The 129,061-nt window shown below is 42.8% G+C and overlaps 6 protein-coding genes and 1 long non-coding RNA gene across 10 annotated transcripts; 5 read left to right on the top strand and 2 right to left on the bottom strand.

The window, feature by feature from the left end:
• Positions 1–6,325: 6,325 nt before the first annotated feature.
• Positions 6,326–24,129, bottom strand: znf638 (zinc finger protein 638). 3 transcript variants are annotated; one of them, XM_064343781.1, is made up of 27 exons: positions 24,030–24,129; positions 18,926–20,444; positions 17,406–17,467; positions 17,242–17,280; positions 16,708–17,147; positions 16,412–16,596; positions 15,825–15,923; positions 15,675–15,715; positions 15,484–15,548; positions 15,107–15,138; positions 14,816–14,947; positions 14,238–14,369; positions 14,002–14,043; positions 13,563–13,604; positions 12,852–12,983; positions 12,502–12,633; positions 12,288–12,313; positions 11,017–12,175; positions 10,817–10,879; positions 9,525–10,685; positions 9,122–9,229; positions 8,893–8,995; positions 8,052–8,300; positions 7,664–7,918; positions 7,191–7,313; positions 6,684–6,805; positions 6,326–6,563 (listed from the first exon to the last, which is right to left on the bottom strand). In XM_064343781.1, the coding sequence occupies exons 2-27, from the start codon at positions 20,240–20,242 to the stop codon at positions 6,510–6,512; spliced, it is 6,315 nt and encodes a 2,104-aa protein (XP_064199851.1). In that variant the 5' UTR covers positions 20,243–20,444; positions 24,030–24,129; the 3' UTR covers positions 6,326–6,509. The 3 variants fall into 3 exon arrangements, with proteins under 3 accessions (XP_064199851.1, XP_064199848.1, XP_064199849.1); XM_064343778.1 differs by lacking the exon at positions 24,030–24,129 and adding an exon at positions 21,938–22,718; XM_064343779.1 differs by lacking the exons at positions 13,563–13,604; positions 24,030–24,129 and adding an exon at positions 21,938–22,716.
• On the top strand, positions 20,336–25,333 carry LOC135259402 (uncharacterized). The gene is made up of 2 exons (XR_010331265.1): positions 20,336–20,450; positions 24,037–25,333. It is a non-coding gene; the product is annotated as an uncharacterized LOC135259402 (long non-coding RNA).
• Positions 25,334–33,428: 8,095 nt separating this feature from the next.
• tkfc (triokinase/FMN cyclase) lies at positions 33,429–42,240 on the top strand. The gene is made up of 16 exons (XM_064343777.1): positions 33,429–33,556; positions 34,359–34,548; positions 34,663–34,958; positions 35,534–35,612; positions 35,703–35,792; positions 36,789–36,823; positions 36,920–37,037; positions 37,311–37,367; positions 37,754–37,870; positions 38,234–38,353; positions 38,700–38,837; positions 38,945–39,051; positions 40,741–40,844; positions 41,142–41,175; positions 41,260–41,352; positions 41,499–42,240. Exons 1-16 carry the CDS (start codon positions 33,551–33,553, stop codon positions 41,655–41,657), a joined length of 1,743 nt encoding a protein of 580 aa, XP_064199847.1. The 5' UTR covers positions 33,429–33,550; the 3' UTR covers positions 41,658–42,240.
• A 1,237-nt stretch (positions 42,241–43,477) lies between these two features.
• si:dkey-9k7.3 (circularly permutated Ras protein 1) lies at positions 43,478–71,180 on the top strand. The gene is made up of 20 exons (XM_064343776.1): positions 43,478–43,630; positions 45,656–45,710; positions 45,873–45,992; positions 48,096–48,191; positions 49,613–49,699; positions 50,524–50,621; positions 51,434–51,634; positions 52,162–52,212; positions 52,718–52,807; positions 54,395–54,546; positions 56,179–56,260; positions 56,391–56,512; positions 56,617–56,701; positions 58,197–58,303; positions 58,493–58,605; positions 62,517–62,628; positions 67,513–67,653; positions 68,505–68,598; positions 69,937–69,987; positions 70,619–71,180. The coding sequence occupies exons 2-20, from the start codon at positions 45,656–45,658 to the stop codon at positions 70,709–70,711; spliced, it is 1,950 nt and encodes a 649-aa protein (XP_064199846.1). The 5' UTR covers positions 43,478–43,630; the 3' UTR covers positions 70,712–71,180.
• A 7,657-nt stretch (positions 71,181–78,837) lies between these two features.
• Positions 78,838–84,689, top strand: LOC135259395 (E3 ubiquitin-protein ligase TRIM39-like). The gene is made up of 8 exons (XM_064343771.1): positions 78,838–78,981; positions 80,188–80,643; positions 80,863–80,958; positions 81,456–81,698; positions 82,108–82,255; positions 82,704–82,748; positions 82,921–82,947; positions 83,589–84,689. Exons 2-8 carry the CDS (start codon positions 80,194–80,196, stop codon positions 84,122–84,124), a joined length of 1,545 nt encoding a protein of 514 aa, XP_064199841.1. The 5' UTR covers positions 78,838–78,981; positions 80,188–80,193; the 3' UTR covers positions 84,125–84,689.
• A 1,599-nt stretch (positions 84,690–86,288) lies between these two features.
• c8a (complement component 8, alpha polypeptide) lies at positions 86,289–94,885 on the bottom strand. 2 transcript variants are annotated; one of them, XM_064343769.1, is made up of 11 exons: positions 94,644–94,885; positions 94,395–94,527; positions 93,329–93,473; positions 92,295–92,442; positions 91,590–91,779; positions 90,471–90,653; positions 89,289–89,529; positions 88,666–88,779; positions 88,023–88,177; positions 87,499–87,724; positions 86,289–86,635 (listed from the first exon to the last, which is right to left on the bottom strand). In XM_064343769.1, the coding sequence occupies exons 1-11, from the start codon at positions 94,745–94,747 to the stop codon at positions 86,487–86,489; spliced, it is 1,788 nt and encodes a 595-aa protein (XP_064199839.1). In that variant the 5' UTR covers positions 94,748–94,885; the 3' UTR covers positions 86,289–86,486. The 2 variants fall into 2 exon arrangements, with proteins under 2 accessions (XP_064199839.1, XP_064199840.1); XM_064343770.1 differs by having other exon boundaries at positions 94,395–94,509; positions 94,644–94,884.
• Positions 94,886–97,140: 2,255 nt separating this feature from the next.
• On the top strand, positions 97,141–125,176 carry adissp (adipose secreted signaling protein). The gene is made up of 6 exons (XM_064343775.1): positions 97,141–97,290; positions 104,600–104,698; positions 113,308–113,444; positions 119,337–119,475; positions 122,423–122,548; positions 122,989–125,176. The coding sequence occupies exons 2-6, from the start codon at positions 104,680–104,682 to the stop codon at positions 123,087–123,089; spliced, it is 522 nt and encodes a 173-aa protein (XP_064199845.1). The 5' UTR covers positions 97,141–97,290; positions 104,600–104,679; the 3' UTR covers positions 123,090–125,176.
• Positions 125,177–129,061: the final 3,885 nt, after the last annotated feature.

Here is a 129,061-nt window from a genome sequence, read left to right as displayed (position 1 = left end):
CAGAAACTTCCAGAATCATTCCTCACAACAGCAATGCTAATGTTTCCAGCAGTTTCACTTACAGCCCTGATCCACAACATCACGGCGTCGTTCCGCAACATCACAGTGTCGTTCCACAACATCACGGCTCTGATCCACATTATCGTGGTTCTGATCCTCGGCGTCTGAGTTCTGAACTTCAACATCACGGCTCTGATCCACATTATCATGGTTCTGATCCTCAGCGTCTGAGTTCTGAACTTCAACATCATGGCTCTGATCCACATTATCGTGGTTCTGATCCTCGGCGTCTGAGTTCTGAACTTCTACATCACGGGCCTGATCCTCAACATTGCAGTTCTGGTCCTGAACATTGGAGTTCTGATCCTGAGCACTGGGGTTCTGATCCTGAACACCGGAGTTCAGATCTTCAACGCTGGAATTCTGATTCTCAACCTCAGAAGGCTCCTGAAGCATTATAGAAGCTGTTACTAACTAATTAAGTCCCACTGCAAGCCTTTATAAGCAACTGTAACTACAATATATTTCACTGATAAATCATTGATAATACAGTATATAAAAATGTATATAAATGTCATACATATATGAACAACACACTCCTGGCAAACACTTGCAACGTACTATGTGTGCGCCGATATAATTATAATTTATGCAACGAAGGCTGGCTTACACCCCCAGTGTTCCGGAATCTCTCATGTGACCCTGAAGCTGGCCAATGGGGACTGGTTAATGGGTGCGGGGGTGGAGTCTGTTAGGCTGCTTCCTTTGCTGAAGCCTCATACTGGGAGTCAGGCATGCAAGGAAAATTCATGAGCTCAAACTGCGCTGATTCCCCTAAACAATACGCTCCCTTGTTTGGTTAAGCGCAGCCATGTAAGGTGTAGGATGGAAGCTAATGTGTGTGTCTGGGCAGACATGAATTTGCGAGCACTCGCATAGCTAAAAGGGGAAAAGCGTAGACAGCATGGGCCGTGCCCTGATCAGTGACTGTGGCCGGCCACCTTGTGTGGTTTTAGCCATCTTACATCCAACCACCCCAACATCCAAGGAAGCAAAGCCTGCTCTGCAGCTCTCTGTGCCTAAGAGCTCTGCATATTTGCATCAGTTAAAAGGGTTTTTAAAATAAGTAAGCAAGAGAAAATTAAACCCAGCATGTTCACAACATGCACAAATATTACAACTCAAACGATTCAAGCGTAATTCATCAGCCGTCTACCATGTCTAAGATCCACCTTGAGAATGGGTGATTTTTAAGCCTGAAGGGTAGCTATCAGAGATGGAGTCCTGATCTCATGGTCTTGGTCTCGATATCTTTCAAGGGGATATACAGCCATGGAAAATCACCACTTCCTGTTTAGGGCTGCAAGGCTTCTTTATTTGTGCAGCATGGTGAGATCTATACAATCTGGAGTGCAAAACATATCTGGGGGCAGAGAGCAACCACAAACTCTTTATTGTACTTCTGCATATATGAAGAAAAAAAAAACAGAATTGAGAAGGTAGAAAACAAGAGTTTCACAGAGAATTAAAAAGCCTGTATAAACCACAGCAGTTTCACTTATTGTTAAAAATGCTGTTTTTACTCATCTTTTCTCACGTACACCATAATTAACTTAAAGGACAGTGTTTTTTTCTCTTATTTCTTTTTATTGAAGTTCCAAAACATGCAACATGTTTCCTCACAGAATAAATTATAAACAATGCTTGAGATTCATTAGAATGTAAACTAGCTACCTAAATTATTTTAACAAATAATACCACTTAGTTTCGACTGCAGTCTTATGGGCAGCAGCATACTATAATGAGTTAGGAACTCAGCTTGCAGGTCTGATTCTCCAGTAGGACTCTGCTGTTGTACACTTGAGCAAAGGACTTAACCTAAATTACTTTATTATACTTTATATCCAACTGTATGAACAAATACTATGTGGGAAAAAATGTTAAATGTTTGTAAGTCACTGGCCTGGATCTCGGTCCTGAGGGACCTGGTATTGGTCTGGATAGTGGACTTGATGGGTCGGGTTGTAACCCCAACTCTGATAATTACGCAGGCAGTTGGACACAGTATATGTAGTCCTGGGAAATATTGTTGTTTTTTTTTATAATGGGGGGTCTATCATTTGAAATACGTTTCAACAAATATAGATTGGGTTTATTGGGTTGACTTGGAGGTTTATAGAAAGGTTAATCACCCATGGAGTATTAAGATGGCAGCCATCTTGGTTGATGAATCTGATAATCATAATCACTTGAGATCTCCACATGAATCTGTTTTCCTTCAAAGAAAATAGGACAATCACACTCATGTATTTAAAAATGTAGTCACAAGCAAGTCAGATTATATAAAAGCAGTGTTAGAGTAGCAAAAATTAGAGTGGAGTTACAGAAGACTGCAGGCACCCATGAAGTCACATTAGGGTTTGCTGGAGGCTTCACAGAGACTGAAGTCAGTGCTTTAAGGGACCAACAACTTGTGTCAGGTGTGGACAGTGGAGACAAGAGATTCAGATATCCAGGCTGTAAGTTATGTTAATATTTATGTTATTTATGTATTCATATTTATATTTTGTAAACAAGATTTAATTGGTAATTAATATCTTTGATTTTTAACTGCCAAATTAAAATTTTTAAAAATGTTTTACATGTTGGATAAGTGAGGTGTTTTAACTGCTGATGCACTTGTGTTCGGTATTTGAAAGTGCCGGACATTAAACAAGGGTGTTGGCTGTTAAAACTACCGGATTCAAAAAACGTAACATATGTCACATAATCCTAATTTCCCCTACAATTTTTATCTCAGCTCTGTAGCTTGAGAGATATTTTTATATTTTTCTCATTGGTGTTGGAATTCAAATATGGCTCAAAACCTGAGAAGATGCACCAGTGGCAGCACAGCATTGCATGGGAGGCACAGTGTCTGAACCCCAGGTATTGAAAGACAGTCACTGTACTGAAAATAAGCCAATCTGGGGTCCAGTCTCCTCAATCTATTATTATTGGATATGAGTTAGCAGTTATGTATTTTAAACTGCATTGGACAAGCCTTGATAGCACAGCAAGGAACAGTCACATACCACATAAACTATATAAGATAGAGAGAGCATAACTATCAGGGAAGGTTCACTGGAATCTGCTAGTGAAGAAAGCCAGGGCAGCACAGACATTCTCTCCATATGAGACCACTGCACACAGTCCCAGCTGTCCTGAAACAGCACTGCCTGCTGGGACACGAGGACGGGACATTCCTCCCACTATAAATAGGGGCATGATTTGGACCACAGAGAGCCCCAGCATGGTTGAATGAACTGAAGGAACATGGAGAGTTGTGAAGGGAAATGGGGCGGGGGGGAATGGGTTTGTAGAATTTACAGGAGAGGAGGGCTTAGAAACAGGTTGGGCAAGGATAACAGAAAAAATGGAAACAGATTATCAATCGGGGAGACGAACAGTAAATGGGTGGGAGAAATGAGAAAGGCAGTGTGTGAACGAGAGCTGGGAAAGATGTGCGGCAGGGTTATTGAGAAAGCTTAGGAGTGCTAGTGAAGCCCAGTCAGGGCAGTAGGCAGTGTGTATCCAAGACAGGAAGTGACATCATCAACAAGCACACCTGCAAAAAATAAATACCACAAGTAAAAAACACAGGCGAACCTGTTTATGGACCTCATTTTAATTTTCTTATTAGATTTTTCCCCTCCTTTTTCTTATGCCTAGCAGAGACAACTATTTCACATTAATTTACAAAGTAGCATTTACACCGTTGTAATAAATCCATTCAGAATACAAGTAATGCCTGTTCCAGTAAGAAGGCCACACTGGCAGACATTAGCCCTACTTTTATTTTATTTTTTTTAAATGTACTGACAGTTCATGGTTCCAACCTTGGTGTGTGCATTTAGTGTCTTGAAACACAAGGAGGTTTCTGTGGCAATCTGTGGTTTCCAAATGTATCTCTCAGGCCCAGCAAGGGCCTCACTATTGGAGATGGCAGGCAAACCCCTGTACCAAAAGCACATACTTGCTGTGGGAAATCATGGATAAAATGCTTCAGAATGATCCTTCGTAAAATCAGGGTTACACAGGGAAAATCCTAATGTGAGACCGTCTCCATTCCATATGTATATAAAAACTGCTGGTTCATACTTTTTTTAATTAATACATATATCTTTGAAATTAAGGGATTAATTTATTAAAGCAGAGCTCTGAAAGGGAAATTCTATTTCTCAATCCATAATTGTCCTTTTCTAGTTAATTCAGTTTTCAAGCAGAAAATGCACAGGGTCACCTTGTAAAATCATTTAAAAAATACATTTAAAAAACAGATGACAATTACCCTTTCAGTTATGGACTTAGGTTATAATGCAATTCTGTAAAGGACTGCTTAAGATTTTCAACTCATGAACAGGCCTGAAAGCAACCAAAAATAGAAAATGGCTCAGGAGGCAAACAGATTGATGAATAGATGCGAGTCACAATGTTCCCAGCCCTTGTGATACTGATGAAGAGTAACTGTATTACGGGACTGATTCTGTCTCAGGGCTGTGATGTTTGCCTGAAGGGAGGAATTGTTCAGTGACAGGAGTACATGGCCATGCACAGCTACCAACATTGGAAAACAAACTGCGCATCCACTTCTCAATCCTGTTAACTACTTCCATGTTTGTTGTACTTTGACAGGGCCCAACAAGTGAACAGTCTTTCGGAAGGTGATATTAAATTACAACACCCCCCACAGAAACCATCAGATAAAAGGTTTATATTAGTTTATAAAATAACAAGCACGAAACGGTCCAGACCCACGGCGCACCTGTACTAACTATACAGCTAGCTAGAGTGAGAGCACCTATTATCGACCACCCGAGGGGGGGGGGGAGGGGAGGGGTATGGTAAGAGCGGTTGTCTGGCAGTCGGAGGGTTGCCGGTTCGATCCCCCGCCCTGGGCATGTCGAAGCGTCCCTGAGCAAGACACCTAATCCCTTCTTGTAAATCGCTTTGAATAAAAGCGCTATATAAATGCAGTCCATTTACCATTTACGTGTATCGACCACCTTAACCGGTAGTGCATTTACTTCATATTTATTAGAGAGAACTGGACATTGTTACCTAGTAAAATGTAAGTCCTGTAAAAATACACATAATAAACTGTTTAAATGTAAAAAACCAACTTCATACATATGCATGTTATATTAATAGTCTTATTTACAATATCAACTTTAAGACAAGCAACACGCTCGGAATTATCTCATCGCAGCCCATTAAATCCAATGGCACAGACGTTGCTTCATAATTTCAAACGGCTTTCCTAACGGCTATATTGCGTCCTGTGACTTGGCTTACAACTGTGAATATGTACAGATTCCGAGACATGCGACCACCCTTTCTCATATTAATATTGAATATGCAAGATAGGACATTATACAGTATGCTAGCAAATGTCTAATGTCAAGTTCCATGCATTTATATGGGATGATCAATACACATCCCCTTAGCAACCAAAAGCTAGCGCTGGACGACCTCTGACTTATTTGCCGGCACAGAAAAAATTCGTGAAAGTACTGAAAATATAACCACGGGAGGATAACAAGGACATGTTTTCCTACATAACTAGGTACAGGTTGTTACCGATATTCCACCTATTTCATATATATTTGCAAATCTATTTACGTTTTCCTGTCTGTCGAATGAAGGTGGTCAATAATAGGTGCTCTCACTCTAGCTATGGCTATAACGTTATTTGTTGTCCTCCGTGTGTCCATACACCTGTATCGGTGGTTGTAGCTGTGTGTCCTTAGCTCTTACTCATGCGTGCAGGATAGCATCCGTAAGCGCTAACTAGATTAACTAAAGTAGGCGATCCGCATGCGCTAACTAGGTTAACTAAAGCAGGCAATCCGTATGCGCTAACTAGGTTAACTAAAGTAGGCGAAATGCTAACATGTTAGGGTTAGCTAAAGTAACGTTAGGCGATAAAGCTGTGCTTAAAAATCTTGTGCCGTACCACCTGCGCATGCGTCCTACTAAACGAAGCACCACTTGCGTGTGCGTCCCCCAAAATGTCCCTCAAAGGTCGTCCATGAGTGAGTGATGACCACAATTTGACATGCAAAGCCCACGGTGGCAGTACTGCCTGCGCGCCATGGGAAAAACAGATTTGCAATCAAGAAATGTGCTTATCAAAAAATGAAGATGAAAACTGAAATTATGACCTCAATAGCTAATATATTAGCTGAAATATTATGGCAGGTGTGCAAGTCCACAATGAAAACAACCCTGAACTCTGAATTTTCATGGCAGTAACAGCATGCAAACCCAAAAAAAGCTTACAAAGTTTTTTTAATAAAACTCAGTTTATTGTGTTACACACTTGCGTTTTGCTTTTCGCTAGTTTCTCTCTTTAAATTAACAGGGTTATTAACTCCTGAAAGGAAACAAATGTACAGAGAGAGATTGGACCCATAAATGTGAAAAACCCACAGGATGTGGAAAGGAGGGGGGGGGAAAGGGGGAAGAATTCATTCGGACAGGGAGTTGCAACTGGAACCCGGTCTTAGCTTCTGGAAATGCTTCTGCAGAAACGAGAAGAAAGAAAAAAAAGAAGAAATTGATTAATTTACTCTTCCATCTGCCAACACTGCAACCAGCAGAACCAATCAGAATAGGGCACAGGCATTAGTAACGTCTCTCACCTCCATGTTCTGATAGTGCTTGAGGCTGCTGCAGTGGGTCTTCTTGGCAGCGTCTTCGCTGCCGTAGAACAGAGAGCAGAGCTTGCAGAAGAAGCCCGTCTTCGGGACCACAAACTCCAGGCCTAAAAGGTGACACAGGACAAGCAATCGTAGAGATACGGCTCAGCAACCTCACGAACGCACGCAAGCAAAACGTGCGCATCATGGCTGCAACAGCATTTCGAGAAACAATCCCCCCCCCCAACCAGTTGGCCACCAGATCCCTGTACATCATACGGGGTTACTCAGTGAGCGGCCACCCAACCTCACACGTTCTGACCGCAACCCAACGTGTCTGATGTCACGCACACGAAAGCACTGATGAGCTGCCAATTATTCACAACGACAATGTGATTGCGGGCCACGTGACTGATAAAATACTTCACAAACGATTTTAACAAATCACTGCGAAAAATAATGAGGGTGGCGTGGAGAAGGGTGAGATTAATTCTTAGTCCTGTGCCTTACCAATGGGGTTGTTTGCAGAGAATGGAGGCATCTTGTAGTCTGTGGGAACAGGAGACTCTGTTCTGTGCTTCTTGGCGTCCGGCTCCTCTACCTGGCCCTCGTCTCTCCTGAGCCTAGACTCTTCTGCAACACAGACGCAGCGCTCTGAGCGGCTCTAATGATGTAGTGCAGCCATCTACAGCCATGTTCTCACCGTTTAACCAAAACTACAACTTCCAACAGACCACAGTGCAATAGTGGGAGGGTAACATCAGGTAAAGTCTTTATCATTCAAACTTCTACAAAATACAAAATAACAAAATGCAGACGACTGCTCTCCACTAAAATTAAATACAAGCTTAAAAAACTCATTGGGTCTGAAATGAAAGTGAGAGCCACTGAGAGCGAGACTTCCCCATTTCACATTAACCAAACACTTTCCTCCAGCTCTAGGGACACACTCGGCCATTGTCCTTAAGTTCTAGTTGTCCTACCTTTGACCGTGGCTCTTGGGTTGGTCGTGCAAAGGCCCTCCTGTGGATCCTCTGAGAGAGCTTTATCCCCGTTGGACTTTGGGTCCTGTCTGGCATGAAATGGCTCGTCGTCGGGCATGTCCTCGGACGCCTCTGTCTTCACGGTCTGAGGATCCGGGACCAAGACAGAGCAGAACTCCACAGGGGTCACAGGGGTGGGGTCCGCCTCCTCTTTCTTCACAGGCAAAGGCTTCCTCCCTCTGGCTGATTTCCTGACTGCAATGTGGGGAGAGCGCATTTGGGATTGAGGTTAAGATGCACAACCCAGCATCTCCTTTCTGCACCACACCGTTGTTCCTGCAAGTCCGCTTATCACATTCCAACCGCAGTACCCTACCCCAATACTCACCAGTGGCCTGGCGCCCTCTCTTCTTGGGCCGACCGCCCGTCACGACGGGACTTGGTGCGGGTTCCACCTCTTCTTCCTCCTCCTCCTGCTGCTGCTGCTGCTCCTCTTCCTCTCCAACCTCATCCACAGTAACGAAATTCATCTTCCGCAGCTCCTCCAGCCCCCTGCCCACCTCCTCGGGGCTGGGAGACCCCACAAGCTCACCCGACTCAGCCGAGGGTACGACAGGGGAGTCAGACTGCGCAAGACCTTTAACAACAGGTAGATCATTCAGGACATCGTCAGCACTGCCCTTCCCCTCTGACAGAAGATAGGGCTCCTCACTGAAGTCATTCAGTACAATATCAACACTCCCCTTCCCCAGATAGGGCTCCTCACTGAAGTCATTCAGTACAATATCAACACTCCCCTTCCCCAGATAGGGCTCCTCACTAGAGTCATTCAGTACAATATCGCCACTTCCCTTCCCCACTGAGAGCAGATAGGGTTCCTCTCCTCACTGAAGTTATTCAGTACAATATCAACACTCCCCTTCTCCACTGAGATCAGATAGGGCTCCTCACTAAAGTCATTCAGTATGTTATCACTCCCCTCCCTGTACTTTCAGGTGACTTCAGGTACATCTGGCTGGAGGGTGGAGCTAGACCACCCGTCACAGGCAGTCATTGTTCAATTGAAAATATATGCACAAGGTAGCTAGCTCCATATTAGCAATTTATGAAATATCCCCCACTATCCCAATTCAGCAAACATAACTACACATCAGTTAACCTCTTCCCACAGCAACCACGGAGCCACACCTTTCACCAGAACCCTCCCTCGAACCCCTCCCCACGCTCACCGGTCGGGAGGGACGGAGAGTCAGTGGATTTTTCGGAGCTTGGTATCTTGTCTTCCTCCAATTCCTCATCGTCACCCAGTGTTTCATCCAGAGTCAACAGAGCCTGCGGAGAGAGCACCATTACCATAGCTAAATAACAGCAATATAGGAATCATCAGCCAAGCAGCATTATCATCAAATAAGAAGCATCACAGACAAAGGAAATGAGGAGCTTAAAATTTGACACTACCTCATGGGTAGCGGGACTTTCTGTGGACTTCTCGGAGGTCGCCATCTTGGCTGCCTCTGCCCCAGTCTCCTCATCGTCGTCCTGCGTTTCGTCTAGTGTCAGCAAAGCCTGCAGTGGAAGCTCCGTTAGCACAGCAGGAACCCAGAACAAACTGGGATGACTGCTAAATATAACAGAGTAGGTATTATATCCCATTAAAAGACATTATCAGTCAAGCAGCAGTATTGTCAAAAAAGAAGCACCACAGACAAATGAGAAGCTGTAAAATTTACATAGCCTCATAACTAGCAGGAGTGGAGAAGATGATAGAGAGAAAGAGGTTAAGAGATTAAAAGTAAGAGTGACCCAGAGAGAGAAGGATCAGAAGAAAGAGCGAGACAGATGGATAGAGGTATCTGCTGACCTCGGGGTTGAAGGCGTCGCCAGTCTCCTCCCCCAGTCCGAAGGGGAAGGGCTCGGAGCTGGGCTCGTCCTCCTCCACGATCTCATCCAGGGTGACCAGGGCCTGGAGGTCCTTCACCGCCTGCAGGAAGGGGTCCTCGTCCCCGCCCACCTCGTCCACCGTCACCAGCGCCTCGTTCTGCTCCATCAGCAGCTCCTCCTCATCCTCCTCTTCATCGGGGTAGTCCTCCTCTTCCTCGCTCACCTCGTCCAGGGTGACCAGAGCGGCCGCCAGTCCCTGGGGAGCCTTCTTAAGGCCAGGCTCCATCTTCTTGGGCTGCTCCTGCTTCGTAGGCACCAGGTCATCAGTCTCCACAGGAGCTGTCTCCGTGGAAGCAGTCTCCGTCGGAGCCCTTTCCGTGGGGGCCGCCTCTGCAGGACTCTCCTCTGAGGGACTCCGATCTGAGGGACTCCGATCCACAGGTGGCTCTTGGGACTTTTGGGCTGCAGGGATGGAGGGAGCAGTGGTCTCACCCGTCGACTGGCCCTTCTCCTCCACTGCGGGGCCTTCCTCCTCAGCTTGGTGTTCCGGTTGGCTTTCCAAGGCCAAGGTAACAGTTTCTGTGGTTGTGGTGGCCTCTGCCGCCACGTCCACAGTTTTGGTTTCCACCACTTCAGCTGCACTTTCTGGAGCGGAAGTCTCCATATCCTCACCGCGCTGAGGGTCTGAGGTAACAGGGGGTTTGGCCTTTTCCTCCTCCACCTTCTGTTCCTCCATCTTCTCATCCAGCTCCACCTCCGTTTTAGGGGTTTCAGACTCCATCTTCAACACCACCTCACCGGCCCCCTCTGCAGCTACCTGGGGCCTCTGCTCGTCTTTGGTCCCCACAGGTTTGGACGGAACCTTCTTGGCCTGCTTGCCCTTGGCAGTGGTTGTCTGTTTCTTCAGTGATTTCTGAGTGGGAGGGGCGGGCTTCTTCTGGTTTTTTGCAGTCGGTGAGGCCCGGGTCCTCCTCCGTGTTCTGGAACTTCCCGGGAAGGGCGTGGAGTGCTGTAGGGGCTCCGAGGTCTTTTTCTCTTCCTCCTGAGAGGAACCCTCCAGGTCATCCCCGACCTCGTCCACGGTGACGAACTCGTCCAGGTCGAACGGAAAGATGTCTTCGGTGAAGTCCTGTTCCTCAGCCTGGGGTAGAGAGATCAGGTGTGGTTTCACCAGTAACCACAAAACATTCATGAGAACACAAGGCCCTTGCTGCTTTATACTTGCCAAGGGTCAATTTTAATTTTATTCTTGAAAAGGAAGGGGGCTCTTACCCTTTTGTCACCTGCAGCTTTGGAGTTGCTTGATGACTTAGAGGATCTACTTGAGCTGTAGTTCTGAATGGAGGGGGGGATTGCAGATAAAGACAGAAAAGTCAGAAACATGGTGACTAATCATAAAAGGCGGTTATTGAAAAAATGTGGCCACTAATGAAAACACTGCTCATAGATTGGGGCGGTAATGCCGCTCTCACCTTGAGCTTATCCACTTCCCCCTCGTGGTCCTTCCCCCTCCTGGGGGCGGGGCTCCCATCGCGCCTGCTCTTTCGCGACCCTGACGATGACCCAGACGAGCTCCCTCTGTGCGTGACGGGGGGCAGCTCATCGTCTGACTGGGCGCGGCCGCGGTGCCTGTCCCGGGGCGGGGACGGCTCACGGCGGGGGGGCGGTGCCCCGCCCTTGCCGGCCTCGGCGCGCTTGGCCTCCTCGCTGCGCCGGAGGGACGAGCGCATGCGGCACTCCTGCACCGCCGCCTCCAGTGCCCGCAGGATCTCCTGCGTCACCGGCGGGAAGTCCGGCGGCTTCTGGTCGGGCCTGGGGGCCGTCGGGGCGGGGCCTTTGGCGGGCGGAGCCTTCCCGGCCTGCGGCTCGCTCTCTGGCTTGGCCACCGCTGCGGGCTTGCAGTCCTGTTTGGAGTCGCCCTCCGCGGCCGTAACGTCCTTGTCCTTGACCGCGGCCGTAACATCCTTTTCCTCGACCGCGACTGTAAGGTCCTTGCCCTCGACCGCAACGTCCCTGTCCTTGACCGCAACCTCCTTGTCCTCGACCGCAACGTTGCTGTCCTCGACCACAGCCATAACGTCCTTGTCCTCAACCACAGCCATAACGTCCTTGTCCTCGACTGCAGCCGAGTTGGCAACATCGCCCTCTGCTGGCGCGGGAGCAGTATTGCTCGGTAAGGCCTCCTGGCTCGCCCCCTGGTCCTCTTTGGTCTCTACAAGGGGGGCTTCAGCTGTACCCTGATCTCCAGCGGGGGCATCCAACTGGCTTTTCTGATTGTCTGTGGTCTCCACCGTCTGGCTCTTGGCAGATGTTACTGCGCCCTCTGGTGGTGGGGAGCTGGGTTTGGCTGGAGGTTCCTTAGCAGCTGTGGCAATGGGGGTGACAGCAGGGGGCGCTGTGGGAGCTGGTTGAGCGGTTTTGCCCGTGGCGGCAGCGCTGGCTGCAGCAGGATTCCCGGCCTTTGTGGCCGCGGGGGTGGGTGTGGTTGCGGGAGCCTTGGACATTTTTGCTTTTCCTGCAGCAGCTGCGGTTTTGGGGCCAGCGGGGGTGCCTTTCAAGCCGGCGGCCATGGTTTTGGGGGCCGCTAAGCCCTTCTTAGCTGCATCACCAGGCTTAGGGGCAGGTCTGCCACTGTAAAGAAAAGCAGACAGTCGAGACTGAAACTTGACCTGTTCAGTTACCGGCACTGGACGTATAAATGTGCCATGTTTTTAGAAGGTGAAATTTAAGCATGAAACATTACCTTTTAACTTCAGGTTTCTTCTTGACCTGCAAGACAAAACAGTGCAGTCAGTACTATCACAGGCATCAGCTAGCCTTAATGTACACATGAACCCACCTTCACTGAAACATCATTATACTGATGTTTTTTTTTTATTTATTATTTTTATACATCACTCAAAATTGACACGTGCTATGCCGAGTTTACAAGAGAAAAGAGGGCCACGAAAACTTACCTCTTCTGCAGCCTTCACAGGTTTATTGATCACAGAAAAGGTGAGGGGGCTGTTCTGGACAATGCAGGGAAACTTCTGGAAACGATTGAAGACTGCCTTGGCAATGGCTGGAGTATCCATTTCCAAAATGATCTGATAAGGTGGGAAATAAAAAAACCTGAATACACTGTGTGACTTATGCTCCAGTATAGCAGTTAGAGAACTAGGCTTGGAACTCAAGAGTTTTCCATCTGTTCCCCATATCAGCTAATGCAGCGGCACCCTTGATTAATTACCCAACTGTGATGTCACCTATGCAGCCTGTAACCCAGGTACTCTTGCCAGAGCGGCAGTGGACCGTTCCTGCTCACCCTGTGATTCAGCACCAAGGCCTGCTTGAAGCTCCCAAAGCGTTTGATTAGCTCCTTGACCTCTGTGGTTGGGCTGATCCCCATGGGAACGTTGTTGACCGTCAGGAGGCGGTCCCCAAGGTTAGCAGCTTCCTGCGGATTGGACAGAACCAGAACCTGGGTTACTCAGGGCAGACTGAGTAAGGAATTTTTTTGTATGAACACAAATACACAAACAACAGCATACAAACTTTGAAACAGTTGCATTCTGTGGGACGAAAGGACATGACCACTGCATTTAATCTGACTGGAATTCTATTCAAGTTTAAAAAGGATCAAAGGTGAGACGAGTGGCGCAGTCCGTAGGGTAGGAGCCAAACGCGATTCTCCAAGCACAGGTAGGGGCTTCGATCCCCGCCACGGCACTTTCTGTATTCTAAACCCTGCTCTATCCATCACCAGAGGTACCAATACTTCCTCACATTCTCTCAGTTTCTTCACTAGCTGTATAAACAAAAAATTTTATTTTTTAAAAATCCAAAGTGTAATGTACCAACAGCAAAATAAATGCAGCCCTTCCATACACACACCAAAAAAAACCTTCCACAAAATATCTGAAAAATTTCAAAAATTTCTTTCCAAGTCTAAATTTGCCTTTTTAATCGTTGAGCACTGCCACACAGTGGCCATCTGCAAGTATTCCTCCTGGAGCTTCTCAAGTTCAGAATTTACCTTCACAACTGCCTTGTTTCTTACCCTCTCTGAACTCTTAGTCTGAAATAGAAATCGTATTCTGTGACCATCTCCTCTCCCTGGGTCATGCCCTTTGGAGTCTCAGGAGAGCAGACAGGCTCAATCAATCACAGATTCAATAGGATTCTGGGCCAATGGTAGGAAAACATCATTTAATTGGAACCTTTTATTTACAATGAGTGGCCGAAGAGCTGAATAAGGACAGGTTAAAAGTTTGGTGGGTCATGGAAAATTCTGCAGAGCTTCAGAAAGTTGCAGCTGAGATCTAGTCTGACATCAGCCTTTTATGAAACTCAAAACCAGATTAAACCCAAAACCAGAAACATACTGCCGATAAGCTTTTACAGCTTATTCAAGAGTCTGAAAAAAGGCATGGTAAAAAAATTAATAAATAATAGTAATAAAAATAATAACTCACCGTGGGCTTCTCAATTCCCATCAACATTCTGAACAATGACTCCTAAAAAAATAATAATAATTAACAGTAAGATCGATTAAAATCTACAATTATAAAAATGAATTGTCCATCGGGAAAACATTTTCAAATTCACGGGATAAGCAAGTGATCGTCTTTCAGAGCTTCTCTAGGATAACAAAGAACCAGTATATTCTGTGGCTGGAAAAATGATCCACACGGGGTGGAGGTTTCCTCACCGGATTGCTGAAATCTATGGGCCGGGTCATGTGCTCGAAGCTCAGCTGACAGTCCTGGATTTTGGGCGGGCTTTCCTTGTAGGTCTTCAACATGGCCTCTGCAGAATCTAGGTCGGGAAGCTCCACAAACGCCTAAGAAACAGCAACAAGGAAAGTTAAGTTTGAGAAGATGTCAGAGCCCAACACGCTTTGTTTCCCATGATGCCGCTAGTCTGAAGCAGTGACATGAGTGCAAGACTTCCGGAATACTAAAAACAAAGGGTGGAACCAACACCTGAAATCGTCAATTTGAATCAATCGTACCGTAAGGCAGGCAAAGCCTTTTGATTGGTTTGTACAAGTCTGTGATTGACAGCTCATGGGAAAGCTCCACCCATTATTCGTTTAATTCACCCATCTCTAGTTGAAGCCAGTGTCACACTGTGCAAACAATGAAAATGTACACATTTGTCACTCATTCTTATAATGCAAGTGGTCTGCACGTGATCAGGATGCAAGCCCAACTTCTGGGCCAGCATGTTGGCCCTTGAAGACGAGACCAACTGGCCCAGTAGGCCATGACAACCCAGCTACTGTACTTGTTTCTGCTGGACGGCGATGAGGAGGCCAGAGGAGAAGCCAAAGGGTGTGGCCAGATTTTTGAGGTCGTCCTCTGTGTAGCCGCTCTCTGGCAGACCCAAAATCTGGATGATAGACTTCTTGGGCAAATCCTGAGGGAAAAGTACAGCACTGGTGAAGCAAAGCGGATGATCCCAGCACTGGCAACTTCATATATCAGAGCAGACCCCGGCTCTATTCTTTTGGGGTAGTCTCCTGGACATTTCTATTATAGCAAAATATATATTTTTTTTTTTTCAAAAACATCATACCTTCTTTACCACCTTCTTTACAACGTTGCCATCTGTGGAAAAAATCAAAAGCACACGAGTCAGATGGCGTCCTCAGGGTGAATTTGAAATGCTTGGAAACAATTTTGTAGCCCTTCAAATGAATCCTTAGCCAAGCAGGAATTCAGCTCCAAGGAAGCTTCTTAAAAAATTAAATAGTAGTCACATGACCAACTGTCATTGTTGTGCTGCAAACCAAATGTAGTGAACCAGAGCAAAAGTTATTATTATTATTATTATTATTATTATTATTAACTGCCAGTTCAATCTTTGAGGTGTGGTGACAGGATATCAGGGGGATGCGCATATTTTTTTAGATGGAATGATTGCACAATGTTGTGGTTGGGGGGGCAGCAAACCTGTTTTCTTGGCAGGCACCTTTGCCTTCATGCTCGCGGGCAGCTTGGCCGAAGGCACCTTCTTCCTATGGTGACGTAAAAGAAATCAAATGGGCCATTTAATACTCCAAAGAACTGGCTTCCAGTATAGCAGCACAGGATCGTGGTTGTTGTAGTCTTTTGGCATCAAAGGCTGAGAAGCGTAGACTTACTTTTTTCCTACAAGAGGCTTCACCTTGTGATCTCTTGCATCCTGAAAACAAATACAATGGGCAGAAGAGATGAATGAGAAAGTCTGATCACCGAAAACATCACAGAAACACCATGTGGGGGTGGTGGATGGCGGCAGGTTTCGGACGTACTTTCTCCACACAGATGCTAATGGTTCTGCCTCGTATCGTCAGGTTCCTGCACTCAGCCAGGGTTTTGGCATCCTCTTCCCTCTCCATGCACACTGTAGCCTAGAGGACGGACAGTGTAATATGGCCTTTAGATGTTGACAGTTATTTTTGACAACAACAGACCACTCCTGACTGAACATTATAGCAATGACATAATTACATCATTTTAATCACACAACCTTTCCTTTGTTTTCCAATCTACTTTTTATGTGGCTGAAGATAATAAGAACACTACTTTAGTCGCAGACCCCAGAATGAATTGCACGCAACCTCATCCCTTTGACATTCTGACAAGACAGGAGGTTCAGTGTAGTTAGACAATGAGAAAACTGGACACTCAAGAGGGAAATAATCTTATAAAACAGCATACAAAATTTACACGAACAAAAGAGTTTTTTCACAAATGTAAAATGTTACACAGATTGAAAATTTTGCACCTGAAAACTAAACAAATCAGCTCTTTGTAACTGCAACACTTGAGCACGACAGCATTGGCACACTTTTCCCTGAAGTTAAAGGTGAGAAGCAGTTTCTAGTGGGGGACACACCTTGGAGGTGCCAGTCTTTGAGGGGACTGTTTTTCCAGAGGTGGGTGGGGAGGTCTTCTTCTTGTCCGCGCTCTTGGTGGAGGCAGAGGAGGAGCCGCTCTTTTTCTTGGCCAGCTCCGCCATGAGAGCGGGCGCCAGGGACTTCACCATGGCCTCCAGAGCGGTGTTGTGAGTCACAGCCAGTCCTGCACACACAAACACACAGAGGTCACCACAGGAGATGTTAAGGCACAACGTGAACTGCCATGGAGGGGGCTCTTACGGTGGTGCAGAAGCTTGCGCCGTTGGGCTCTTACCTGACGACTCGATCAGCATTTTGGCAAGCCTCTCGCTGCTGGAGGACCGCTGCTGCCGGCGAGGGCTGGCGTGTCGGGGGTTCAGCCACCGGGTGGCGCGGGGCGGGGAGAGGCGGGTGAAGCTGCGGGAGCGCGAGCGGGACCGCCGGGGCGGGGGGGTGCGGGACCGGCGGGGCGGAGGGGTGCGGGACCGGCGGCGGGGCTGCAGCGGGGCCTGGTTGCGTGCCACACGGCGGGGTGAACGGGACCGGCTCCGTGACCGGCGGTATCGCCGGGGGCTCCGGGAGCGGGGGCTCCGGGAGCGCGGCCTACGACCCCGCGAATCCGAGCGGCCATGGTAACGCCAGGGGCTGGGCGAGCGGGACCACGACCGGGATCTGGATGAGGAGCGAGTTCGTCGCTTTGGGGGGCGGTGCTCCGGGGGCGGCTTCCTCTCGGTCCTAAAATAAGAGCAACCGATGTCACAAACACAAAGGCCATATATGCAGCCATATATACACACACACACACATCACAACTCAAAACAACACTCACCTGGAAACTGCAACAGTCTCCACGTTCCAGTCAGGAAATCTTCGCAAAACAAAAAGAACAGTTAGAACAACCCCCTACCAAACGGAAAACAACATGAAAGTGAATCAGCCCAAATTGCCAGGGTCCTTCCGTCCTAAATCCACATGCTTTCACAGTAAACTCACTGCTTTCGCAGGCGTCGGCAGCTCTCGATGTGAATGCTGGTGTTCTGGTGCTCGATCCAGTCCTGCCGACCAAAGAGACACAGAGCGCAGACAGGATTCATTACTCTACGCAACCTCCCGCCTCAACCCCGGAGCAACGGGCTTGTCTATCACATCTATCACATCTCTTTCACAAAGCAAAACAAACGGTTTGCCTGTGACCACAGCACCGATAACTTACTCAAGTTGAAGTTATTCAAGACAATTAAAATGTATCGGTTGTGAAAAATGATTGAACTGAAACAGTTCCTTAATCGCCAATTACTCTACTGGTCAACAGAAACAGTAAGCAATTCCTATTCAGCCTAGAAAATGAAAGAGAAGTGAGGTCTACCAGACCACTGTAAAAAACAGTGATATGACACAAAATGAGGATTGTTTTTTATTTTTCTGTTTGTCAGGTTTTTGTTTTTTTTTTTTGTGGGGGGAGCATTGTGGGCGGCAATGGCCCAGGGCAAAAAGGACAAAAAGGGTAAATAATTAAATAGCAGGTACTGAAATCAGTCCAGTGCAGCCATGTGACTGTAATTTCTAGTTCCTTAGTGCACATTGCTCACTGGACTTTTCCCTCACAACAAAACAAGTCAAAAAATGTAAAAGAACAAAAATAAAAAGCATTAACTAAGAAAAATAAGAATTAAATTTTTCAACATGAATAATTGTAAAAATAGCATTAATGGATGGATCCAGTGCTCAAAATAAATTCAGGTTATTAATAGATTTCTTAAATCTATATGCCCTACAATCTTCCAAAAACATTCCCACTAAGAACTCCCATTTTTCCACTTAAAATGACAAAATGAGGCCATTTCCATCCTCCACTTGCATCTTCAGCTTCCTGTAATGAGTCCTACTGCTCCTCGTAGTTGTCGATGCGCAACTACCCTAGTCCCTCTCAACACAGGGCACACGCGTGCTCGCTGTCTTTTTTCTTAATTTGGTCTTACTGACAACGCAACACTGATAACTCAGTGCACACCTAACTGAAGCTGCCCAAGGTCCATGGTCAATAAACAAACTTATAAAAAGTCCCAGCAGCCCTTGTTCTTCATCCTGCTCTTCATCCTCAAGTCTTGCAAGTCTTTTGCATTTCTATTGACTTTTTAATTTCAGAAGTGGAAAGGCCCACTTGCTGTGTATATTAGCCTACATTTTAAGCATTATACAAGTTCATATAAATTGTGCAAATGTTTCATAGGAAGGAAAAATTTTATTTAGTTTCAGGTGCTGGATTATCAGACGTACATTATTCCCCACAGACACCACCTAATTAACCAAGCTTCATGAACTATACCGATTACGAGCATCTGACAGTTTGTTCTAGATTAGAATTCTCAGCCCAAGGAACTCTGGGTTGAAATTACACTTAAACTCACCATTAAGCAACAGACATACAGGAATCACAAACATGAGAACAGACAGGCAGATTCAAAACCCAAACCTATAATTTGATATGAGACACTTGTGAGGCAAATACTCACCTTTATCTGGACACATTCTACGTTACAGAGAGAACACGTATGGGGAAAGATTCTTGGGGATGCAGCGGAGTAATCATTCATCATGGTAGGTGTGGGTAGTCTCTTCGAGGTCCCAGCGTTGCTTGGAGGGAACGAGGAAGACCAGGCTGGCTTCGTGACCGCAAACCCGGGCTTCAGAGCGCTGCTGCCCTCGGTGAGGTTCACCAGGTTGGCTCTGATGCCGTGGGTGGGCGGTGGAGGCCCCGCCGTGGGTCTGTTGGGTGCCGGTAGGGAGTCTCTGGTTGGCACACTCTTGCCGGTCTTGTCCTCCATGCTGGGTGGATTCTTCCTCTGGTCAATCAGTGGTTTTTTAGAAACAGGTCCAGAGCTCTGCCGTTTGGAGTCTACTGAGGGGAAAGTGGAGACTGCAACGGGTGCATCCCTCACATATTTCTGAGGGTCTGTGGTCCGCTGTTCATGCTTGAAACTGTCCTGGCTCTTCTCAGAGTAGCCAAATTTGCTTGAGTGTCCATAGTCAATTACTTTGCTGGGCCGCGGCTCGCCCCCGAGGCGATCCTGCGTGCCGGGTGATTGGAGACGGTGGTCCACGTCCGGCAGGTTCCTCTTGGCCTTTCTGACTCTGATATCTCGCAAAATGAAGGGCAGGTTGTCAGGGGTGAGCTGCTCATCAGGGTAGTGACTGAGGAGTTCAAGGTCCTCGTTCGAAAGTCCAAAACTCGCCAGGATACTGCTGGCGCTCTCCGAGGTGTAACGGGACTGCCGGCGCTCGGCAGGAATGGACGCTGGAGGAGGCTGGCTCTCAGCACTTCCTCTGCCTCCCCCAGAAGGGGTCCCAAACCCAGAGGGTTGGAACATCTGGGCAGGAGGGGATGGCTGGGCCATCACTTGCGGGGCGAAGAGCTTGTTTAGGTTCTGGAAGTTTGACCAGTCCACAGTGGATTGCTCCTCTGGTCTGCCAGGGACCCTCTGCGGGGGGAAGCTGTTCCCCTGAGACAGCATCTCTTCCCTGGGCTCTTTCCTCAGGCGGGGGTCCTTGTGCTGGTGTATCATCTGGTTGAGCAGCCGAACCTCCTCCCGAGCTCCACGGATGTGCATGTCTATGGTGGACTCCATGTCCTGAGGCAGGCCCGTGGGGTGCTGGGCCATCTGGTAGCCCATCTGCTGGGGCATCATTGGAGACATCATCCCTGCCGCAGGACCTAAGCGCGCACCTGCCATGTCAAGAACTGGCTGTGCATTCAAGCCGTACTGGTTGGACATGACAGGCCTCTGGTTGGAGAAGGGTGCCCCCCGTGGGTTGTACAAGGGATGGGACATCGTGACCTTGAGCAAGTTCAGCAAGGACAAAGCTGTTGCGCCGTGGTTACCGGTGGTGATTGTGTTGAGCTGGTGCAGGGCCAACTGGGTCTTAATCTGGGCCAACCGCAAAGAGGCGGGGCCAAAAAGCAGTGGGCTCCCAAAGTTGCCAAAGTTCAAGGAATTTGCAACAGGTACACAACTTTCCGAGAACAATGCAAAGCTGAAAGTTAAAAACACAGACAGGATTATTGACTCTCATCTCCTCCTCTCCAAAGTAACCAAGGCAAGTAGATCTGATTTTCTCTTTCACACACACTTCCGATTCAAAAGCCAGGCTTCAGTGGATTTAAACTTGCACCTGTTTTTTCACTGAGGGGGAAAAAAGCAAGCAGAAAACACAGGACACGGTGAAAAAGTATCATCACGGTTTAGGGAGGGGAAAAAAGAAGCCAAATCCATGCACATCTTTAGTGAGATTTGCAAGTTTGGAAACTGAACCATTTCAGAAGCATTAATAGGAGTGGACAGATTTCCATCAAGTTACTGCCCGATTCCCCACCTCCATGGGAGAGAATGAATAAAAATACTATCTGACTGATTTCTACCAGGCATTTTGTATATTACAAATAACTTAATACAATATTTTCTACTAATTTTCCATTGCGTGGTTTAACCACCATAAATGCAATGCCTGTGAAAAACCAGTTTCATACATGGACACTTATGATTTATGTAGCCGTTTATCTTGCATATATAGTAGCCTACATCTTCTGATTTAAATGACATGAACATACAACCCAATAAAGAACATTCATCCAGCATTTTTGAAGTTTAAAAAAATATATTTTCCCCCTCAATAACCACCCTCTCCTCATATCAAAAATAGTATTATTAGCGATCAAGTTAATAGAGACCACCAATTAAAGTTTCTGCCTAATTAGACAAATAAATGCCATGTTTTGTAAAGTTCCCAATATGCCAGCTATGATTTACATGCAAATGTAGCTTCCTATAAAGTAATGTCCAATCATTTGTTTCACGTGAAGACAATTTTAAGACTTTTTAAAATTGAAAACATAAGTTTATTTTCACCTTGTTTTTCACCTTGTCATTTTAACCTAGCAACCATATTTGAATTGCTATTTACTTAGCTAGCAAACTGGTTGAGAATTCTATCTAGTAGTACATCAGCTAGGTGTCCGATCTCATCTGAAAATGGCTAATGGTGGGTGCAGGTGTTTGTTTAAGCCCAGCACTAAGACGGCTGATTTTACTTATAAAAATCTTCATTAAAAACTAATGATTAGTTCATCAGTTGAATCAGGTGTCATAAAGCAGGGCTAAAAACAAAATCCTGTAGGCCTAACCCCATCAGCCCTTTTCAGGTAAGACTGTACACCCCTGTTGTACATGAAGTTATTCGTTTTCTTATACTAGCCAGCAGAATTACTAGTTAGCTAAAGGCTAAGCTTTCTGGTTAGCTATTTTTGCCGTTCACCAAGCCAGAAATATTGCATGCAATCTTTTTCTTAACCAAACCTTGCTAAATTGCAAATTAACTTAATGTTTGCATTTCACAGTAAGCCAATTAATTTTGCAGACACAGCTGGCTAACCTCACCAAAGCAAAATGAAACAAGCCAGTCAAATCTTGACGTAACTACCACTATCAGTCAACAAGCAAATGAATATCATTTCTGGTCATATACATTACCTCAACATTGCACTACCTAAAAATGTGTCTCCTGTGGGGAGCTGCTGGCCTTCTGGTAAACTCTGCAATTTCTTTTCATTGGGAATGGCTCTTTATCTGTTGTTGTTCGTTATCTTTTAACAGCAACAAAAACCAAGCAATCCAGCTATTTAAACAGATTTTCCGTTGTTGGGTCAAAACAGTTTGCTGGTCTAATGTAGTTAAGTTCCAACTCTCCCCAGCAGACTGATGACATATGAAATCCTGTCCTAAAACCTCTCTGCCCTGGCCTGGAGAAAAGGAGGTGGTAGCGGAAAAGAGAGTACAGGGTCCCAAAAATTGCAGCAGTACAGTATCAGTGAGTTACAAAACCGGTGGGATGAAGGAAATGTTACGAGACTTTAGACAATATTCTGTAAGGTACAGTTACGCCATATAGCTAGCAAATTCTGGAATGTCTAAATTGCTCTGCATGCTCTGCACTGTATGCAACTTAGAAGTTTCATCTTGATCTCGTGGCGTTAAAAAAACAGCTAAAGACCTTACTGTTGAAGTTTACAGTTCAGGGGTATAAAAAGCGCACATATTTGCGAACTGACGCCAATGGGCTAAAATAAGCCGGACCTGTGATCAGGTGGCACTTCTTGTTGGCAATACATTCGATCTGTTTCTCTTATCCCCGACCGTGAAAACTGCCTGACTTGTTTACATTTTGGACTATTTCTTTTTTTTTTTTTTGGTAAGGGGTGGTTTTATGGTTTTAAACACTCCGCGCTATGATGACATTATAAATAAATACAGTGGGTTATTGACGAGCGTTTTTATGAATGGTAAGTTTGATCTAAATTCATTTACAGAATACAGCGTTTTTTCCCCAAAAGATGGTATTTCTCGATATAATTGTGCCGCCGTGTTAACACATTTCTACGGTTGGCACTCTTCATGGTAAGAAGAAATTTTAGGATAGCGCTTCCGATATTGCTTGTGTCGAAAGTGCTGAGACGGAAACAGGGATAGATTTACCCACTAGCCACATCTGTCCAGAATGTAAACAAGTCAGGAGCTGTGTCTAAATAGTCAAAAAAAAGAATACGTCCTATGTCTTTTCCTAACCACTTTTCCTTGATCTTGATGGAAAACGTCATGAGGTTCAGGAAAGATGTGAAGGAGAATTCAAAAAGACTTAGGAAAAGACAACCGCGGGGCTAAGAGAATCCGATTGCACTTACATTAGGCTACGTAATACATTACTTCATTACCAAGGTTGTAATTGAAATAAAAAAGGAGTATAGGCTACCAATCACAAAAGTGAAACGAAATGGTTGTCACGTTGATAGTGGTTGCTCACGCTCACCCTCCTGTCCACTCATATTTACCGACATGAATCCCAATTATGCTTGTATGAAAATAATTGTTAAATTTATGCAAGACAGGCACAACATGTTAGGCCTACAAATCTACTATAGTACATATCATCATTCTTAAGTTTCAAACATGTTGAATTAAAAACATAATTTGGCTAAAAACGTCTCATTCCCTTTTTCTTGAAAGACAAACTTCTGTGTTACGGGTAATATGCTGATTATGATCTGACTATAAGCCTATGCATATAATAGCTTAAGAGCCACCACACAACTCAGTCATGTTGATGGTTTGTTTTCGTGAACGGCCGAATGGGGCGTCGCTTTAAATGTTGCTACCGCAAGGAATTATGGGACAGCGTTATCTCATTTTCTTTCGTACAGGACGGTCCAGTGTACCCTAAGCTAAGGGAGATAAGATAGGAAGCATTGATGCACCTATCCTTAGCATTTAGAGAATTCGAACAGCTCTTATCATGGCTGCCACTTAGATACTTCCGGGTCATTTCACTCAGTTAGGGAAAAAGACTATTCGGACGCAGCCAGACAGTTTTCACGGTCGGGAAAAATTTTTACGTTAGCCGTCCATCCATTTTGGTTTTCCATTGGACATTCGGTATTAACACGCGTATAGGGAGTCGCTGCTGCGTAGGAAGGAAAGTGTCGCGATTTACATCCTACATCCCTGCCAAGCAACAAGCAGGATCGATATATTGAAAATGTCACCCCATAGCATTATCTTTGCGTCCTACCTTGAAGTTCGAAAGGCAAATTTCAAAGTTGCATTTCTCCGGGAATTAAAATATACCTCCAGTAACGTTACAGACTGTAGTCTCCTCCCCTAAATTGTTATCGTCTACGGCAACTAGAATATGCCAAAAAGCTCTCGAAACTCTCTGGTTTATTTTCGAATTCCAGAATTCCTGTTCCATAGAATAGTGGTTCCCAAACTCGCTCCTGGGCCCCTAGTCGTATGCTGGTTTTAAGTCCAACCACAATAGCAATCCCAGAATTTTAACAAGATGTTAATTTTTCTTTATTATGTGACTTTTCTTGTTTAGAAGGTACTCTCTTAAATCACATTATATCAGAAATATGTATGCATGTCATGAAGAATAACATTGTTCATATTATGTTATAATCAAATCTGCCTTCTTAATGTTCATTTCACGGTACTGCCATTACCTCTAGCTATCCAGCCATGCTACGTGAGGTACTCAGAGTGAGTGGGCAGGTTGAACAGCAGGAGGAGACTTATTTGATTATAAACAAAGGACTACAACAAGTCTAAAATATCCTGTATTGTACGCCTTTAAATTTGATCCATGATTAAATATAATAAGGATTTTTCAAAACGATTTCAAAAACTCTGGAGATGGCTGAGTGTGCCAAACAGTTTTTGTGATGAAAGAAAAACCACCACTGTAACCATATCCACACCAAGTCTCTTGAATGTGACCAGTGGTGCGTTTCCTCTGGTATATCAGTAGTTTCCCTCTTCTAATAAGTCCTACACACTAAAGCTGTGCAATACAGAAAAGGTGTGTTTTGGTTTCTACTGCTGTATCTATAATGCGACCAGGATGAACTTTTGTCTCCTGATTGTAGCTGCTGGAGTTTTTTCTACTTAGATGAATCCTGTAGCTAGCAGGCACTTTAATCGCTGCTTAATGTCACAGTGCTATGACATTAATTTTCATGTCCAGATAACTAATTATTCCACCCTCACCCTGTCCCACTTCCTCCCTTATGACCTCCAGTTGTGACAGACAGTGACATACTGGCAAAACATACCAAGCCATTACCTCCAGGATAGAGGGATGGAAACAGAGGCTCATATGGGGAAAGGTGATGTTTCTGCTTGCATCTTATAGGTATTCTCAGCAGAAACAGCAGGACATCAGACTTAACACCTCATTTCTTAGCACTGAATGCTGACCCATGCACTGGCCAGTAAAGGAGAATCCTAATTTTAAAGAATTGTACATTTATATTTGTCATTCCTCATTTTGAGCCTCAGAAAGCACAGGTCAGAATAAAATACTATCAAAATTCAGACTTGTGCAATTCAATGTGTTTCACTATTATTTTGTCTTAATTTGTCCAGTCTAGTTTTGAAATACCTTTTTTGTATTATGTTGATCCTATGCAACTGCTTATGTATCACATTTGTCCTTGTTCTCCCTGGAAATGCAAAAACACTCTGCAGTGAATAACAGTGCATACACAACAACTTACAAATGGACATTCCCGGATTTAAAAAATGTAAATTAAATGCATTTTCTCAGAACAAACCTTTTTTTGTGGGCCATGTCATCTTGCTTATCTTAGATGTTGTTTCAGTATTGTACTGTATTGTGAATGAATAAATAATTTTATTGTATTTCCAGATGTGAATATACTCACAGTAAATACATATGGAACCATGATAAATGTTGAAAATGGATGGGAAAATGGCTCATGGTTTAAATGGTCATGGTACTCATTTCAAGAGCATCCTTGCCTGCTTTTTGTTTGCTTGTATGCTGCGGTTGTTTTATTACTTTTACTTCTGAAGTAAATGAGTTGACAAATCAAAGTCAAGCTCTCCTTACAAAACAGAAAATAAACTCTAGTACATGATCTTTGAAACAGGCATATTTCATTAGTGGCCAGTGATTTTGAAAATATAGTACTAATAAAAATGAGGAAACATGGGGCACAGCAGGTGAGTTGGAAATATGATATTGTAGACATCATGATCATAAGCATAACCCACAGTGCAGGATTTATGTTGTTAGTTTGCATGGCAGGCGCTCTGTCTAAGAAAACTACAAAATAAGCATAAACAATAAACATTTGCCATATTGGCAGTTGGGTGCTCCTTCTGCCAAGATTTGAACCATTGTGTTTATTTTTAATGTAAGATACAGCTTTGCCATTTTAACTGCACATTTTTTTTTTTAAACATTGTGTACTTTGGTTATGTTTTGCTTTGAAAATTAATTTGTGTTTATATGTTTAATAACACTGAAGAACATTGTGTGTGTGGGTGTGCATGCGCGTATGTGTGTGTTTGTGTGTGTGTGTGTGTGTTTGTGTGTGTATGGTTGCTGAACAGCCATTAAAATGTTTAACCTGTGTGCTTACAGGTAGTTTATTCAGATTTACATTGTGTTGGGTTAATTTTTCATATAAAAAAAGTTTAAAGAGATTTGTATTCTTGTTTCTTTGTAAACACTGTTGATGAAAGGTGAAACTTTCAATACTTTCTGCTTTAAAATCCCATTAGATTTCTGTATCTTTTTCATAGAGACTATTGATTTAAAAAAATGTTAAAAGTTTTCACCATGGCATTAATCATTACTTTCAAAGGGTGGAACACAGTCTGCATCATTACAAAACATTGTTTTAACAGGTGCGTTGTCAATGGACAATGGAACGTGACAATGGTTCTTATAGTGTTAATCCAGTATGAAGCATTGCTGATTGTTTAATCATGCAATCATTCATTTCTATACTTTTATGTTCCTGTGGATAAGTGTGGGCAAAGTTTAATTTTTCTCTTTTGTCATTTTGCTGGTATCATATATTCAATGCTTTCACGTGTAAACATACACTTTAAAAAAATATGGTCCCTGCCATATTTAAGCGTATTCTATGCAAATGCAATATAGATGGTACATTATCTGTATTTGCCTGTGAGATAATATATCATGGGTAGGTGGAGCACTGACTACAGTACAGATTCCTGTATGCTCAACCCTGCACATTTTTCCCTTCCAAGAAGACCGAGGCAGATTGAGATCAAGATCTGAATCTTGTATGTTTCTGAAAAAGGTAATGTCAGATTATTGAAGTTAAACTTAAAATTATCTGACCGTAATTCAGAGTTGTCGTTTTATGCTGATTGAAACTGGTGGGTTGATGTTGGAAATATGAAATTAATTATGACTTTGCTGAAATGTTTTGTTAAAGTACCATTAATGTAACATTAATAAGACATTTTATTAATTCACGTAATTCCCACTCACAAGTTATTTAATCAGTTAACACCATAAAACAGTACCCAGCATGTTCGCAGTGATTCTCTCATGTAATTTGTTAAAAGTGTGTAACTACTACTTCCAGACAGCCAAAGACATAAATGAAAATAGAATCCATAACATATATACAACATCATTTTATATTTGTGTAAGTTTAGTATTTAGGTTTTTAGAAGGGGTTAACTTTTTGTCAGAATAAGAATGGGGTACCTGTGTATTTCCTTCAACAACAAATTTTCACTTTATTGGCCATGAATTTTTTTTTTTATAACAGTTCATTGATTAAGACTTGTTATCTATGTAACAGGTACTTGGATTCATAGCTTGATGACACTTTACCACTAACTTAAGTGGCCGTTATTCATATTGATATAAATCTTTCATATCTGCCATTTTGGATGGGAATTCAAGCTCATTTTTGGGGAAATGAATTTTGCAACAGCCTACCTTAGGCTACATTCAAAACGTTGTTGTAAATTGTCGATGTTGGTTGTGGCTAAATGGCAACCATCAAGAGATGTTAGCAGTAAGTACAATATACCTGGGATTTTGTTTTTGTTTGTTTCAGTGACAAATAAATGAGATTCTAACCAGCACGTTCCCCAGAATTCTTGAACATTTTTTGTGTTAGATTGATATCTGATATCATAAAAACTGTTGTCTATTTACTGTGAGCAGGTCCTCCTTTGAATCTGCCATAATACTGGACATTAATTGCCTCCGCCAAAGAGGTCATGTAATGACGTCCGTCCGCTCTGCGACAGCTATTTTTGGAAAAGCAATGGCCAGATTACAATGTAATTTCCTCTAGCGCCACCATCAGGCCCAACCTTGCACTTGTGATTGATATACAGTATCTCAAAAAGTAATGGCCAGATTGCCCTGAAATTTGTTGTGCACATTCATGTTCCCAAGAGGAAGAAATCTATTGATTTTGATCCCATGAGCTTTCCTCTAGTTTCACTATTTTCAAAACAAATGACTGGATTGTCAAGACATTTACTGTACCTTGGCGGAGGTCTACACTTTTCTGATTTCTAGTTGAAAATGGGATCAAGACACCATCATTGCTTATTCTCATTTGTAATATTGAATATTTATGATATACAGAAACACAAATGATATTTTCAAATTAGTGACATTTCTCTCCTGCTGTTCCACAGGTGCATGAGAGAAGCTGTTCCTGGTTAAGCAATGGCCATATCTGCAGAAACGTCAAACTATTCTTTCCCTAATTACTCTAATACAACTGTTCACCTTTATGAATGCTCTGACGTACCTTATGGAAACAAACTGGTCACAGCCATTTCAACAGTGTCCTTCCTGGTGGGCCTGCCCCTCAATGCTTGGCTGCTGTTGCTATTTGCTAAGGGTTTATGGGTCAGCATGGTGGCATTTGACATATTTCTCTTTAACGCTACTTTTATACAGGCCCTATACTGTTTGGCCAACGCTTTAATGATACTTAACACATACATCCCAAATAACAGCATTATGATTATCACACTATTTGCCACCGGGGTCATGCAGGTTGGATGGTCCCTGTTCCAGAGCTGCACTTGTGTGATGCGCTACCTTGCAGTGGTCTACCCCATAGTCTTCCTGAAGATCAGAGCACCTAAGTACCTAAAATATCATGTGATGTGTTCGGTAACCATCTGGCTGGTAACACTAAGCTTCTGTTTGATGCTTGTGATGATGAGCCCAGAGTTCCCCGTGGAAGTGCTCAGCATGCCCTTCACCCTCGTGCTGGTAATTAACACCTTCTGCAGCCTCTCCATAATGAGGGCCCTGAGGCGCCCAGCGCCAGGGGACAGCGAGAGGGAGGGGATGCACAATATGAACCGCCTGGCTTTTAGGAGGGTGCAAATCACCCACCTGCTAGTGATCCTCAACTACTCACCTTATGTTTGTGCAGGGATTCTAAAATCCCACGGAATATCATCTGGACAGGTCTGCATAGCCTATGGTTTTTCTTACATTTCCATTGCAGTCACCAACATTGTTCAACCACTGTTGTCCCTTAGCCGAATGGGGAAGCTGCCAAGCTGCCAAGTGTGCCCCAGCATGAACCAGGAACAGACAGGGTAACAAACAGTGCAGGAAACTAACTTTTTTCATCCACTGGCCACAGTGGCTGGCATCTCCCAAAATTCACCAGCCAATTTAACTGTTTTACCAAACAACTAGATATTTACAGATGAACATGACCTCCAAGTGATGGGTCGTTACCTGGCAAAGTGACTAGTAGAGTCAACAAACTCACCTGCGGCAGATGAAATTTACCAGGATTTGGCTGACGGCAGGGGGTAATTTCCCACCCTGGTAACAAACCACAGTTTGTCGGCTCCAAATTCTCAACATGAGAAGCTCTATCCCTGGAAAACATAAAAAAATATTTTATTGGTGTATGCCACTTGAATGGGGCACATCCAGGGACAGTGCCAACTACAATGGACCATCCGTCCTTTGTCATGCTTCTTTGGGAATATTGGAATACTGGACCCTGTCCACCAGAACCTCTTAGAGTAAGCAATTGCACAGCATTCCAATTTGGGGAGGGAAGATGGGGGGGGGGCATTTCAAAAATTGTATAAGAAGTAGAAAGCAGGACTATATTTATATATTTATAGCTTGTTCACTGTCTCTATTCCAAGATAACAGCAGAGATTTTTTGTAGCATTCATTGAATTCATTGTTTTTATGTAGTATGCAGTAACAGGGTCTTGGATACAATTACTATGAGTGGAATATATCCTGTATATGTCTATCCTTTTATGCACATACTGAACTGAATGCAATGTTAAAATTACATTTCAATGTCATTGAACTTATTATGGAAAATTGTAGACTGTAACTCACCCCTGTCAATAGCCACCAGGGAATTTGGTTTTAGAGGGATAGATTCCCAAGGGCCTGAAAAAACTACCAGAAATTGAAACCATTGCTGGCAGCACGTCAGAGTACTGTCATTTTTTTCAAACATTTTGGAATGCTCACCAATACATGACAGCACATTTTACTTTAGTCAGTATCTCCCATAATCCAATATACTCAAGCTCTTTAAAATATTTTAACAATGTATTAATAAGTTCTTTTAAAAAACAACTGCATATTGTTATTTGCTTTTAAAATCCACATATTCATTATTTTATTGTATTTCATTTTTTTCAATGGGAAAACAGAAATAACATTATCAGTTTGCTTAGTTTGGTATATAGGATCTATACAACTACATTTCTACCTTTATTTTAACAACATGCCCACTGCCAGCTATTTCTTTCATTATCATCCTAACCAAGCTGGTTTACCAACTTTACCAGCACAAAGCCAGCACCACTGAATTTGGCGCAGCAATACACCAGCATTTTTTCCTTATCTCGGAGCTCCATAGTGGTGGAACAAACTCCCTCCCTACGAACAACTCAGTCATTGCCCATCTTCCGCCGTGGTCAAGACTCGTCTCTTCAGACTATACCTGGACTTACTATCACCACTCTGCAGGGTGCTCCCAATCTGGAATCATTGTTATCACTTAAATCCCTCTACTTTGTTCCTATAGCACTTTCATGTTACGCATCTACCGCCTGTGCCACGTTCTTGTTACATGTATCTCCAACCAGCACTTATATTGTAATTTGTATCATTATCTTGATGTTGTAGCTTGTCATGCCTCCTAGTTTGACTTAGCATAGGCTAGCTCACAGAGTCATGTTTGCTGTGCGAACTGGACTTAATGTGTTCATGGCAATGATTAACTGTTACAAAATTAGTATTGTACCTTTTTGGACCTGTGTTTTGTAGTTATTCCAATGACCTTCGGTATGCACTTATTGTACATCGCTTTCGATAAAAGTGCCTGCCAAATAAATGTCATGGAATGTAATTTTTCTATCAGGGGTAGTTGTGCTTAATTGTCTTGCTCAAAACTATAAGGGATGAACTGCATCATCTAGGATCGAACCACTGATAACACAAGCCCAGTTCATCAAGTTGCACTGCCACAAAAATCACATAGCCTACAATTGCAACATCCACTTACAATGACATTTTACCGCATGGCCCTCAAAGACAAACCGCAAGGTAAATGCTATTCACTTCTATTATTAAAACGTCAAGACATATTAACCTTCTGGCTGTATAAACTTGCGCAATGTAAGATAGCTAGTATTATCTAACTGGAAATATGTCAGTGCCAGATATCTCATTTTTATTTTCATTGTTTGAGCAACACCTGTTCTTTTATGCCATATTTTGTACAGTCTACCTTAGATAACAAGGACAATAGGCTTCACGAAGCGCATAAATGGCACGTTTGGTTCCAGAGTTTAGACTATATCGACAACTTAAAGCCGGGCACCCACCGCACGCGTATCGACCGCGAGCGCATTACGCGCGTAACTGAAGCGTAGTGTACGCCGGCAGCGGGCGACGTCGTCTCCACCAGATGCGAACGCGTCGCGAACCTGCTGCGAAGCTTGCGCGACACAAGCGAACTGAAGCGTAGTTTTTCGCTTCTGTTCTATTTTTTCAGCTTGTCGCGCGTCACGATGGCCTGTTTATACACAGAAATATGCTCTAAAATGCTAGGTATACATGTTCTGATTTATATTTCATACATTTATATTACTGGGGGTGTGTCCCTAGTTCCCTCTTGCAGTAGTGGAGAACAAGATAAAACCAGATAAACACCAGATATTTTATAAGCAGCTAAAAAATACACGCCTTTTCGTTTTTGTATTGTCCTTGCAGAAAAAAAAAAAAAACTGGAACCTGGGGAAAAGGCAAACTTAGTTTCGCTATCTTATTTTGTGGAGGGGGTGGGGTAAATTTGAAAATACACCACAGAAAGACGTAGCCTATTGAATGATGTAGAAGTTGATGCACCGAGCAGCGGTTTGTTAGCTCGAGTGTTGGAAGGTAGTTTTTAACCAACCATTGCTCAGCCTATTTGACTTTTCCGATGTCTTCGTTCGCTGTGCTTGTTAATAAAAATCAGATAATCCACAGTGCTTTAAAAAATCATATTTAGTGGTCTTGCCGATGAAAATGCACCCATTTTATAAATTAAGTTGTAAGCAAGCCTTTATTGCACATGTACTTAAAAGCTTCCGGTGTTCATGACGTTGTGGTGTTCATATCCCTTCAAGTTTAAACTGTTACGCTATCTTTTTGACGATTAACTGATTTTACTAAATCTGATCATATAAATGTTTTGACGTGAATAACAAGACGACACGGGAATTCCCAATGGTTGATTATGGATTATTTATTATTATTATTATTATTATTATTATTATTATTATTATCATTACATATTCTTCATAAAGTTGGCACGCTTGTTAACCAAGCAAATAAATTAATGCAGATTGATTATTATGTAGGCTACGTTGCGATTTAAGCTTATGGTAATTCTTTAAAGCGTTTACTTTCTCACGTATTTACATGTGTTAAAAAATATTACCAAATTAACAGACTGAAAAAGGTCTCTCACCAAGTATTCACTTACCCATAATCAACAGTCCCGAACAAACGTGAAATACACGATGTAATCCCACTGCAGACTGCGAAAGCTACTAGGAATATATAGCTTTTACCAAGCCTTTGCGCGACACAAACGGAACCAGTGTAGATACGCTACACGCCGCGCCGTGCTGCTTCGCCGTGCTGCTTACGCGACGCGTTCGGTGGGTGCCCGGCGTACACTGTGGTCCACGGAATTTATTATTCAACTTAATCCATTCAACGATCCAGCTGATTTATTTATTGAGTGAGGCACTGTTGGTGAGTCGGCGATTTTAAAACAAACAAACCGACGCTGCTGCGGAATTCGTTTTTCTTATAGGCTAATGTATCCCTGGCCTGCATTGGTTTAAACAACAAAAAAAAAAGATAGCCCCCTTGTACCTTTGGTTTAACCATAGGGTTTAACCCATAGAGTGTACCATAAGGTTAATCACTGATGTAAATCTGACGAGGGAACCCATGCCTCAAAAATGCTAATTTACTTCTGGGTTTTTGGACTAGGCTACAAACTGTAACACTACTATTGCATTGAACAGTCCGTTGAATTATTGCGCAATTCCGTCCCTCTTGTCAATGTTCCGTGTTTTACCTACACCATAGAGGCGGAGACTCAACCAGAGACTGTAAAGGACTCAACACAGAACTGTTGCGAGTTGGTTGCCAGCCTGCGACTTATCGTGCTCACAGCGTGGCGGGCGGGGGCAGAAAGCTGGGAACGAAACATGGAGGTACGCTAGACGCCATGCAGAACCTATATTGAAACATATCGTAGAAGCACCACAACTTGCAATATACTGTATCGTTTTAATTTTTGTGCTTCATTTTTAGCGTGGCCGCTTTATATCCATACACTAATCTGGTGGTTTAGAACAATAGCGTTACAAAAAAGAATAAGTACACATTCGGTTATATTGGTTAGCTTGCTATTTTGGCAGGTTAATTATTGTCAACTTGCAACTTATTTACAGTTCATTCACCTAACTTGTTAACTAGTTAGGGAACTAGGATCTAGCAACAACACACTGCAGATAACAAAGACGTGTTTAAATTTCGTTGCAAGTTATTACAAAGCTTACAGGCCTTCATTCTTCACATGGAGAAATGTTGCATGTGATCGGGCATTGTCTGTAGATGAGCATAAAACACTATCACAGGTTACATACGTATCTGTGCATGGTATGTGGACTCAATTATGTCTGGAACGGCGTTCTGTTTAGCGCGTGCACACGTTTATGCAGTGTTGCCAACTAGCCATTCTGTCACCATCAGCGAGAAATTGGGTGGTGGATACAATCAGTAGTGGATGCTAGTTATTGCTTAAGACCCTCTGGTGTTCTCCAAAAGCTAAATGCACATACTTTGTTTTTCAAACCAAAAGTGTAAGAAAAACAGACATATTTTGAATACTGTCTCTTTTTTTAAAGTGGGTTAAGTATAGCGTGCGTTTTATGCATTGGTTTGCTTGTGTAGACCAATGTTTGTTGGATTGTCTGTGTAGGGCATATCATCAGCTTTACGGTTGGTTTGCAGGTACAGAGGAAGCTGTTGAACTCTGTGGAGCGCTGCGTGGATGAGGCGTTGTCTGGGATCGTCGCCGGTAACGCGGGGCTGGTGCAGCTGGACGGGCACAGAGTAGTGGTCCGCTCTGACCTGGGCACCCTCAAAGGCCGGGTCGCCCTGCTGTCAGGAGGAGGGTCCGGTCACGAACCAGCACATGCTGGTAAAAGATACACGCACACACACACACACACACACACACACCAGGGATGCTGCTTCCTGCACTTGTTTATGTGGGTCTTTGGGGTGTTATTGTCCCTGTTCTGTTGTTTCTCAGGTTACGTGGGGGCGGGAATGTTGTCTGGGGCAGTGGCGGGGGCTGTGTTTGCATCCCCTCCTCCAAGCAGCGTGCTGGCAGCCATCTTGGCCCTGTGGCAAGGCGGGGCCACCGCAGGGGTGCTGCTCATTGTGAAGAACTACACTGGGGACCGGCTCAATTTTGGCCTGGCACTGGAGCAGGCACGTGCCAAGGGGGTGCCCGCTGACATGGTGATCGTCGCTGATGACTGCGCCTTCGCACACCCAAGCAAGGCCGGGAGGCGGGGTTTGTGTGGCACTTTGCTTGTTCATAAGGTAAAGCACCAGTACCTCTTACTGTACAGGCTCAGAGTCTCAGGTCTTGTGGAAATTATTCAAAGTGTGTCTTGACATCTCAGATCATGACATTAAAAAGTATGGAAAGTGAGAGAAAACACTTTACCTGTCCATATTTCACAAGTTACAACTCCTTCATCAAAATGTTTTGGATCTTGCCTTTGGCCAAATTGAGATTTGCAACCAGTTCAGCTGTAATTCTGGATTTTGGCATTGGTGCTGTGGTTGATTGAAGTGGCAGTAATGCCATTTTGGCTATAGTGGTATTACTGCTGTACTTGACTAAAGTGATGGAAGCTCAATGGTGTACATGCTTTTTTGCTGACACTTATCCGAAGTGAGGTATACCATATGAATGCGTACATTTTTCAGTGTATGTAGTCCCCTGTGATCAAACCCACAACCTTTGCATTGTTAGCATAATGCCCTACCAACTGAGCCATAGTACTGCAAAACTCGATGGCTGCTCTCAATGGAAACTTGATGGTGGCTCTCAGTGGAAACTCGATGGTGGGTTTCAATGGAAACTTGATGGTGGCTGTCTGTTCTCACAGTTGGCTGGAGCCATGGCTGAAGAAGGATGGCCCTTGAAGGAGATCGTCACTAAGGTGACAGAAGCAGTCAAGGGCATTGGTGAGACATACACACAGCTGTTGCAGTGGCAGCTTCAGTTGACTGAAGGTTACGGCTAAATGCTGATGGTTATTCACTGTGGGTTTACAGGTACGCTGGGGGTAAGTCTGTCTCCCTGCAGTGTGCCTGGCTGCCTGCCCTCCTTTCAACTTCCCCCTGGAGAGATGGAGCTGGGTCTGGGTGAGTGAGCTACTGAGTCAGTGAGTGAACTAGTGGGTGACGGAGTGAGTCTATTTGAGTGCGTGGATGGGAGAGTGATTTACTGAGTCAGTGAGTTGGTGGGTGAGAAAATTAGTCTTTTTTTTCTTAATTCTTTTAAAATATAAATTTTAGTGCCCATTGTGGGGGATTACATATCCACTTTCCACCCTAATTCAGAATGTCTAGTTATCTTCAGCCACAGCTGAGTTCATGTGGGAATCCAGCTGCTGATTTGGGAGAGTGTAGACATCCATGGTTCTCCGAAACGCAGTATCACCGGCTGCTTATTTTCACACCTCTGAATACAGCTAAGCTTACGTAAAATGGTGTCAGAGGACCTCTGTTAGAAGGGTTTAACATGCAGTCCACAGGCACCCAATTGACCAGCAGAGGTCACAAGGTAGCAATGAAATTCAGTGTAATGTGTACTCTTAACCAACTGGGCTACACAATCACTTATTGTTTAGTGCCCTATGGAGCTATCTGCACTGGCATGGTCCAGATTCAATCCGAGACCATGGGGCTCGTCCATACACCACAGCATGGTGTCTTAACCGAATGAGCCGCCCAGCATGCTACGAGCGAGTCTTTGTTTGAGCAACTTGATGAGTTTTTGAGTCAGTGAGTCAGTTGCTGGGTAAGAGAGTATTTCTTAAGCAGTCCTTATTTCTGTGGTTGGGCGAGAGTGAATAAATGCACAAAAGTGTGTGACTGAGTTGGTGGGTGGGTAACAGAGTGAGTTAAGTGAATGAAAAGATTAATTGGTTGATGAGTGTGTTTACAGGTTTGGATGTAAGTTAGGGGGTGGGCATCAAGGGGTTTCAGTATAATATAATTAATGCCAAGAGATACAATAGATTTTTATCACACTCAGTAAGGATTCGTTGCACAGTGAGCTAAATCCTTTCTGGTTTTATTGAGCTGTTCTGGTCTCTAAAGCTGTCCATGTGTCTGGTCTGTCTCTTTTTCTCAAAGGAATCCATGGAGAACCAGGCATCAAGAGGTCAAAGGTCAGTTTAGAGTACTGCCTGTGTATTTTCTATTTTATTGACAGGCTATGGTGACTGGCATGAGTGCCACTGATTTGTATATGGACTGATTTGTAGAGAGCCACTGCTGATGAGGTGGTGAAGACCATGATAGATCACATGACTGACCCCTCCAGCCAATCACATCTTTCAGTGAAATCTGGTAGGTCATCTGGGATGCATTGCAGGTTATGTGTGTTTTTCCTCACTCATTTATTTCAGTATGATTTCTACATAACAAATAAAAAGGTTTTCCATTCTTCAGCTTCTCAGATATGGATATGAAACCTGTCTGCTACATTAAAATATCCACATAATATTTTGCGCATAGTTATCATCTGGGTAGTTAAATCAGCTAGCATTGTGTTGGTTGCTGTCTGAATATGGCTGGATATCAACTATAATACTAATGCTATGCCTACATAATGGTGTTTCTGTGTTGGTGTTGTGTGTTGTGCTGTGTATGATTGGGCCCTGTCCTGTCTGGAGATGGCTGTGGTCACCAGATCTGCCATCCGCTGCCTGGGTATGAGTGACCTCTGACCCCCCCCCCATGTTCCCTGTATTCTTAATGCTGATTTGCTGCTGTCAGATTTGCCACAGTGCAGGAGTGGATTTCATGTGCCAGCTTGAACTAAAGATAGGGATCTGATTCTATTGCCGTAGTATTTTGAGTCTTCTCTGTATAATGCATCCATGGACCTGCTGGAATGATAAAGCAGGCATTAAGCCTTGAATTAATTCATTCAATGGCAATTGTTAATTCATTCATTCAAAGAGGCTGGGACAACAGCCTAAAATAAGTCCACAGCAAAGTTTCAGAATTTGTAAATTGTTTTTTTTTTTGTGTGTATCTAATGAGTGAGAGTGTAACAGCAGCCCCCGTTGCCTGCGTTCTTGCCTCGGTTGCAGAGGGGCGTGGCGTGCGGGTGGTGCGGGTGATGTCAGGATCATTCATGACGTCATTGGAGATGGCCGGCGTGTCTCTCACTATGATGCTGGCAGACGAGGAGAAACTCAGACTTTTCGGTGGGTCCCCCTTATCGCACCCCAGCAGGGCATTCAGAGAGTAGTTTTTTTAAATGAGCATCCCACTGTTCATAAGTCCATCTGCCAGGAATAAAATATAGCAAGCACTACCAGCTGTACTGAAGCACTGGCCTCCTCAAACCTGTCCCCATTGGGTAAGTGTGCTTACATTACATTACAGGCATTTGGCAGACTCTCTTATCCAGAGTGACATACAACAAAGTGTATAACAATATCATTAATGGTTAATAGCTCATTAATGATATTGTTGTCCTCTCTCTCTCTCTCTCTCTCTCTCTCTGTCTGTCTGTCTGTCTGTCTGTCTATATCTGTGTCTGTCTGTCTTTCTATATCTATCTCTAGATGCTAAAACCACCGCCCCTGCCTGGCCTAACCTCAGCAGTACAGATCTGTGTGGTAGAATCTGCAGTATAAAACCACCAGAAAAAACATCTGTGCTTGCGGAATCTACAAAACAGGAAGGTGAACTTTGGTCAACTGCAACACAGAAACGCTATGCCTTCAGAGAACACTAATCCCTATGGAGTCTGCACTCTCTGTAACTTCCTTGTTCATCTAAGTACTTATATGCACTATTTAAGAGCTGTTAGTGGATTTATAGTGATGTGGTGTGATCACTGTGGGTTGATTTATGAGTTGTTGTAGATTGAGTAGTTTGGTAAATATTCTTGTTGTACATTGATACTGTCTCTTGTAGCTGTTATTAACAGCAGCTTGCTTGATGTTATTTGTAAGTGGTTTTAGTAAAAGTAGCATTGTGGTTGTAGCTGGAGTAGCCCCGTTGATGTTTGAATCCTTTTGCTGACAGGTCCCCATAGCGATGTGCTACGGAAGGTTCTGGAGAAGGTGTGCGCTGACCTTCTGCACCGCCAGGAGGAACTGAATGCTCTGGACCGTGCGGCAGGGGATGGAGATTGTGGGAGCACTCATGCCCTTGCTGCTCAAGGTGAGTTATGCACGCACATACACTTAGGCACCATGAATGAACACAATGACATCAAAAGCCTTGTCGTCATCAGCTGACTCCTGTTCATTTTCACTCTCTGTTGATAGCCATTAAGGAGTGGCTCTGTGGTCATGTGGTCCCAGGATGCCCAGGGCAACTGCTGAGTACCCTGGCAGGATTGGTGCAGGAGCGTATGGGCGGGTCCTCCGGGGCAGTGAGTTGTGTTCTCTTAATGAACAACATCTTTGTGCTTTCAGACCGGGCATCATTTTTCTGTTGGCTCTTTTATGGCTGAGGGACATGTTCTTCCACTCAGCTTAAAGTGTCTCAGGGCCTCTGGGAAGATGAGTGTGCATATTTGACATCTGCTTCGTGTTATGTTATGTCAGAAGCCTGAAAGTTCATTAGTTTGTTAGTCTGTTATTGGCAGACCTGCCAACCTGCACGCATTTTGTGTACCAATCATGCAATTCTTGGTCAAAATACGTCAAAAAATAAATAAATAAATAAATATTATTCTAATTTAATTACGGAAAACACTCAGTCAATACAAAACAATACCGTACATTTATTCGGTATTTGAACTATATCCCTCGGATTTGACCAGATGCGACCTTGTGCTTGTGGTTCTGTAAGCACTTCCCGACCCACTCAACATCCACTGATACACAGCGGTACTTTATTATCCACCGAGGCGTAACGCTGCATTGCTGAGGTAAAATGAGAAGTGGGAGAGTAATAATCAAGCAAATGTGACCGTAATGTTAACATATAAAACGTTATACCGTGTTCGGTAACTTTACGTGATGATGCATTTCAAGGGGTATATCCTAATGACATAAATTTGTGTAGATAGTTAGCCGTAGTAGTAGCTCGCATACGATTTAGCCTCGTTACGAGACGGCTACGGTGTGAATAACTGATGGAATTATTTAGCTGCAGTAACTCAAACTTTGAATCGCGCACACTCCGTTGGAGTAAAGTGAAGCGAGTCCATGCCCCCCAGAAGTTCCTTGCAAAATATCAGGAGCAACGGCCGTACCTCCGCCCCTCAAAGCTTCCGCACCATGCATTTTGCACATTGTGCATTTATGATTTTGACATTAGCCACCAAGGAGCTTCATGCAATAATTTAGCTAAACCTCTAGTTACAAAGGCCTACATTCCTACATCATTTTTCAATTGAATACTTTTTTCATTAGCCCTATATGATGTGTGCCTATATAAGCTGATTCAATTATTTAATTATTTTTTTTTAAAAAATGGAAATCATGAACAGAAACTTGGTTTTATTCATAACTGACAGTGTTTTACATCGCAACATAAGTTTTTTTTTGTTTTTTTTTACATTACAACCTAAGTTTCTGTAAATACTTGAAAATGGAAACACGTTACAATATACAAAATATTTTATTAAATAATCAAATGCAATTCACTTATGGTTATCAGTTTGTATAAGCAGACATATCATATAATTAAATATTAATCACACAAAAAATGGTTTTAAGCAGGTGTACTCAAACTTTTGACTTGCAAGTATATCATAATATGGCCCAGTGCAAGTGATAATTTAGAATCAGGTCAAATTATACAATTTTGCCTGATCACGTCTACAGTCAAAACTAGAATTATGAAGAAAGGCTTATGTGTGTGTGTGTCTCTTGCAGACTGTCGTGTTCAAAGCGAAGTGGTGCGAAAGCATGTGAACTAAGCATTACACTGACTATTGTGGTACTCAACATATTGGTTGGCAGGTCTGTATTGGTATTGTCTTTTCTTAAAAATGGAAAGCAATACCAGATAACGGATGTCTATTCTGGGTTGTGCATGAAGGTATCTCTGTGTCTGGGCCGTTTCTCATCGCTGTCATTTTTAACCGCTGCCTCTGCTTTTTATGGTGCAGCTGTACAGTCTGTTCCTGACTGCTGCTAGCCCCCCTCTTATGGGTCGCGGTGACATTGCTGCCTGGGCCGACGCAGTGCATGCTGGGACTGAGGCCATGCGTCGGTGAGAGCGTGTCTCTTTGCTATAGTTGTCCTGCATGGAATGTAGAATTTGAGAGCTGAGCAGCAAAAACCATAATATCCTGGTCGATTTAGCATGCACATCTGTGTCTTACTGCTACACTTACTGATGTACTGACCGACCGACCTGCAACACGCTGGGAAATCCAAGCCAGAAAATGGCTTTGAACTGAAGGAGGGGTTTTGTCGTACGCCGGACCGATGGATGGATAATGTCTCGATAACCAGTGGAGGGCACTAGCACTTAATATAATGCATCATTGTGTGCCTGTCTCTACAGGTATGGGGGTGCAGACCCAGGGGACAGAACCATGGTAAGGCAATTCCCTTCTCCCTCCATCTCCATACTCCACCACGCCCATACCAGTGTGTGACCTGTGTCTCTCTTTACTTCACAGCTTGACGCTCTGTGCCCAGCCTCAGAAGAACTTAGGAAACTTTCATCAGTTCCCTCTGCTGGCGTGATGGCAGTACTGCAGAAGGCAGTGGAGGTACGGTACAAAGTGCAGCCAACAGGTTTTTTTTGTTGTTGTTGTTGTTGTTTAAGTCATGTATCAGGAAGCTTGTGGTGTCATTTTCTCCATTTCCTCCTGTCTGTATCGGCTGCTGTCTGGCCACTCCTCCTCCTGTCTGACAGAGAGCGGAGCTGGGGGCGGAGTCCACCCGTGACCTCACGGCAAAGGCGGGAAGGGCCAGCTACATCGCGGCCGAGCACCTGACCATGCCTGACCCCGGGGCTGTGGCCATAGCCACAATCCTGAGGTCAGTGCTTGTGGCCCTAGGAGGCAGCAAGTGAGAACGCACACTGTCTCAATACAGGAAGTCTGCGTTGCCAGTGAGACTAAGGGAGGCATGGCTGTCTCTCACATGACTGATAGCGATTTGTTTTGGGTAATACATTTCTGAAAGCCACTCTAATAAAATATAACACAGAGAGAAATCTTGAATAACAGAATAGGGACCAATCAATGCAGACACACTGCAATGAGGATAGCGTGGCATAGTGGTTTACAATATAATAAGATTGTGGGTTCAAATCCTAGACTGCGTACTGTTAAGCCATAACATGATGTGCTTCACTGACTATACATAGAATGTACACCTGTGTAAATGAATACAAACAAAAGGTGTATGCTGTACCTTGATTAGGATACCCTTTAACTGTATAATGCCGTGTGATGTGTTGCATTTTAACAGTGAAATTGGAGATTGCAGGTGCCAATCCATTCAAACCTTAACAGCCACAAACTGCTCTGCCTGTTAGCCACTATCCATTGCACTTTATGGATGTCATGTTTGGGAAATGAAAATTATCATGTAATTTGGAGCACTAATAAATTATTATTTTTTAATTAATAAAATAAGTTTGCACATGCTAATCTTCGTCTCAATCTTCATTTGTAATGACTTTAAAATCCAGTCAGAATTGTTGGCTGTGGCTCCCAGTTGTGATACACCAGAGCAACAGTAATGGATATCCTAAAGATACCACGGTGTGGTCTAAAATAAGAATGCACTTCCATAAACATGAATATTGCCTGAAGTTGTGGTTCCATTTTTAAATTAAAGCACGTGTTCCATCCTGTATCCCTGGCCGTGGTTGTAAAACGTAAGATATCGGTGTTCCGGGTTGACATGGGTGAAGGTGACCTAGGCAGGCCAACAGTATATAGAGAGCGAATACAGTTCAGTACAATATAAATGTTAATGTTTACCTCATAATCTCTGCCGAAGCTGCCCTCCCGGATGACTACCGGTGCCAACGGCCTCTCTCCCCCGTGTGTAAACCATGTGACCCATATCCGTTCTGATGGGTACACATCTTTTCCAGTTCCCCCTCCGTGCCCACTCTGTGCAGTCACATCTGAACGAGTTTGCCAGGTGTAGCAGCACCCTGTCTCTTCTGTAGCACCCTTTTTTTGCCGCTTGCTTTGCGTGGGGCGCTTTAGTAGTTAAAACTTTCCTTTCCTCGCTGTCATCAAAAGCCTCTGATCAAATGATAATCATTTTCAAGTCAGCAAAATGAGTTTTCTTTTTTTGGCCTAGATGAGGGGCCTTTTTTCCCTTTTTTTTTTGTAAACACCTCACCCACTGCTGGTGTAATCTGGTCTAATCTGGTATGATATGGTCTTTGAACTCTTTACATCTACAATGAGCTCTGTCTTTCACCACCACAGTTAGTGTTTTTCCCCTGGACTATTATCTGTCCCATTGAGTGACTTTGTGTTCTTGTCTGCTCTTGGTTCTGGTTCTGGTTCTGCTATTTTGTGGGTTCTGTGTTTCTTGCCTGCTTTCTGGGTTCTGTGAGAAATGCTTCAGTTTTGTGAGTTCTGTTTTCTGTTCTGCTTGTTGGGTTCTTCATTGATGGTTTCGGTCTGTTTTGTGACTTGTGTGTTCCAATCTTGGTTCTATGCAGTTTTTTTCAGTTGTCTTCCTCTCTGTTGTCTACGTTCTGTGTTGTGTCTTTAATTTCTCGATCTGTTCTGTGGAACGAGTGGATTCTGAGACACTGTTGCACAGTGCGGAGTCTGGACGAGGGAGAGAGAGAGGCTGCCACCAAGGCGCTGTGGTGCCTCAACAGAAAAAAAGAGAAAGGTCCTCCCACTTCCACACACCCACACTGCACTCAAGCTTTTGTTTCACACTGCTTTCAATCTTGACTTCCTGCCTTGAACTTAGAACTGTGAGGCAGTGGCGCTCAGCTCTCCGTCGCAACGGGCCTGACAGTCAAACGGATATCTGGCCATCACACCTCGGACGCCTGACGAGGTAATTGTGTTCACCTTGAAGTTCTACTCAAGTTTTAGCCTCCAGGTGTCAATTCTATTTTGTGAGTTTAATAAAGACAGGGTAATAGTTTTGTAACATTGTCGCAGTGGAAACATTAGACAAATGTGGAGCAGAGTATGAGGACTGAGCAAATTGCTGTAGTCAGACAAAAAGAAACAGAAGATGACTAGAATTTTTTCAAACTGCTGAGTTATAGTTTTTTCCATTTTCTAATTTCTCAAATTTTTCATGGTGTTCATAATGATGTGGAGATGTGGTGTTCTGTAGAGCAGTTAGTTTGCTGTTCTTTTGTGTCATGTTTTTTTCCATTCCACTTCAAAGATACAATAATGGATGCGGATATAGAGATTTGTTAACCGACGAAGTCATTAATCATTGCAAAACAAAAAGAAAATGTCCTTTTTTTGTACTTTTTCAGTATTTTTGTCTGTCATGTTCCTTATATTAAATGCTCAGGAGGCAGAAAAGCTGGATCACAAAAAACAGGATGTTTTCATCTCGGCTAACTGTAAGCCAGCGGTGTCTATTAAGGCAGCTCTGTCAATCGCAGTTAGATCACCTGGATCTTGGTTCAGTCTAGGTTGAACCAGCATTGGAAATAAACTGTACTGAGTATCCCAACTTTAGGGTAGTTACATTTTTAGCTTAGAGTAAAGTAATTCATTCAAATGTATTTATTTTGAAACACAGAATAAATAAATGAAGTTTTACCACAGATTACTATAAATTCTACCAGGGAAGCATGACAGTCAAAAGCAGCAGTACCTGGGGATGATCCTAAATTATGAGGTCTGTTACGAGTTAGCAAGCACATCCATATACAGTACTGTGCAAAAGTCTTAGGCACCCTAGATTTTAAAATATAATATATAGAGCACATTTGGTCTTAGATGTTTATTTTTTGTTTTCTGCATTTGTGTGTCAGTAGAAAAGAGCAAATTTGAGATTTCCAAACATGAATTTTCCAAAAAATGAAATTTTGCAGATACATTTTTGTATTTTGTTAAATAAAGTAATATTTTACGTAATAGACTGCTTTTCAGATAAAAACTTGATCAAGGGTCTCTGGGATTACCTGGAGAGCCAGAAGCAAGCGAAACAGCCAAAATCTGCAGAAGAACTGTGGCAAATTCTCCAAAATGCTTGGAACAACCTACCAGCCGATTTTCTTAAAACTGCGGGACAGTGTACCTAAGAGAATTGATGTAGTTTTAAAGGCAAAGGGTGGTCACACCGAACATTGATTTAATTTAGTTTTTAACTATTTACTGCTCTTTATATTATTTTTTCGATATTTATAACCTTTCATTTCATTATTTTTGAAAGCGTCTTAGCTGTACAGCATTTTTTTCACATGTGCCTAAGACTTTTGCACAGTACTGTGCAAATATTATTTCCGTTTCCTGTAATGTGTTTTTTTCACATCATTCAAAATCTGCAGTTATTTAGGGCTGAGCAAGGTTGTAAGAAGTAAAAAACAATGAAAATATAGTGATAACGTCTAATTAATGAAGGTGTGTTTGCGTGCGTGCATGCACATCGGGTGGCAGTGTGAAAAGAAGTTTGTAGATGAAATCAATTATTTGATGTTCACTATCTCAAAGCTGTGAATCTACAGCAAGTGTTTAGTTGAAAGTTACAAAAATATCCAAAAAAAGCAAAAACAAGCACAAGGATCTGCGGTAGAAGTGCAGTAATGCCCAAGAGGAGGTAAAGTACGATTCCAAGATAGTCAGAAAACTTAAGAAGGTACAGACTCAATTGATAGCTTGTCAACTACCCTACTGAACATTAAATTAAGTAACAGAAATAAGAACTGAACAACCCTAATGGGTATCAAACTACATTAAACGAACAACAACAAAGATAGCCCTATAGGCTAGCAAGGCTTCACATTTGATGTGGTTGCAGGTGGACAGGGGGGTTAATGAGCAGGGGTTGACATATTTCCGGTCTCTGTTCTGCTGACCGTGGTATTCCCCTCTCTGGTTGTGTCTCTGACAGATGGAGTTCGCCTGTAGTCATGTGGTGTGTAACTGGATGCCCGACAGAACAGCAGGTGAGAGGAACGGGATTTTCAATCCCAGTCACCACATCTGCCACAGTGAACCACTCTATCAGGTGGGATATGTAAGGGCTAATACTAATGTACTTGGTATCGTCTCTGCTCTTCGCCTATCTCGCTCCCTTTGCTCTGTCTCTCTGCTCTCTCTCTCTCTAGGTCTGTACCCCACTCTTCCCAGGTCACTTAGTGGAGGGGCGACTCGGACTGCCGTCTCCAGGCCCCTCTCAGTCTGTGACCATGACTACGACAACCGAATCGCTGTCATCCCTCAGCCAGGTAAAGCACATAGAATCGGAGCTCGTTTCTACCGTTAAGCCAATGAAATAACTTGCATGTCACAGCAGTGGTGGCTCAATTTACCACTCTTCAGATTGAGATTTCAAAACTTAAAGCATTATTGTAATTCGCTGACAGAGTATGGTGGTAGAAGAGCTCAGAGTGGCTCTCACAGTCAGACCTGTCAGACGAATATGTGCATGCGTATGAATGCATGTGTGTGTGTGTGTGCGTGCATGCATGTGTGTGTTTATGCATGTGTGGGCATGTGTTTGTTTGAAGGAACCTGTTTCTCTCTCTCCTCTGGCCCAGTGCTGTGTTTCCCAAGCCAGTCCCTGGGTACACATCATGTCAGCTGCTTGTCCATACACCTCAAGACTCACGTATTAGGGTGTATTACGATGTTTGGGCAAAATTCAATCTAAACATTTTGTGGTAATCCCCTCCACCTAAAATTTGCATAGATCTATGGACTTATTTTGACAGCTTAATTCTCTGTTATTGAGGTCTGACTGAGCTCTGAATCGAAGCAGATTGTTGTTTGAGATTTCTGCATTTGATACCATGTTTCCTGTGGGGAGGAAGTGGTGTTGGATGTTTATTTCTTATCATATTGAAAGTTGCTTATTCAACGTATGTTTGTTGAACATGTATTTCTTTGTTGATTAGGCTGAATAACTTGTGTGATTAAGTAGTACGTGTTTGTATTATCAGTTTAAAGGATGTAATTTAAGGGCCCCTGAAATTAATAGAAATCGCTAGAAAATTAATAGAAATATCTTTACTTGGATTTTTCCATTAGAACTCCCAACATGAATAACTATTGTCAAACCCAGATCAGTCTTCATTCAGTTAATGAAGATCAGGATTTGCATTCAACCTCCTGGAATGAGTTTGAGAAGCACTGCCTGAGCAGTGGAAAACAAGAGTCATTATTTAGACAATGTCATTGGTCCAACTAGTCATGTGATCCTTTGTCACAGCCAATCAGGAGCAGACACAGCCACAGAAAGTACCTAACTTAAACTCTCTGATATTCTGACTTATAAAACTCAGTCGGAAACAGAAGCAGATGTTTGCAGGAACTGATGAATCACTCACATGTCAAAAACTCGGTGTCAGGGGCTAGTGAAGCATTGTCACCCACTCTGGTTTAATAGAACATCTTGACACTGTGAACGCAAAACGCTTACAGCAAGAGTGATCGGGTAATAGTTTAAGAAAGAATGCTCCCAGTTGGACCCTTGTCATCTCCATGGTGACAGATGTTTTGAGCTGCATCCATTGACATATCCTTTTGAGAGGGTCCATCTCAGGCTCTGAGATGTGCCACGTTTCAGTTGATGTGGGTAACATCCACCACACTGAGGGGGCTTGAAAGGCCAGTTTAATGCAGTCAGTGGGACTTGCCAGTTCTGTGTGGGGAAAACCGCAGCGAGCGAGCAACTGCTAACATTCAGCTGGCTGGTGAGCTAAACATTGTGATCCATGCCCTGACTGCCAGAGAAAAAGCATCACTGCAAACCTACACAAAGACTAAATCACCTTTTTAAATTTATGCAATTTAGTCACAGATGACGACTACTATTGTTATGTGAAAAAAGACAAAAATAAAACATTTTTTGGAGGGAAAAACACAACTGAAAACTTGCATGTCTGTGTCATCTTACTGGTTTCTGTGGCTTTCTGTGGAAGCCCACTGCTTCAGAAAAGTGAAAAAAAATATGGCTCCTTTCCGTTTTAGATGTTTGTCAGGCACAGTACCAGGGTCACGGCTTTTCCAACTCAAAAATGCAGGCTATCGGGTTTCTAGCGCTACCACAGTTTTTAAGAAAACACACACTTTCGCACATTAATATTACCACTGAGTTACTTGGGAAACGAGATCTTGGATCAAATGAACCCAGGTACAGAAGCTGGCTTTTTGGTGACATTGTGCATGTGCTGTTAAGGGGGAAACACCATTTCTAGCTCTAACCAGCAGAGGGCACCAGTGTACAGCACAGGCACTTCTCCATGTGCAAGACAGTGGATGAACTTCTTTTTCCAAAAAGTGATCAGGTGTGAATGTTCTGCTGTGTTGTGCTGTCCCTCTGCCCTCAGGCGTGCCGCTGATGCCTCCTCCGCTGCCCCCCCGTAAGGATTCATCAAAAAAACAGCCCCGCCCACGATCAATGCCTCCCCCTGTTCCACCTCGAGGTCAGTCTGTCTGAAGTGGTTTAATCTGTGCTGACTTCACATTGCTGTTCCAGGTTGGGTTGAACACTTTACACCCGTTTACACTCGTATTATACTGCCGGAGATCCTGTGTCTCTCCTGTCTGTGCTGAAAGAGGTGTGACCCAAATGAGGCACCTTCACAAAGTATGACCAAATATGAACCCTGACCTTGGACAGCAGTCCTGGGAGCATGCATATTCGTCCTCTGTTCATATTGTAATAAAATGTCTTGCTGACAGCAAAAATATTGCAATATCATAGCAACTCAAAAAATGTGAGGCATTCTGTTTTCTTTCGGGGCCTGTTTTGGATGTGTAATGGTTTTAGGTACAGTTGTTCGTTACTGACACCACTGATTCATGGGAGTGTGTGACATCAGCAGCACTGTGTGCTACCACTTGCAACAACCTTAAGGACACAGATGAAAGCTGAAATAATAATAATAATCATAACAGTCATAATCATAACCATAATAATCTGTATTTTACTGTATTTAATTCTCCCTGTTCCATTTCAATGTTCATCAGTTTTCTCTTTGCTTCATGTGTTTTGACAACATAAGTGTGCACCTGCCATGTCACTGAAGCAAATTTAAACTTGAATGTCTGGGAACCCACCAGATACTCAGCTCCATTGCTGTGTGGCCATATTGTTGAAGCTGATATACTCTAATTTAACGCTCCTCCTGAAAATGAGTTGTGTAAACAAGCACAGTACTGTGGCAAGTGCACTTTGGTCTTCTCTTTCTACTCTCTTGCGCCACTGTGTCTGATGTAAAGGTAGTAAAGTTGTAATCAAATCAATACATGCCTCTACAATGGCACTGTTTGGATTGTAGCCTTACTTATCTGTTACTGTAGTGGTGGTTTTCTGTCTGTGTTAAACGCACCTCATGAACTTCTCACCAAAGCAAATTTTTCACATTCTTCCACTGTAGACGGAGAGCTTCCTCATACTTTTCTGAAATCTGAGTTAGAAACGTGCACATGGAAGCAAAAGTTGTGATGTCCCAAATATGTCAAAACATACAGCATAGAGGGAATGAATGCTTGTAGCACATATTTTACAGATGACTGCTTTCAGAACCTCACGCAGGAGTCAGTCATATTCGTGATGCAATTGATTTTGAATCTGGATGCTGTGCCTGCTACCAGGACTACAGCAGCAAGCATTGCTAATTTGCATATTCACAGATTCTGGCATTTTCAGTGAGAGTAAAGGTGTAGAGATGCTACTAAGCCATTTTCAGTAGTTTATTGAACATTTTTGGTGGAAAACCCCAAATAAACAAATCATTATTCAATCCCGTATATTCTTTAAGGGTTTAAAATGCATCTGGAGAGGTACTTTAATTAAATGCTTGTGCTAAATGGCTAAGTTGTGAACTGTGTTTATGTCCAGGGCTGGAGGCCAGGGGCGAGGTGCCCCTTAAAGCCAATGTCAACGTGCTGTCACTCACTCTGGGCAGGCTAGTGGACATCAGTAAGGGTGAGAACCGCCCAGTTCCAGACAAGCCCAGGCTTGTCCCAACGGCAGGATGTCACTCAAACAAGAGTTGGTGGAGCCATTTCAGCCACTGCTTTCTATGTCTCTTCTACCTGTCTGTGTCCCTTACTTTCAAGTTTTTTCTATCCTGTCCTAGATTTGATTTTCCCTCTTCTCCCTGATATTATTCCTATTGTTCTGCCCTTCTTTCATTCTCTCTTTATCTGTTGTTCTACCAACAGTGTGCTGTGTTCACTTACTGAGAGATTAGATCAGATTAAATCAATCAGCTTAACGTTTTTTTTAAAAACCTGTGTGTGCTTTGTTGTTGTCTCATGTTTTTCTTTTTCTTCTTTTGAGATAATAAAAATGTGCCCCCCACACATACAGTGCTGTGAAACAGTATGTCCACCCTTATTGTTTTCCTCTATCATTGCATATTTGTCACACTGGATAAGTGAAATAATAATTTTAAAATGTGTTTTATGTTTAATCAGTTTCCCTTCGCCTAAAATTACATTTTATCTAAACAACCGAAACCATTCATTGTGACAAATATACAATAATAGAGGAAATCAGGAGCAAATACTTGTTCACAGCACTGGTGGCATAGGTGAGACACATTGCTGACCTAGTCTTGCAGTGTATCATCAAGTCTGACTAACCTTGTCTAGCTAGTCATATGAAAATATTTGGGGTGACCTACATGTATGCCCCCACAACTGTACATTTTTTAAAAACAATTATCATTAGAGAGCTTTTAAAACCAAACGTCTCTCTGTTTCTCCTTTCCTCTCCCACTCTCTCTGTTGCTCTCTCCATCTCAGCACCGTGTCTGCAGTCCATTCATAGCCCAGTGTATTGTGGAAAATGCCGGGCAGCCATGTCATCAGCGAGCACCCTCCAAAACCAACTCAAAAAAACGGTGAGCGCCCCGCTCCCAGCGTACACCTCAGCATGCTGTCCTCGAGCAAGATGGTGCTCTACTGGGGTTGGGTGGTGCTGTCCTGGGCTGGGGCTGGGTGGTGGTGTCCTGGGTTGGGGTTGGGTGGTGCTTTCCTGAGCTGGGGCTGGGTGGTGCTGTCCTGATCTGGGGCTGGGTGGTGCTTTCCTTGGCTGGGTGGTGCTGTACTGGGGTTAGGTGGTGTTGTCCTGGGCCTGGGTGGTGCTTTCCTGGGGTTGGGTGGTGCTGTCCTGGGCCTGGGTGGTGCTTTCCTGGGGTTAGGTGGTGCTGTCCTGGGCTGGGGCTGGGTGGTGGTGTCCTGGGTTGGGGTTGGGTGGTGCTGTCCTGAGCTGGGGCTGGGTGGTGCTGTCCTGATCTGGGGCTGGGTGGTGCTTTCCTCAGCTGGGTGGTGCTGTACTGGGGTTAGGTGGTGTTGTCCTGGGCCTGGGTGGTGCTTTCCTGGGGTTGGGTGGTGCTGTCCTGGGCCTGGGTGGTACTTTCCTGGGGCTGGGTGGTGCTGTCCTGAGCTGGGGCTGGGTGGTGCTTTCCTTGGCTGGGTGGTGCTGTCCTGGGGTTAGGTGGTGCTGTCCTGGGGCTGGGTGGCATTAGTGGATGTTAGTTCAGTGAGCCTCAGGATCAGCTGGCTGAGGAGACTTTTCTCTGGGCTCAGATCTTTGTATTCCAGGTCTTTTTAATCATAGGAAGTTGAAGGACCGCAGTTTTGGGGATGAATCCAGTATGTTATTACCCCTTTGTACGTCAGCTAATAGTCTAATTAATGGTCTCTCCTCCAGGTGTGGTGCTGTGAGTTCTGTGGGAGGGAGAACATACTGTCACGCACTGAAGCAGGCCTGCGAGCCTCCCCCCGACGGCCCCTCCCTGGGAGAGATGTGCTTTACCTGAGCGAGGACTCTGATGGAGACTACGTCAACCTGGACGACATGCTGGTGGTTTTCTGCGTGGACATCTCCGGCAGTATGAGTGTCACCTACGAGGTCACCAAGAGCCTGCCTATGCATTTGTCTCTCCCACTGTCTGCCTGCACATTGTTGCCTGTCTGTGTGCATGCATGCGTGTGTGTGTGTGCGTGTGTGCATGCGTGTGTATGTGTGCGTGCATCCGTGTGTGTGTTATTGACTGAATGTGAGTTATTCTCTGACAGTGTGTGTGTGTGTATGTGTGTGAGTTACTCTCTGACTATGGATGTGAGTTACTACATTACATTACATTCATTTAGCAGACGCTTTTATCCAAAGCGACGTACAAAAGTGCATTTTCATGATCGTAGAGTGAGTTACTATCTGACAGTGTGGGTGGGAGGTACTCTCTGACTATGGATGTGAGTTACTCTCTGACTATGGATACAGGTTACTCTCTGACTGTGGAAGTGAGTTACTCTCTGACAGTGTGTGTGTATGTGTGCGAGTTACTCTCTGACTGTGTGTGTGTGTGTGTGTGATTTACCCTTCTCACAGTGTGTGTGTGAGTTACTCTGTAACTCTTCTCTGTTTACCTTCCTCAGATCTCTGCTGGCAGCAGTGTGCGGTCTCCAACATACGTGTCCAGGCTGCAGGTGCGTGTGTGTGTGTGTGTCTTTATATCAGGGGTTATAATATTTGTAAAATCTTATTTCTGAACAGTTTGCCTATCATTTTACATCCGTGACAGAATTACACAAAAGCAGCATAATTCTAAATTAATCATTTTAAATTAAAATGATTAAAAATGCAAGCTAGCAATCAGTAGAAAATAAAGGATAAACTTATTCCATGTATTACTAATCTGAAATGGACAGATTATGAGAACATTGTACCCTATATATGTGGTCTGTGTGTGTGTGTGTGTGTGTGTGTGTGTGTGTGTGAATGTGTGTGTCTCTGTGTTTGTGTGTATATTTGTGTGTGTGTGTGTGTGCATGCGTGTGCGTGTGCGTTTGTGTGTGTGCATGTGTACATGTGTGTGTAAGCGTGTGTGTGTGCATGTGTGTGTATTGAGTAAGGGAGGGCAGTCTCATGTTCGGGAACTGCCCAACTCCAGTTCATCAGGTTTTATATTTTCTTTTCCCTGACGTTATAAAGAGTGTCCAGGATGCCCTGCAGAGGGCGCTGTCCTCTTTGCTGCAGACATCACCACACCGCAGAGTAGCTCTCGTCACCTTCAATGATGAGGTAAATGACAGCACAAACTTGCAGCGCGTTCATACAAACACACATGCGCACCTCTTGCTTCCTGTAGACACATTCATTCACATGCATACCTCTCCCACGCTGCGCATGAATGGGCACAGGCAGAAACATAGCCACACCTTCATGCGTCCACACACATAGGGCTCAATCAGACATTATTTCCCTCTACCACACACTCAATTGTGATATGACTGCCACACACCAAGACCCCTGGCAGGTGCCCCCTTACATGTTCTGGGCACAAATAACAAACCAAAACCATCTATTCAGCTCGGTCCTCCTGTACCTCATTTTCTCTCTCGGACTCATTCTCTCTCGACATGCGGGTTTCCGGTCTCAGATTCCCACCAAGGAACGTGAGCATACCTTTAAGCCATGAGCTGATTCACTAATGCAACCCAGGTGTATGTGTCCACTTAACAAGTAGGCGTGGCTTCAGACTACCTCAGTGACCTAGGGCACATTCCATGCCTGTCACACCTGGTGTTTACTTTTTACTAGAAAATTCAAAAACAAGAGACAGGCACTCAGCCTTCCCCATTCCTCTGTATGAACTTTTGCCCACATTCTGTATCTTCTGTCATATCGGAGGAGCTCATATTGCTCATAGATGAACTGCCTTCCATGTGGAGCCTATTGTTGCTTTTATGACCTACGTATCCTGCAGCTAAGGGCAAATGTTAGTCACGTTTTCTACTGGCTTTCCTTGTAAGTGTGAGAATTTCAGATGGACTGGGGGATCAACCATTTCTTCTGTGATGCAAAAATAAATGACATTACAGGCATTTAGCAGATGCTCTTACCCAGAGCAACTTACACAACTTTTTACCTAGTATTTACATTGCATTTATACAGCTGGATATATACTGAAGCAATTCCGGTTAAGTACCTTCGAGGGTATAACGGCAGTGTACAATCTGGGAATCAAGCTTGTGACTTTCAGGTTACAAGACCAGCTCCTGACCCATTATACTACACTGCCCGCATAAACAAATGAATGAATAAATAAAATAATGAAAGGACTTAACTTCTAAGCGTAATTTCTGAATCAGGTAAAATGAAAGGCAAGCCCCTTTTCCTTCACTGATTGAGCTTCACGGAAGATTATTTGACTATTTTATTGGAATTGACCGTTTTAGTGTATTCCTGGCCTGCGCTCATTCAAATCAGACGACACCTGGAACACAACCTGCATTATGAGGACAGTCCCTTTAATTTAGGGGTGTCGAATAAAATTGTAAAAATGATTAAAACACAAAAGAGAGATTTTTTTAAAGTTTGTGAATGAAAGAGGAATTTAGCTGAAAGGAGTGGTCATAATTTCAGGAGCAGAACGACCGAAGGGAGGCCAATCAGTTAACTCAGAATGACTGACAAACCAGTTTATTCTGGAACAATGATAGATGATCAGGATAAGGGCAGCTTGTACTATTGTGTTCCAGCCCAGCCATTGATGAAACTCCCTAATTTTTGTGTGCGTGCGTGTGTGCGTGCGTGTGTGTGCGTGCGTGCGTGTGTGTGCTTGTGTGCGTGTGCGTGTGTGTGCACATGTGTGCTTTTCCTTCTCAGGTGACAGTGTATGGAGATGGCACTGGTGTCCCACTCACTTTAAGCGACTGGTCGCTGATGGACTTTGATCACCTGAAGATGCAGGGTGAGAAGTACTCCACCCCCCACTGCATCGCCGAGTCTATCTACCCCCTCACCCAGAGAGTCAAGGAGTGAGTCCGCCTTGGGTCCTACAAGGCTGTCTGTCCATTTGTCTGCCCGTGTGTGTGTGTGTGTGTGCACCCATGTGTGTGTGTGCCTGGGGTGGGGGGGCAGGGGGGTGGGGGGGGAAGACTGAAAGTGTGTTATGCTACACTTTCAGTCTTCCTCTAGCACCTACTGTGCCGCTTAACTTTATGTTGTAGGTTCAGTGCTAAATAAACTATGTATTAATGGCTACTATCATTTCTGACTGGTGCTGTACGAAATAACATATTAATAGGTTTATATGATGAACTAATTGTTTTAATCCAATATTTGCTAACTAATTTCAGAAAAGAACTAGAAGAGTGCACTCAGTAGAGCACAGATCTCTGCCAGGCATTCCAAGCGGAAGCAGTTGTTGATCGCACTCAAGTTCACTCTCAATCTATTTCAATGGACAACAATGATGGAAATTAATTCAAATAAAATACTTGTCATTGACACAACAAATATTAGGCCGATCGGCCTAGTAGTACGCGAGATTAGCTCTGGACAGAGACACAAACACACACACACGCACAAACTCACACACACACGCACAAACACACGCGACCAAACGCACAATCCCCTCCAGGCTACACCTGGCGGAGATAATAATTAGAGTTCAGACAAGAGTCATTTCAATGTAACATTTGAAGTCTGTAATGCCGTTACAAAATAACACAAACATCCAGGTTATAAAATCTGCAAGCATTTTGTTACAAGTGGTGGAAAATCCCAGCTCTCCCCAGTATTTTGTTCCAATCACCTGGATTTGCTAAATAGCACAATTCTTTAGCCAGGAGGTAGAACTAACTTGTGAAATCAGCTGGCTGAGTATATGGGTGGAAAAAGCACATGGCAGGACTTTTACTTTATGACCCCAGGGCTTTCTACCTCTGCTCATTGCTGGGATACCAACCCCCGAAAGAAAATTTACACTGACATTTTGATTGTACATTCAATGCAGAGGGAAACATGGCCGTAACAGAAACAATGTGCAGTCTGCACTGTAGAGAGGGCATTTATTTCATTTGAGTGTAGTGTGACTGGTTAACAATATCGCCTCTAAGCATCGTATCCTTTCATTGTAGTAGTAGCCACCTCAACAAAAATAGTAATGGACAAATGTCCAACTACCATGTGACTCAGCGAGGCTTAACTCAATCAGCAGCACTAAGTTCGCTGACAAGAAAAGTGTTTGGCAACTCAGTTTCTGCCTGGATTGTATCAAATGGCTGACCAATAACTACAGTCAAGGACAGGGGGTTAGATGCAGAATGACAGGTCATATTGGATTCCAAGGAATATTTGTATCAATAGTGATATTTAATTAGTAGGTTTAAAATGTCCCAATTAATCTACCAATCAATTGGAACAAAGGAACAACGTAAACCAACTCATTTTTTAACCTATTGACAGCCCGAATCGTGACCCTTATGACTTGGCTTGGATCAGCTCTTTGTTGCCTGAATGTTTTTGTGTGCACGTGTGTAAGTCCCTCTGAATAAGAGTGTCTGTTAAATGCCTAAATGTAAAATGTACTCATTCTTTATCCTCTCTCTCTCTCTCTCTCTCTCTCTCCCCCCTCCCCTCCTTCACCTATCTTGCTCACTCCCCAGACTTCGTGAACATGGAGCCACAGCACTGGGTCCGGCGGCCCTCGTCTCCATAGCGATGGCCTCTCGATACACGGGGTCAAAAGTCAGTGTCAAACTTGACCGCACTCAGCGCTTCCTGCAGCTGATTGGCTGCTGCAGGGTGACAGTTCAAAGCAAGCATCAATGAGACGTTGATGTGCAGAACTCATAGCATACCATCTGCCTCATTACAGGTGATCATCTGCACAGATGGCCAAGCTAACATAGGATTGGGAGAGTTAGAACAAGCCACCCAGACCTCCGACTACTCCCCGTTCTTCTACAGCCAACTAGCCAAGGAGGCATCTGACAGTGGGTGAGACCCCAGAGCTGCCCTTACAAACCACGCTCTGTTTTTGGGGAAGCCTGTGTTATCCCCAAAGTGGCACCCTCTCACCGCCTGTGTTGTGCCACCATTAGGGTGATAGTGTCCGTGCTGACCTTCGAGGGCACAGACTGCCAGCTGGCTGAGGTGGGACGACTGGCAGACTTCACGGGGGGGAGGGTGAGTAACCACCGCTGCCTCTGGAACTTTTTCTTTTTCTTGTCGTAAAATGGAATTGTAAATGGGATGAAAAATTGATTTCTTAGCCTGTGTTTACAATCAAAGAAGTCTCCTCCTCCGTCTTCAACCCCACCCACTCCACTCACACCGAGTAAGTTACCCCACCTAATGTAGCTAGTTGGATAGCTAGATGTAATGTTACTACCCTGAAATGAGTGAGCGACAGTAAGATGCCAGATTTGATTATACCTCAATTAATTCCATTATGTTAAATGCAATAGTGGTTTTATAGTTGGAACTTTAGAATAGAAAATGTTACAGCCCTCCAAAAGTCCATTTTGTCGCCAGCTTCACAATGCCAGTAACATTACTTGCAGGTCCAACAGAAAACAAGCCAACTGACGGCATCGAGTAAAAGTAATTTGAAAATGAACTATAGGTCTTGAACAAGCCATGTTGGCTTGTATCTGAACTCTAGCTAGCTCTGCAGCCACACCCACCCCTACCCACACAGAAAAGACTGCCACACCCAGAAATCTCCCGAACACATTTAGAATGACAAATACTGGTAAAGGTGCATGAATTCCACGAAAGAGCGAGATTGCTTTCCAATAGCTGTTCCTAACACCTATTGAAAAAATATTATGCAATCATAAAAATATGATTCAATTAATGAATACAAATACGTAATTTACAATTAAATAGGCGACAAACAAATAAAATATTTTTCCCAGGGGTGTGGTGTGGTGCAGGGAATGTTTAAATAAAGTGCAGTGTGTATTTGGGCAGCGACACAATTTTTGTTGTATTGACTCTGTACTTCAAAGTACTCCAGAGCCAAAACCGCAAGTGGCTAAGAATCTTTCTGAGAAACAGATTGGATTTCTTGTTCATATATGACATAACTTCTGTTTTTTTTTTTTGTTTGTTTGTTTTGTTTTTTTGCTTTCCTTGGTGACTCAACTTTCCCTTTTGTCACATGAGCCTCAAGTCCACCAAAAGATTTCATTACTAATACTGAGACTAAATGACCTTCTTTCTGCCAGATATGGTTAGCTAGGGGAGCTGTTTTATGCTATCCAAGCATATTCATGTCCACGTAGTGGAAGAAAAATCTGTAAAAAAAAAAAATTGATCTGTAACTTTTATACGGGTTGATAAATGCGGCCCCTGGTGATTGTAGTTACTATCTCATGAAAATTTCAAAAGTTCAAAATTTTTTTTCACATTTCACTAGTTTTTCAAGTTGAAAGTTTCATTTGCCATGTGTAACAAGTACTAGTACTAGTGAATTGAAATTGTTACTCCTGCCATTCGTGTCAGTTATAAGTTGGCCGGAAAGTGCGAACTAAGCAGGATATGTCTGCTCTCCTCAAAAGCGACGTAAGAACTGCTAGGGATAACAATTTCAATACTTGAGGACAATTTCAATACCTGTGGTAAGCATTCATGCAACTTTGCTGACCTCTTGTGTGTCCCCCCCCCTCCTCTAAAGGTGAACATAGTGAACATCAACTCAGTGTCAACAGAAATCCAGTCTGTCCTGGCCGACAACGTCCTAGCCACCAGCGTCACAGCAACACTGCTGTCTGCGGAGGGCATGTAAGTGTCTGCTCCACAGAATCACCATTGGCCACAGCAATGAACAGCACATCCACCTAACAGCTGCTCTTCAGCTCAGAGGGGTCAGGTATCAGATCCGATGTTAAAAAGCACATTGCCCCTCTCTTTTAGCTTCTTCATCACTCCTTCCTCTCTCCCTCCCTCTCTCTCTGCGTGTCCTGCACTCAGCTACTTCCCCTATGAGGATGACTCTGCCCACAAGTTGGTCAGAGAGATTGGCAATGTGACAGAGGGAGCAGAGGTCACCTTCCAGTTTGCTGTTAAACCAGAGAGCATAGAGAGTGAGTACTATTATTTAATTTATTCATTTTTCAAATATATTCCAAACTTCCTTCATGTTAGGAAATTACACATCTCCTTCAGGTCCAAACTATTTTGTTGTTTTGACTGTGTACTCCAGCACGTTGAACTGAAAATGAAATAATGAATATGAGCTTAAAGAAAAGACTGTCAGTTTAAGAGGGTTATTTGAACCATGTAGGAATTACAGCCGTTTTATACATAGCCCCCCCCCCCCCCCCAAAATTTTAGGGCACCAAAAGTAATCAGCTTCTTAGCTGTTTTTTGGCCAGCTAACTGTTGTGGTATCAGTAGTTCATTCACAAAACAGCTCACAATGGTCTATTTAATTCTAGATTTTGCATTTGGGTCTGTTACTGTTGTCTCTCAACATAGGGACTAAAGAAGTGTCAATGCCAGTAAAACAGGCCATCAAATAAATTTATTTTGAAAAATCAGAATAAATAAATCTGGGATATAGGTAAAACATTGGGTGTGTCAAAATCAACTGTTTTGGTTGTTAAGCAGCAAAAATGCACTGGTGAGCTCAGCAATAGCAACCGACAATGGTAGACTATGGAAGACCGCTGTAGTGGATTCAAGCGGCCAAAACCGGTCTGCATTTTTGAAGCTCACTTCCTTGTCTTGTTGTTCACTAGTGCCACTCCGGTTGGCTTCAGCATAGGTGCTTCAGCCACCCATCTTAATGTAAGTCAATGGCAGAATATGGTCAAAATACGAAGTCAATTATTTTTTTCCACAACAAAAGGAAGTTGCAATATGTGTTTTTTCTTTGTCTGATGTCTCCCCATATGCCGATTTGTTAAGTTGTTGTGCTATTTGGATAAGCCACTAATATTTTGAGGATGAATCAGGGACAGTTTGCATCCCAACTGAGTCACTGTATCTCACACGCTTAGTGGACGACTGGACTTCAAATCCCTACTGCGCAGTTTCTGGCCCCAGTTTGTACAACATGCAAGTGCCCACGAACTACACTTCCCTGGCTTCAAAACCCCTTTCACCAAGCCCATGGAGAATCAATGGGTGACGTCACAGTGCCTTTGTATGTATTATTCGGCAGTCGATGAGTGGATTACCAAAGAATACTTTCTATTGTGAAGAAAAAAACTTTGAACATTGATGTGTCAAAGACTAAAATAAAGACTACACCAGTATAATCACGGGTTTTGCCACAAGATGCAAACCACTGGTAAGCCTCAATAACAGAATTGCGAGGTCAGTGTTTCTTTAAACTTTAACTGTAGATTTCTAGAACAAAGTCTTATGGACAGATGAGATTAATGAATGTGTACCAAAGTGATGACAAGAGGAAAGTGTGGAGAAAGAAAGGAATTGCTCATGATCCAAAGCATACCACTTCATCTGTGAAACATGGTTGAGGTAGTATAATGGCTTGGGCATGTATGGCTGGTAGTGGAACTGGCTTACTTGCCTTTATAGACGATGTGACTGCTGATGGCAGCAGCAGGATGAATTCTGAAGTTTACAGAAACATCTTATCGGCTCTGATCCAGCCAAATGCCTGTTACAGCAGGACAGTGACCCCCAAAAACATTCTGCTAAAGCAAGAGTTTTGAAGGACCAAAAAGTGGAATGTTCTTGCCTGTGAGAATCACCAGCTAAGATACCTGACATCTGGTGATGTCTGTGGGTCACAGGCTTCAGGCAGTCATCGAATGCAAAAGATTTGCAACCAAGTGCTGAATAGGATGTCCTTTATTTAAGGTCATTTTAAGTTGTACAATTATTTTGGTCCCCTAATACGGGCTGTAATTCCTAGACCTTTTCACCTGATATGGATGTAAGTTCCCTCAAATTACAGCTGACAGTCTGCACTTTAACATCAAATTCATTTTTTAATTTCAAATCCAATGTGCTGGAATACAGAGCCAAAATAACAAAATTTTGTCACTGTCCAAATTTTTAGAGACTGCATGGTATATAAATGGTGATGCAGGGCTGGGGAGGGCCTCTGCATCATGCGGTGAACAGACAAACAGGGTTGGCTTGCTGCCTTTCATTGAGTTCACAAACAGAAAACACCCAAAGTCTTCAAACACAAAATAATTAAATGGTCAATGAAACACCCCTCTGTGGAAAAATGGCTGGCAAAAAGTCCTTAACAGAGAAGCCTGATCATACGCAACTACCACTGTAACAAGTCCCAGAAACCCATCGTCCTGGGCTTTCTTCTTTTTCGGTGCGGTTTAATGGCAGCTCATAACCTATGAGTACAGTGCATTACTGCCACCTACTGCGCTGGAGTGTGCATTAGATCAGGCCAGGGGTCAGATCCAGTTCCCAAACCCTGTTTTTAAGAGGATCCTCCTAGGCCTGAAAACCAGGCCTCATTCATAAGGCCCAATAATGAGGTAATGGGCAGCGGCGGCAATGAATACAATGAGCTTCTGCCATACCTGTGTTTAGGTACTTGTGGAAAGCGCTCAAACTCCTTTCCTGGCGTCACAATATATATTGTTAAACTGAATATATTATATCATATATTATACACTGTATGTACTCCCATAACATAGCAAGTATCTGGTGAAAAAAACATACTTAGTTTACAAGCAAAGTATATAACTTTATGTAAACCTTTTGGAATCATTCCAGAACAGTTGTGGATTTAGCTTTTGAAAGTTTTTTCAGTTTATTTGGAATGTTTTTGGCCTTTGAAGAGGTTCATTTTACAGCATGCTCAGAATGAAAACAAGGTAAGGTGTGGTTGGCTGGGTACCATCAATGCTCATTGATTTTGGCTCTCAGTAACTTCTGACGTCTAAGAGTATGAGTTCTGACGATGTAAACATTCTTTTATGAGCTTCCGTCATGAACAATGTTTACCTTCTGCCTGCAGCCATTCACTGTAATTATATTTGTTTTCATAGTAATAGTATAATGTTAAAAGCATGATCCAAAGCATACCACTTCATCTGTGAAACATGGTTGAGGTAGTATAATGGCTTGGGCATGTATGGCTGGTAGTGGAACTGGCTTACTTGCCTTTATAGCCAATGTGACTGCTGATGGCAGCAGCAGGATGAATTCTGAAGTTTACAGAAACATCTTATCGGCTCTGATCCAGCCAAATGCCTGTTACAGCAGGACAGTGACCCCCAAAAACATTCTGCTAAAGCAAGAGTTTTGAAGGGCCAAAAAGTGGAATGTTCTTGCCTGCGAGAATCACCAGCTAAGATACCTGACATCTGGTGATGTCTGTGGGTCACAGGCTTCAGGCAGTCATCGAATGCAAAAGATTTGCAACCAAGTGCTAAATAGGATGTCCTTTATTTAAGGTCATGTTAAGTTGTACAATTATTTTGGTCCCCTAATACGGGCTATAATTCCTAGACCTTTTCACCTGATATGGATGTAAGTTCCCTCAAATTACAGCTGACAGCCTGCACTTTAACATCAAATTCATTTTTTAATTTCAAATCCAATGTGCTGGAATACAGAGCCAAAATAACAAAATTTTGTCACTGTCCAAATTTTTAGAGATAGTATAGTATAGTAATAGTATAATGTTAAAAGTATGGCACCCTTGTGTATGGTGCTCAACCTGAATTGCTTCAGCTCAGCGTATATCCAGCAGTACTGTGTAAAAAAAAAAAACAACAACAATAATTTTTGTAAATTGCTCTGGGTAGCCTCTGCTAAATGTCTACATGTAACATGGTAATTGTGCAATTAAAGCCATACAGTATCTGAATATTTAGAATTCAAACCAAGTAATTCTTCATTGGACCAAACCATTTGCCACAGTGAGAAAACCAAATACACCATGAACCAGAGCCTTTACAGTGTCCTGTCTATGCAGTTTATATCACATTGTCTGATAATCATGGAAATCATCAGTCTGTTCATCTGTCTGTCTCTGTTGGGGTAGGTTTCCAGAGGAGGGACAGGGTACCTTTCCAGCTGCAGCTGGAGTTTAAAACACGGGAGCTGCAGAAAGCAACGCGAATTGTCACAGACCAGAGACGAGTCACCACTAGCAGGTAAACCCTGTGGATGGTGAGGAAACAGGTCTGTGAGCTGCAGCACAGTGCAAGATTTATAGCAGGGAGCGATTCAGGTGAAAACCAGCACGGGGAATGTGCCTGTTTTTTTGTTTTTTGACACCACTTCCTCTGTTCCTGAGTTCCTGAGGCTATGTTTACAGATCTGGCCCCATCTTTCAGAGCATTCACAGCCAAACCATCAACGCATCTGTCAGATCACAGTCAAATTACTGTCCATCTGAAATGGACAGAAACAACCAAATCACAGCCCAGTAGGCTGTGCAGAATTAAAAAAAACTCCTACAGATGGACCCCAGACAGAACAGAAAAATCCCAGAAAGCAATTGACAGCCAATTGGTTCAATCTCTCTTAGACAACATTTTGGAAAACACATACACTAACAATAAAAAATATATAAACCTGGCAGTGAATGAGTAAAACAGACAACCAGAAAATGAGGAATTGCGTTGCTTATTGTCAGGTAGTAACACAATGCAAAAACACTCAGAACCAAGAAAGTACAGTATAAACTGAACACCATCTATTTATTCTAATTGTTTATGGGACAGCTGTAATACACTAGAAAAAAAGCAACATGATGAATTGCCTATTCAGAATGGAGATCTATGAGGAAACATATTTTGGGGAAATTATACCAGAAAAAGACACTAAGCTCAGAGCAGATTCGCATATATTGGGCATATACACGCTCATGTATGACACACTGGACAATAGTGTCTATTTGGGAGTTTATGGAAATAATCTTTCACCACCAAAAAAATGTGTATTCTGTCATGGCAAACAGATAAAGCCAACAATAGCCCAAACGTATGCCAATATAGTTGTGAAAAATACTGCACACTGAATAGGGAAATAAACAAGAGGAATTCTTGTTTAATTATACCACGTCGTTCTCCTATCAATATCTGCGACTAAATATGGAATAAATATACAATCTTATAATTGGTTTTACATAGTCTTTAGCAGTCTGTTTGAGAAATAATGATGCAAATAGAGAGTGAGGATAGGCATTTACTTAAGCCATGCACAAAACCCTGCTTCTTTTTAAGACTTTTTAAGACATACTTATAAATCCTTATGTAACACAAAAGCTAAGTAAAAGCCAAGTCGGATTCTTGCCAAATTATATAACATCGGACTCAGCCTACCCTAACTGACAAACATGTTCATCGAAATAAAAAGAACATTTTTACCTGCTTCATTGATTTGCAGAAGGCTCTCAATTATATTTTGGACAATGGTATATTCCTAAAACATGTTGGAAGTGGTGTAGGAAGAAAAAACATGATTTAATCAAATCAATGGATACAAATAATAAATGTGCTGTTTAAATTGGAGCCATATGAAGAAAATAATTCTCTTAAAGGTATGACATGGTGCTGTGACTGTTTTTAAAGTATATTAATTGGCAACACTTCTTGAAAAATCTACAGCATGCGGCCTCGCCTTATATACTGTATGTCTCTGGGCCCCGTTTGGGTGAGGCAAGTACACAGAGTGCATGTCGAATTGCACGTAGTCATGCAGTCATCCTGCGCCAACAGAATATTTTACCTGTTCCGTGTTTGCTAGTTTCGTCGTCAGCAGTGAATCTGTTCGCATCACCCTGGGTTGGGCGGCAGAATTGGCGGCGTATCAATGGAGGCATTCGACGCTATGCTAGTTTAGTGTTGGATAATGCATTTGCAAAATGTAAGCTGTGTTCAGTTATGCATTCCAATGCCAGCTATCTAGGCAATGCATCTGAATGGAGTTAGTTAGTGTAAGCTACTTGAATGAGAGACACAAGGAAGGTGGGAGACCAGTTCTACACCCACTAAATAATGTAAGATGCACAAAGTTGTGTTAAAATTGTGGTTACTTCATACATTGAGCCCACAACACACCAGCAACTTGCTTTTAGTTGTGCATTTGGCAGGGCCAAGTCAATGATTCAGCGAACCTTTGGAATGTTAAAATGCATTTCAGATATTTGCACGGGTCGGGTGGTACATTACAATCCAGCCCTGAGAAAGTTAGTGCATTCTTTGTGGCAAGCTGTGTTCTACACTACATAGCCATACACCTTGGATGGACATAGAATTAACAGAGGACACATCAGTTTCATACGGAGATAGGCAGAGTCGCATGTGAGGATTGTAATGGAGATTACTGAAGTTGAGGGGCTGCGAAGCTGTTCTCCTGGTGAGTGTACAGTTATCTTATCAAGTGCATGTCTGAAATGAATGAAACTTGGTGGAAGTGGTGACATTTTTTTATTATTTTGAAATAGCGGTATTCTGGAATTTTTTAAGAGTTCAATTTATTCCGCCGTACTTTTGTAAGTATAAAAATAAATGCTGGCACGTCTTTGTTTTAAAATGAAGTTGTTTAATGTAGTAAAGGAACTAGTGGGTCTGTTACCCAAGTACAGATAAACAAAAAAAGCAACAAATGACAGGGAATGGCAATACTTATACCCTGTCCCTTAAAGGAAACAGAGGGCCTAATGGTCATTGCCTTAAATGAATACACGTCACAGGAATGGGGGGGGGGGGAGTAAGAAACAAGGTGTGGGGGAATTGGATTGAAGTAGGGGGTAGAGGATATCACACAAAGGCACTGCATATCAAAGGGAGACAATTTTTCTGGGCGAGAGGGTAGAGGATGTTACACGGAGGTTCTAATTAGAAGGTCAATTTAACTGGATTTAGTGGTAAGCAAGCAATGTTATCTGCAACTGGCCCACTACAATGTCAGACGCCTCAGGGGGGATAAACTGTGGATCCCATGATTTCCAATAGGTATAAAACAAAAATTGTCAGCAAAGAAAGAAAAAGGTACTGAAATTCAGACTAAATGAGTCATCTTCTTTCCCATCCTCTGGTTTGTGAGTGCAATGCCTGCCAGGTTGAAACAGTAGCAGCATGATGGAGAGGACAACTGGTGGGTGTCTCTGCCAGCTGCCTCATGCTCCTCCCCCATCTGGGAATATTCACAGGCACCATTTAATACAGTTGTTAGCACTGGCATGTAAATGAAAAATATATTTTGCTGAGGGGGAAAAATAAATATTAGAATTAAAACTATTCGGTCTCACCTTCTTTAGATATCATAGGTAATGGTTAGTTGCGACACTCGTAACGGAGCCTCACGTAACATGTTTGCCCTTCAGGCATAATAAAAGTAACTGTAGCACTAACACACTGCTTTTAAAGGGGAAGACATGGGGTGATCTGATTGGCAATAATGAAAACAAACTCCCACCACACCCACAGTGCCTAGAGTCATGAAATTGAGTTGCACACATCTTGATTCACGGTGGCCTTGCATAATGCTAAAGTGTTTGAATTCCACTGAATGGTTTGAATTGTCAGTTGCACCTTCACTGTGAAAATATGGCCTTCCAAAGTTGAATTACTACTCTATGCAGATGATTTTAAAATTAAAAGCTTCTCATAGAACTGATTTGTATCCACAGTATGTGTAATTTGTAATTTGTTCTGTTGTTCCGAATGTGATGTTTACTTTGGGTCCCTTTCCATAGAACTGAAACAGAAAGCAAGAGGGCCATTAAAAAATACATTCAAATAGACATTCCAAATGGCATTTGGCTCAAAATTTTAAATCTGTTGTTGAACCAATTTCACTTTATAGCAGTGAAGTGTGGGGTCTAATATCACTTGAAATTTGCTAAATGGAACAAGCATCCATTTGAGACTGTACATGCTGAGTTCTGTAAAAGTATCCTCTGGGTTCAGAGAAAAACCATGAACAGTGCATGCTGGGCAGAGTTGGGTCAATATCCATGTCACACACTGTGACACAACCCTGATATGGACAGAAAAGCTGCACAAGGAGTAGTGGAATTGTGACATTTATTTCTGTATTTAGAGAGAGAGAGTTCTCATTTAATTCATAAATAAAACGTCTTTGCCTTTCACCCAAACAGGATCGGGGTAAAAAATAAAATAAAAACTAAGTAAAACAACAACAACAAAATAAAATATAATCGCAAGCGATAATTAACAGTGTCCAAGCAGCATGCAGCAGTAATGAATTGTTACGACACATACCGGATGAATGGTACAAACATTTTCGGTCTCTGTCATGGGTGTATCTAACGTAGAGGTCAACTAACGTACAAGTTTCATGAGGATCAGCCATTGCTAAGCCTATCACATGCCCACTCAGATCTAGGAATCTCTCTCTCTCTGAAAGGATTTCCCATTCTCAGACACCTACTGTGGAAAGAAGCGCACTTTTAAGTCCTGAACTGATTCATTATGCTATCCGGGTGTGTGTGCCTAATTAACCAATAGGCATGGTCATCAGATTGCCCTGATTCCTTCTTGCAAACTGAGCCCTGTCACAATACACTACTATTTAATATCTAAAAAAGAGCCATAAAATTTTGCAAACATCTAAAAATGAGTGACTCTCACTGCTATCATTAGAAAGCCCTCAAATGCCAAGAGGTGAGAATAAAGAACAGTCCTCTCAGTAAACTGGTCCTGGTACTCAGTAAAGTACTATTAATATTAATAATAATACTAGCAGCCCCAGGACAGTGACATCCTAGCTCAGAGCTTTTGACACAACCAGTTCTTATTTTTTTTAAAAAGGAAAATATTTGACCTATTGGACAGAAATGACAAAAACCCAAAACTTGATTACTTTTTAACCCTAAATGGAGAAATACCTTGGCAATGTATAGACTCAGTGAGAATTGCCTGACAGACCTGGCTGCCCAGAGAGAATAGACTGTGCTCACACTGCAGTCAGGGATTGGTGCAGACAAAGCTGTGCTCAGGAATTGGTGTAGACAGAGCTGCACTTGTGTGTGGAAATGATTTCCTGTCCCTTCCCACCTGTTGCAGCTGGGTGTGGGCTGGCAGCCTGAACATGGAGGTACTGGGAGTTCACTGTGCTCAGCTGTGCGCCAGGTTGACCATGGAGGGCAGAGTGCTGGAGGCTCAGAAACAGCTGAGAGCCCAGCAGGACCTGCTCAAGGACCTCAGGTAACAGGGCCTGCAACCCAGGGTCACATTGTTTTCCCCAGAACACAGGACCTGACAGGTTCCTTGCACGTCATCGGTTTAAGTGGTGGGGGTGGGGGGGGGTGCACAACAATATTGGAGTCATATTTGTATCAGTCGATAAATAAAACATATTTATTGGTATTAACTGAAATAACTTGTAACATACTTGGCGGTTTCAGCCAGTAGTAATTTAAAACATAGTTATCCTTACCAGCTTGTGAGCTAAGGTTATGGGCGATATGGTGATGCTACATATATGTGCCAGAGCACAATGTGCTGATCCTGTAAATTAAGTGAATATGGACGTTTGCCTGTGCTCATTTGTTTGTTCTAATTGTCTGTTTGTTTGATATATATGGGAGATGGGACACTTCACAACTATTTCAACTATTGCTGGTGTAACCAGAGTAACCTTGACCAATTAAAATCCTCCCTACCCCTGTAGGGTCAGTTCTGTTGCTGCAAGCGCCACTGTCAGTGTCAACTCTGACAAACCTATAGGGCTATAGTGCCTATAGGGCCAAACTCAGCCACTCTAAAGCCTGTTGTTCAGGATTTATAACTTTACTGACACTGAACACAACCTTGTTACCACATTTTTCTCACACTTCACGTCAAAGTTGAAGTTTCGGTCCCTGTGCATTGTGGTGCCGGAATGTCAGAAATGCTGAAAGACCGATCTCCGATTAGCTTGGACGGTAAAGTTGCTGACCAGAAACTTAAGTCAAGGTGGGCACAACAGCCACAAGTTATTCTGAGCTATGCCATTGACTCTGATCTGGAGCCCACAGCAACAGCCTGTGTGTCCTCTTTTCTCTACCTCCTCACAGTGAAGAGAGGCCCAGCCCGAAGGAAGAGAGTGTGTATGGAAACTGGATCAGCACCATGAGTGTGATCTGTGAGGACCTGACAGGACATAACCCGGTTTGTACACTGCTCCACAAAAAATTTAAAATAAAATAGGGTTGGGGAAATATGTGAATAAATAAATAAATAAATAGGTACAAAATTATTATTAAGTGTATATATACAGCAAAAAACAGCAGAATAAAAGAATCAATTAAAAGCCTATTTAAAAAGGTACATTTTCATCTGCTTTTTAAACTGACCAAATACTGTTCTGATTTGTTGCAAGGGAGTGTTCTGTTGTACAGGAGCATAATAGCAGAATGCCCTCTCTTCATTGTTTTTATGATTTACAACAGGTAGATTGATTAATCCAGTGGTGTACAACCCAAGATCTCTTGCTGGTACATAAAAATAAATGCAATCTTGGATGTAAGAAGGTGCTAGACAATTTAGTGCTTTATAAGCAAGTAGTAAAACCTTTAAAATCAATTCTAAAAGAAACAGGGAGCCAGTGCAGTGCAGCGAGGACAGATGTAATATGTTTGCTTGGTTTTCCTTAAAATCCTTCCTCAGCTTTTTGAATAAGTTTGAGTTTATCGATTGACTTCTTGGCAGACCGGTGAAAAGTTCATGACAATAATCCAACTGGCTTGAAATAACTGCATGTATCAATTTTGTGGTGTCTTACTGAGTTAGCCAGGTTTCTCCCGAGATGTATTCCTTTTGGGGAGTTTTTATTTGCCACCGTTCTGAGAGTTTTTCTCCCATTTCGCCTTTGCTTTTTGGGAGTTCAGGTCTGATTTTTCCCAATCTTCCTTCTTTTTCTCTGCAAACCATCTTTGTGACTGTTCTCTGTGGTATGAATTCAATTGAATTGAACAGAATTGAGCAAGTGTGTCAGATTAGAGCACTGGTTCTCAACTGAGGTCATGGAGTGCCTTCATGCTGGGTTTCTTTACAACCGTAATTCCAATTCCTCAGGTATAAAAACACATTTGTAACTAGACATTGTTTGAGGGATGATTTACCCATGTAATCCAGAATTATGTCATTATTCATCTTTCAAATAATTCATATTGAACATAGTTATATTCTCAGCTGTCTAGTTTCATTTCTTGTGATGTAATATGCATATTATTCCTTCCTGAAAAGGTTTTATATTTTTCATCTCTTAATTAATCTACATACAGCTGCAGTAAGTGAAGTCCTAAATGCTGAAAGTGTGGAAACTATTAAAACTATGCCATTTTTGAAAAATGAAGAGTTAAAAGACAAAAAAAATGATGATGAGCCAAATCTGTGAAAAAAAGTTTCACCAAGAAATTATGGAATCTGAACCTATGTTTGCCAACCTTAATTGACATTGGAAACAAAGAAAAAGATTCTAAACTTTTCCCTTCTCTTCTCTTTCAGGAATATGAGGAGAACAATGACCTACAAGCTAGCAATTCAACTGTTGTCAAGGTCAGTCTAAAACTCAAACACATACACAAACCTGTATCTCTTCATATTTGACTGTTGGTCACCTGGAGAACCCTGGAACATTGTTGTGAAATAGGGCAACAGTAACCTGAGAACGCTGACCACTTTGAATTGACAGCAAGTCAGACAATCACATAGCTCAGACTGCCCAGAAGCTATGAGGCTGTGTGATTAACATCTTTCCTGATCAAGCCACTCTGAAATCTCTGATGTTCTGACACAGTGCAGCTCTCAGAAACCTCTGATATTCTGACACCGAGCAACACCACATTATCTCCTCTGAAAACGCGTTTGAGACCGGGTGAAGAATTCTCCAGAACAACACAAAAGTGCACTTTTGGCTACGCCTATTTTTTTTATACCAAACGTGCTCACAGGGGATTCTCACCTTGAAATTCCCCCACCCCACCGCACCCACCCAACCCCAAGCACCCTTGATAAAGCAGCTAACCCTGATTTACTGTATATGCCCTCCGGACAGTCTGTTCACGGTCCCGTCCTCCTCGTCATCTGAATGTAGGCCTGTCAACACGCAGGTGCTGCTTTTTAGCTTAGAGGCAGTCTCATTGCGTTTGCACCAAAGTCCATTGTCAGAATTCTGCTCTCTGCCCAGGGACTGTCGGACGAGGCGGCCAAGGTGGTGTACCAGATGAAGCGGGCCAGGACCGCGGGGAAGAGACAGAGTGACCAGCCTCTTGGCTCGTGAGCATTCAGCCACTACAGTGGCAACCGCTAAATGCAACCACGCGATGATCCACAGAGTGCACAAACGTTGCATCCTTTCCAGCTGTACCACAGAATTTCTTTTTTTTTTTTTTACTTTTTAACAAAATAAATGTAATCTGTTCCAGGTGATGCATTTTAAAAGCCTTCTAGGACCTATGTCTCCAAAAAAAAAAGTTATATTTATCAACATATGTTACAATTAGAATGAAATAAAATATACTGTATGGAATGTATTATGACTACATGTCAAAATGTATCTTCAAAAATAAATTTGTAATAAAAATGTTGACGTTAAAGAATTTGTATTGCTGAAGTTCCTGGTTGTAAAAAAGTATGTTAAAGGAGCAGCAGTACTCCGGTACTCATTAAATTGTAATGAGTTTTATCCAGAAGCTGGGCAAACTTATGTCCCAGCCCTGGAACCAATAAAGATTCCAGATTTGTCCTTACTTTTGTCTCACAATTAAGAACAATTGCTATTTTTATTGTTTGACACGCACTCATTTCATGAATTCACTGATCATAAAAATGAAATGGAAAAAAATGTTTTTTTCAATGTGAAGGACAAATCTCGACTGAACGAGGCTTCAATTCTACTGGAGCGTATCCTAAGAAATGTAGAATTTTGCTCAGCTGTAAATTAAAAAACAGTCATTGTGTACTTATATTACACACACACACACACACAAACTCACACTTGTCTGGTTTTCTATATGAAAGAGAATACACACGCATTGTGCACCTTCCTGAACATTGTGGAGAACTAGGTCAACAGTAACCTGAGCAACCCTGACCAATTTAAATTGACACTGACACCAAAACCTCACACATGCATGTTTGAAATGTCTGGCTTCATGCATGTTATAGAGCACACACACACATGAAACTGAAAGATTAGCAGAAGATGCATTCAACAAGGCTGGAGAACCACCTTGAGTGCTAAAGATAGCTGCGAGTGCAATAAAGCTAAAGCAGCAGGCAAATCAGTCCGTGCAGATGTGCATTACAAGACCTGCAAAATAAAAGAAGAGTATGGTTAGGCTCTGTGGTACATTGATCTATCAAATATCTTTCATAAGAGCTATGTACAGGTAACTCTTTCATAAGCAGTATATAAATGCTTATGTCAATAACCGCAAATAGTCATATTGTGTGTTGTCACCACAGTAACATTACTCAGGGCATGCTGACCCATGCTATATTTTGGGATGGCAAATTTGCCATCCAGCCAAGTTATGCCTTGGCGGGGCATGCCCCATACCTCGGCACTTTTCAGAGTTCCCCACAGAAATAACAGCAACAGCCACAGACTCTCAGCCCTTAAAAACATTCATTTCTGTACATTCTGACCCAATTTCAACTGAATTTGACAGAATTCAGAAACAACTTCACACGTCCACACAATGACTTGACATTACATTACAATACATTCATTTGGCAGACGCTTTTATCCAAAGCGACGTACAAAAGTGCATTTTCATGATCGTAGACAACTGCTGAACACAGGTTCAGTAAGGTACAATTACTTATTTTGTGCAGCTATTTCCAATTTAGGAAACATTGGGTAGCATTGCTTTGGAATACAGCTTCTTTAATTTCGGTGAGGCAAGATAGCCTATATTGTTTGTGGCAAAATAACTTCATTTTGTTATCAATACTTTTGATGGCAGGCCTAGATTTTGCCAGTTTGAATGAATGACTTATAGACAGTGTTTTGTGTGAGTGAGTAATTTGGCTTTTTTTTGCATTGAAAACATATTTTTCATGAGATTAATATTTTATAGCATTTATGAATGCCTATGCTGGGTTTATGAAGGGGGTTGTATTGCTCTTATGAAGGATCATTCATAGTGTTGCCGGTTTTTATAATATTTACATTTTTTTAAAATTTTTGTATACCTGAGAGCTCATTGGCCAGCTGAGTAGTGACGCCTGCACGTGCCACAGGAGACTTGTCTGACTGGAATCTTGGCATTCCCGCCTTACCACCTGTCCACTGCGTGGTCAGTGGAACACTATTCTCTCAGAACTGACAGAGCTTACACCACATCCTCTAGGATGACTTTGACATTAATCTTAGTTTTTCTCAAGGAAACCGCCAAAAGGAATTAAAATTAAGGCATTAAAATATACTTTAATTAATATAAACATTTTTAGTCAACTTTAACTTGATTAAATGGTCTGTCCTTTCTTCCTGCTTTCCTTATAAAGCTTCTGTCATTGGTCCTGAGATAACTTTACTATTCACTTACCAAAGCAAACGCCACAGGGCTATTTTTGATGGATTGTTGTCGAACAGCTGTGGATAGTAACAGTGACGGAAGGCAATGGCCTTTGGCCTAGTTTAGAAACACAGGACGTGCAGTATTCAGATAAACTTGATCGGAATAAGATAAATGGTATGTTATGATTGGATCGCTACTTTCAGCATGAGTTGTTCTGAGAAAACAGTTTGATGCAATAATTTCTAAGAAGCACCTTTGTTTACTTGTTTGTCTTTTTAGAATTCCACAATTTAGCATTCACAATTATTAAATTATTTTATTTTATTCATTGTTCATGCCAATGAGCACATAGCCGCAACAGCAAATCTACATTTTTAGGCATTTCCCACATGTGCACAGCACATAAAGTTTGTTTCTGACTCTTTTTATGTTAATTTCACAGGGGCCCGCCTAAATCATCAGACATATTTATAGCTTCTTTAGCTATGCCCCTCGTTTCTGGTCAATATGCGGTCATCCAGTTCTTTGTGCCCTCAAGCTATTATATGGAGACGACAGTCAACAAGATAACATCTGTGATGCATAGCTTATATTTTCCCAGACTATGCCATCATTCCTCTCATTCTGATTCCAAGAATTGGTTTTGACAATGGTATATACTGTAGTGGGAGGGGGGGTTGGTCTGGGGACATTCTAGATCAAACAAACTGCAGCATTCTGGATGAGCTGCCAAGTTCTGTTTGCAGAGACAGGCAAACTTAAAAAACTTTTATAAACCAAACAAAGACAGCTGTCAGATTAATGTGCTTGGATGTAGTTCATGTCTGCTTTGACAAAGTGTTCAATAGTTGTCATAATCACGTAATCTGCAAGTTTTTTTTTTTTTACCAATTTTGATAAAACACTGTCTAATGATTCATATGCAGAAGCCTATTTCACATTCTGTCCTCACACTTTTTTGTTGTCCTACATTTGAACTCTTCAAAAGGTAAGCATACTTATGTCACCTAGCCAGGTTTTCACATATTACATTACATTCATTTGGCAGACGCTTTTATCCAAAGCGACGTACAAGAAGTGCATTTTCATGATCGTAGACAACTGCTGAACACAGGTTCAGTAAGGTACAATTACTTATTTTGTACAGCTATTTCTAGCTGAGAACAATGAACACTATCCTGGTCTAACATCTGCAAAGCCAAACTAGGCAGAAGATTAAGCTAGAGTATTAGGACAAATACAATTTACCAAGAAGTGCAGGGATGGGGCAACATGTAACAAGTGACAAGGAAAAAGGGTTTTTTTATTTTATTTTTTTTAATATATATATATACACAGCATGGTGGTGGTTATTCTAGGTATAGTCTGAAGAGATGAGTCTTCAGGCCACGGCGGAAGATGGATAGTGAGGGGGAGGTTCGAAGAGGGACGGGGAGTTCGTTCCACCACTGGGGAGCTAGGGTGGAGAAGCTCTGTGATCCCTTTGGGCGGGTGGGAGGGGTTACAAGACGCCCTGCTGCTGCAGAGCGGAGTGGTCGAGCAGGTACATAGAATTGAGTCATGTCCTGCAAGTAGATGGGGGCTGTCCTGTTGGCGGCAGTGTAGGCAAGGGTCAGGGCTTTGAATCGGATCCTGGCAGCGACCGGTAGCCAGTGAAGCGATCGCAGCAGAGGAGTGACGTGGGAGAATTTGGGGAGGTTGTAGATGAGCCGGGCAGCGGCATTCTGAATCATCTGTAGTGGCTGTATGGCACAGGCTGGCAGGTTTGCAAGGAGAGAGTTGCAGTAATCAAGGCGAGAGGTCACCGTAGCCTGGACGAGCAGCTGGGTGGAGTGCGTCGTCAGGTATGGTCGAATCCTCCTGATGTTGTATAGGAGGAATCTGCAGGACCTTGATGTTGCCTTGATGTGCTCCTTGAGGTCCAGTTGGTCATCCAGGACCACCCCCAAGCTCTTGGCAGAGTGAGAGGCAGTCACTGTGGTGCCATCAACCGTGATTGAGAGTTCACGAAGCAAGGAGGTCTTGTGCGGGAAGAAGAGCAGCTCAGTTTTGTTGAGGTTGAGCTTCAGATGGTGGCTGGCCATCCAGGTGGAGATGTCAGCCAGGCAGGAAGAGATCATATCATTGACCAGTGTGGCCGAGGGGGGGAAAGAAAAGAAGAGTTGTGTGTCATCTGCATAACAATGATAGGAAAAACCATGTGAATTAATGACTGAACCAAGAGATCTGGTGTATAAGGAGAACAGCAGAGGACCCAGTACAGATCCCTGCGGCACTCCCGTAACAAGTGGATGAGAAGCAGAGGCAGACCCCTTCCAGGTGACCTGGTAGGTCCTATCTGCAAGATAGGAAGCGAACCAAGACAGGGCAGTCCCGGCAATTCCCATCCCAGCCAAGGTGGAGAGGAGTATTTTATGGTTGACCGTGTCAAAAGCTGCAGACAGGTCAAGAAGGATCAGGACAGAGGAAAGGCGTGAGGCTCTTGCAGTGGCAAGTGCCTCCTTCACAGCTAGGAGTGCAGTCTCTGTTGAGTGCCGAGATCGGAAGCCAGACTGGTGAGGGTCTAGCAGGTTGTTCTGATGGAGAAAAGAGGTTAATTGTTTAAGAACTGCTCGTTCGAGGGTTTTGGACAGAAAGGGTAGAAGGGATACGGGTCGATAATTTGCTACATCGGAGGGGTCTAAGGTGGGTTTTTTGAGTAGTGGGGTAACACGAGCCGTCTTAAAAACAGAGGGAACATGACCAGAGGAGAGAGAGGAATTAACAATGGAAGACAGATAGGGAAGGAGCTCGCTGGAGATAGATTGGAGAACTTTAGATGGGATGGGGTCAAGTGGACAGGTGGTTGCGCGATGAGAGGTGATGAGTTGTAATACATCAGAGTCCTCCAGCATTTCAAAGGAGGTCAGTGTGGCTGTGGGGTTGTCCTGGGGGGTTGGGGGGCTCACTGCATGGGCGAAGGAGTTCCGGATTGTAGCCACCTTTCCTTCAAAGGCGGCCAGAAAGTCATCTGCGGAGAGGGAAGAGGGAGGTGGGGGTGGAGGAGGAATGAGGAGGGAAGAGAAGGTGGAGAATAGTTTACGTGGATTAGAGACACATGCGCTGATCTTGGATTGGAAAAAAGAGGCTTTTGCAGACGTGAGGGCAGATGTAAAAGTCGCCAGCAGGGTATGGTATGCGGTCAGGTCATCAGAGGATCGGGACTTTCTCCACTTTCTCTCTGCAGCCCGCAGTGATGTTCTGCTGGAGCGTAGTGACTCGGTCAGCCATGGGCAGGGGGGTGAGGAGCGTGCTGGTTTGGAGACAAGAGGACAAAGTGAGTCGAGGGACTGAGAGAGGCAGGAGTTGAGGGTGGAGGTGGCAAGGTCAACTGGCAGGTTAGAGAAAGACGCAGGAGGGGGAAGTGTAGACAGAGCAGTGGAGACGAGGGAGGATTGTGACAGAGTAGGGAGATTTCTCCTGAAAGTTACTGTGGGTGAGCTATTGGATGAATTGAGGGGGAGTAAATAGGAGAGGGAGAAAGAAAGAAAGAAGTGGTCCGAGACATGGAGGGGAGTCACTGCAAGTTGGGGAATGGAGCAGCCTCTGGTGAATACAAGGTCTAGTTGGTTACCAGCCTTGTGTGTGGGGGGGAGGAGGACAGGGATAGGGCGAAAGACTGGAGGAGTGAGGCAACCCTGGACAGTTGGGAGGTTTCTGGTGGGAGGTTGAAGTCTCCCAGTAGAATAGCAGGAGTGCCATCCTCAGGGAGGGAGCTCAGGAGAGTGTCCAGCTCGTCCAGAAATGAGCCGAGTGGACCTGGAGGGCGGTACAGAACAATAACGTGAAATGTAGAGGGATGAGTTACAGTAATCGCGTGAAATTCAAAGGAGGAGAAAGTAGGGTTAGGACTGGGGAGGACACAGAACTTCCAGGACAAGGAAATGAGTAGACCGGTACCCCCGCCTCGGCCAGAGGCCCTGGGGGTGTGCGAGAAGGAGTATCCCGCAGACAGTGCAGCTGGGGTGGCGGTGTTATCCGGAGTGATCCAGGTTTCCGTGAGAGCCAGGAAGTCAAGAGACTTCGTCTTGGCAAAGGCAGTAATGAAGTCAGCTTTCTGGACGGCTGACTGGCAGTTCCATAATCCACCTGTGACAGTGAATTCCTGAGGTGTGGATAAGGGTGGGTAGATCAAGTTAGTTAAATTACGCCTGCGGTGAACAGACCATTTGGGGCGAGGCAGCGCGCACAAGGGAATGGGGTTTAAAAACATGATAAACTGACGACGAGGCTGCCTATGGCCTCTGCTGGAGCTATAAATACCGGGTGACAATTACATGTTTGCATTAGCTTCATTAGGGCAGATAAGCACCAGGTGAAGCTACTCGAAATTAGCTCAACAATACGGGGCAGTTAAACACCAATCCCCACACAGTTTCACTAACGCCTTTAACTAACTAACAACAGCAAGTCAACTACAGATATTCTCAGCTAACGCCCAACTAAGCTTGCTGACTAGCAACAGTTGAGACAAGTTTTAAAAAAGATTAGGCTACTGTAAGAAAAAATAAGGTTCCGGACGAGAAAATCTTGGTCTTCGTAGAAACTGTCTTTATTGGCAAAATATGGCAGCAACAGAAAATACACGTAGCATGTACTCTGGGAGCATCGAAGTCAAAATGCACCCGACTGTCTGTCTTGGCCTTCTTTTAAGCTGTTAGTTGTGATTTGATTAGTGGTACCAGTGATGATTGGTGAGTGAGATGATTAGTTTCTGTCAAGAGTCACACAATGCCTTAGCAACTCTGCTTTGTTAATCACTCCCGAGTCAGTTTCATTCACCTTTCTCCCTCTCCTGGCTGATTGTATCAATATGGCACTGTCAGTCTTTACAGTGATACTGAAGTCTTGTGAGCTGTGAACTAAGGCTTTCTTTCATCAGTGGGCCCAAGTATTGCGTTTTGGCACAACCTCTGTATTGAAGATTTGTAGTTGAACTAAAAATCTTACACTACCTAAATTACACACAACTATGTTCACTAACTAGCAACAGCAGAAACAAATTAAGTTATGATACGCTTATCTGAATCGCGGGGGACGGCAGAAGCGACGACACAATTAGATGCACATATGAATGCTTCACAGGATTTTTGAAAGCGGAACGTGCCATTTAAGCTCATGGGTACATTTGACAATTAACTGTTACTGTACTACATTGCCCAGCACAGTGGAACTGATTGCCATAGCAACATTGACAATGGTAAAAACAGAGGATTGTGCAGCCAATTAGAGCATTTTTTACCACTAATTTCTACACACAGTAGTAGATATTTAATGTTTGAATTCTACTTAATAGGTAAAGAGTTCAACAGCATCAAATGGTCTTGAAAACAACTGCCCCGAATTTCTATGCATTCACTTTCTAGACTGTTACAAGGAAATTCTTCATTGCGTGCATAGATAGTTCTGACATAATGCGGCTTAAGAGGGTAAATAAATCCCTCTGAACATTAAAAGCACCTAATTAACAAAAATTAACAGCTTGTTAAAATAATGTGATTGCAACTGTGGTTGGAACAAAAGCCAGCATACACAGGACCTGGGCTGGGAACCACTGACATTAAACATGTCATCGCTTAGGGGAGGTTACAGCCTGCACGTGAGGAATGCACCTCACTGGATTCTGTTTAGAGTGAACAAAAACCAAAACAGGGGGCTAAACTAAGACTATGAACCTACCGGAAGCTAAGCCCACATTGACGCATCCACGAAGTCGCTTGGTTCCAGTCAGGCCAGTTTGTTCACATTGCACATCTCTGGAGGTTAGTGTAGGAGGAGCTTGGGGAATGGGGGTGGGAGGAGGGGGGTTGGGGGGGCGTGTGTCTCAACACACAACAAAAGCCGCACGCGTGCAGGTGCTCCACAACAACTCTCCAGCTCTCCACTCCACAGAGCGCAGCGGTCTTTGCCTACACTGACAGAGAGAGAGAGGATCCAGGGACACGGTCAGAGAGCCAGAACTCTGCATTCAGCCCAGCAAATCCAGGTATTGTGAAGTCAATTTCTGCACCGGTGCAAGGGACCAACTATAGGGCAAGCTGAGATTTTTGGGTCTCCCCATGTCCTTGGTTGCCTTGTTGCTCATGTCAGCATCACCTGCGTTTCTCTCTTGTTCTGATTGAGCTTTCCCTGCCATCTGTAAAGGGCCAGTGTGGATTTTGGGTACAGTCTTCTGTTCAAGTCCAACACTAAATCACTTGATTCAACAGATCAAGGTCTTGATTAAAGACCATGATGAGTTGAATAGGTGAAAATATCCAGATTAGACATGTATGTCCCTGTTCCATTCTTTAGTTTGTTTTTTTTCTGCACTCTTGTTGTTAAATGTAATGTTCTGCTTCCGGATGGGTGCTCTGTTTACGTATGCGTGTGTGGTATCATGATGTTTTGTGTTTTTACGATGAGTGTGCCACATGGCTCATACAGTAATATGAAGTTATATTTAGCTCCACCACATATATCTTTTGCAATGTGTTCACTTTCTTCCATGGGCATTTTAATTCATTTTGGTGTTTTAAAATAAGGTATATATGGATTAAGGATGTATATTATTTTTTATACTTTCATATGGACTAATATCTTAATCATACAGAGTCTCTAATTTATGGGAAATTAATAAATAATACCAGATCACATTACCGTGATGTGGTGTATAATCCTATGTAAATCAGCCTTCCCGAGTCAGTCTGTATTGACAGAACTATGTGAGGATAAAGGAATCTGAATAGTGATTTTAATGATTGACGCTCGTGAGCTCCTCATTTTGACAAAACCAAGCCTCTAGCAAAGAAATGTGTCTGTTGTCCCTCCTTCCCTTTGCAAATACCCTAAACATGCAAATACCTGACCCCAGGGTGATGTGAGGCAGTTTGGGCCCCTGAAGGGCAGGTGTGCCCCCCTGTCAGTTACTCCCACCCTGCCGCACGTGCACATATATGTTGTATTGTGTGTTCCTGTGTATTAGCTTTTTCTATATTTCTATATTATCTATATTTACTAAATATATTCTAATGCTATGTATAATTTTCTCATATGTATACTCTGTTCAGCCATTTTATACGTATCAGATCTTTTTACAAGGCTGAAATGTGTGCTTTTCAGGGCTTCTCTGTAAAAGAGAGCCCTGGTCTCAGGAAGACACCCTGCTTAAATAAAGGTTAAATAAAAAATAAGCAAATTTTTAAATTCCCAGGTAGGCATGGCAGAGTTAGAAATCTTCCTGAGCGCGGAGCAGCTCCAGTGCTCCATCTGCCTGGACATCTTCACCAACCCGGCGTCCACGCCCTGCGGCCACAGCTTCTGCATGACCTGCATCGGGAGGTACTGGGACAACAGCAGGGTGTGCAAGTGCCCGCTGTGTAAGGAGACCTTCAGCAAGAGGCCCTGCCTGCACATCAACCGCACCCTGAAGGAGATCACCGAGCACTTCAAGGGCGCGCACGGTCAGACCGGTCGGGCTGACCCCCGTCCCACCCCTGATAGGCTGTCCCTCGGCAAGGTCTCCCTGACCAGACTGCTGGGAAGATCAGAGGAGCCTCTGTGCCAGAAGCACCATGGCCAGCTGGAGCTCTTCTGCAAAACCGATGAAGCCTTGATCAGTGAGGGGTGTTTGGAGACAGACCATGAGGCCCACAGGCTCATTAATAAGGTATGTCTGCAGTCACACACACTTAATAATAATAATAATAATAATAATAATAGTAATAATGATAATATTTTTTTGATGTCAATTTATTTGCAAACATTCCCTCTAAAGTGAATGATCTTCCTTCTTGTTTGTGTGGGAAGCCTAGTAAGTAGCAAGTAATCTAAGCATAAAACCCTACTGTGGCATGAGATTCTGATCATATTTCTTTTCCACCTGTAGTCTCATCTTGGCACCAGCCAGGCAGAAATACAGGAGATGATCAAGGACCGGGTTATTAAAACGGAAGAACTCAGGACATCACTGGACAGAATCAATGTGAGTGCTCTGCTGGTTAATGCCCTCTGGACTAGGCACCAGAGCCAAAACACTTCGCAACACTCCTAAAGATTTAGTATGTATCTGACCAGTGCAAAATCATACAGTTCTTCCGGAGTAAATTACATGAAAGTGTAGGACAGCTTTTAGTTTTATTTTTGTCAACGTACAGGATGTTGTGTGAGTGAAAGATATCAGATCAGTATGTGCATCGAAGAAGCAAGTTTTTAACAGCACTTTAAATCAGTCAGCTGTGTTACCTTTTTGTTGTATATATTGAGCCTCAGCCAAGTATTAATGTGACTCACATAATCAAAGACAATAAATAATGAAAGCCTCCCATTTTCTATTCAGGCAGGAAAGCTGTTTGTATTATAATAATGAATACGTAAAATAAATAAACACACAGAATTGGGGATGGCCCCTATTCCATGCTGATGGAAAGGACCCTCAGGACTGAGTGACAGTGTTCCTCTGCGTTCCTTCACCGTGCTCAGGTGTCCACGGAGAGGGAGATGCAGAACACCATGCAGGTGTTCAAGACCCTGGAAAACTCCATTGAGAGTGCTCAGGCCAAGCTGCTGGAGGTCATCCAGATGAACAGGCTGGCGGCCGAACAGCAGGTCGAGAGCCTGATCGAGGAGCTGGAGCAGGAGCTCAGCCAGCTGAGGAAGAGGAGCAGCATGCTCACGCAGCTCTCGCAGCTCTCCCAGGCCGAAGACTACGCCCTCATGCTCAAGGTCAGACAGGCCACGGGGAGAGGGGGTCGTTTTGGGGACCAAAAGAAAGAAACGCCAATTTGGCCTGGTTAATTTAGTGTAGCAATTCTAAACCGAATCAATAAATTGTACAGATTTGTTTATTTTGGAGCTCCAAATTCAAGTCTAAACATTTTATCTCATAAAGCATATTTGTGCCTATAACATCAGGCTGAAATATCAATATAGCATGTAAAAATAAAATGCAGAGTATCAGTATTTAACAGATTTGATGGTAATTGATAATGAAACCTTTACATTTAGGCACATAGGGCTCTGTATGTTTTACTTGGATGAATGCCTCCTTTATACAGTGGTTATTGCAGTGCTTGACTGGTGGTAAGAGGCATCTTAACAAGGATTTCTGTTTGCTCTCCCTTTATCACTGCAGCACTTCCCCACCCTCTGCACCCCTCTGCAAACAAAGAACTGGTCGGGCGTGTCGGTGAACTCTGACATGTGTGTGGAGGAGATACACAGGACAGTGTCACAGCTGGCCGAACGATTCCAGGAAGAACTGCAAAGGCTGCCAGAAAGGAGTAAGTACATGCATCTTTACCCTGGTCCCTTCTCTCTTTCTCTTTAATATGTTATAGGTCAATGGATGGCTTGGCATGATTCGCCTGCCACAGTCAGTCATTGGTTTCTTATCAGCAGACTACAAACTGGATACTGAAACTCATTTCACATCTGAGTTTTGGCTTATACAGGCTCATAGTGCCAGCCTGCCTAGTGAGACTACTTTCTATCTAACACAGGTGTAATGGCCAGATAATAGGTAATCCACAGGTGCTGTACATCTCAGCTCATACCTTGGCCTCTGGTTAAGGAAATATTGTTCCTGTTGTAGGTCCATATGCTAGCCTAAGCCTCAGTAAAGTCAACTCTCTATGGACACAGTTATTAAATGTAGAATGAATCTGGTGTAGCTTCAGTGAAGTAGACTTATGAACGCAGACCTTTAAAAATGTCTTTCTCTTGGAACAGGCATTCTTTTTCCAATGGAGCCCTCCCCGATGACACTACAGCCAAGTAAGAAAAGATTTAGTGACAGATTCTTTCTATTTTCTGTTCTCCTAAACAGATTATATTCATTATATTCTGAATTACAGTACTCCAACCATATTAGACCTCACCCCATACCCCAAAAACACTACTGCTGTATCAGTTTACTAACTTTTTTAATGTTCTTTTTTAATTTCAGAAGAAACCATGATGCAAGACTATGCAGGTTTGTGTCTCTGATTTGGCATTTTATATCATAAATGTTGACCCTAGTATCCTTTTTAATGTTAATTACATAATGTTACCATTTTATGGTTTTTTGTGAAAAATCAACAAAGGCAAAAAGAAGTGATTAAATTGGGTGTTTAGATTCATTCACATAATTAGCTTGTGTAGCTGTAAAACCTTTCAATGCAAAGAACACCTCAATCTCTTGAATTACAATTGATTGGACACACAGTTTATTTGTCTTGTCAGAACACATCTGAACATGAACAATCATTAAATTAGTAAACTTTGCCACTCTGGAACTGTGTGTGTTGTACATGTTGCTGTCTGGTTCAAACAGTATGGTTCATTCTTAAAACAAGGTGGATTTTTCCATGTATTGCAATCTATGTAGTATGAACTCTGAGTTAACAGCATTCTCAGCAGTTTCTGTATTAGGCTAGTGGAGATGACAGTGTGTAAAGACTTTTGTCAGTGTTGTTTTAACAGCAGCCATTTGTCTTAGTGAGCTTTTGCCTAAAGGAGGAGGTGATTTATGAGACTATCAGTTCTCTACCCCACACAATGGGTGCAATTTTAATGCATATAGTCCATTTACCTCAGTATTCAGAGTCATGCTCTTTCCTTGTTGCTCCACAGTGGACGTGACATTTGACTGTGCGACGGCCCACCCTAAGCTCGTCTTGTCTGAGGACGGGAAGCAAGTTTGGTGTGGAGACAAGACCAAGGCGGTCCCGAACAACCCAGAGAGATTTGATCGTGTGGTCTGTGTGTTGGGTCGGGAAGGTTTTACTGGGGGAAGGCACTACTGGGAGGTTGGGGTGGCAGGCAAGACAGACTGGGACGTAGGCGTGGCCAGCTATTCCACACACAGGAAGGGCAAACTCATCGTCAAACCCAGCCATGGCTATTGGTTCCTGAGCCTCAGGGACAACAGTAACTTCAACGTAAAGGCTCGATCATCACACTCTGCCAAACGCCACCCAGTGCCCCAAACAATAGGAGTGTTTTTGGACTACGAGAGGGGACAGGTGTCATTCTACAACGTAGACACTAAGACGCACATCCACACTTTCACCGACACCTTCTCAAAAACCATATATCCCTTCTTTAGTCCCTGTGGAAATAAGTCAGGACGAAATGAGGCACCCCTTGTTATTACATCAGTGCACTGATGGAGACTCTTTACAGAGATAGGGGCCATCACTATTCATTTGCTTATTTAGAATGGCATTGGGCACATTACCCTTATACAGAGTTTCTGAAGTCCAGTCCTGGGGACTGGCGTTGTATGCTGGTTTTTGCCCCACCCATACCAAGCTATGATAAAAGCAAAGCATTGTGCACACTGCTTCAATTTGTTATAACCTCCTTAATTGTATTGTATATATTATATATATTGTTCAAATATGAAATGGAAAATGATGTCCTTGCAGTCATGCAGTGGTTGTTACATTTGAATAAAATCATGGTAGGTTTTAAATATTGTAAAGATAAAGTACACTACTAATATCATAACATACTTTAATTTCTTTCTGTAGGATGTCTTTGTTGTAATATACTTGTATTGAGGTGTGTGCTTATGTTTTCGATTTAACTGCAAGAGATGTGATGCCTTGTTACACATGAATGTGTTTAGTAATATCAACTAACAATATGCTGAACGTATGTTGAAATGTTTTTTTCCTTTTTCTTTTTATTGATACTTTTAAATGAATTCCAATAAATACCATAAAACGATGTGTCACTTTATGTTCAAAGTTCTTTTGAACACACCTTTTTAAAAAAGCAAACTTAGAAATTTGAGGAGAAAGAGAAATTGTGAACACTACTTTCTGTTTTTCTTTTCCCGCACCTTGGTAAATGAGGAAGAACTATAGGTCTTAGTGGCTGTGCACCTCTATAACTGTTGTGGCACATATGTGACAGTGTATTGTGGAGCTGTGTTGAGGTTGTGTGTTTGTGGCTCACCTCAGCAAGCTGTTTTTTTTGAAAAGGCAGTACTGGAATGTGAACCCAGAACCTACTGTTTACAAGACACTTATTTCATCAGAAAACAATTCACTAAATTTTCTATAAAACTTATAATTAATTACCTTGTTACCTTTATATGTCCACTGCACAGACATCTGTGATTTTTGGTACAAGCCTCTCCTACAGGAAGCTTATTTTCCAGCACTGCAGTGCTGTTGTTCTCCATAAATTAAAATTAAAAAGTAGAGAAGCAGTCGAGTGGGGATTCCAGCTCAAAGCCCTTGATCTCAAATCAGAGATTTCCCCCTCTGTATGGATTCAAATCAACAGCCCACGCAATCAAAGCATTGGTTGATAAAAACTACTTTACAAAAAATACAACAGCCATACTTTTGAATCATACTGAGTGGTCTGACAAATTTGTAAGTTTATGAAGAAAATTTTAAGATATTTCTGATTTCACTGAGTCTGAAAAGGACCGGGAGCAGTTGTACAGCTCCTGTGGTGCAATCAGTTAGCGTACAACTGCAGAGCCATGCCGAGGTTGTGAGTTAAAGCCTCACCTGGAGCAGGTTGCCTTTTGAAGGGTGTACAATTAAAGTCAATTTGACACCTGCTAAATGAATGCAATGAAACAAAGTAGTCGAGCTCTGATGGAGAGATGTTTCCTGCTTGAACACTTGCTCATTTCTGTAAATGAACCTGATTGAGTCTGAGCGGATGTTATATGTGAAATATTTTGATTTAACTTTATAAAACAATAAAATCAGGATTTTAAGTCAATGGACAATTTTTGGCAGAATTTTGCAGTGTAATTGGTTAACGGGTGGTAGTTTAACAATGCTGTGAATGGCATATTGAGGCTGCGAGTTTGAGCCTTATCTGCAGAAAATAACCTTTTCAGCAGCGTGTGGAGGTGCTTATGAAGTAATTAAAGCAACAATAACTGCAATAACTGTGTTGAAATGGTGCCCTTGAGACTTGAGCACTACTGCTTGCAGGACAACTGCTTTGACCATGTACACCATAGGGAGATATGCTATGAACTTAAACATTTAAAGTTACCATGATACATTTAGTCAAATGAATTTAAACATTTAGAAAACACAATGTCTCTACTTTCTTAGGTCAACCAAATATGACATATTTTACTTATATCAGCAGCCTGTTCGTCTGACATTTTTTGCGCTGGTGAGGCCAAAAATGTTCTTTTCTAGAAGTAATTATTATTTACCAACACTTGTGCCATGGCAACTAATTGTGTTTGCATTGTACTGTGACGCCTAAGGTTAAAAATATTCAGATATTTCTGTTGTGCCAGCGGCTAAAAGCTCTGCAGGGTGATACATAATTGTCCATAGCAGGTTTGGAGGTTTAATAACAGTTTATGGCTGGTGGGCTGCACAATGAAAAGTGACAGTTAGCCACATGCATTTTGATGAATGTTCATGCTGTTCGCCGTGCTACAGTTGGATGGACCTGCAACTACATTTGGGTATTCTGTATTGAAAAAAAGGAAAATAAATGAATTTACAAATATTTCAAAACGAAGAGAAAGTGAGGTCAGCAGCTGTGCGTCTGCGTAGCTTGACCCAGGCAAGGACGTCCGCCGTTTAGGGGTGTTGGGTTGTTGCACTGACGTTGTCTAGTTTTCTGATTTGACTGACAGGTTGACCAAGGGCTCCAGCAACTCCAGGATCCATGGGTCGGACCTGTCAGAAAAGTTAACATGCTGAGCAGTTGGGCACTGTTGCGGTAATACAAGTTCTCAACAGGCAGGGGTGCCATTTCACACAGCTGAAGCAATGCTGTCACTGAAATAAGATGTGATTAACTGATGAAAGATTCAAAAACTTGTCAACCAGTGTCATGAAAACCAGTACAAATTTGCAAAAGCTGGTTCATATTGTTATTACAAAAATTACCTTCTCTGCAAAAATAAACTTAATTTTGATACAGAGACATTATATTTAGAAAAATACAATCTTGCACTCTCTTTGGAGAATGAAGCCAGTATTAATGTTGAAATTATTTACAGGCAATCCATTATATGGACCTATATAGCAAGGGTGGGAAAGGAAGGAACTATCTGTTTTTGGGCTTCATGTCAACTTCATGTCAAGTTTTCTTGATAAGCTTCTGTATTGCACTGTTCTTTGGGCCCTATATAAAGCTTGATGCTGTAGTCTAATTTGTGAGCGAACCCGGCATTGGTGTATGCAGCTAATTAGCTAATTGCACCAGGTTAATTTGTGGAAACAAAGTTTATATTTTATAATATAAAGGTGAACATACATCTGAGAGGGTGAGGCACAGGATGATGAAAAATAACAAGAAAAACAACAACAGCAACTGTGAGTATTTAATAAATAAATTACATCTGAACCACAGAATATGTAGCTATGTTTATTTCTAAGGAAACAAAATGGCAGAAAATATCACATCTGGTAGGAAGTGACTTTCCCAGCCCTGCTTGATGGTATAGAAAAACAGGCAGTGCCAGAACAATGTGTAAGCGCCTTCAGCAAAGTTGGACCCCTATGTAGCCATGAGCTGGGAGAAGCCAGTCGCTCACCTTTCCTATTAGTTTCCTCGCAGGCTACGCCCCTGTACCCCTCCTTGCAAAGGCAGAGGCAGGACGTCCCCTGGAGGATGGGCACTCCGTTGTTCCTGCAGGGGGCACAGCGGCAGGAGCCAAATTCATGCAGGTACTCTTCGTAGGCCCTCTTTAGATGGGCCACTTTCCCTTTCATGGATCCACCCACAGTGCTGAAACGGACCAGCTCATACAATGGGAGCATCTGCAATGGGTGTGCAATGGGAAAGAAGAGCACTGAGTTAAGGAGAAAGTCCTTTCACTGCTATATATGGGACCCCTGTGTATGCTCATTTTTTCCAAGTGAAATTTGAAAGCTAATTCCAGCATGAGGTATTAATTGAACTCTAATGTGCAATGGGGCCCATATTATACACGCCTGCTTGATTTCCATTTGATTTACGAGTGAATCATGATTTGGACATTGAACAGCAATGGATGAAGCTCAGCTGTCTGTGAGACAGTATCTCTGCAGGGGAAACAAAAGCAAGCGGTTGGTTCACCTCAAATTCAATGACAGCAGGGTTATACTTCAGCGAGTCACCCCATTTGCTGTAGGACTTCTCATCTCTCACCAACAGGCCTCGGGTGGCTGCAACATTGCCCCCTTGGATTCTACTGATCACATCCTTTATGAAACTGTCAGAAGACTGTTTATCTGTGTCAGGAAGGAAATTCCTTTTAATGGAAAATCACTGACCATGAATGTCCAGTCATAACCTAGCAGCTATCTAATACACCAGCTTTATATTATATAATATAATATCTGGTTAAATGATTGACAAACTAAAAATAAGATGATTTTTAGTAAGCCTTTTCTGGAGCAACAAGGAAAAGCTTGTTCTTCGTTCATTGTGACATCCAGATAGTAAGCATTTGCTATGGCCTTGAGACTTGGCAATGTCTGTTTTACAGGTGGATATGCATTTTCAAAGTTTATGTTTGAAAATCACTCCATTCTGGCTAATCAAAGCCAACAACTACAACTGTAACTCAAGAAAAATTTGTCCCTATCAAGTAAGTACAAAAGCTACTAAAATTATTATAATTTTTTTCATTTAACATTTGGTTCTACTCTGTATTTAAGAACACGTGCTGAATTAATCCAGTCCTTAGTAAATTATGACTTAAATAAACAATACATACCATTGTCAAGTTGCCCAGTCTTTTCACAACCTGACAACTTCAGTTTCACATTTATATTCGGACTCCACCCCAATGATACACCAAGACATAGTCCTGCCTGCTCTCCAGTCATTTCTTTAAAGAGAAGTGATAGAAAATAAGCAAAGATTACTTTTAATTTCTTTCTGTTTTCCAGCTACTGTGGACACTTTTAAGCGGTGTCTAAAGACTCATTTGTTCAGACAGGCTTTTAATTGATGCCCAAATTTTTTTATGTTGTTGTTTTTACGGATGTATGTATACATTTGCTGCTTTTATTTGCACCTTGTGAAGCACTTTGTGGCCCTTGTCCTTGAAAAGTGCTATATAAATAAAGTTTACTTACTTACTGTGGGCTTTCTAAAATGCAAAGGTATTCAATTTTAATTAAAATGTTAACATACGGTTACGAATTAAAGAATTTTGAAATATTTAAACTGATATGTGTGTGTGTGCCTATGTGTATGCATGTGTGCGTGTGATTTTTAAGTGAAGACCTAGAAAACTATTTGCACTGACTCCTCAACAGAAAACAAATTAAAAATGCGTGCGTAGACAAATCAGAGTGTCACTTGTCACGGTCAGATGAGGAAGGAAAGACATACCAGACAGTGCCATGGCCTTTTTATTGATGACCACAATGTACTCGAGAACTCCTCCCATGATCCCAGAGGTGATGTAATGTGTCCCATACTGGCTGAGGAAGCGAGAGTATGTGCCAAAGTCGTACTCCTCTGGCAGCTCCACAAGGGACTGGAACAAGTCCTCATCCAGCATCAGACCGCTGCTCCTCATTTTGAACTGCGCAGTCTGTACTTTGGACAACAGCCTCACGAATCCCATGTTCTGAAGAAATGACATGACTCATCAGACAGTCTCTTCCCATTCAAACCACGAAGCAGTAAAACCAGTACACACTAGAGACCTTTCTCAACCACTTTCTCAGTGGGCTAGTATCTGTCACACTGAAGTTGCCAGAGCCAAGTGATTCCTCACTCAGTTTGAATGTAGTGAATCGGGTATGGCACATAACTTCACGGTAAAAGAAAAAAATAGTTCTGAATCTGACATGCAATCCATTAGAATTCTGCATTCTTGCTAATCTTCCTCAGTTCTTCAGTCTTGCCGGAAGCCAGGGGCAAACATTTCTTCTTTGTTCGAGTTTACAGCATATTGTTGCTTTTTTCTGCTATGTCTTTCTTTCTGCTGTGAATCCTTGTGAGACACAGTGCATGCCCATTCATGAAATTGATATTATATTAGTCAACAGCTGCACAATTTGCAGACATGGATTTAGCGGTTAGACCAACCGCCACAAATGTGTGAGTGGGAAACAGCTCAACAACTTCACTGGTCTGCAAATCAATACAAACAAGGTTTAAGGCTTAAATGCAATGAAAAAGTTCTATTTGTGTCCTCTTTAATGAGCACATATTGTGACATATTTAGGTTTGCATGTTTTTATTTGTTTTTTTATTTTTGTATCTGGCAGGAATCTTTCCAGCTCTTTTTTATAGAAGAGTGCCTCCTCTGGTTGATTTGGTGCCTGCATCCTGCCTGTAAAAGCTGTGGAAAACATGTAGTCCTCTCATACAATGACTGCAACTCTGTTGGTGGACTGTGTAGAGAAAATGCACACATTTTTTGTGCATTTCATGAAGGACACATGCTAGTCTGCACTCTCTCTAATTCATGGAGGTTGTCTCTTCAGAGCTAGGAAAGGCCCACAAATAGGGCTGGACATTACAAATAAAATGATGAAAACATGTTTTAAAAAAGAAACTTACTTGTTCCTGGTACTGAGAAATATTATTCATGAACTGGGATTCAGAGCTTCCTGACAAACCAAATTCTACCATAGATATTCCGACCGTGATTCCAAGATTGAAGGATTTCTCCTGCTTCCTGGCATTAAGTAAGCTGGAAGCATCTTCATAATATTCACTGGAACCAACAGATTCAGCTTTGCCCTGTGTGAACACCCATACAATTTGTGTAAGTGGTCCTTTATCTTCGTAAATACATGGAATGCTCAGTCACAATTTTCAAATGTGCTACAGTTAGAAAGACCTGATAGATGGTTTATAATGGCACTGCACATTGAATTTACAAGCAAAGAAGTCAAAGACTCCTGCTCCATCTTCAAACCTGCTCACTCACCCTGAATACCTGACTTTGACCATCTAGCTACCTAACATACCTATCTGGACAGCTAGAGGTAACATTACTAACAGGTCCAACAGAAAATATAGTGTCACTTTGTGAACTTCAGCTGTCATTATCAAGGAAAAGTAATTCCAAGGATGATTTTTTTTCAACTAATATTTTGAATAATATTTGCCAGGTAAAAATCCTGCATAGTATGCCTTTAAAAAAATTATACATGAATGTGCCAAGAAACTATATTGTCATTATTAATAATCTATATAATGCTTTATAGTAGCTATACAATAATTAATTAACCATAATTAATTCAGCATTAATAACTACACAGTGTTGCCTAATATTCAATAAAAGGGTCTGAACTCCTACCATCAGGAGAGTAGATATCTACCTAGGCCCAACATTCTCTTCCATTAATAGTGCTTTCATGTAAGGGTTTTATACAATACAATGACACACACACGCACACACACACAAACACACATGCACGCACACACTTTTAGAAATATTTCACCAAATTATGATGAATTATGATTACACAAACCACTTATCTTTCTTAATAGCGTAATACATCAAACCTTTCCCTTATTTCGTAATGTTATGCATATTTATAAAACCCATTAGGTTACTTCATGCCATGCAACTTATCCATTATTAAAGATCCATATGCTGAATTAATTCTCCAGCTTTATAGGAAGAAAAAAAAAACAATATGCATTGTTGGTGCATAAGCGTATGCTCACCATGAACTGATAGGTATGGAAGTTATAGGGTTTCCGGTAATATTTCTCATCATCATTGTAGTACATGTTTTCACAGAAAGCATCGTACACAAGCTTTCTCCACTCTCCATTGTAGACATATTCACAGATGCCTCCATAGTATGTAGGATCAACAGTGGGTAGGACAAACCCCTGGGACAGTATGTCGTATCTGAATACATAAACACAGACAAGTTGGCAGTGTAGCTTAATGGATAGGGAACTTGGCCTGCAATGCAAAGGTTGTGGGATGAGTTTCCAGGTGGGGCACTGCTGTTGTACTGGTTGTACCATGGTACCTAATCTGAATTTCGTCATTAATTATATATTTATAAATGTATTGTATGTAAGCTGTGTAAGTTCCTCCAGACAGCACATCTGCTAAATGCCAATGTAATGTAAATGGTACAGGTAGTCATGGTAGAGTGCTGATTTGACACACTTCAGTGGGACTGTAAGCTAAAACATTATGCAGAGCATACACATGATATTATGCTGCATGCGTTGGCTGCACATTGGCAATGTGTAAAGTGTGTGTGCAAAAGTAAGCATGTGTGTGTGACTAGAGATTTACTCACGAAGTGTACACGTGTGCTTAAGCATGTGCATATACTGTATATCTATGTGCAGGCATGTGAATGCACATAGTGCATCTGTGCATATGTGTTCATCTGACGTTAGGATTACCCGCGAGTGGCTGCCTCAGAACCTGGAATGGGGAACAGATGAGAGCAGGGGCCTTCAATAATGTCATCTTCCTCACAGTCATCCTCATCTGACCCATCCCTGCAGTCCAGGTCTCTATTACAACGCAGCTTCTCGCTCACGCAGCGTCCTAAGGAAACGCACACATCTTGAAGTCACCCAGGTGACAGGGAAATGACAGACTGACACACAAACAGACAGGACTTGAGGTCCACTGAGGTGACTGTGAGAATTCCAGGAAATGATAATCGAAAATCAAGTTTGACAAAGGGCTGATGATGAAGCAAATGCTTCCTTATATGTCAAGAACCGACAAAGAGTGAGTTGAGTGAATTACACATTTGTTCCCCTTAATTTAATATCAACAACTATACAGATACTCATTTATTAAACGTAACCATCAACTTGCGTTCTTCATAACCCCCAATTCCACCACAAATAATGTGTTTACTTATGATGAACTTCTGATGAAGTGTTTCTGTATTCACAAAAATTATTATTTTTAAAATACAGAGAACAAATAGTCAATCCAGATCCAAACTCATTGGGGAAACCCTGAACTGTCTACATACATTCTTAATGCTGTTAATCATGGTTCGAAAATATTTTCCAGCACTGTATTTAAAACTCTGAAAAACTGTTTGTAACATTGCATATTTATGCATGGGGCTTTTTGCCAATGCACATGTTTTATGAGAGGCAGATTCAGTCTACCAAGAAGGTTGCTAGCTATGATGACTGTAACATAGTCTGCTGTAGGCCTATATGCATTTATTTTCACAGTGGTAAGATGGCTTTGAATGACCGGGCCTCGTTAGGCGCAGGTTTCATTTCAGCTTAGGGGGAGACAGGTGGAGCACCTAGTTTCGCGTAGTCAATCGTCAAGTCTCACAAGCATGCTAGCTAATTCAGAAACGACTGGAAAATACAGGGCGTGACACGTCTCCCTCCCTCCCCTGAAGACCGAAGCGTTACCGGGCCTTATGGTGTCCGTTACCGGAGCAGAAGTGACTTGCCTGTCTCCGTGCAGGTGAAGGCCTCTGTGCACTTGTGCTGCTTCTCGCAGGCCACGTCCTTGGGGCACGCCTTATCCTCCCACTGCCCGCTCCCGCACAATGTGCCGCCGAACTGAGTTGCCTGCTCCAGGTACTTGAAGCGATGCTACAGGGGAAAAAATAGAGTGCAATCGGCTTGAATGTTTGAATGAACCTGTGGGAACAATGTAGCTTGGAATTAGGACCCACAGGTCAAAATGTTATCTGCCGACATGATTCAATAAATTGATTTTATCTTTGGAGCAAAAGTAAATGTGGGAATTTTCATTCTGCATTTTTATATAAGATGGATGGTCCATTCATAAGGATACTTGAGCTTTTAAGTTAATTTAAAACCAGGATTACACACTGGCAACATAGTTTTCTCACCCTGTCAGTGATATAAGACAAACATGATCACACCATTAGAACAGCAGCAAAGACATCAATAACTAGCCACATTTATCACCACTTAAATGTTGGACTTTGCAGTTCTGTGTGTCTGACTTTATAGTTGCACCATGCTGTATTACACAAGGTTTGACACAAATAGGTTTCTAAAGGAAAGCCTAATCCTGGCATGCTCAGTAGCATTTTATGCCAAAAACCATGACCATTAAAGCACCTCTACCATGTTTGCACTCATGCTTACAGTACCTTTTACTACAGCTTACAAATATATACAAAACTTTTGAACATGCCCAAATTTAATTAATTTGCAGGCCAATTGAAGAAGCTCTAAAACTTATAAATTACGATATTCCATAAACCAATGTGACACAAACCTGCATTCAAAGATGGTGACACCATAAAATCCACATTTAACATCAGTCAATGATTTTTAAAAAATCATTTTAAGGGCTAACATAACCTCTAGAAGACCACTTACAGTGCTAAGAGACAAATATTGTTGAAAGAACACACAGAAGCGTCAATCATGAAATGTAATGTGTTCGCCCACATTCAAAGCTAAATTGAAGCTAAATTTCACACATAAGTATGGTGGTATGTGGGCGTATTCTAGACATTGCAAGTGAACTCGTATTACCATTGTGCCTTTACATGAAGAGCAGGACGTCCATGCTGACCACGGCTTCATCTTGCAATCAATAGGAGCTGGCGTATCTATGCCTCTGGCCATTCTTACAGTTGCGTTCCGAACCCTTTCAAAGACAACACATCTACTTTGATAAGGAAATTATCAACTTTTTTTATTATTGTAATTTGACTTAGAATGAGGAAAAAGCATTAGATTCCTCTTTCAGCTATAAATCAGATGGAGAAAAGTCTTCCTTACCTGCTTTCCTTTGTTTCCCTCTGATCATAAAATGCCTCCACGGACAGGAAATGATTTATTCCCAACACCACAAGACATGCACATCGCAAGGAGCACAGCATCATGATTTTCTTTTTCCAAGCCACATTTAGGAGAGAATGAACCGTAGGTTACAAGTTCTTAATATCTCCTGTGCCACAGGCAGGCCTTTGAAACCAGTGTGGGAATAAATCATTGACTGACAGTAAACACTGAAAGTTCTATCTGCAGTTAGGCAAACCATTTACCGTAATGCTTGGCTTCTGTTTGTTTGTTTATTTTTTGCTTGGTCCAAAGGTCACACACACACACATACACACACACACATACACATAAACACACACACACATACACACACACACATACACATAAACACACACACACATACACACACACACATACACATAAACACACACAGATTCCTCCATTACATTACATTTATTTGGCATTTACACTTTTATCCAAAGTGACGTACAATAAGTGCATATCGAAGGTCACTGGAAAACTACAAAACGCAGGTCCGATAAGGTACAGTGCTACTTATATAAGTTGTCCATAGCCATGAACATTGTGCGACAAGCAAGGGAGCTGGTAATGACGGAGGACAGAAAGAGAAAGAGTTCACCGGACACAGACTGGATGATTGAGCTTGAGACAACATACGCACCAGCTAAGGCTCAAACTCATAACCACAGTATGAATCAACAATGCACTATCATAGAAGGATGATTTCTCTAACAAGGTTGCACCATAAAATCACCAAAACATAGTGAATAATTGTAAAACAATTATCTAAAAGACTTCACTATCAAAGCAACTCTTGGTTCACTCAGTCTGTTTGTTGTTGTACCTCTGAGCTGTGGGATAATATTCATTTTGAGTGCTGAAATTCCTCACCAAACTATGGCTTAGTAAAAGGAGGCTAAGGAGGATTTTACTGAGGTTTTGAAATACATATAAGGGATTAACAAACTGACAAACAATAGATTTTCTTGTTATGTCTAGAGGAACAAGGGGAAATAGATGGAAATTAAGAAAGACTAATTCTTCAAGAATATAAAGAATTATTTCTTTACTGTAGAGGTGTCAGTATGTGGAACAGCTTGCGAGGTCATGTAGTAGATGGAGACTATAGTCCGGGCATGGTGCAGTGCTGGATACTCACTAGAATGTAGGAAAATGGCCAACCTAGATTAAATGAATGACCTGATCTCCCTATTCTCACATTTGCATGTATAACAGGCAAATTTAAAACTTTGAGAAATGCAAAGAACGGTGGCACCTTTTTGGAATGAGGATTGGCTTGTTTATACCAAGAATGTATGGCGCTGTCATTTAGCTGATTCAAGCAACTGTTTTGTAAAAAGTAGGTCATACACCCTACACACTAACCCATTACACCGGAATGTTATGTGAGCCATGCGTAAATCCTGAAATCAATCCAGAATTCATGGTAAACTAGTATGTGACGCAAATGGTTCTTTTCCAGCTCAACAGAATATAAACCATACTACTCAGTGGAGTATTTCCTACATTTCGAGAGTATGTTATCCAAGGTCACTCCAAGGTATTCCAGCTCACAATTTAAAATCTTGAACTCCAGGGGGTGCAGTCCATTTAGAGATGTCAAGCCCATATCCTGGAAGGCTGCAGCAGCCAATCAAGGCTTTGAGAACAAGATGTGTGGACTAGCCAATGAATAATTAAAATTTGATGCATTTCAGCACAAGTTAAACTTGTGCTGAAACGCATCAAAAACACCCGTGATCATGGGGCTCCACTACATCAAGCTAGTTGTTCGCAGGACCTGACCAGTCACTCTGATATCTGGAAGTTACAGTAGATAAGCAGCAGTGAGTGATGACAGGACACATTTCTTTCCATGATTGTGCATGTTGACTCCTGAAAATTGATTGGGTATTGTTGGGCCAGATGTGAGACACCAAGGAACCTGTTTATTAGGCTTGGGGAAAGCTGTAAATGTGTAAACATCAGAACGCGTACTTCAGTTTAAGTCTCACAGATGAGCCCTTGCTGTTCCAGCAGTTGTGCAAAGTTAGTGACTGTGTTTTATTTATTATTTTTATTAGCAAAAGGTGGTATTTTTTCATTCAACACAGAACTAAGGAGTGGTATGGTTTTTATACAGTATGTTTATTAAACATTTAACATTTTTATCTTCATATAGTTCATCGGTTTACTGTTTGTGTTTCACACATTCCAACTGATAGAGGAAGGCAATGGACTGCATTGTGGTCAAATGCAAGCCACCTTAACAGAGTTGGCTGTCTTCAGCAACGTTATAGCCAGACGGTGTTGCGAGTCATTCGTGTGTGAAAACAAAGAATCAGCAAAAAAAAAAAAAAAAATTAAAAGGGGGTGTTGTTTGTAATATGTTGCTTCTGAAGTAAGGCATCTGGCGCCATTTTGGCTCCAAGCGTGGTCAGTCCGGGCTGGGGTTAGCGTCATCGAGCGGGGTGGAGTTAAAAGTGGTTGTCACTTGGCTTTTTGAAAAATGTTTTCTGCATGAGCGTCGGGCACTGCACTGCACATTTACCGTAGACTGCGCTGGTAACGAGCCTTGACGGGACATAGCATGAACCACCCGCACTGAAACAATCTAATTCAGGTAAGAGTCGGTACGACGTAGATATATTTAATTGAATTTAGCGTCCATAAAATCGTGGAGATGACAGATGAGCTTGGTGCTAAGAATATGACTTCTACCAGCTATGTTGCCAGCATTTCATTTGCAAGCCGTCTACCGTATGATTGGTTTGTAATTTACAATGCAAGCCGTCAATCCTGTGATTCGCTTTGCAATGTCTCGTACAATAAAGGCTAACTAAAATGCCAAATAAGTATAAAGCAAGGTGATATTCATATATTTACCGTATTACCACACTAACCAGCAGGCTAGCATTTCGGAACTAGTTTTAAAAAACAAATCGCCGATGTTTGGTCATTTAACCTGACAGCTCAGTATTTAATGTGGCACTCCAGCTAAATTAGTTGTCCATACATACCTAGCTAGCTCCGAGTCGAGTTTTTAAAACCACATAGGATACTTTTATAGAACTACCTGTTTGGTCTTCACTTGTGATACCCCAACTTGTTGGGTGACTGGTCAACATTTAAATGTCACGAAAGTGAAAAGCCCGTGAGCTAAATTAAGTCGGTTGGCATCGGCGACTTGCTTCCTGCGACTAGTGCCCTCTGATAAAGTTTTTGCTGGGTAACTTAGCTGTCTATTCATATTTAGCTTTGGCTCGTTAGCCAGCGAATTTTCTGCATTGCAAGACTGAAAAGCAACAACTTCCAATTAACTGGAGTGTCTCACTCTGAGTACGAACTTGTAGACTAACATTATGAATTGTATTTAGCTAGCTATATATGTAGCTAAGAGTTAGCAACCTGCCAACTAGCTCAAACCTGAGACGTTGTGATCTGGGCGGCGACGCTGCGCCTGTTTCCATCTTCCGACACCGTTTGGACTCTGCTGAAATGTTCTTGGTTTGAAAAATATATACCTTGTACGTATGAGCTGGACGAGAGAGTTCAACCGTCCATGCAACATAACGTTGCTCACTGGCTGAGCCAAGTCATCTCATCCGTGTGTCCTGTAGGGCGGGCACGTGTTCTCTTCACCAAGTGACTAGCTAAATTACAGCACATCTGCAAATTCCTGTAACCTTAGCTAAGGCAGCCCTCCTTCTGAACTGAGTTTTTCATCTGTTTTACCCTTGCTATACGCCGGGTGACATTTGCCGAGTTAACTAGGCAGTCAATCTTTTCCCTGGATAGGTACCTTGCAAATAGCCTAATTTAAGATTCCCTGCCATTTGTGCACGCGTGTGCTTCGCAGGTTCTACAGTGCAGCTTTATCAGGTGCAGCGCGGAACCCGTGATGAAAATAAAATGACAATAAATAAATAACGAGAGAAAGGCTATTGCTTGCATCCTAGCATGTTCATCGATATTCTACCGCTCAGACACGGCATTACGAGTGGGTGATGGAATATTGCATGTCAGCCTAATCACAAGACGAGGCTTGTATTTGCATACTCAAATAAATAATACTCTTTTGCTTATCATTCCATCCGTCGAGCAGGTTAATGTGTACGTGATTTTAAGATTGCTCCCACAGTTTTCCGAGTCACAGTTGTCTGTTTTCTCAGGCACTTCAAAGCCAACATGGCAAGTCCTCACAAGTGGGGTTAAATCAGGTCTGAATGGCCTGATCAGAGAGAAAGCAGGATTTTGGGGTTAGGGTGCTGGGCGGCATTGTTGATCGAGAACAAAACGCCAAGTGCTTTCTATTGTTCCAACCAATTATTAGACTGGTTGCATTTGAGATATTTTCTTTGCACATTCATTCTGCTTTCCAGAATTTTCCTTCAGAAGGTCAAGGGTGTCTCCTAGTAATTTCACAGTGATTGAAGTACCATTCAAAGTTGATGAGGGGGAGGCGGTTGAAGTTGAATTAACTTTACAGATGAAGACGCATACACACACGAACAGTAAGTTGGATGTGACTCTGTTTTGCATGCAGCGGAAACACCCCGGTGGCATGTCCTGTGCGCAACGGTTGGGATAAACACTGAGTAGCGCGCGCCGCTACGCTACGCTGAGCAGTGTGTCGGCGAACCTAACCAATCATTAGAGAATAGTGCAACATCTGTAGTGGCATTGATAATCTCTATGGCATGCTGGGACTGGTGTGCGTATGCATCTGTTTCCCCTCTCTGTCCCTAGTGGGGCGTCAGGGGCAGAGAATGGTGGCTTTCATCGCACGGACAGCTAATGTATTTTTGTTTTTCCCAATGGTGTCCGCGTCCACGCCAAGCGCATGCCAGATGCTGCCTGCCAGCTTGAGAGGAATGTGATGGCTCATTTTGAACTCGGTGGCCTTATATGAGGCTCCCACCAACATTTCATTACCCAGAGCATGCTGTCTGATTGGAATGGGGATATTCATGCCCACTGTAATGCAGTGTGTTGATCAGTGCACATAACTGGCAGTGTTGAGGTTTGTATAGATTGCTGTTTTTTTTATTTATTTTTTTTTATGCAAAGAATAGGAATGTTTGTAACATTGCAGAAACCAGTAGATAAACCCACACAATAACCTCTCTTGTCATGTAGCCTGTATTTTGGCATCATCCGCTGTAGGTATTTGCATTTGTCAGAGTATTTGGCTTCATTTTTTACCAGATTGAATGCTGTTTTAAGTAGCCACACTAATGACTAGTTACTGTTTCCCCCTCCTCCAACCTATATCCATAGTAATGGAGTGTGTTAATTGGTACAAAGCCCTGTTAGCATTGAGGTTTGCATGGAATGCAGTTTTTATGGTCTTTCTCAGCTGTCAGACACATTTGCCTGTAGTCTGACGTCCTCTGTGGATGCTTGGTTTGTTTTCTCAGTGCTCCGCTATATATATATATATATATTTTTTTTTTTTTGGATTTTATACTGCTTTAACTAGTAACAGTGATCACCCTCTCCAAAAAGCAGAGGTCACAACAAGACTCCCTTTTGCTCTGTGACAAAGAAGCCAGACGCTTCCCTTAACTTCAGCTGAATCTCATTTTAGCTCTGGTCTCATTATCACATCAAGCAAAAACACAATTTGATTCCATCTTTAACCATGATCTCCCCCTATTTGTGTTAAACAGTAGGTTGTACACTTTGGACTCTCTTTTCTTTTTCTTTACGATGGAAGTCACAAAGTATGATGGGAGTTATTTAATTGACCTTCGGTTTCACTGTTTTGTACCTTGGCATAATGCAGTTTAAGAACACTGAGACTGCATCAGCAAGTACATTTGCTATTTCCAGTGAGAAGGCCCCTCCTGGTCAAAATGCACATGGTGCATATGTGGGTAAAACCCTTTACCCACGCTTGCTCTAATATAGGCTACTTCAATCAAAACCTTTTATTATGGATTTGGGAAGCTTTGAGAGGTATGTGACGAATAAAGAACTGGTACAAGCTCACTTGCAAGAGTGCTGTACTCTCCTTTAAATGCAGGCTACATATTTTCCTGTTTCCAGAACTGCGTGGCCCCTTTCCTTTTTTCAGTAATACTTACTGAGCAGAAATGGCTTTAACATAAACACACTATATGACCAAAAGTATGTTGGCACCTCTTCTAATTAGTGGGTTCGGCTGCTTCAACCTCACCCATTGCTAACAGGTACATAAAATCAAGCATACAGCCATGCAATCTCCATAGACAAACATTGGCAGTAGAATGGGTCATACTGAAGAGCTCAGTAACTTTCGACATGGCGCTGATATAGGATGCCAGCTTTCCAACAAGTAAGTTTGTCAAATTTCTGCCCTGCTAGACCTGTCTTGGTCCACTGTAAGTTCTGTTACTGTGAAGTGGAAATGTCTAGGAGCAACAACAGCTCAGGTCAAAGTGGCCACACAAGCACACAAAACGGGACTGCGGAGTGCTGAAGCGTGTAGCGCTTAAAAATCGTCTGTTCTCGGTTGCGCCACTCACTATCAAGTTCTAGATCGCCTCTGGAAGCAGTGTCAGTACAGGAACTGTTTGTCAGGAGCATCATGAAATGGGTTTCCATGGCTAAGCAAATGCACAAGCCTAAGATCACCATGTGCAATGGAGAGGTGTAAAGCTCAGCGCCATTCGACTCTGGAGCCGTGGAAGCCCATTCTCTGGTGTGATGAATCACGCCTCAATATCTGGCACTCTGACGGACAAATCTGGCTTTGGCGAATGCCAGGAAAACACTACCTGCCCGAATGCATAGTGCCTATTTGAGCTAGACCCCTTAGGTCCAGTGAAGGGAAATTCTAATACTACAGCATACAATGACATTATAGATAATAGTGTGCTTCCAATTCTGTGGCAACAATTTTGGGAAGGCCTTTTCCTGTTTCAGCATGACAATGACCCTGTGCACAAAGTGAGGTCCATAAAGAAATGGTTTGCCGGGTTTGTTGTGGAAGAACTTGACTGGGGTGCACAGAGCCCTGACCTCAACCCCATCAAACTCCTTTGGGGTGAATTGGAATGTCGACTGCAAGCCAGACCTTACCGCCCAACATCAGTGCCAGACCTCATTAATGCTCTTGTGGCTGAATGGAAGCGAATCCCTGCAGCTATGTTCCAAAATAATAGTGGAAAGCCTTTCTAGAAGAGTGGAGGCTGTTACAGCTGCACAGGGGGGACCCACTTCATATTAAAACCTATAGTTTTGGAATGAGGTGTTCAACAAACACATGGGTGTGATGTTCGGGTGTCAACATACTTTCGGTCATGTAGTGTATGTAATGGTTCTTCTACGGTTTAGTGTGTAGCTTCTTGTGGAAGGTTTCTTTTCCGGAATCAAGAGAATCGTTAATAATTGAAGGACAGCTCATGACCTCTATCCACTGACATTTAAATGGCCGCGATAGGGGAGTAATCCTGGGCTCCGGAGCGTCTGCACTGGCATGGAACAGGCTGCGGAGGAGGACAGAAGTGCCAGCTTCACTCACCCAGCACTTACACCTGTCCCCGCGGGTGGTGTGTGCCCACACGCCCTCCGAGAACCCACCGTGAAAAGAGGAGCCTCACTCTGAACCAGCGACTGAAGGCCTTTCTCAGGGAAATAGCAGAATTTGTTAAAACGCATGGGTTTGCCCACTTGACTGTTGTGCTTCCAAAGGCCTCGGAGGAACTCTGAAAATGTCAAAAAACCGCTTGTTCTTTTTGCCGCCTCTTTATGTGAGTGCAGTCTTACCCACTCCTCCATGGTAAAAACATTCAAATGTCTGCTGACAAGTTAAGCAGTGACGTTTGGTTTATGTATTGTACAGGTTATTTTTGAATGCGGTCGGTGGAAATGTGGCAGGGGACAGCGGTGAGATCAGAGTAGTTGTCCGTGTGCTTGGCTTCTGTGTCACATGGACCAAAAATATCAGAGGGCATGCTGGGTAATGGCCTTTGTTTTAGGCACATATTGATTTTTCTGCACTGTTCTATTGTGTCGGCCACATTGCATAGCAGACTGGATGCAGAAGAACCGGTAGACCATACTGGTTGTTTTCAAGAATATATGCAGTCCGGAGTATTGTTTCTCAGATTGTTTTGGCACCCGCTTGTGGTTTTTAAGAGAGGATAATTTTACGTTTATTGATTATAGATGGGCCTTCTTGGTAATTCAATACTCTTGTGTTCATTCCTCAGAATAACACTTATGCTCCCCACATTTGTAAGTGACTCTGGATAAGAGTATCTTCTAAGTGATAGTGATGTACTATAATTTAATGGCTTGAGGAAGGTTGTGAGATACATGTGAAGACAGGCCTAAAACCTTATACGATATTTATAGACATTCACAGAAAATTAAATGTTGCACACACTGTTCAGGTTACAGTGTACATATCGTTGAGTTGCCGTGAACACATATGTTTATAACATTCAAATTTCTCATTTGAACATTTTTGGCTGCTCTTTAAAACGGGTGAGTGACTGAAAATGTATGCACTCATTAAGTGCGTCATGGACATGGAATGTTTAGTCTACTGGGCTGTGTGGATTTAGGCAATTTTAATGAGGCCAGATGATATTAATGTAACTGTCAATGGGCTTCATTCATGAAACATTATCCTGTACCATACATTTCTTCTGTTGAAGATGAAGCAGAGGACATAGAATCCATTCAGGAATGGTGCTCTAATAGACCTTTATTTAACCAGGAGAAGCTACTTATTTTCGGACCTTCTGTGAGGAAACCAGAGTACCCGGAGAAAACCCACCCAAACACGGGAGGAACCTGCACACTCCACACAGGGAGGAGCTCAACCCGGAACCTCCTTCTGGAGAGGCAAATGTGCTTACCACACAAATGTCCGGTTGTGTCCTTTTTTGTCCTGGAGTAACCTTCAGGAAAGTTGACTAAAGGAAATTTTTGTTTGTTCAAAAAATGCCTCAGGGTCTGTTGACTTGGTATGAGGCAAAATAAATTTTTAATTGACAGGGTATTGTCTGTACCTACTGCCATAATCATAGCTACTCGGAGGTTGTACGTGTCTGAGAAATTGTTTGTTTTATCAAGCTGGTCCAGTAGGTTTATGACTAGAGCTGCATAATTAATGCATGACAGTGAGACAGCCTCTCTCTCTTTCTCTCTCAATTTTTCAATTTCAGTTTGCTTTATTGGCAGGATAATATAATAAACAGAAACATTGAAACCTCAACATGCAACATGACCCACAACACAACACTCATAACAAACATATTAAAAATGAATTGGTTAGTTAAAAAAAACAACAATTAACATTAAGGTGTGAAGAACTTATGTAAACATGTATATTATTGCTTAAAAATGACTAATTCATAATAATATATGATAATATTTAGTTACCCATTCTTTTAAAATAGGTCAACAAAATAACAATTGTTAATAAATTAAACGTCCCTCATCCTGTGGCACATGGCTACATATCCGGCTGCTTGTGGGGCTGTAGGCCATTCTAATATTATTGACAATTTTTCATTGTTTATCATATTTTGGATACTGGGGAAAACCACGTTTATATTTTTAATAAAGATCTCCTTCCTTTCTTGATTTCAATATGTGTAATATAAAAGAAAATGAATCTCTGTCTCGATCTTTGCTTGTGCACTGATCACACCTGACTCACTAATAATCACACACAGGTAAGTATTATTAGTGGTTTGTTCAAGGGTGCTGTTGCCTGAAGTAAAGTGGAACCTGTTTGCCTGTGAGATCTTTTGTCTGGATACTGCAATCATATAGTTGGATTAGCCTGTACCAAACCTGGCAAATGAATAGTGAGACTATGGTATTTCTGAATCTCTCTCTCTCTCTTCCTCTCTCTTTCTCTCTCCCTCTCGCTCTCGCTCTCTCTCTCTCTCTCTATCTCTACACCATCCTCCTTCTCTCCCTCCTTTTAGGGGTCCTTTTGCGGCCAGAGTTCTGAGATGACATTCAAGTAACAATGCCAGTGTCCCGCCTGCTCTAGACTGACATCAGCATGGCTACAGCGAAGAAGGGTGAGTGTCCTCATTGCACACCTCTCACTTTTCTCTCGAGTCCCCCGCGGGCAAGAGACTGCTTCACTGCTCTGCCACGTTTTTTTACCAGGCTCCGCATTGCAGAAACTTGGTTCCAAGATATTTATTTGTATAGGAATTATTGTGAATTTATATTATCACAGCCAAATTCTCTCAAATTCTATATTAAATATTAAAAAGAGTGGCCAGTCATTATCTTCCTGCCTGCAGTCTTCACCCAAGAAAGGATGACAGATTTTAATTTGCTGGTACTTGAATTACATTAAACTTTTTGCTTAATTTTAAATTCCTTGCATCTCAGACCATCTGTGGAAAGACTGTCTAGCACAACAACAAAATTAATTATCATTTTATTTGCATTTATTAATGTGGAAAACACTTATGTTTACAGCACCTGACAAGGTTTTTATTGTTAACACCAAGTGCAAATAACTGTGGTGGCCACAAGCACCAGAACAGAGCAGGCCATAGTTCAAACCTGATTGACCAGGTCACCTGGAGAAGACGTTCAGTGTGAAAATACTTTTTGCGATGCTTTCCAACTAATATGCATTGCTGCAAAAGAGAGGGAGCTTAACTGAAAGACATGGATGGATAGATGAATGAATATTGCTAGAAATGTAGAGCTTCATTTTCATGGCTGCAAGGGTTGGGGCAGTCTTTGCTTGATATTTGTCTTGGACTCTGAAATGTATCTTGAACTCTTGGTTGCTGACTCACCAAGTAAAACATCAGCGCATTCCTTTAAGCTGCAGGTTTATGTTACATGGGCAGTGCATGCGTTTTAGCTACAGGTTTACATTGCAGGAGGGGTTAATGCCTTTAAGCTGCAGGTTTATGTTACAGGGGCAGTGCATGCCTTTAAGCTACAGGTTTACATTGCAGGAGGGGTTAATGCCTTTAAGCTGCAGGTTTACATTGCAGGAGTGGTGCATGCCTTTAAGCTACAGGTTTACATTGCAGGAGGGGTTAATGCCTTTAAGCTGCAGGTTTACTTTGCAGGAGCGGTGCATGCGTTTTAGCTGCAGGTTTACATTGCAGGAGTGGTGCATGCCTTTTAGCTGCAGGTTTACATTGCAGGGGTGGTGCATGCCTTAAAGCTACAGGTTTACATTGCAGGATCAGTACATGCCTTTAAGCTGCAGGTTTAAATTGCAGGAGTGGTGCATGCCTTTAAGCTGCAGGTTTATGTTACAGGGGCAATGCATGCCTTTAAACTGCAGCTTTACGTTATGCATGCTTTGAGATGCAGCTTGATCTCATTGCTGGTATAAAGAGAAGGAAATTGTGGTTTCAGGTCTCAGGCCTGTGAGTTTATACTCCCCAAAGCACCCCAGTCTTCCACTGCAGGGCTGTGCGTGCGTGTGTGTGTGTGTGTGTGTGTGTGCGCGCGTGTGTGTGTATGAGCGTGAGCGAGCTTCTGAGGGACGCTGAGCACTGTTCAGGTCAGTCCCAGGCCTTTGCTGTCATCTAGGGAATAAATGCCACTTCATTTGGACTGGCAGGTCAGACAGTAATCTCATTTGCCTCTGTCCAGACCATTATATTGCTGCCCAATCCCTGTGAGAATGCTTCCTTCCCATGTTTCTGCACACTTTTGTGCATATACTGTTCATTAACATACGTGCACCTAAATGCATGCACAGAGGGCTTTAAAATAGTGAGTTCAAAAATACACAAGGCATTCGCTCATTCGCTGCTTCACAGGCTCTCATTCACTAGCCCTTTCACCCGCTCGCCTCCACACTCCTCCACTCGGTCCGAGAAGCTCAGACTCAAGCATTTTTGCTTTGAACTCTTTGAATTATTTTCATTTATTTTTTTCTTTCCAGAGTATTGAGAGAGCACTTCTTTGTAAATCAATTTCTCTGCCAAAAGCCCAGAATTGCTGCCCTATCAATATTTTTTTAAGTGTCAAATCGTTGGATACTGTACCTACAGTCTCCGCAGTGTAGCAGGTCATTGTTGAGGGTGTGCTGTAAACTGGTTTTACAAGCGTCTCAACTGCTCTGTACCGCGAGCGATTGTTCCGCCACTTTGGAAGCCTACCAGATATTCCTGCTGCTACGCTACTCGTGTCACCATTCACACAGTCACATTAGCCTCTGTTGTACAGAAGACCTTTCAGTCCTCTGAGTCTACAAAAGGAAGTCGAGAGTCTAGTTTACCCATTTTGTTCTGCCTAGAGAAGTATCAAATGGGTTAATTGCATTCGCTTTTTCACACCAGCGCATAATTTTTTTTTTTTTAAGGGGCCCTGCAGTAAGGATTCGATATGTTGTATTTTCTTTACAGTGAGCTCCATAAAGGCTTTTTCTTGATTTAGCTCTGGATTTATAAACAAAGAATTCATGTGTGGTTAAAGTGCAGATTCTCAGCTTTTATTAAAGGGTATTTTTGTACGTTTTGGGTTCCCATGTACAAATTACAACGCTTTTCATGCACAGTCCATTTCAGGGCACCATAATGTTTGGAACAAATTGCTTCCCAGGTGTTTCTGATTAGTCTGGTATCTTAGTGCAGGTATGAGAGAGCTTTCAGTATCTAGTCTTGATTCAAGGCTTTTGATTGCCTTTGGAGTCTACTATTGGCGTTTGTTAAAATTAGGCGTTGCATCAATGAAAGTCAAGGAAGCCATTATGAGGCTGAGAAATAAGACAAACAGTCAGGCATAGGCCAATCCTTAGCCTTACAAGAGAGCACAGGTGAGCTCAAGTCACAACAGGCCTGGTAGGCCAACTCTAGTGTTAATGAACAAGGAATTCTCACCATAAAGAAGAAAAACATGCAAACACCTGTTGACTTAAAACTTCCAGCAATAAGAAAGCTTTCGAGAAGAGTAAGAGCAAAGACGCTTAAATGAAAGTGAATAAAGATATACGGTGACTAAGCATGACTGAGGGTCTGGATGGAACTCCCGTTTCCTAAGTTCCAGTAAACTTGGCTCTTAAGTGCTTATGCAGTTAGGTTAGCCTCTTCATCTGTACCAAAACTGCTTTTAGTTTGTTGTTATTACTTGTATTAGCACATTAGCCTATTAGCGTCATATGTGAAGTGCTTAATGAAGTTCCAGGAAGAAAGCCACAATGATGCGTATTGTTGGTGTGTAAGCTTTAAGATTGAGATGGGCAGTCCAGGAAGTATTTTGCTGCAAATAAATGGAGCGTAAGGTGCAACGGAAGGAAAATAATTATTTCTCACTGACGTTTAAGTAGGAGTACTTTTGGAATACGTAAATACGTACACATTCTGTAATACACAAACCTTTCTACGGCTTAATACTTTTCCCGAGAGTCACCATTCTGTTAATTTTTAACAATATACTTTCTTCCACAGAGAAATCTCAAAAGTGAAGTGTGTGTCTGAGTGTCAGTCAGTGTAGAGAGAGCCCACACTAGTCTGGAATTACTGTTAACTCAAGTGGAGATGATATTTATGTTGGCGTTGGCGGAGATGGCATTTGCGCCAACCTCAGATTTATTTATTTTTAAGTCCCAGGTTGGGCTGGTTTTTGGGCTCCCTTTCTGATATGACCTTCAGAAGCTCAACCCATGAGCAAGGCGGGGGTATCTTTCTGTAAGTTCTGAAGATCGATGTTTCATTGTGGCATTTGCACACTGTTGCAGGCCAAGCACCGTTAGGTAAAGTAATGACTCCTATACTTGCCTCATGTTAAACCCATTAAAACAGATTATTTTTAAGTAGTTCATTATTGTTCAAATGCTGTCAAATTGAGATTGTGTTGCTCGTTTTATTGCTGCCAACTGAACTAGAAATTAGGTAATGAATCCGTGAGGGAGGAAAGTAAACTGCCTGTCACAAGGGTATGCAGAATGATGGATGAGTGTTGGCATTATTATTCGGTCTCTTTTAGTTTCTATGTTGTAGCCTTTCAAGCTGGTCTCCACGCACTGAATATAACACACACCACAAACGAGACCGTACAGGCCAGAAGCGTTGCTCTGTGGCACTCTGTCAATTGCGGGCATGTAGGGACAGAGGAGTGAGAGGCCTTTTACACTACAGGGATCGTTCTGGGATCGCGTTTGATAAAAATAAAAAAAAACAGGCGTAACTGTGGGGCAGAAATTAATCAGCTCTATCTGACACACTGTTGTTCTGTTTCAATGTGGAAGTTGAGAACGAGACGACGTTGAGAATTGGTTTGATGGTGTAACCAAGGTGAGGGGGAGCGAAGCTGTGTAGAAGTGTCAGAAGGGGGAGTGTCTCGCAATGTTGGTAGTTTGAATCCACTAACACAGTTTGCTAATCCAGCTAACACAAAATCGTTCTCACAGTGTTGCTGCCATGTAGTGGCAAAATCAAAAAAACATTCCAGTGACACTGTGAGAACATTTTGTGTTAGCTGGCGGCCGCGTTTTTCTCCCTCTCTTGCCCCACCCCCACCCTCATTCTACACGGCGCTGCCTCATAAAGCTGAAAAAGCCTTCATGAGGGGGAGATGGAGGGAGAGAACGAGATGCTGAGTAGTAGTGCTGATGGCCAGTGGTGCCCCCAAAAGACCCCCCCCCTCCCAGCAGGCAAAAAATGGGCATGTGCATTAGAGAAGCGAATATCCTGGAACTCGCTGCCATTGCTCCGAGGCTTTGTGCTGCACGGTGACCTTTGTTTGAGCATCGATCCAGAGAATGCGGCTAGCCGCGGATTAACAGCCTTGTCAAAGGGGTACGCGTGTCCCCGCACTGTGGTAATGAGCACAGAGCCCGAGCGACCCGAGTTCCATGGGCTGTGTCTGCACGGGCGCATTACAGCAGGTCTGCCACCACTGTACAGGCCAGCCTGCGTCTTCCCTCTCAGAAGGTCAAGACTGTAGTTTCCAGAGACGTGGAATGACTTAATCGCATCGGGGGGCCTATTCGATGTGACCCCGGCAATATTCATGTTAAGGAAGCCCTAGTTATATCGAAGCTGCTTTTATTCATTTAAAAAAACAAAACAGAGTCTGGTCACTCTGCCTGTGCTCAAAATGGCCTTGCAAAATGAACTGATTTCCTTGGTTTCTCTATTTCTCTCTTTATTACATCTACAAATGACAGCAAAGCGAGATGTTTTGTTTTCCAAACGGAGTGCAACAACAGTGCTCTCTTCCCAGATGTAATCCTGTGTTTTTAATCTCAGAAATGGTATTATGCATGTCCACAGCAAATATGGTGCAGCTGTAGTACTTAAATCCTTACTTAATAACTGAGCATGACCTAAATATGAAAATACGGATGAATTATTTGTGGTTAAGCTAAAAGGCGGGAAAGGAATGCTGATTCAGTAGAGTGAAATGAGGAATGAGAATAAAACAAAACCTCACTGTGTGCTGCATCACCACTGAAATAATTCATTTTTAAAATGAGCAACAATGGAACAATGAAAGAACAATCTTTTCCAATAAGTCAGACAATTATGTTTTATGATGCGTCTGTAGCCATTAAGTAGCGCTGAAAAATGTGTTCCGCTTGGTTACATAATGGCTTGTTTGCTGGAACCAGTGCTACTTGGAGATCTGTGGAGTAATCTGAGGCTAGCGGTACTTTTGTGTGGATGACATTAAAAAAACGAAGAGGACTGTGAAACTAATGTTGTACTTACTTTAATTCAATGGTTACCTGACACCATCCCTGCTAGGTCCATCTAACTTTGACAAGATTATCCATCATCTGTGTTTTCAGTTACTTGCCTCCATCAGCTAAGAAGCAATCCTTCAGCCTGCTAGATGCCTAGTTAGAGAAACCCTTTACTAGCCAGCTTGCTTGTGATTTTGTCACCTACCGAGAAAGCAGCTCTGTTTTGTTGTGTAGAGGGTAGATTAATAGCCACTAAGGCAAAAGTATGCAGTGTTTATTGTAAACGACATTATTATTAACCGTTGCATTGGTGACAGGGTACAATACACGGGGAGATGGAAAATGTGAACTGGGAACTGGTTGCTTCGTATACAGTCCCTGTCGGTATTATTTCTGATGCCATCGCTGGCCAGAATATTTAAATGGTAGCTTCCACGAACTTGATGTGTTACTGTGCAGTTATAATATGTAAGTAGGATCCTTTGATGTAAATTACTAGTTAAAAATTTTATATATATATATATATATATATATATATGTTTGTTTTATTGAAAGGGCAGATGTGTTCTTTCATTGGGAGCATGTGTTAATCGCCCATTTGTCTTAACTGTAAATATATTTAAAGTGTAATGCTAACTTCACAGGAGTATAACTGGTACACACCCTTTCCTGAAACAAACCGCTGGCACTGATCAGGCTCCTCCCAGTTCCTTCATCTTTATCTCTCCCTCTCTCTCACTCTCACACAAACACACACACACTGACTGACTCTCACACAAACATGCACACACACACACACACACAGACACACACACGCACACACTGCTCACCATTTCAGTGGGAGTACTGGTATAAATCCTCTCTGAAACCTTGAACTTGGAGAATAAGCACATTGCACACGTTTGTAGATGGCCTATTTGGGGAAAACCTTAACGTTTCCATTTTGGGAACTATCACACATTGCATAAAATAATGAAACACAGCGTTTGGCCTTATATAAACTTCAGTGTCTCTGTGCTGTCTCTGTGATATTGGATTTTTGGTGTTTGTGGATGTAGCTGATCAAAGCTGTGTGCGTGAAAGTACATTTTGTTCTTAAAGCCGCAGACACAAAGAAAATCGATAAACACTTCCCCTTTCTCTCTGGCTGCCTGTTGATAAAGCACTTAATAAAACTGCCACTAGAAGACCTTAATGATGCTTAACAGGGTGTTTGTTAAATCAATTGGTTACATTTACTGCATTACACTTTAACCAGATTAGTAAATTAGATGATAAATGCAGCTCAGGTCAAAAGCTGCGGTGACATGTTTATTTTATTAATTTATTGAATTAGTTGTTACTACTGTGGGAAATTTTCAGAGGAGGTTTGTCCGGGGCAGGAAGAAAGATCAGAGAAATGATTTTCCCAGAAATGTGAGGCCAAATCAAAAATCACTGTCGAGAGAATAATGGCCATTATAATATAATTGAAATGGAATAATTTTCTTTTTCAAAAGCGATTATGAATGATTGAGTTCCCACACACACACACACACACACACACAGAAGGAGATTGCTGTGTGGGAGGTAATTGGCCGTGAGCTGTATTGTGGCTCTTGTGTGTGCAGTAAGAGCCCATTTCAGTCACGGCACAGGAACCCGGTACACTCCGTCTGGGTTTTCTGATCTGATAGGAACCAAAGCGGCCGCCAGCGTGGGTGTTTCATTTCCTATAAATAAAAGAAAGAAGAACGCTTCTCTTTGCAAGGGAATTTGCATAGCACAGTTATGCAACGTCGTATTTAACCTCCAATAACCGCCATTCTCAAAATTAGTGCGTCAATTTACAGTCTGCTACAGGCAATAGACATTTATATCATTTAACATTCAGGATGGTCATAAATGCTACTGTGGACTTGAATAGTAATTTGACTGTAATGATATAGGACACGGTCCATGTGCGTAGGTTTATGATATAATTTAATAAATAGTGAATTAATAAGTGATTATATATTATGAGTGATCTGCTGATAGTTCTCCAGGTCTTTTAATGGCAACAGAGGGGGAGCGTTTTTCAAATTAGCAAAGTAACGATGCTATTTCAGACCAGTCCAAGAGACCATGGGCTCTCCACGTGGGCAAACACCTGTAGCTTATTCTAACCTACAACATTTTGCTATAATGATTAAAAGGACTAGGCAGCCATTTTCTGGATTGAAACCTTTCCTGTTCTCAGGATAGAAATGTTAATTTGAAATTTGTCCAGGGCTGTTCCATTTGAAGAGGAGCATACTCCCTGCTCCTGCTACTTGAGTTATGTCAAAAGACAGGATAAACTACACAGAAAGGTTCATATTTTCAGCTGTGTTCTTAAAGGGATACATTAGTTTTCACTAGGCCTCTTAAACTAACGTAAGTCTTGGCTTTCTTATTTGTAAAGTTTTTTGTGAAAAGGGGACTTTCGTAATTTCAGTTTAGGTGGTATTTGTCGTATGATCTTGGTATTTGTGTTTAGAGGTAAAAACATGATGTGTTTAGAAAATAGTGCAAATTCATCACTAATTGGCTAAACTGCCTCTGCGCTCTGTCACCTGTGTATTTTGTTCCTGTAGGCCTTTTCTGTTTCCGACTCATTAACTATGTGTGCTGTACTGAAACTGTGTCACTCAGTCTCAAGTTTAATTGGCTAACTTGCCCTTTGTAATGAATTGCATGTCCCTGCACACTATAGAACAACAACCCAAAAAAGTTCATATAAAGCATTTTTTTTCATCACACCCTGTTCTTTGTCCATCTCTTTCATTTCCCTTTGCTTGAATGCCTGTTCTCTGTCTACTGCCAGGATTAAGGAAATGCAAGGTCTTCACCGGTCTGTTGGAAGTCCTCAAGGTGCCAGGATTGCTTTTTTACAGCATATCCTGTGGGTACAGGGATCACTTGAAGTTGACGGTCAATTGCTGCTGCATAACCCGTGGGCGTAATTCCCTCGCTGGTTTTCTGTGATCTGGATGTCCTCTCTGTTCCTCCTAGGCTCGGCGTCGAAGGCGGGAGGGGTGCGCTTCTCCGAAGAGACGGCCAGTGCCCACTCCCATGTCCATTTTGACGAAAAGCTACACGACTCCGTTGTCATGGTGATCCCAGAAAAGGACGGGAACTTCCTGGTCAAGGTTGGTGGTTGTTGAGCTGGACGCAGAGCACAGGAGACACCATTTCCCTCTTCCTGGGGACCCGCGGTTGCGCAGTCACCATAACCAAAGACGGGCCAAAGAACCTGGAACTGTTGTACTGTGTGTTTTCTATTGGCTCAGAATGTTTTTGCATCAGTGAAGGATATTTTAGATACTTTTATAAGTTTCTAGTGACCTGCCAGCTTTACCTGAAGTGTGCTTTCATGCTTTAGACCGCAAACCCCTGAAAACCCTGTTTTTATTACTTTTATCAGTGTGGTGTAATTTACAAAAACCAGCTGACTTACTGAGGGTGTTGTTGACAGCCGAACGATGTACAAATTTCCTGTGCCGAGCTGCTGAGACTAGCGTTGCAACATCACAAATTTTCCACCAATCACAAATTCTGACATCATAAAGACAAGTCGCAAATATGTTGTCATCTGGAAATAGTGGTTTGGAGGATTTTAGGATTAAGGCTTGCAGCTGTTGTGTTTGAAGTATGAGTCCTCTGTTCTTTGTCTTTTAAAGAGGTCTTTAACAATCTGTCTTTCTCATCAATACACCAGTTTTAGAATTATTCACACTATAAAATATAATGGGAACTGCCGATGTCGACATCACAGGGCCCTTGCCTAATTCAGTTTTCTGGACGTGTATTGTTAAGGTAATTCATAAAATAAAATGGGCCGACAAAATTGAAAACACAAATGCGCTCTGCTGATCCAGAGGGCTTTTGGTTGCTAAGCGGCAACTTCTTCCCCTCTGCATCTGATCACCTGCATTCGGTCATGCAGTTTCAATGCCCCCCCCATCTTTAAGCAGTTTCAGGGCACCCCTTTTCTCTTTTCTGCTGCTGAGTCACGATTGGTCAGTAGCAATCCATTGCTGCGCTGCTGATCTCTGTGGTCACGCAGGTATATTTGGAGCAACTTCTTTTGTGCATGGGTCACACACTAAACCACAGGCATGTCAAGGAGCACGCATTCACACGAGCCCCATTTCTCCATCCGCCATTTTGGATTATCAATGGAATGGATGTGCTGGCAAAGTGACCCTGCCCCAACCTGGAGTTGAGATTCTGTTTAACGCATGCCAAGTGAGCAAGCTCTGACATAACATTTGCATCATATTTACATAGGCATGTAGCATTTAGTGCTTTTATCCAGAGTTACTTGCAGGATTGCTGACATGTAGGTTTAGGCAGGTATAGTGCACTTACAGCATATTGCTTAGTGCCTCAGCATGGAGGAATCTAAGGATATACAGAGGATATATAAGTAGCAGATGGGTTTGAGGATATGGTGTTCGATGTACAGCGATAGGCTGTGCTTAGCGCTCAGCACTAATTGAGCCAGGGTGCCGTACGAGCAGGTGTGTTTCCAGTCTGCAGTGAGATATGGACGCTGACTCAGCAGGCTGCATCACACGCTCCCATCTGCACATTACTCTGGTGAGGGTCAAGCAACTCAGACGACAGAGCTTCATTTCGTGAAATCTGGGTTATCTACTGCAAGCGTGGTAGTGTTAATGGCAGTGTTTCTACCTAGTCTATCGTTTCAGAACCTGCCTATAAAAGAGGGTGGTGTGATATGTGGTGTAAGGTTGGTAAGGAGGGCAGTTCCATAATCTACGCCATTCTGTATGCGGTTGACCTTGCGGTTTTGCTTGCATCATTTTTACTGCCTTATATTAAGCGCACAACAGTTTATTGCAATGAAATCGCGTGCCTGCTGTATCACAGTAAGCGCCTGCCATTATCTTCACGTGACGATTGGTTTATAGGCTCACTCCGAGTGAAACCGGCGTGAGATCTGCGCAAAAACGTTACAGATTTTCCTGAAATTTGTCGTCAAGAGCTCTCCTGTGGAGATGGACTCTGGGCAATATGCAGATCCCGGTTTATTTGGAGAACTGTAACGGCATGGGTCGACCCTTTTACGACGTCGATGAGCTGTTGGGCAGAGAATTGCTTATCAGCTATTCGTATGGATCGCTGCAAAGCCTCTAAAACAATCCTTGATACTGCTGTGTTGTTTGTTTAATATTGCATGGGGGAAATAAAACTAGACAATAATCATTACCGTAGGGCTGCCTGGCCTGACATGCTCTCCTGCTAGGATTGATTTTAACCGCATGGCAAAGGAAAAAAATCTCCCTTATCTCTTTTAATCTCTCAAATCTACACTGAAGGTTTAGCATGTGCGCCAATTTAGTCTCTAAAGAATCCTCCTCATATCTGTCCAACCCGCCCGAGAGACAGCAAAAGAGAGAGAGAGAGACAGAGACAGAGAGCGAGAAACACACACAGAGACTGAGAGAGACAGAGCAAGTGATGCAGAGAGAGACAGAAAGAGAGAGCGTGTGTGTGTGTGTGTGTGCGTGCGTGTGTGTGTGTGTGTGTGTGTGTGTGGGTAAGGGGTGGTTCTGAGCTAATCCCAGTTTGTTTTGCCTGTTACCTTGGCTTTTGTTGTGGGGGAAGGGCACAGTCCACCACTGGAGTCATCCATGGTTGGATCCATGCAAAGACTCATTTCATATAAGGAAAACAGTGTTTTCACATAGTACACTGTTTAACCAAGCTAAGGCAAGGCCTGTGCCATCCCCGCTTGAATACATAAGCCTGCTGACCTGCGCAATCATTGGTCCAGAGGATCCCATTTTCTGCACAGCTGAGAGACGGACACGCCCAGCTGACGCAGTGCAATGCGGAGGGCCCTGCTGAGTGAAACGCACACTTCCTGGGAGTCGGTACTGGGTCACTGCAGGACTCCCAGCCGCAGTCTGCACTGGAGGGGTCCGCATCATCTTCCAGGCTGCACAGTACTTTAGCTGAATCTCTCACCTTGGATGCCCTGTAATGGATTTACATGATAATGAGAATAGCACATGCTGTTTTAGGGCTGGCATGTGCTTCAGTCACATTTCCTGTCATTTGATAGGCCAGGGGAAAGCATTTCACACCGCAGGTAATTCGCAGTATAAAAACAAAAGGCTATTCAAGCGCTGCCCAGTAACTCTACACTTCAGAATGACATTTCCTGTCATTTCGGTTCTCCGAGCTATTATATATATATATTCTATTGCCCGCAATAGCGTAATTATACATTACCCGTCCCGAGCTTGCACGCTTTGCACTGAGAACAGAGGAGTTGAGACCGCAAACGTATCTGCTCGTCAGGCGATGGTTTCTTTCACAGTCTGCTAATCCGCTCTTGAACCCGCGCGCTTTCACTGGTAATTGAGCCGATAGGCACAGCCTTGCACTGTAGCGGCGTCTACGCGAGGGAAACAAAGCAGGTCGGTGGAGTGATTAAGTTTTGTGCAGGGAACGAAGTGATTAGGAGGCGGTGCGGAAATCAAGAGCAGCTTGTGTGGGAGGCGGAACCGGAGCCCGTGCAGGCTCGGATGCTGACCCGCTTTCCCTGCTTTCGCTTTTTTCAGTCTGTGACTAAGAGTTCTGCAAGTTTTGAGAGAGAAATTCCTTTGAAGCCAGCAAGTCCCACAAGGAGCGAGAATTTCTTTCTCACACTCTCACACTGTCTCTCTCGCTCTCTCTCTCTCTCTCTCAATTCAATGTGCTTTATTGGCAGGAAATACACATGGTAGATATTGCCAAGAAATGTACAAAAACAAAGTTTTGTAACAGTACAAGTAATGCATTAACAATAACGAATACAGTTATTATTAATTTTATTATATAATTTTTTCAACTAAAATAATAGGAATAATAATATTTTGACAGTAAACTATAAAAAATAAATAAATGAGCTTGTCTCTGTCTTTAGTGTCACTCACTGTCTCAGGCTGTGGCAGCCAGAAATGTATTGTGCTGCCAGAGACATGCATCTACCTTCCTCTCCTGGGAGAATGGGAAATTTATCATCTTCAGGAAGATTTAAGAAATCTGGGCACATTTGCGTAGTTTTATGGAAGAACATGTCTCTTTCTGCGTATTTCGTGCATGTGAATTGAAAGTGTTTCTCTGTCTTGACCTCTTTTTGTTGGCACTGTGATCACTTCCTTTCCTCTTTGGGAAGCCAAGTCTGCCGGTGCCGGCTGATCTCTGACCAAACTGTGCTCCCTGAGCCTGTACATTGAGAGTTTTGTATTTTTGACCATGATTAGGTAATCTGCCAAAATGTATTGTCTTTTTAGAGCCATATAGCAATTAAGTTTATGTTGTCTGTGGGTTTGAGTGTTCCAATGGTTGATATAGTTTTCTTTATGCTGTGCTATAATTGGATTTACTCTAGTGGTTTTTTGGTGCTGTCCTGAGGCTGATTTGTGTTAGTAAGTGTAAGTGCAGTAAGCCTCAGGGCCAACTGACTGAGGGGACTGCTCAGCTCTTGGCATTTCGGGGTTTTGTAATGGTAAGAGTTGGGGTCGTTGTGGTTTAGATGTTGCCAAAACATAATGGCTTTCTCTTTCAGTTCACACACAGCCAAGTTGAAACTTCCTGTAAATAAGTTGTACTTATTTAGGCCTGACAGTTAAATCATATAGGATCAAATGCAATAGAATATTGCATTTGATCCTATATTAAATCTGTATTCATTGCCCTGACATCTGGGTCTTTTCTGAAAAATAATTATTCTTTTCTTTTTTAGTTACTCAGGTCCGACAGTACTACTCAAGCAGATCCAGATTCCGCTGTAGCCCTTGTTCTGTAGGCAACAGCAGAACTAGGTCATCTGCACAGAGAAGGAATGTAATTTCTTTATCATGTAGAGTGAGACCAGGGGCTGTTGATTGTTCCAATATTGGGGCCAGTTCATTGATGTCAATGTTAGAGGGTTGGACTTGGTTTGCATCTCTGTCTCACTCCACACCCCTAAGTGAAGAATTCTGTGAAGAACACCAGTTTCAAGAAGTTTGTAAAATCCTTTGTGCCAAACGGAATCAAATGCTTTTTGAAAATCTACAAAGCAAGCAAATAGTTTTCTTTTATTTTGATTGACATAATTATCAATTGAGGTGTGTAGTGTGTAAATGTTGGTAAAAATCTAATTTGACCATTACTCAAGGAATTGTGTTCATTAAGGCAGTCAAAGATAATGCTACAGAACACCTCCCCCGATTACTGTTCACACTAATACCGTGGTAATTATTGGTGTCAAATCTGTCTCCACTCTTAAATATAGGGGTTATTAGTCATTGACTCCAGAATTCATGGACGTTTTGATAGTGATTCAGTTCCAGTTTGTTGCTGCTGTATTTTAGCATCTCATTGAGGATCCCATCAGGCCCACATGCTGTTCCTGATTGGAGGGCCTGTAGTCTCTCTCTTTTAGCTCCTTGTCAGTAATGGGGGAGTCTCAGGGATTTTGGTTGTTCTGGATAATCAGTTCTAGGCCATTTAGTTTTTCACTGATGGAGGATTGGTCTAATTTAGTAGTATTTGTTTATAGAGTTGTTCAAAATTTTCTCTCCATTTTTCTCCCTTCTTGTATAGCAAGTTCTTCATTTTGATTTACGTTTCCAATTTTCCCAAAACAGGTTTGAGTTTATGCACTCCTCCAATATGGTCCGTTATTGTTGTTGTTGTTATCTCTCTCTCTCTCATATTTGTGTTTCCAGTAGTACTTGCAACTAAAAGTATAATATTAGTGCTGTATTATAGAATAGTTTTAAAAATCCATAATCTCTCTCACTCTTTCTCTCTCTATCTCTCGCACTCTCTCTCTTCTGTGTCTTATGGGAAATACGATATTAATCAAATATGAATGGTGTTTATATATTAGTTTCACTTGCTTTTTTAGAAGTGGACAGAGCAAACTGTCAGTAATCCTTGTCTGTTCTCATTACATTCAGTGTTAACCCCATCTGCAGTTTCCTTAGTGATTTTGTCATTAATAGAGTGCTTTTTCTGACCCGTGTGTGTGTGTCCAGGTGGGCTTCCTAAAGATCCAGCACAAATACGAGATCATCTTCACACTCCCCGAAGTGCCCGCCCTGGGCAAGGACGTGTGCTCCGCCCCCGTGCCCAACCCACACCTCCGAGTCACCGATGTCAAGGTGGCGCCTGAGGGTAAGTCCTCGGTCGCTGGACCCCCAGTACCACAGATACAACCCCAGAGCAGATGCTAATCACACAGGGTCCACTGAGAAAGTGCTCTGTGAATCCAGCCAGTGTGGGTGGTGCACTTTCTCTTTGTTTTGGGGAAAAAAGGCAGAGGGTTCCTTATTATGAATATCTTTAATATAAAATGAAGGAATTCTTAGTTTCACAAGGACAGGAGAATATGTGAAAAGAACGGGACATTCAGCCCATCTGAGCTGACCATGCACCTTCAGTCTAGACTATCCTGCACTGCATTAAGCCTGGACTTGAGAATGTTAACGACAGGAACGACAGGCCCAAATATGGACAGGCAGAGGTGCCTGCGCAGACGCTGGCGGCCGATTGGACGTTGCTGCCGCCGGGGGCGTTTCTCCGTTCGTTGCTCGAAGGGGCTAATTTTTCATGGTTTGAGCTGGCCTTCAAACTGCGCATTGGAGAGTGGCTCCGCCAGGCGCGATTCGTTCCGCGCTGCGACAGCAGCCGTGCGCTGGAAACAGATTCTGCGCGCCACGCGCTCGCGCGGGACCGGGGGGCGGCTTATTTGCACTTTGAAGTAAGACCGGCACCTATAGCGTCCGATCGCTTTTGCTCGGACAGTTAGGGACACGGCCTGAGGCCGTGTCTGCTTTCCACTGTTCATCTGATACTTTTTGTAGGTCACTAATGCAGAGCCCGGGCTATCTCTCTGTTCCTGTGAACCCTGTTCGAAAATGTCCAATCTGTCCTATCCCTCGATTTAATCAATAGTTCTGTTTTTATTCTGCCATTTACAGCACAATCCGATGTTCACACAGCACTTGTGAAGTGCACAGGGAAAAAACATCTAATATATTCAAAAGTGTGACACTAAACACACAATTGTACGTTAAGATACTAATCATGAACAGAATTGAAATTTTGCCTGCCTTTTAAGATGATGATTAATTCAGGTAGTCTCAAGGTGACTGTGGACCCTCCAAATTGAGTGTAGACATCACTTTTATGAATGCCTGGATGATTACGACTCCTCTGCTGTGACAGCCAATCTCCCAGTTGTCAGATTTTATTTTATTTTTGAGGTGACTGACATGTACTCAGACGTGTGAACGATGGCTTGAAATTCATACGAGAAAAGAGCATTAATTACAGGTGAAAGAGAATTTACGAAGAGCGGTAAGAGGAACAGAGTGTGTGTAGGAAGGGAAACAAGGCAGACTCGGGACAGTACCTTGGGATACCTGATTAATACAGCAGGAAACATGGCGAGTGTGATCATAAAGGTTAGGGAAGGGGGGTGGGGGGGTGACCATTCATGAGAAGCAGAAGATTCCCCAGATCAGGAAGAGCAGGAAGTCTGACATTCTGAAAAATTTTAGAACACCGTTACTCAACTCGGAAGTCGAAGTGGTGAAACTGACCCTAATTTTCGCAACCTTTGGTGAGTTCACCCAGCTCCCTGTGCGATTACCATGACATGTATAGTACATACAAGATAAACTACTTTCTCCTCACCCTTTTTTTCCCTGGCATTGTGTGTTGTTCACCTGAGCCAGAGTTATGAGAAAATGCATAAGCAGACTGTTACAAGCAGAAAAGGGGTGTTTTCAGTTGAGAGGAGTTGAAAATTGATCAAGCGAACCAAGGAGACAGAAGCTGGTGGTGGCAGACAGCTCATCTGGCTTCTTGGGATGGAGAGAGGGTAAAAGAAGCTGCTGGCTTCTCTGGTCTGGTTGATGAGAGAGGCGGAGTATTCGGCAGAAAGAGAGCGCGAACAGGGAACAGGGAGGGAAAAAGTGAAAATATGTCCCTGTCAAATATTAATGCTGCTGTTGTAGTTTTTAAAATACCTTTTTGGAGGGGACAAAAAAAAGTATCAAAATGGCAAGAGGAGAGAGGAGGAGTGATTGGAAAAACTGTAGGCAGTTGTATAGATTTCCATGGTTTCCCTCCAGCAGAAGGCAGCGTGGCTCTTGTATAGGAGATTGCAGGACTGAAACAGGACTGCAGAATTGGGGGAAGCAGAGTTAGCGCGAACGAGGCTGAGAGCCCGAGTCAGGAGAAGATGTACGAAATGAAGAGTGAAAGCAGCGTAGCAGTGTCGACGGATTGATGGACGTGGAGGAATCGGTGTTGAAAAGAACTGAGGAGCCGTTCTGAGCCCAAAGAACTGCGTCTGAATTTGGTTGGGAAGGCGAAAGGAGGCTGTTATTTTGTCTGGGAAGCTGAGGGAGAGAGAGGAAGAGCTCAGAAATCGTGCTGAGAACAGTTGAACAGGCAGCCTCTCTACCATGTGTATCAGCTGACCTAGAGGGAAATCCCCTGTGTGCTTCAGCCACTCTCAACCCTTGTTTCCGGTCACACGGGTAGGTATATTTGTCCTATGAAGATTATAGACCATACCTATGCCGTCACCACCCTCAGTGGCGCCCTGGGTTCAAAACTGCACCGTGCTGTTTTTGTTCTATGAACTTATGAACTTTTATTATTGATGGTATTTATTTTATTTGTATTTGTTATTACTGTTATATAATTTTTTTAAATTTTATTGTTGTTTTAGATGTATTTTGTTGGCTCGTTCCCTCAATGTCTTCTGAGAATTAAATAAAAAGTTTGAATATATCAATGTTAATGACAAGTTATGTCAATATGTTTTTGTATTGCATAGATGTACCTGTGTTCCCAATTATGTTTCTGTTTCCAGACAGACTTAAAAATAATCTCCTCCTGAGGACAATAATGCTATGACCTAACCTATGAAAGTGTCAGTTTTGCATGTATCAAAGTGATGGACTTTGCAAAGTTGGCAAGTTGCCCTGGTAGTCTTTATTAACCCAATGTATTTGTCTCCCTTGCTTCTCTCTTTCCCCCTACCCCTTTCTCTCCCTTCTTTTTCTGTCCTCCGTCTCTTTCCACCCCTTCACCCTCCCTCCCGAAGGTGGTTTGAGAGTCACCTGCGAGTACATGGCCCACCAGGAGGGGGTGCTGCAGGAGGAGATGACGCTGGTGAGCGAGAGCAAAGAGGACGCCTGCGTGCGAGTGCGGGTGCACGCCCGAGTCATGGGTAGGTGCGGTCTCCACGCCGACGAGCCGTAGCATGAGCAGCAGCCCGTCAGGGCCCGGGAGGGATCCGGGATTGTTTGGGGATAGAAGTCGAAGACCTGTAGGCTACATTTTCTGACTGTTATAATTAAGCATCTAGACTTCAGGGTAAAAGGGAAGCGCCTTCCGTTCCCATGACAGGAGTGTCAGGAGTTGTCATCAGCCTGGCCAGTCATGTGCTGTGCTATGCTGCCCTCTGGCGGTTATGCTGTTAATTTTCTGAAATTATTTTCTCCGCTGGAAATAAACTGTAGCCATGGTTGCGTGACATTGCTTGATTCCTTTTTAGAAGAGGAAATATCGCTTCTGCGCACTGTGGTGGACAGGCAGTCACATAGTTGACAGGTGATCCCAAGCCCCGCCCCTGCCTGAAATTGACTGTATGTTGTGACCTTTCTGTAGATCGGCACCACGGGACACCCATGCTGCTGGAGGGGGTGCGGTGTGTGGGGGCGGAGCTGGAGTACGACTCGGAGCACAGCGACTGGCAGGGGTTTGACTAGCCCCGCCCCTCCCCAGAATTCACAGCGCGTGGAGTAGCCCCCTCCCACACACACACACACACACACACACGCATGTACATCCCGCATTACACTCAAACTTCCACAGACACCTCGCTTACACACCAGTACTTCACAAATGCTGTAGTGCTTGTACACGTAATCAGAAGAGGGGAATTTCTGTAATTATTATTTTGCCTACAATGCTGAGAAGGAAGTGATTGGGGAATTTTTTTTATAGCCTTTTCTTCTAGTTATCTTTTGGAAGTGAATGCATTATAATGAATCTAAAATACCTATATTATTGTAGTTTGATATTTTTTTAAATTGTGGTTGCGTTTTCACATGAGCTTTCACCTTGAACTTTGTATGGGTTTAGCTCTCTTATGTCCATTAATTCGCCAGTTTCTCAGTTTTCGTCGACCACTAGGTGGCGGCCAAGCTCAATCAGTAAAGTGTGGGAGTCTTGCATATATGCCTCGTAGTACTGGCCTGCTGTTTCCTTAGCTGCCAGCAGGGGGAGAGTGGAAAAACAATCAGTGCTAGTAGTAGATGGGCAGATCACTGCCCTCTCATCCTTTTTTTTTTTTACATTGTCTGCCCATCTTTCTTCGCCCATGGTGTCTCGGTCCGTCAGAAATACTGTTAGACATGGTGGTTCAGACAAAAACACGAAATTATGTCTGTGTCGATTTGTTTTTTCCGTCGCATGTGGTGCATAACCTCGGCTTGTCGCCTGAGAAATGTGCTTTGCAAAAGTGCCTGTTCCTTCCACCGGAGTTCTCCACCTGTAGTCCCCCTGCACCGTGCCCTGGCCCAGGTGTGGGCGTGATCCTCTGTCTACACCCAACAGCAATGGGCTTATTTTTTTCATTATTATTGTTTACTAGAAGCTTGACAAAGCAAGCTTTTACACCTCTGTCCCGTCGAGTCTCATTGAGAGCTCAGCTTGTCAGGCGGAGTAGTTTAGCGTAGAGAGTTCAAGGACAGCCTCGTATTGCCCGTGTCCGTGCACCCATGTCAAATGCACTTTTGTAAGTCGCTTTGGCTAAAAGCATCTGCCAAATTACTGCATCGTAAATTGTTTCCACTGGCAAAAAAAAAAAAAAAAACACCACTTTAAACACAGCAAATTTCACCCTCTCTTCCAACAAGCGCCGATCTGTAACTCTGTGATACAATTTTGACTTTCGGGAGTGCTGTGCTTTTAAAAACTGGGGGTAATCCGGTGCCGAAAGATTTATAGAAATGGCAGAAAAGTAAGAAAAAATTGACAGCTGGCAGTACTAATGATGTAACTGCTGCTTTACTACTGCCAAATAAATGTAATGTTCTATTTTCGAAATCAAAATTTAAGCGCTATTAAATCACAATGTTGGCAGAGTGAGACTCTCCTGCCAGTAAAGGGGTCAGAAGTTAGCAAAGTACTTTTTCTTTTCTTTTCTTTTTTTAACAAGTTGTTTATGCACTTGTCTAAATACGGACAGCGTGCTAAAGTCTGCACTGGAAGAGCCATGACCCCCAGGTGAGCATCCGGGGAGGGGGTGGGGGGGGACCACACGCATGCCCCCCAGAGACCACGCCCGGGACACTCCGGAAACCGCCGGAAACCGCGGGAAACCGCCGCTCTACGGCCAGCGCACTTACCGCTTCCTCTCCATCTGCAAGCACCGAATGTTTCCTGGCCTTAAAACGGAGGAGGAACATCCCTTTTTCTTAAGGGGTGTAAACGTTTAGTTTTCACTGAGTTTGTATGTTTACGTGCCGCCGACGCGCTGCCATTTCTGTTTCTGCTGAGCCTTCCCCGTGGACGATTGAAAGGGGGATCGGATTGCTTCGATCAATGTGATGGAGGGGGTGGGAGACTGACTGTGACCTGCTATAGCTGCCGGCGCCTGGTAGACGTGTACTGTGAAACGGTGCTCTCTTCACCGGGCAGTGCTGTCGGTGGAGACGAGCACCATAAAGCCTCGTGCAATCGTGTCCCTCCGTCTGAAAATCTGGTGCAGGCGCTGCATTCTGTCTGTTGGACGCTGTCACACTCCTGTTTCCATCGCCAGCTTTTTAAAAATAAAAATGTTCAAAAAATACATTGAGTGCTCTGCTGTGGAATTTTAGCAAATGCGTGTGTCTGTGTGTGGGTGACTCGTCTTCCTGTTGCACATCATATCACACAGCAGAAAAACGATGTCACGTCCTGACAGGAAGTAACATTCTGGATAAGATGCCTGTGCCAGTATGAATCTGAGCGATTGCACAGAAACTGTCATCATTTGAATGGAAAGGCAGGAAATGTGAATGTTTGATGAAATCTTGTTTCGGCAAAGTAAAGAAATGTCTGTGCATTGTTATTTTATGAAGCAAAGCAACTCAACTACATGTCACAGGATATGATTGCTGTACTGGCAAACCGTAAGGTAAACCAATGTCATTTTGAACAATGTCATGAACTTGCAGTTTCTCCTCAGAATAAAATGTTAGTGTGTAATTGCGTGGTACATTATCAAAGGTAAAATAGTTGTTGGATGGAAATGGTAAATGTTTTGCTCTACTTGTCAGCTGTTACCTGCTTTTAGAGCGAGAGATGTGATTGCAGTGGCGTGACTTCCCTGGTAGTGGGACTGAAGAGCTTTAAATAGCTACAATTTAGATTAAATTACATGTCATGAGACTGAGTTTCCTCATCTGTCCTCTTCTACCTGATGCTCTTATACCTGATGCACCTGAAGGCGTAGCCCGGGGCTAAATTCAGATTTAACCTCCTTGCGTCCTTTCCTTGCATCCTTTCCTAGCTCCACCCATTGGAGGACGCAAGGAAAGGATGTGAGGACGGAAGAATCAAGAAAACGCCACCGGGTGTGTTCCAACCGCTTATTTTTGTACCGCCTTGCTTCCTTTCCTTGCCTCCTTTTTTCAGTATGGAAGGCCAAATGGGTGGAAAAATATGTGAAACTGAAATCTGGAATCACGCGTAGATGCCTTATTTTATTCGCCCATTGTCTGATGTCCTGTGCACCGTCCTGCTTGCGGCCACACCGCCATTCGCTCATCGGCAGCAGAAGAACACTGCGAACGCCGCTTCGTTTGCGTAAGGCGGGTTCTTAGCGTACCGCTGGAGCGTGGTTTCGGCTCGCCCTCCTTTCCTCACGTCCTTTTATTCTGGGGTGCTCTCTCGGGGCCCTTGGCCAGTCAAAAGCACGGGAGCACTCCCCTGTGCAAGCTCAAATGAAAACTTCTCCGACGTAACGCGGGCACCTTCTGTGCCAGAGAGGCCCTCTTGTCCGTCTTCTTCGCAATTAGCAGGTGGGTACGGGGACCGCTCCCAGGCTCGCTCCTTCCCTCCCACCATCTCGTGATATAGCTCAGTGTTTTCTTCCATCCGCTCTGTTTGGTGGCGAATGTCCGACAGTCTCTTCATGTGCTTTACCACCCACCCCCACCCCAAAAAACACAGTTATCAGTCTGGTGAGCCACATCTGGAACAGGAGAATACAGGCCTACATCTTTAACTGTAACGCTTTGATTCTGCAGGCCCAATGCCACTCCCTTGGAGCTGGAATTCCATCCGAAGCATCATGGGTAAATCTGTTTGCATCCTTCCAGAACACCACATTTTAGAATCACGTTTGGCACCAGGTCGACATGCTGGAGAATATGTGAACCATCAAGTGGTGAAACAAACTGCACTTTTTAAGACAACCAGTTTAATCGCCAGAAAATAAAATAATTAAAATCTTGAGGGGGAAAAACTGTTTTCATGAAAAATAGTATTACAAATTTGTCAGAATCTTATCAACTCACTTTGAGTGATATAAACTCACTCTTAACTTCATTACCCAATGTATTTTTATGAATACGATTTCATGGTCCTTAAGTGTGCATTGTTAACGATCCATCTGCTGGTCACTAAGACTTAGGCCTAGCTGAATTGATTACGAAGAAATGCACGTTTAGATGGATTGATTATTACAGCGGTTTTTACCCACCTGTGGCTTCCCACTAGCCCCAAAATAATGATGACGGTCTTAATTATAACTTTTTATAATCATTATTGTTATCATTTTATTTATTTTATCTTTTTTGCAAGTAACATAAATTGCATTTAAGGCTTAGAGTTCTAAATGCATTTTACATTCAATTTTTCATTCAAATCCCGTTCTTTACGCATTTTCTTTGACATATCGTTTTAGTTACACTTTTGCTTGAGTATAATTGATATTTAAAATGAAAGAAGTCGTTGACTGAAAAAAAGTTTTAAGGAAAAGTTCAAGAAAATTCCGATAGGTTACGTCTGTTCCTGATTCGTCGATTAAGTAGGAGAAAGTAAGCAGTCTTACAGAAATAAGCCGTGTTGCAATTTATATATTAATTCAAATATGGTAGATAAATGACCGTGAAGGTAACCTGTGATTCTGAATATATATGGTGGTAATGCAAAAGTGAGAGCAATTAGTCTTAATAGCTTAATTAAGGCAATATGGACGAAGTTCAAGAACACATAGGCTACCTTGGGGTCACAGCCTTAAAATGTCTGACAGAAGAGGGGAAAGCGGACGTTACCACAGATCTCACGCGCGCTTTAATATTGCAATAACATTCATTACATGCAACGCGATTCCATGTCTTTCTGTTACGGATTCATTTACCGGTAAATATCACTACTTAATTTACAGAATGTTAACCCAGAGCAAAGTATAGGCTATCGTTCGGTTACAATTTTGCAGTAGCCCAATAGATGAGTATTTACTATATATATATTCCGAAAAGGTTTTTTCTGTCATTATTTATGGGCCTATTAATTTATTTTTAGAGTGTTAGAGCAGGCTATGGCTTACACAACATGCACAATGGCAAATTAAGTTTTTTTTTTTTTTTTAGAATAATTGTAACATATTGTCATTGTACCTTTTCGCTTTAATTAAATATATTGATCATAAAATGTATGGTCATACAATTAATATATTCTGGATGGGTTGTATATTTTACTTTGCAAACAGCAACAGTGTTTTCCGCGGTGCTCGTGTTGCGTCGGCTTATGTCCCAAAGCATAAGTAGCCTAAAGAACTGTGTTTTTTATTGTGATCATCCCGTTATTGTAGTAATAGATTATAAATTACATTGCCTGCATGTCTCAATAACATTTCTTACAAATACGCACATTAATTAGGATAGGGCTATAGCCTACGGCAATACTGATTCCATATTTTACATATTTATTTAATTTACTTAAATTGGTTCATGTTATGAGGAGGGGAAAGCCTTGTCTTCGTTGTAATGAAGTAGGTTACATATGCATAGACTACATAGGCTTCAATTTTTCATAAAATAGTCGCAATTTATTATAGCTATAGACGTGAGACAACAGATTAACATCAAAGACTAGCCTACTTCTATGTCATGTTTTGGGTTGTTGTTCCTTGTTTGTTTGGTTACTGTTGTGCAGCCAGGAAATTTTAAACGCACACTCTCAAATAATATTTTGGCTATAAGCAGGCTGTGGAAATACGCTCACTTAAAGGAAAATAGATTACGATCACGAGTGCCCTTGGCTCTTTGTTCGTGTTACATGTTGTTGCATAGACTACACCTTCCCAAAGGTGTAGTCTATGCAACGTTACCTGATATCATTGTGTAGTGCGGGACCTCAACAATTTGATACTGACAACAAGGGTGTTATGATGAATGCTGTCATAGACCCCCCCACCCCCAACATTAATTTAAATCAATTTGAAATCAATAGCCTACAGTAGTATTCCCTCAGAGTATGTGTCTGTTTCTTTTGAGAGGTAAAACCCAGCAAACCGCTTAGATTGATCATGCTGGATCAACAATGGAATTTTTCTTTCACTTCTCGCTGTTCTCCTGGGGTCTTGATTCCCACGAGCATGTCTTAGCGTAACTTAGGCTATGTGTCTTTTAGATCCACTCGTATAATGCAAATTTCTTGGGTGGTATTTTCCAAAAACTTTCAAACT

The sequence above is a fragment of the Anguilla rostrata genome, chromosome 7 (assembly GCF_018555375.3).
Source record: "Anguilla rostrata isolate EN2019 chromosome 7, ASM1855537v3, whole genome shotgun sequence".
Classification (NCBI taxonomy): Eukaryota; Metazoa; Chordata; class Actinopteri; order Anguilliformes; family Anguillidae; genus Anguilla; species Anguilla rostrata.
Note: the sequence above shows the minus strand (reverse complement) of the source record. Positions and strands in the feature narration are given on the sequence as shown.

Bases quoted from the DNA above. Each gene is read 5' to 3' on its own strand.
- znf638 (XM_064343778.1), bottom strand. The intron at 17,148-17,241 runs GTGAGTGTTGTT...CTCTTATTTTAG, and splicing joins GAGACTGTTGCAGTTTCCAG to GACCGAGAGGAAGCCGCCCC. The intron at 8,996-9,121 runs GTAGTGTCAAAT...CTCTCTCCGCAG, and splicing joins AAAGTCCCGCTACCCATGAG to GCTCTGTTGACTCTGGATGA.
- tkfc (XM_064343777.1), top strand. The intron at 37,368-37,753 runs GTATGAGTGACC...CCTCGGTTGCAG, and splicing joins ATCTGCCATCCGCTGCCTGG to AGGGGCGTGGCGTGCGGGTG. The intron at 38,838-38,944 runs GTGAGTTATGCA...CTCTGTTGATAG, and splicing joins TCATGCCCTTGCTGCTCAAG to CCATTAAGGAGTGGCTCTGT.
- si:dkey-9k7.3 (XM_064343776.1), top strand. From the start codon at position 45,656: ATGGAGTTCGCCTGTAGTCATGTGGTGTGTAACTGGATGCCCGACAGA. The intron at 50,622-51,433 runs GTGAGCGCCCCG...TCTCTCCTCCAG, and splicing joins AAAACCAACTCAAAAAAACG to GTGTGGTGCTGTGAGTTCTG. The intron at 68,599-69,936 runs GTTTGTACACTG...CTTCTCTTTCAG, and splicing joins ACCTGACAGGACATAACCCG to GAATATGAGGAGAACAATGA.
- LOC135259395 (XM_064343771.1), top strand. From the start codon at position 80,194: ATGGCAGAGTTAGAAATCTTCCTGAGCGCGGAGCAGCTCCAGTGCTCC. The intron at 80,959-81,455 runs GTGAGTGCTCTG...CACCGTGCTCAG, and splicing joins CATCACTGGACAGAATCAAT to GTGTCCACGGAGAGGGAGAT. The intron at 82,749-82,920 runs GTAAGAAAAGAT...TTTTAATTTCAG, and splicing joins CCCGATGACACTACAGCCAA to AAGAAACCATGATGCAAGAC.
- c8a (XM_064343769.1), bottom strand. From the start codon at position 94,747: ATGATGCTGTGCTCCTTGCGATGTGCATGTCTTGTGGTGTTGGGAATA. The intron at 91,780-92,294 runs GTAATCCTAACG...TTATGTATTCAG, and splicing joins TCTGAGGCAGCCACTCGCGG to ATACGACATACTGTCCCAGG. The intron at 87,725-88,022 runs GTGAACCAACCG...CACCCATTGCAG, and splicing joins CTGCTGTCATTGAATTTGAG to ATGCTCCCATTGTATGAGCT.
- adissp (XM_064343775.1), top strand. The intron at 119,476-122,422 runs GTAAGTCCTCGG...TCCCTCCCGAAG, and splicing joins TGTCAAGGTGGCGCCTGAGG to GTGGTTTGAGAGTCACCTGC. The intron at 122,549-122,988 runs GTAGGTGCGGTC...ACCTTTCTGTAG, and splicing joins GGTGCACGCCCGAGTCATGG to ATCGGCACCACGGGACACCC.